The sequence below is a fragment of the Cetorhinus maximus genome, chromosome 15 (genome assembly GCF_964194155.1).
Source record: "Cetorhinus maximus chromosome 15, sCetMax3.hap1.1, whole genome shotgun sequence".
In the NCBI taxonomy this organism is placed as follows: domain Eukaryota; kingdom Metazoa; phylum Chordata; class Chondrichthyes; order Lamniformes; family Cetorhinidae; genus Cetorhinus; species Cetorhinus maximus.
In genome coordinates this window covers 92,253,383-92,397,561 of record NC_135893.1, presented here as the reverse complement: position 1 = coordinate 92,397,561, position 144,179 = coordinate 92,253,383, and the positions used below count along the sequence as shown (strand labels likewise).

The window sequence follows — 144,179 nt, the reverse complement described above, 5'->3', positions numbered from 1 at the left end:
TATCTTTTAGTATCCTGAAAGAAAATAGCAATTATGTCCCATTACTGTCCCAGGGAAATTGCTGTTTTGGCTACAGCTGCCATTAATAAAACAAAAATGCAGAAACAAGCATAGTGATAATAAGGGCACTTACTTGTTAATAAAAGGTTCAACCAGTTTAGATTTGGCAGGAACAAAAACTTTAGGGGGACTGAGGAATGAACCTAATTAAAAAGAAAAAGAAAATCTGCTTTAAAATACAACCACCAGATTGTAATATATTGTTCCACTTTAAACATCTTAAAAGTACAAGTTACCAGGACTAGAATTGCCAAAGTAAATAAATGGGCTACTCTGACTCAGAGGCAGCTTTCATGACTAATAAACATTCATTTCCTCCATGTAGTGACTGCTCCAGTGAAACCATTCAAAATAAAATTGAAAAACTGACAATAATAAATCCCATTAATGAGTAAAGACTTGTAACATGAAGCATCTCTTTCCTAAATTCACTTCCTATTTTAAGTTTTCTGGAAAAAAAATCAGTTCAACTAACAACTGTCAAGTGTTATTAAGGAAGAATCCTCTTCCTGCATTAAAGTCCTATGAACTGTATCATAACTTAATACTTAGCCTTTTTAAATATACATTGCCTCTCCTCCACACCATTATTTTTACAACACCATAAAGTTACCACATTGTGGTTCTAAAATGGTGTAAAACCTGTCAGAGTATTGTTATGACGTGGCAGGTGATGTGCGCCAGGCGGACCAAATCCACGAGGGAAACTTGGTCGCACTATCACAATGGTTTTGCAATTTGTATTTATTATGAGATGCAGGCACTGAATGCTGAAGTAATCAGTCAACCAAGGCTGAGAGATTTTAAAAAATTAAATTAAAATATTTAACAAAAGATTTCAAGCACATACATAAGACTACAAATTACTACTATTAATAACAACTCCCCAAGATTCCTAATTAACCTGACTCCCAGTTAGATCTCCTTTAAGGCAACGGTCCAAAAATAGATTTTAGATTTTAAACAGATCCACCAAATTAACACAATACCCTGGACAGTGGAATTCCAAATGGCTTTTCTCCAGCTTCAGTTTTGGTACACAGCAGGCTTATGCACAAATACTGGAGCCTTCATTAAGGCTATTTCACACACTTCTTAGATCTCATCGCCTTCTCCTTGCACGTAGCCCTTCATTCTCCTTTATATGCGGTTCTCTTTTTTTAAGGTATAAATTCTATTATTTCATATGTCTTTGAAACTGTATCTCCCTCATAATATAAAAACTTTCATGGGTGCCAATTTTGCCAGAAACCTTTGGAAAAAATAAACACACTCCTTAGCCTAACTTATCTGGCGAGTTGTAAACAGACTAAAATCCCTCTGAAATCCAAATCTCCCTTCATCTAACTAAAAATGCAAATTCCCATCACACTTTACATGCTAAGCCAGCATCCATATTGACTCATTCGTATGTCAAGCACTTACCTTCTTTTGATGAGTTAAAGCTTGCAGTCTACTTGACTCCGAATGTAATTAAAATCACAGACAGACCCAACTATACTTACCCCCATAAACCTACTTCACAATAAACCAGAAAAATATTCTGAAAATTATTATACTTTCATGACAGTATAATCATGATTAATCAGGAATATCCTAATTTAAACTAAAAAATACCTTCTGGATGAAGCCAATCACAATAATAACTTTTTAGTATTTCAAATGGAATCCAAATGTATAATTACAATTAGTCAAGCAGATTAATTGCTGTACTGTGTAAAGCTATTCTAGAAGACTCAAATTGGTCAGTTAGCCACACAAACTAGATTGTAGGCAAATGGAATTGTACAACATTTAACACTCAGGACAATAGGATTTCACACCAATGATTTGTAATGGAGAAGTTTCAAATATCTGATTAAATTGGAGACATTTTCTATTAAATATTTCATTCAGCAGTTCAATGAAATATAATTATGTATATACATAGTTCAGTGGTATCTATATTAACAGCATAGATACAGTTAACAAGTATCTCAAACCGTAAACAGCCAATCTTCTTATTTGAATTGTAAATCAACTAGGCCTTACAGACACTAGCAAGTCACAGCATATCTATGTTCACAAAGTTTAGGAAATTCTCTGCCATGAAGACTAAATATACATTATTGAAAAACAATTGGGAAGAAAAATCTCTGTTCTTCCCTTCCCCTTGAACTGCAAGGGTAGTCAATTTTTTTGAAAGTACTTCCACCTACCAGGCTAAGAATTTTTAAAAATCTATCAACAGGAGACAAATTCCAGGTTCCAACAATTCTAGAATCCAAATCTGCAATAATCTTGGTGTTCAATAATCACTCATACTTCATCTAAAATGTAATCTCTTCCAACATCCATACCTAGATGATTTGCCATCGAGATGAAACACAAGCCGGTTATATATGCATCATAACCCGCTTCATGTAGTTGTTCTGAGGCAGTGTTATAGCTCGGAAATCCCTCAGCACTTTCTACAAAAGAGAGGTAAAACTTCAGATCCCAATATGAACTGGTAAACAAAACAAGACAACAAAATCCATTCTAAAAGAATCTGCAAATGAAGTATTAAACATTTCTTGTCCTATTCAGATAGTGCTGAACATGTATTTCTATCAGATTCTGTTTTAAATCAAAATGGTCCACATAAACTGTTGCAGTTTTCTAAGAGAATTTATTACAAAACAAAATCTGTTCAATCTTCAAGGTCAATTACATTTAACGTTGTGACATTGAAGGTTGGAAGCTTCATATGGATAGATGTGAAAGCTATACTGCTAGTAACCTAGACATCCACATACATATTAACAGCCACATAATGTTTGAATAATGAAGATAAGCCTTTAACTTTTCATGCCTACACTACAGTCAGTATAGGTTAGCATATAGAAATTGAGAATTTCAACATTAAAAACTTATAGAACAGAAGTAATACCTACAACATAGTTAAAAAGGGATCTCAAGGATATGGTAAGCTGAGGAAGGCTTGAACATATGTATACATGGTGGGCATAGCTATTCAATTCCCCACCTCTTTCCCCACCTATTTCCATTATTTTTAAATCTAAAACTAAAACCTTGTTAGTCTTTTCCACCCCACCCCCACCAGAGCTGTACTTTGAGTATCCTGTCTTCCATTCTTAATTAGCACTTTTCTTAGACAAATATCACCACCTTCAACACCTCCTTGATCCTTTTGTCTGTGACATCTTTTGATTATCTGCTCCTATCACTGCTTGCTTATCTCCACAATCACCATACCCTCAACTTCTCTCTCCCCCACCCCGCCCCCACCCCACCTTAAACCAGCTTATATTTCACCCCTCTCCTAACTATGCTTCAGTTCTGCCGAAGGGCCGTGAAGGCTCGAAATGTTAACTGATTTCTTCTCCACCGATGCTGCCAGACCTGCTGAGTTTTTCCAGGTAATTCTGTTTTTGTTTTGGATTTCCAGCATCCGCAGTAGCTTTTAGCATTTTGTTTTTATAGCTATTCAATTGATGTCTGTACAGCAATGCAAGCTACTGAAAGTGGAATATTTACCCTAAGAGAAGGGAGTTAGACACTCCCAAGCAAAAGTGATGTGCATAGGTCCTAATCACTCATGAGATGATTTTGTATTCAGCTTATCCTCAAATACTTGATTCACAAACTACAGTTCCAATATAAAATTCAAATATCCATTTTACTTTGGTCCGTGAAAGGATAAATCAATATCTCCCACATCTATTATTGGAATTTACTGGAATTTGTTTTCATTCATCTCCAAAAACTCTGTCCATTGTCTTGGAAATTCTGTTGGCTGGGACTGAAGTTATAAATATGATGCTATAGCTCCAATCATTATTTGATGAAGGATTTACAACTTCTCATGTGACTGATTCAAAATTTCAACTTCCAGGACAATAACCCAAAACATTTCAAGATTAGAAGTATGGATTCCAACAGCCTTACTCCTATCATCAGTAATAAATGACAAACACTACTTTTTTCTTCCCAGGTTACTTCCAGAGCCAACATATTTCAAATGTTAAATAAGCCACTGTCCCATAAGAAATACAACTCAGAGGTTTATATGTAAACTCTATACAGGAAAATGTAGCCCTCATGCCTATCCCTACTGGTTGCTGAACAACAAAAATAATCCAACAGTTAGCACTTCCCACAAATTGGTATTAAATGTTTTGCTTCATTAAGTTTCAAATCTTTAGTAAATTGATTTCAGAAAAGATGAGTTTCTTGTCAGAAGGTATCCACCCGTGGGAAAAAAAAGGTACGAGGATTGAAGTACAAGATAACCACAAAAAAAAGAGAAAGTGGAAGAGCCCATGCTCCATTTCTCTCCTTCGCTACACACAGACAGCAACATATCAGGGAGATCTTTTATCAAAAAATAGACTAAGTTCCAATCTATTAAGTTTCAACATGAAAAGAATACTTTTGATGATTCATGATTAAACAAACAACTTTATGAAGACCACACACACTGAGTGTTCCTCTTACCAACTTTGGGAGGTCTGAAAGGTGCATCTTTTAATCGCTTTTCCAGCTCTGCAAGAGGTGTGTTCATTATCAGTTCCTACAAGGAAAAAAAAGAGTATCTCAAATTTCAAATTGAAACTAACGACCATATACTTTCACTTCTAACAGTGCTTCAGTATTAGGAAGCTCTGTGCATGTTTGGTTCACAGTACGTTTTACCACACAGTAAATTCCTGATCTCCAGGTGGCATTTCCCTACAAGGAGCGGAAAAATGGGGAACGTGCAAGACTTGGATTAACCCATGTTGCTCACACACCACCTGGTGGCCAACTCCATGACACAAAGAAGCAAAATCGCATACAACAATCTGATCAAGGAATAGTGGTGCAAGACCTAGAAAGAGGGATGCGAATAGCTTTAAAGAAAGAAAACTGGGCACAGCATCCCCCTCTAATTTTGTTCAACAAATTTAACAGCGAGTGGTGAAGCCATATTGTGTAGTAGGTACTATGTTCAATCTTCAGCTCCAAGTTAACAGGTCTCCAAAGAATCAACAGGGATTCACCCTTACTACACAAGTCAAGATTTCTGTGGATGATCAAGTTTAACTTCATGCTCAAAATTGTTCCAAAACTTATTAACAATCAAGAATAATAGCTGGTCCAATAAAGTAATGAAGAGCAATCAACACTCATGAATCCTACTCAGTTGAAGCTAACCAGCTCATAGGGAGAAGATCCTTCCAAACTGAACATCCACTTAAGGGCAAGGATAAACAGGTGGAGGGCATTCATTATTTGAACAAGTATAAAAAGACACTTATTAACACTGTGGTACTGGGTAGGGCAAGGAGCTATACACTTGTAATGTTTCACTTTGTGAATGAATCTAAACTGAGTAGATTGACATCTGGTGTCCTCCTTCACCAAATGGCTGTTAGAAGTTTAATAACCACCTCCTGAAACCTCGAGGAAATGGCTTCGCTGAGTAACTGTAGAAAGCCTAATAACATGGTTAGACTTCCATAAAGTTTTTGACAGGTGTTTCAGGTGAAACGTTACTCTTAAGCTTAACGCAATGGGTATTTAATGTGAAAGCTGGTAACATATTGGCTGAAGGCTATGCTAAGTGGGATATTCCGTGGATCAGTGTTGAAACCTCTAATGTTTCTATTTACGTTAAGATTTACGTCAACAAAACTGTATTCAAAAGCTCAATGCAATCTGGCCAAATTCTCAAATAATACCAAATTGCACCTCCCCAAAGTGGGATAGTTATACTGCTTACTTCAAGTGTCAACCGAGATTAGGAGAAATAAAAGATGTCATTTTTCCTTATGTCAAAACTCCATCTAGTGACTAAACTGTGAAACAAAGTAGTAAAAAAAATTTGAGTTTACTATAAGTACTCAAAACAAAATAAAATATGCGCAAGCAGGCATTTTACCATCCTGTGTGCATGAACCACATAAACATAGAAGACTGAAGTATCATTTTGTTTTCAGAAAGAAATTCTCTTGGCAAGATTGTGAAGAGATGTTCATTAGAATTCAACTGCTTTTGATCTAAAATTGTTGATATTTAAGGAAACAATTCATACGGCTTTTTTCCATTTTGCAAACTACTTTTGTGCCAAAGATCAAAATTAGCTTTTTCCTGTGCCAAACTCCGGCAGGTTTTATTTTATTTTTTTAAATACCATGTGTAACTTTCTTAATTTGCAGCATAACTTGATTTAGATAATCTCTGCATACAATCACAGCTAGAGAAATCAGTTAGAACAAGATGTGGTGGTGAGTTTTATTGCATTGACATACTTGTGTTTAATTCTCTTCTACATGATCCTGAAAATGTGGTCTAACTGCATGTCTGACCTGGCATGTTTCCAAGATGGTGCAAGCACAAGAGTAATTTAATAACAAACCACGTGGCTTTACATTAGTACTAGGATGACTAATGCCAACAAATATGGTCTCAGTGGGACAGCACCTTCACAGTTTAAAGAATGGTAAGTATGCTCAGTAAAACACAACCAATTTACCTTAAAAGGATGTGTGCTTGCCATGAGTTTTGTATCTAGAAGCCTTCATGAGAAAAGAAACGGCATATAATTACATCAGAATGTGAAGAATCAAAGTAGGAATCTCCATACAGTCAACAGTCACAATTATTATTTTATTCTCAGAACTACCAATTAGTTTTCCAAATTTGGTTATTCCCTCTCTTCTCCTTAAAGTTGTGAATGAAATGCAAGTATCAAAATAAAACTTACCTGGTAAAAACACTTGTTGTTACTTCTTTAAATTCATTTAGCTCCTATTTAAAAAAAATAATAGTTGGACATAAAATTCAAGAGAGAGAAAAACAAACAGCAGACCACACAATCCCTTAAAGCTTTATTCATAGAGACTCCCAGAAGTTTTTTTTAAAAAGTTATTTAAATCTTCATGCTAAGGCACATGATGTGCTGGATTATCCATAAACTTCCACACAGTTAGCTTTTGCTCTCTGCTACTTTGCTGTGAGTAGGTGCCTCTATCCAGAGGTCAAGCCTTTCTTCACTGGAGCAGCAGAGGAAAAGGGTACTGAGCAATTAGGACAAGCGTTAACACCACTACACTCTTGGGAAACACTTTCGTTCTCTCTCCACTCCACTCAACAGCCAGCTCAAGGGGCATTGATGATCTTCCTGGAAAGAGCAAGCTGCCTGATGTCCAAGAAAAAAAGGATTTGAACCTTCGAATTTCTTTCCCTCTCTCTTCTGTTCCTTTCCACAAAACATATTATTGCAGTAGTCACAATAAATTGAAATATTCTTATGGAAATCACCTTCAGAGCTTCAGAGAATAGCACTCAAGCTTTGCAAACACTCATAATCAATCCCTACAGTGAAGCATTATAAAACCGAGCTCAATTTAAGTGATAAATACGTACATCAGGTAATGAGCAGAAAAACTGATGAATTGTATGCATGACATCAAGCAGCATGTTGTGTCCCACAACCAGTTTACCCTGGGAAAAAAAGGCATTATTTCTTTTAGAAAGAACAATTTATGGGCTGTTATACACAAATTACACAGCACATGATAACAGTCCATTCAACAGCATCACTTGTCTGCCAGGCCTCCCCATAACATGTCAAGATTCTACTGGAGATCAATGGTAGGGGTGAGGGTCAGGGGGTGGGGAATTGAACTTCCTGACTTTTCTAAAGATGTTACCTTGTAGTTTAAAGGGGAACTTTGGCAACGTACACTAAAAAAAATAGGGTGCTTTGTCCAACATAATTCCTCAGCATTTGCCACACTCAAATTTTAATAAAAATGCAGAGTGTAGACACAGTGAGCACATTCAGCCCAACTCTCTTCAACCTTCTGCAATTGATGAGCCTCTCCTACATTCAACAGTGTACTCACTCTCTAAAATTAATAAATACAACAATTCATGTGGTTAGGGAGAAATCCTGCAAATAGAACAAGAGAGAACACATTAACTAACTCAATAATTATCAGTGATTTCCACTGGTATAAAAAAATCCCAGTAATTGATCTTTTAAGATATTGAAATCTAAAATGTCAGATTTTTTTGGGGGGGGGAGAAAAAATGTTCTTTTGTCCTGTGCTGGGGATGGTGACTAATAATGGACTATGGCTTGTAGGCACATGTCACCATTTGGTGCTTCATTATCCTTTGTAGGAGGGTAGACAGGGAATACAGGCAGGACATTCACCTGGTGAAATTATCATAACAAAGAACAAATTACTGACACCAGAGCACTCATTTATACAAGCACCCTTATAGAGCGTTTTCGTTGAATCAGAAGGAATCCTAGGAAATTGCCTCTCAATTATAACACCTCCAATGCCACCCCAGCTCAAATGGGCTGAAGAGATAATTGCAGATGAGGGCTGAACCTAGAATATTCCTAGTCTGTATGACTCCATACTACGTGCAACCAATGCTGCTGCATTGCCACACATTTTGAAAAATTGTACTCTAATTATTCAATTCAATTAAGTCAATAAATAAAGAGAATAAAAATCTGACCAACAGCTAAAGAATGTGTCATGAAACTACCATATTTTTCATAATATTGTGGGGTATTGTAAAGTAGGGTTATGATTTTGCGCATGTGGATGGTTCTGTCTATGTGGCTGATTTAATGGAATTAGAATCCGATAGACTGCAAGATTGAAATTATCAAAAGAGTTAGGTGCACAAAGAGTATGTGAAATGCTACTGAGTGAACTAGGGTAAAGTCAGTTGATAGGGTGTGAATGAAATTTGCATTTTAGGATAAGTGGAGAAGTGTTTGATTTTCAAAGAAGCAAGATAAAGATTTACAACTGACAGGATAAATAGGGCAAGGTTATGATGTTTATTTTTCCCAAAAGGAAAAGGCCATATTGACATCAAGAAAGATTTTTATATTATGAGAAAAGTAAATTCCAAAGACATATGGGAACAATAGGATTTACAAATTAAAGAGAGAAAAATATATTTAAAAGAAGGGTGGAAGGTTGTATCAGGGTTGGACATGTAAGATCTAAAAGATACACCATATGAAACAAACCTGGGAAACAACCTCTAGCCACTTTGCACAAATCTACTGTTCCAGTAACCAAAGTGTGTTAAAAGCCTTTGAAATTCCACTGTCAAGTGGGTGCCTGTGGTAACCTTGCTGGATTGCCTATCTAAATCTAAAATTTATTTTGGACTGTTGCCTTAAAAGGTGGTGTGTAGTTGGGACACAGGTGAATTAGGAATTTTGGGATTTGTTATAATACTAAGTAACAGTATAACTGTAATCTTGCATATGTATTATAATTCTCTTTTTGCTAATAGATGTTTTAATTTAATTTTTAAAATCTCTAGAGGTGTCAGTGGGCTCATTACTTCTGAATTCAATGCACAAACCTTCTCGTTATAAACACAAATTGTAAAACCGTTGTGATAGCGTGGCCAAGTTTCCCTTCTGGATTTGGTCAGCCTGGCAAATGCCATCTGCCATATCAACAAAATACCAGTTGAAAATGCTCATTATCCCTCAAGCTCATTTGTTTTTCCACTTTAGCTGAGAAGATTTTGAGGGAGGTTCACATTTTTCAAAAAAAAATAATAATTTACTATCTGCTAACATTCAAATTATTTTGACCCAGTACTTTCAAAATCAGAGAAAAATTTTAAAAAGTCAAACTCAAAGACTGTTATATTTGCATTGATAAAATGGCACTCTGAGTCAATACAACCAAGGTGCATTCTTACTAAGTGGTAAAGGAAGACCCAAACAAGATATCCCTTAAAATAGCTTGCACTCCCGGTCGTGTGGATCAGAGGGTGCCACATTTTAGGAAGGAGGCGCTGTTGAGGAGTTTTACCAGGGACAAGGGACTTCAGTTATTTAGAGGGACTGGCAAAGCTGGGATTGTTTTCCTTGGAGCAGAGAAGTTAAGGGGCAAACTCACTGAAAAATTCAAAGTTCTGTGGGGTTTTGATAAAGTATGGAAAAACTCTAGCCTCTGAAAACAAATATAGTAACCAGGGGGTGTAGATTTGAAATAATTGGCAAAAGCACTGCAGGAGAAATGGAGAAATTTCATACAGAGGATTAGGACGATATGGTCTACACTGCCTGAAGAGTGGCAGAATTAGGCCCCATAGGAACTTTCAAAAAACTGAACATATGCTCCAAGAGATCTAATTTGCATGATTTGGGAAGCTAGGAGCTCAATTGGATTGCTCCTTTGAAGAGCCAGCACAGATCAGATGGGCTGAAAGGCCTCCTTCTGTACAGTAAGATTCTGTGATTCTGAGTGTCTTTTGTATTAAAGGCTCTCAGTCACAATCGGAGGGCAAGAGGGTGGGGCAAAGATGGTAGGGAAGCAGTTCTTGTGCTCTCAGGGTAGGAGAGGACAGGAAAGAGAGAGTATGGGAAAGATCAGAAGTCAGGCAGAGTGGATAAGATGCCCAAGACTAAAGGACTAACATCACGATGGGGAGGTGTAGGCGAAAGGATTGGGAAAGCTGGATGAAAAGATGTCGAAAGTTTGTAACAATCTGATTGACGTGTACCAACCACAGGATCTGTTCAGTAACATTAGAGACTCACTATAATTTATACAGACAAGATTACACAGTACACAGATAGAAGTTGATATTGCACAACAGCTGGCAGCTCAGAAGACCAACACACAACTACCATTGTGGGAGATCTCACTGCCAGCAGTTGGACAGGATTTGGATCGAGGCCACTGATGCTAAACTAAATCCAATGCTGCAGTACAGCTAATCTCAGTCTACCTCCTGCACCAAACTTCTGCTGGAAAAGAACATGAACCATGAGTGCTTTGAATCAGAAATATGCCCATTTGAGGTGATTCTTAACAGAGGTTAGGCTTCTACATTAAACACAATCTCTACAGTTCAGTGAGCCTCTTGCTCTCAACAGCTGATTCATCAACATAAATGTTATGCAGTAGAGGCAAAATCCCAGTTATCCTCTAATAATCCAATATTTATTATACCAGAGAAACCAAAAATATTAACTTGCATGTTGTATTTCTTTCAGAGGTGCTTGTATTTAAAAAGGTGCTGTTTTAACATTTATTTGTTCCATAACAGTCCATGTTCAAACTATGCTTCCAACTTGGCAGGAAATGCTGCAATGCCACATACATGCATATACTTTAAACACAAACTCCCAAATGCCAACAATCCTACAATATTTTCCATTTGCTGTGTCACCATCATCTTTATGAATAGCAAGATAGCACAGGAGAGTGTCTTTATTTGAACATATACATAGTAAGCCTTTCTTTGTCAATTTTACTCAAAACCGGAGACCCTGATAGAAGTATTTCCATAATGTGCTAGAACTGAAAACCATGGCTTTGTATGGGAAAAAAAAAGTACTGCTCACAGGGTAATACACTCAAACATATAGCACTGGACATAGAATGTCAGCTTTTTTGTTTTTGAGTTCTGAAAGACGAGAATGGAATGATGACTACAGCAATCCCTGATCACAGGACAAATTAAAATTTATGGAACACCAAAAAGTTGTTGCAGTATTAAAATTTCTTTTAAAAATTAGCATTTAAATAGGGAAAGTTTCAAACGGGTTGTAAAAATATCCTGGCGATCAACTTTCATTTGTATTTGGAAAAAGGACTCACCGATTTTGAAATGGCGTATATTACTTTGGAAAAGCCCACAGCATCATTCATTTCTTCCTGAAAATAAGAAAGCTGGTTACTGTAAAGCTGAAGCCTAGTTTTAAAAATGTCTGCACCATTACATATGCATATACATAGCTACTTAGTTTCAACCCTAAATTATTGTTAATTGCTCTGAAGCACTCATCCCTCAGTTGTCAGATGCTATTGAGATTTTTTTAAAACTGCAAACCAGACACGATAAAATAAACTAACTGAAATACTGAGAGATAGAAACAAATACTTAAGATTCATGAATCAGTTATCTCCTTCAAAATTTAAAACACACTTAACACATCATGAACCAATGAGGGCAAATGGACACATTAACTGAGCAGAAACATCCATATTTAAAAGAAAATCAGTTGTTGAATTTTCTATAATGGCTTTTTTCACTGAGTTTTCTGCTCTTGAGGCTTGTCTCCTTTTTGGGATTAGTTCAAGTGGCACTGATTGCTGGGGGCATGGTACTTGATGGCAGTTTTTTTTGGGAAAAATATAATTTATTCATAAAACATTACAAAACATTTCTAAATGGCCATCACAAAATTGCAATCATATTCAACTTTTACACATGGATCACGAGCTGCTTCAATACAATCAATGAATATTACAGTCATTTCAATATGATCATTATAGACAGTGCAATGGGATTGGTGTTATCGACATACATCATGTTGCACTCTGAGGTGCTTCAATACAATTTAACACATTTAGTGTTCACTACATACATTTATTGTGAGCCATACAGCCCAAGGTGTCTATACAATTCCCAGCCCCTCGGTGCACTATGGCAGAAAGGTCTTAGACAGCCACCTTTCCCCATTGCGCCTTTGTGGTGGCTGCCCCAAGCTTTAGTGCATCCCTCAGCACATAGTCCTGGAACTTAGAATGTGCCAGTCTGCAACACTCAGTCGGGGACAACTCTTTGCACTGGAAGACCAACAAGCTTCAGGCAGACCAAAGAGCGTCTTTCACCAAGTTGATGATCCTCCAGCTGCAGTTAATGTTTGTCTCGGTGTGCATCCCTGGGAACAGCCCGTAGAGCACAGAGTCCTGTGTCACAGCACTGCTCTGGATGAACTTCAACAAAAACCACTGCATCTCTCTCCAGACCTTCTTTGCAAGGGCACATTCCACAAGAAGGCAGTATTAATCCTATAAATTTAGGCAGCTAATGCTGGAAGGCTACTTGACCTCTGAGTAATCGCAGCTGAGCCCAATTTGGTGCACTTTAGCAAAAGTTGGTGACTGGCAATCAAGAATAGGAAACAGGGATCATTTTTCTTCCCCTAATCCAGCAGTACAGATACTAGTCCCAGCATCCTTGTTGTCATCACATTGGAGATTTGCTAATTCAACACATACTAGGGACTGAATCTAGGATTTTCTGGGAATTACTCTACTGAGCCTTTGTAAAGCCTTGTGATTGATTTACATACATGCAAAATAGATTGAAAGTTACTCCCAACCTTCAATCATGACAGTCATTCTTTGATGGGGCAGTAGATAAAAGTGTAATTGACCCTTCGAAGTCTTAGTAGAACCACACAACTTTCCCTTTACACACACTGTACAAGATATTTGTGAGCAGCTATGGAGCCATGGGATGCTTAAATAAACTACATTAAACATTTTATACCTTCTTTAATTCTGGAGATGAAGCAAAATATAGGTAATGAGCTAGTTTAATAATTAAAAAGCAGAAAAATTACCCACACATAAATAAGCAGATAAATAATTTTGAAAATAATCGGTGACTGCAGATAACTCAGCTGACTGAAGAATGCTACAACCAATAGAAAGAATGCTTCTGATCCTATGTGCACAAGCACACAGAATGGCAATGGCTTGCTAAGAACAGTAGTAGGTCATTCAACACCTTGAGTCAGTTATTTATAGCTGACCTGTACCACAGCTTAATTTTCCCACTTTAAGGCCATAAGACCATAAGACATAGGAGCAGAAATTATGCCATTCGGCCCATTGAGTCTGCTCCACCATTCAATCAAGGCTGATAAGTTTCTCAACCCCATTCTCCCGCCTTCTCCCCGTAACCTTTGATCCCCTTACCAATCAAGAACCTATCTATCTCGGTTTCAAATACACTCAATGACCTGGCCTCCACAGCCTTCTGTGGCAATGAATTCCATAGATTCACCACTCTCTGGCTAAAGAAGTTTCTCCTCATCTCTGTTCTAAAAGGTCTTCCCTTTACTCTGAGGCTGTGCCCTCGGGTCCTTGTCTCTCCTACTAATGGAAACATCTTCCCCACGTCCACTCTATCCAGGCCTTTCAGTATTCTGTAAGTTTCAATCAGATCCCCCCCATATCCTTCTAAACTCCATCGAGTATAGACCCAGAGTCCTCAAACGTTCCTCATATGTTAAGCCTTTCATTCCTGGGATCATTCGCGTGAACCTCCTCTGGACCCTCTCCAGGGCCAGAACATCCTTCCTGAGATACAGGGCCCAAAATTGCTCACAATATTCTAAATGTGGTCTGACCAGAGCCTTATAAAGCCTCAGCAGCACATCCCTGCTTTTATATTCTAGTCCTCTCGAAATAAACGCCAACATTGCATTTGCCTTCCTAATTACCGACTCAATCTGCAAGTTAACCTTAAGAGAATCCTGGACTAGGACTCCCAAGTCCCTTTGCACTCCAGATTTCTGAATTCTCTCCCCATTTAGAAAATAGTCTATGCCTCTATTCTTCCTACGAAAGTGCATGACCTCACACTTCCCCACGTTATATTCCATCTGCCACTTCTTTGCCCATTCTCCTAACCTGTCCAAATCCTTCTGCAGCCTCCCCACCTTCTCAATACTACCTGTCCCTCCACCTATCTTTGTATCATCTGCAAACTTAGCCAGGGTGCCCTCAGTTCCTTCACCTAGATCATTAATGTATAAAACGAAAAGTTGTGGTCCCAACACTGACCCCTGCGGAACTCCACTAGTCACCGGCCGCCATCCTGAGAAGGACCCCCTTATCCCCACTCTCTGCTTCCTGCCAGACAGCCAATCTTCTATCCATGCTAGTACCTTGCCTCTAACACCATGGGCTCTTATCTTACTGAGCAGTTTCCTGTGCGGCACCTTGTCAAAGGCCTTCTGGGAGTCCAAGTAGATAACATCCATTGGCTCTCCTTTGTCTAACCTATTCGTTACCTCCTCAAAGAATTCTAACAGATTTGTCAGGCATGACCTCCCCTTGATGAAACCATGCTGACTTTGCCCTATTTTACAATGCACTTCCAAGTATTCTGAAATCTCATCCTTAATAATGGACTCTAAAATCTTACCAACGACCGAGGTCAGGCTAATCGGCCTGTAATTTCCCGTCTTTTGCCTCACTCTCTTCTTAAACAGGGGCGTTACGTTAGCGATTTTCCAGTCCATTCTGGGATCCTCCCTGACTCCAGTGATTCCTGAAAGATTCACCACTAACGCCTCCACTATCTCTTCAGCTATCTCCTTCAGAACTCTGGGGTGTAATCCATCTGGTCCAGGTGATTTATCCACCTTCAGACCTTTCAGTTTTCCTAGTACCTTCTCCTTGGTAATGGCCACCATATTCACCTCTGCTCCCCAACTCTCTTGAACTTTGGGGATGTTACTTGTGTCTTCCACCGTGAAGACTGACGCAAAGTACCTATTCAGTTCCTCCGCCATTTCTTTGTTCCCCACTACTACTTCTCCAGCGTAACTTTCCAGCGGCCCAATGTCCACTTTTGCCTCTCTCTTACCCTTTAGATATCTAAAAAAAACTCTTGCAATCTTCTTTTACTAGTTTACCCTCATATTTAATCTTCTCCCTCATTATTTCTTTTTTAGTTGTCCTCTGTTGGTCTTTGTAGGCTTCCCAATCCCCTGGTTTCCCACTGCTCTTCGCCGCATTGTATGCTTTCTCTTTAGCTTTTATGCTGTCCCTGACTTCCCTTGTCAGCCATGGTTGCCTCGTCCTCCCTTTAGTATGCTTCTTCTTCCTAGGGATGAATTTTTGCTGTGTCTCCCAAATTACTCCCAGAAACTCCTGCCATTGCTGTTCCACTGTCTTTCCTGCAAGGCTCATCTCCCAGTCAATTCTGGCCAGCTCCTCCCTCATGCCTCTGTAGTTGCCTTTATTCAACTGTAATACCGTTACATCTGATTCCAGATTTTTCCTCTCAAATTGCAGGGTAAATTCTATCATATTATGGTCACTTCCTCCTAAGGGTTCCTTCACCTTAAGCTTCCTTATCAAATCTGCCTCATTACACATCACTAAATCTAGAATTGCCTGTTCCCTAGTGGGCTCCACCACAAGCTGCTCCAAAAAGCCATCTCATAGACATTCCACAAATTCCTTTTCTTGGGATCCACTACCAACCTGATTTTCCAAGTCTACCTGCATATTGAAATCCCCCATGATCACTGTAACCTTGCCTTTCTTACACACCTTTTCTATCTCCTGGTGTATCTTGTGCCCCACATCCTGACTACTGTTCAGAGGCCTGTACATAACTCCCATTATGGTTTTTTTACCTTTGCAGTTCCTCAACTCTACCCACACAGATTCTACATCATCTGACCCTACATTATTTCTTGCTATCGATTTAATTTCATTTCTTACTAACAAAGCAACCCCACCCCCTCTGCCAACCTGCCTATCTTTTCGATCGGATGTATATCCTTGGATATTTAGCTCCCAGTCCTGATCCCCTTCCAGCCATGTCTCCGTAATGCCCACCACATCATACCTGCCAATTTCAATCTGCGCCACAAGCTCATTTACCTTATTTCGTATACTGCGTGCATTCAGATACAACACCTTCAGTCCTGTATTTCCCGCCCCTTTCTCATTGTCGTCCCTTTATCTGATGTGCTTGAAGTTAGATTCCTAGCCCTTTCCAAACACTCTGTCCTATTTTGTGTTCTGGAGACTTTAATAGCCTCTCCTGGGCTCTACTTTCTTTTCAGTTTTTTCATAATTTTCCATGAAGTTGAATCCATCCCCCCCCGCCACACACTAACCTGCTCCTTTGTTTCCCTTGCTCCTATCCCTCAATATTCTCACTCAAGTAAAATGTCTAGATCTTAGTCCTGAAGATGTCATTTAAACCAGCATCCATAGTCTTTTGGGAAATTCCAGATTTCCACTATCCTTTTCTTGAAAAAGTGCTTCCTGATTTGCCTTTTGACCTCACCAAGTTTTTACCACCTAACCCATGTTTTGGAACAGGATTTCCGCAACTCCCCTCAATCATCTACTGTGTCAAACAAAAAGAACAAGGTCCTCAACACATTTTTTTTCCTAGAAGCAGTGATACCAAGGATAACCTTCACCTTTGGCCAACTTTGATATTAGCTACACTTAACTCCCAATGATATTCTGTGTCTTTATGTTACACCCTTCCCAGCAAGCAGAAGTGGAGATCATGGGATTCAGAGGAAGTTTCATACACAGATATTCTTTGAAATCATATATTAAAAAGGAATAAGTTAATTAGCTAATGATTCAAGAAAAGCATGTGGCCTTACAGGTCAAAAAAAAATTCAATACCAACTTCTTGTTTCTACAATACCCGTTATAACACACACAATTGGGTATGGAAATTTACTTTATATGTTGCTCAATTGATGAGGAAATAAAAGTCAAGTGACTTTAAAAAAACACACTGGCTAGATTAGCAGCTGAAACCACTCCTTTCAATAGTGCATACCTCCCCTACCTTTTCTGGGGTGAACAGCATAAAACATTTGCAGTTTGCCAACAATGGTAGAAATACAGGGAATTTAAGCTGGTAAATACAGGATTAGATGATTCAAATGAAAATAGAAAATGACAAAAATACTCAACAGCAACAGGCACACTTTTTCTGGAGTGTATTTATTTAAGTTAAATTTGTTTATTTTTTTTTTTGCATGGCCCTGCGCCTGATAACTTAAAAGGGACCAACTTGTGCACAGGAGCTTTTGGGTTGCTGCATGGCTGCCACAGCTCAAGAGGAAACATTGGTCAGCAGGTCAGGCAGCATCTATGGTGAGAGAAACAGAATTACTGTTACTGAAGACCTTTCGTCAGGCGAATCATTACTGATTCAATTTCTCTCTCCACAGGTGCTGCCTAAGCTAAGATTTTCCTATTGTTATTTCATATTTGCAGTATTTTGCATTTGTGTTGGACAGCCCAAATTTGTTTTGCAAAGAACTCAAAATAATCAGTGGTAATACTTTCATTTTCTTAATTAACAATTCGATTTGAAACTGGAGTCCTAGAGATCATTAAACAGCAGCATTGAAATCCTTTTTACATAAAGTATTGAGAAAAATGGGCTGAATGGCCTCCTACTGTGCCATAAATTGTGTTTCAATCGCCTATACACTATAAAAAAAATAAACAGAAAGGATCACTGCCTGAAACCTGGCTGCTTTTCCACTTTCTCACAGAACAAATAAATTAATAATTTTTTAAAATGGGCTTATATTAAATGCACATAGATTGCAATCATCCCATATCAAGACTAATTTAATCTTGGTGCTCACTTTATTGGTATAAAACCTCATGGTTTATATCATCGGACATTTTGATATTTAAAAAAATATCAAAACAGCTGTCAAGTATTGAAACAGAGGTCCTATTAATAAAAAAATTATAAATTCAACTCACTGGATTTTAGTACGAAGTATGTCAGTATAATATCCAAAATATTATGCAAATTGGATAGAGTGTAGCTTCAATCAGATACAGTTAATGTTGCTAACTGCAGAGATGGGATTAGGAATGCAATAACTAAACCACTCAACAGGACTCTTATGCCCTAAAGCATTTTTGGAAGCAGAACCAGATTTGTCCTTTCATTACTTATTTTAATTAAAAGTGGCTTAAATTGGACATTCCCCCAAAGCAGCACAAGGCATGGATAAAAGTTTTCCGATTTTCAAGGGGAAAGTTGCAGCTCTTTTAAAAAATATCATTTACCTTTATTAACCCAGTTCATTGCACCAGGTTCTGCATGAAAGTATTAATAAGTAGAGAATAAACATGTGCACCATTACCTGCTCTTTTGCTCGTTTTTGCTCTTCTCTCCTCCTTCGTTCATCATCATCCAGCTTGCTGACCACAATATACCTCTCTTTCTGCAAGATAGTATTTAAACATTTCAACATAAATTTGTTTTTCCTTCACATCTGCATTTATATAGCACCTTACTAGATCATTGAAATATCTCAAAAGTATATCACATAATTAATTGTACAGCAAATGGGGAAGTTATTCAACACCAATAATGCCCTATAGATAGCAAGGAGATGAACGATCAGTTTACTTTTGGTACTGTTGGTTGAAAGAGGACTGTGGGCCAGCAGAACTTGTTGAATAGTGCTGTAAAATATTTTCATGTCTGAACAGGTAGTCAGGACCTCAACTTACCATCTCATCCAAATATCAGACTCACTGACAATGCAGTAAGAGATATTTACTATGCACCGGAATGCCACCTTACACTATGATATGATTCAAGCTCTGATGAGGGACTAAAACAAAATTGATATCAGGTCCTACCATGAGGCTGAACAGTTGCATTTCATATCCTCAATTATCAGCTTAATAAATGCAAAGAATAAAAGGTTTTAAGTTTTTGACCTTCAATCATTCTGCTCACCTCAAATCACAACTGATTCTAAGCCATATTTTCCATTTGAGAGGTTTTAGATTCCTGGTCTTTCCATCAAATGACTACTTGGAAGTGGCTAGTCACCAAATCCACATCAAGAGGCGTGAAAAAGTTTAGACGCTTAGAGAAACTGCAGCAAAGTTACAACTGAGATGACGAAGCACAAGGTGGTCTGAGGCACAACAGATGTATCTGCCATAGCCACCTTGGGTTTTACACTTCTGACAGAAATCTAAAAACACGAAGTGGCAGGCACTCCAACAGACTGTACTCAAACCTACTGTTATGATGAGCCTTTACTGTGTGCTTTGGTTCAGCGGTGAGCACTCTCACCTCAGAGTCAGAATGTTGTGGGTTCAGGTCCCACTTTAGAGATGTCAGTGCAAAAAAATCTCAGCCATCACTCCAGTGCAGAGATGAGAGAATGCTGCATTGTAAGAGGTGGCATCTTTCAGACATGTGTTAAACTAGGCACTGCCAGCTCTCAGGCAGACACAAAAGATCCCATGACACCATTTCAAAGGAGAAGAGTTATGCCCAGTGTCCTGGCTAATATTTATCCCTCAATCAACATCACTAAACCAGATCGTCTGGTTATCACATTGTTGTTTGTGGGATGCTGCTGTGCGCAAATTGGCAGCTGTGTTTCCTGCATTACATCAGTGACCACGGGCGGGTCTTTCTGGCCCCGAGACATGGCGAGTCAGCTAAAAGTCCATCGACTTTGGTGGCACCAGTAAATCCGCCAGTGGACAGGACTGGAAAATCCTGCCACACACTTCCAAAAGTGATTCAATAGCTGTAAAGCACCATGGGACTTCCTGAGGTTGAGAGAGGCGCTCTATAAACGCAGGTCTTTCTCCTTTCTTAAGATTAGAAACTAGAGAACATAACTCCTGCCCATTGGTGACATAGTAATATTTAAAGTCACATCCAAAGGAGCAACAAAATGAAACTGTTACTGAAATAAACATCAAACAGGGTTGCAGCATAAAGGGCATAGGCGATTTGGGGGGTTGGGGGGGGTGAGCAGGGAGAAGGCAGAGGGAAAAACCAAACATAGCCTCAGTTCCCATTCCCAATTGCTCTCCTGGGCAACTTACATTATTCGCCAAGGAAAGGATCAGCCCTTGCTACAATGCCCCTATAATTGGCTTGCCATTGCTCACAGTCAAACATAACAAAATCAAATTGGCAAGGGAACAGAAGACAACTAAAGCCTGGAATTATACCCTGGCAAGGGACGGCTCCTCAAGGTGAGGAGAGGACACAAAATTGGTAAGATAAAATCCCACTATTTCAGAATGCAATTCAAAACAAGAGATATCATCTTTAGGAATATTTTACAGCTGATAAGACTTTTCTTGTTCCTTTAATATATTGAACCTACATATACCATCCATCACAAACTTGACAAAAATCTACTTAGTCACATCCTTTTCCTTTGGCAATAATATTAACATTCCAATTGCTTCATCTGATTTTGAAGTCCTCACTTACCTTTTCATTCTCCAAAGTTTCTACATGGGCTCCTTTCGGAAACCTAAAGCAAGAACAGGAATGTAAAAGAGAATTATTATTATTTCAGTGGAGTTTCTAACAAACCTGTGTACAGTTTACATTTTTAGTGCTATGATATTTTCTGACAAGCTTTCCAATAACCACATTTAAATTTCCCCTCAACAAAAATACTTTGCCAACCTATTGCATTGTCTTTACCATAACTTCTCAAACGCTGAGCAATTCTGGTTCAATAATTAAAGCTCACTCGTTCGGAAGAAAGATATTCAGAACAGGAATCCCAGTCTAAATTTACAGCCAGCATATATATTAATCTAACAAGCTGTGCAGGAACATAACCAAACCTAGCCTTACATTACAGCAACTGCAAAATTCTTAGTAACAACTGTTATATGGACACAAATTAAAAGGTGATTGTGCTGTAACCTTTTTTTAAATTCAATAACTTCAGTACTCCCTGGAGAGTTACCAAACATGAGACTTCAATTTAATAGATGCCTTAAGCAACTCTGCAATTTGTAAGATTGACATTTTTTCTGTTTCAGCCATTGACAACTTATGATCATCCAGTGAAGATAATGGACAAATGCATCCAATTTCATTCACACCACATTTCTCACCCAGTGCAGGACTCACTAATTTTACTAGAGAAGCAGCACAAAATGTTTAAAAGACATCATACTTGCGACTTGTACTTAAATACTCCACTTACTTCCAGTTCAAAGTCTGATAGATAAGCTTTCTCTGGAACCTTTGAACAGAAAACATGCACTTGTAAAAGCCAACAGAAGACTGGGTGCGTAATTTATATAAATATAGATATGGATATGTTTTCCAAATAAAATGGCTAGTAAAATGAAGTAATTTAAAATAAGCAACACCAATGCAAGAATCCAAGTGTTTGGTTTGTGTATTTGATTATTATTCTTAACATGTGCAAACAAAAGTGCCACTTCACGTTTTTGGGTGAGGGAAGGAAATAGTTCAAGCACATCAAGGGGAAAAAAGTCAACTGATCATAAAATCTTATAAACACTGAAGGAGGCGATTTGACCCATCATGTCTGTTCTGGCTCTTTAAAAAGAGTTAGTTCCACTCCCATGCTCTTTGCCCATACCCCAGATTTTTTTCCTTTTCAAGTACATAACCAATTCCCATTTGAAAGTTACTGCTGAATTTGCTTCCATAACCTTTCAGGTAATGCATTCCAGATCACAACAACCTACTGCATAAAAAAAAAATGATGGGCTAGTGTGATGGTTCTGTTACCAACAGAACTGAGTTACTGAGTCATGGAGATCAAGAAGTTCCCAGGTTCGCTCCTTGTACTGACTTAGCTGATTTCAATCAAGACAACAATTGGTGCACTATATTTGGCGTCCATTTCATTTCAGCTGGAACAAGGGGGCAGGGGTAGCAGAATTCCCTACTCCTACTAACTGTCCAGTGACCCTGTTTGAACATGCATATCTTTGAACATCAGGTGAAGAATGGATCGGACTAGGTTTTGATTCCTCTCCACACAAACGCATGCTACATATGCTCACATGTGAATCAGTAAATATCTCCAGGCGCAGTAGAGAGAAAAATTTCTAATTATTAATAAAATACTTTGTAACCGTGTTTTCAATTGTGTGCGCGCACAAATTTACATGTGCATTTCAAATAAAATCTAAACACCCATAAAGTAACTCATTTTAAAATACAGATCTAATGTTTTCAACTTACCCAGTACATGGATCCAGTTCAATACTACCGTTATCATCTTTCAATAAGTCTTCAACCTTTTCTCTGGAAATATTTAAACAGTTTAGATTTAAATTAGAACATTTCAGAACAATTGGTTGACAAAGCAAGTCAATTTGATTCAAACACAAGAGTGAAAGGCAAGTACTAAAGTAATTACATGCACCAATATGTAGGAGAGTTTTATCTTCATTATTACCCATTTCATCTACAATCTCTTCATATTTTTCTCACTAAAGGAGAACAAGGTTAATGATCAAGAAAAAATGGATGCTCAGTGGCCAGGACCCAAGGATATGGAAGTTGGGCTGCCTACTTCCCACTGATATGAAAAATGATAATTTCTGCACTAAAGCTGGAATTCCAACCTGGAGACAGTAGTACGCTCTCTTTCAAATCAGGGATTTATGCTCAAATCCAGCCCAGGCTGACAGGATTAAAGCATGTGTTAAATAAGGTTGGCTGCTGTCAATCCAGGGCTGGAGTACGACCGTCAAGACATGAAATGGAACGATTCACAATGGTGCAATTGTGACAGGGCAAACTGAGGAGCAGAATTTTACTTTACATAACTCGGGAGTGTTTGATGAAAATGGATAAAATTTCCATTGTTAAACATTGATGTCAAACACCTTGAATTAGCGATTAAAACAAATCTGTTTGTATTCCTCACTTTCACTGTCACAAGCCGCAGTAGGTCACAGAAAATTAATTAAAACACAATGAAAGGAAGTTGAATGGCTCCAACCTAGACATAAAAATAGGAACATTTAACTCCTTTAAAACGATGATTTGTACATTTAGAATAAACTTATATTTTACACATGATTCTCTTTCTTCCAACCAAATCTCAAGTTTCAACCCCTTCACTTTGGGAAGAAGGAACTCAAGCAACAGGTCCACAATGATATCTCAGAAACTAATCTGAAATCTCATCTTTAAGCATCTTTTTATCTTTATCTGCTTTTAACCTTAGTTAATAACTTTATTACTTTTACTTAAATAATTATTCAATAAACTAACCTTTATCTTATTTAAGACTAAAGCCGGTCTGCTGGGCTATTTTAAATAAAACCACTCAAAAATTAAAGGGGGCTGCACACAGTCACACAAATTCTTAGCTTACGGGCCACTTTAAGGAAACAACAGTTATGGTCATGACACGCTGCTTTAAAAAAAAACAATTAAAAATTCTTAAAAATCTGCCGTCGCAACAACCCCATAGAAGTATTGATCAACAATAGAACCATAGAAAAGTTACAGCACAGAAGGAGGCCATTCGGGCCATCTTGTCCATGCCAGCCCGAGGACACCCAGGTGCCCTTTCTAATCCCACCTTCCTGCACCAGGCCCACAGCCCTGCAGCTTACAGCACTTAAGGTGCAGATCCAGGTACTTTTTAAAAGAGTTTAGAGTTTCTGCCTCTACCACCAACTTGGGCAGTGAATTCCAGACACCCACTACCCTCTGCGTAAAAAAGTTCTTCCTCATGTCCTCCCTACACCTTCTGCCACTTATCTTGAATCTATGTCCCCTGGTTCTAGAATTCTCCACCAAGGGAAACAATTTTATCCTGTCCACTCTATCTATTCCCCTCATAATTTTGTACACCTCAATCAAGTCACCTCTCAGCCTTCTTTGTTCTAAGGACAATAACCCCAACCTATCCAATCTCTCCTCGTAGCTACACTTTACTAACCCTGGCAACATTCTTGTAAAACTCCTCTGCACTCTCTCCAGAGCTATTACGTCCTTCCTGTAATGTGGTGACCAGGACTGCACACAATACTCCAGTTGTGGCCTCACCAGTGTTTTATACAATTCCAACATTATATCCTTACTTTTATATTCTATACCTCTACCAATGAAGGAGAGCATTCCATATGCCTTCTTTACAACCTTGTCTACTTGAACTGCTGCCTTCAGGGACCTGTGTATTTGTACGCCAAGATCTCTCACTTCATCTACCCCTCTTAGTATATTCCCATTTATTGTGTAATCCCTATAATTGTTTGACCTCCCTAAATGTATGACCTCACACTTCCCTATGTTAAAATCCATCTGTCACTTTACCGCCCACTCCACCAACCCATCTATATCGTTTTGGAGATTATGGCTATCCTCTACACTATCCGCTACTCAGCCAATCTTTGTGTCATCTGCAAATTTACCAATCGTGCCCCCCACGTTCACGTCCAAATCATTAATATATAACACAAACAGCAAGGGTCCCAACGCTGAGCCCTGTGGAACTTGAGACAATTTTCCATTCGCAAGGGCATCCATCGACCATTACCCTTTGTTTCTTGTTACAAAGCCAACCTTTTATCCAGTTTGCCACATTACCCTGAATCCCATGGGCTTTTACTTTCCTGACCAATCAGCCATGTGGGACCTTGTCAAATGCCTTGCTAAAATCCATGTACACAACATCCACTGCACTACCTTCATCAACCCTTCTTGTCACTTCCTCAAAGAATTCAATCAAATTTGTGAAGCATGACCTTCCTTTAACAAATCCACGCTGACCATCCCTGACTAGTCCATGCCTTTCCACATGACAGTTAATCCTATCTCTCAGGATTGATTCTACTAATTTGCTCACCACCGATGTAAGGCTAACTGGCCTATAGTTGTTTGGCATTTCCTTTGATCCCTTTTTAAACAATGGAACTACGTTTGCATTTCTCCAGTCCTCCGGTGCCTCCCCTGTATCTAGTGAAGATTGGAAAATCATCCTCAGAGCATCTGCTATCTCTTCCCTGACTTCCTTCAGCAGCCTCGGAAACAATCCATCTGGCCCTGGTGACTTATCAACCCTCAAGGATTTCAACCCTTCAAGTACTTCCTCTCTCTTTATGACTATCCCGTCCAATATCTAGCAGTGTTCCTCCTGGACTACTATATCTACATCCTCCCTTTCCTTTGTAAACACGGAGACAAAATATTCATTCAAAACCCTACCCATAGCCTCTGCATCTACACACAAGTTTCCATCTTCATTTCTGATAGGTCCCACTTTTTCCTTAACTAACCTTTTAGCATTAATGTATTGGTAAAACATCTTTGGGTTATCTTTAACTTTACTTGCTAATCTTTTTTCATGCCCTCTCTTTGATTTCCTTATTTCTGAGGAACCAGGCCTCTAAGGTATCAAAACCAGAAGCTATAAGCCCTTGACGCCTCTTTATCTTGTGCAAATAAACATCAGAGCCACTGATCACAGAAAAAAAAGTTTTATCATGCTATAACTAGCTGTCACCCTTCTCCCCAACTGTGTCAACAAAATAAGTTATTCCTTTTTTGCGAGCATGCATAATGAGGCTTTTTGGTCCCTAATCAGCCCCACTCCTCTTTTTGCTAGTTATATGTCTATAAAGACTTTTGGATTCCCATTTATGTTGGATGCCAGTCTCTTCTCCTACCCTCTCATTTCTTTTCTCACCCCCTTCTGAACTTCCTATATTCAGCTTGGTTTTCACTTGTATTATCAACTTGACATCTGTCATACACAACTCTTTTTTGCTTCATCCCACTCTCTCTCTGTCTTTTGTCACCCAGGGAGCTCTGGCTTCGTTTGTTCTACATTTCTCCCTGGGAATGTATTTCAACTATACCCGAACCACCTCCTCTTTAAAAGTCGCCCATCGCTCAATTACAGTTTGCCTGTCAATTTTTGATAATTTACCTCGCACAGATCTGTTCTCACCGCACCGAAAATGGCCCTTGGCCAATTAATTATTTTTATTCTGTTTTTTTCCTTGTCCTTTTCCATAGCTAACCTAAACCCGATGGTATGATCATTGTTCCCTAAATGTTTCCCTGATGTCACTTGTTCTATTTGACCTACTTCAATCCCCAGAACCAGATCCAGCAATGTTGGGTCAGAAACATACTGATCTAGAAATTTCTTTTGAAAACACTTCAGAAGCTCTTTGCCTTTTACACTATTACTGTCTATACATTAAATTGATATTAGGATAATTAAAGTCCTCTGCTGTAACTACTCTATAGATTTTGCACCTCTCCAAAATCTTTGCATAACTTGTTCCTCTGAATTTTTCTCAGTAGTTCGTGGCCTATAGAATATGCCCAACAGTGCAACGTTACCTCTGTTGTTTCAGGTCTAACCAAACACCGTAAATCATGGAGCATATCGACCCAACATATAAGACGACCCCATCTTTTGGTACCAAAAATCATGCTTTTACAAATACTCGCCTTATAAATTGACTGCCAACCCCCCCCCCCACCCCCCCCTTACAAAATGCTATACTCGAATTAACAGTCGGCCTCAATTTTTCATCTTAGAAATGCATGCTTTACTTACCTTATACTGTCAAGTTGGTGCATGGGAATAAGCAGGCAATACAGGCTGTGTTGCGAAGATGTGAGAGAGTTTAAAGATAGGCCCACACAAAGCAGGCTGTGGTATAGCATGGCGAGAGATGAACAGAATTGGGTCCGCCAGCAAAAAGAGCAAAGTACAAAGCTGTTTTCAAGCTAAAAGTCATAACATTTGCTAACTCATGAAATAACTGTACTGCAGTGTGGGAATTCATTGTTTGTGAAAAATTGGCAAGAATGGCAGAAGGAATCCATCCTGAAGGAGACTAAGACCAAATGCGCCATCAGTTTAGTGGGTATCCAATTAGGCAGGTACCCCAAATTCACACCCTTGTGTGTACATTAATGCCGAATTGCTCATTAAGATACCAGTATAAAGCAGTTTCTAGAGAAGGCATCCTGACAGAAATATCTGGATTTCCCTTGTGCAGGCATTTGAGATTGCTATCTAATTTTCTCCGCTAGCCTCACTGTTATTTCTACTGCAAAAGTCAACCATGGTATGTAACACAATAGAAATGTCTGCTCTTTGTGAAACAGTGCATCCTCTCTTGGACAGAGTAATATCACAGGAGACTCTCAAATATTTATATCCATGCCAAAGTCATCAATAGGAGATTTTTCAGTAAAGATATGACTATGAAACAAAAAGTACCTTTGAATTACTAGTCACAGCTTACCTTCAAACCTTTTTAAAAATGGCTACCTCACTAGTACAAAAGTCATGTTTTGTTCAAATGAACAGATCGCCAATAAGGTGTAATTGATGATGATATTACAAGCTCCAAGTAACCTTCTTTTCAATAAAAGGATGATGAGGATCTGTACCAAGTTAGGCTTCAGTGCCTCTCAGGAGGAAAAGAATGATGCTAGTCAAGTGGAAGTGCGTGTGCTGGACAAAAAAAATCGGGCTGAGTTGCGATGTTTCTTATGATTGAATAGTCATGACATGATTAAAACCCACAAATTAATAAACCACCATCTATCTGGGTGGAGGAGACTGGCAACAACACAGCCATGCACCAACAAGGAGTTAACACCTCCACAAGTGGATGGGGAGAAAATTGATGAAGAATTAAAAATTGAAACAGCAATGTAAGATTTTTACATTATTTAATGTTCACCAGAAAACTTAGCAACTCTGATCATAATTCCATTTTTCATTTAAAGCTTTTGACAGTTTTCAAATATAGGCCAAGATATTTAAAATATTTCTGTCTCTGAGATTCTTTAATTTCTACACACAACAGCCCTAAAGTATTTTTAGAAATCCTGCATGTAGAGAAATTTGGGGTTGAAAGTACAGCGCTCTCATTTTAGGTCTCCCTCGCAAATAATTTAGGACTGCTCCTCTGTTTTAAGCTGGTCCTGGGATGCTATGGAAATTCAATGTTTCACGTCTTACAATATCCAGGATAGTGCTCTGCTGATGTCAGCCACAGGCTCAGTCAGGCTGTCTTTTTGTTCATGGATATCAACTTAAAGCAAAAGCCAATCAATAAATAATTCAATGGGTGAGCAGGGAATCGTACAATCATTTCACACTCATTTGACTTACACAATTTTCTCAATAAAACTGCGATGTTCTTCTGGAATGACAATGGGCCCTTTGGTGGAGTTTGGCGAAATGAAAGATGGTGTTCCTGTGCCGTTAGACTGATGGTGCTTTTCTTCTAACTGCTCTCGAAGTTGCCGTTCCTCTTCCCGATTTAAGTATGGAATTCCTACAAATTTGAATGCCAACAGACAATGGTTCTGAAAGCTCAAAATTGCTCCAAATAACTGCATCAATACACTTCAAAACACTTTTTTGAACTTCAAAACTTAAAGGTACTGGCTGGACATACAGCAAAACCCCGAGTAACATGCAAGACAACAGGCCCTACTGCCTTAAGTGAATAACTAAAACGTTTTGACCATGAACATGAAACTTAAACTACAAATTCCTGACTAACTGTGGCAAACTGAAGTGGCTCCACAAACAGCTCAACAAGAAGAACAACAATCCCAGGTTCTCTACTGTCTACACAAAATTGACATGCCCCCTCTGCAAGAGGGAGAGTGTTTAGCCAGGGTTTCTTCAGAAGCATTCACTCACCATCTCGGAAGACTTTATTGAAGTCAAATCCTTGGTTTGCTAGAAAATCAATACTTGAACTCTGAAACAAAAAAGGTTTAAATTATGGGTTTTGCCAGCATAAAACCATCTGGTTCGCACAAGTTTCCTACATTACAATTGTGATCTTATTTCAAAAGTACTCCATTGGGTTTAAAGTGCTTTGAGACATCCTGGGGTTATAAATGACACTATATAAATGCAAGTCTTTCTTTCTTTAATAATTGCTTATTGCACATTCCAATAGCTTTCTAAGAGCTCATGTTGAAGCATCAAACCTTTGTCTAAATTTTTAACCTGATGGTCAATTTCTCCAGCCTGTAATTATTAGATACTGTACTAGCCAATTAAGCGCCACATTAATTTATACAGTCTAGCCTGCCTTTACCTCAGAAAAGCCAAACAACCTTCTTTACTGTGCCAACTTACTTCCTTTTATGCAGTTCGCCAAATTCCACCAGCAAAACACAGGATACATCAAGGAACCAACTACATAAACACATTCCACAAGAGCAACAATACTTCAGTACCAACAAGGATGGTGAATTTTAATGATTGATAATCAGTCAGTTCTTAACTACCTGCACGTCATATAAGCATGCAATTAAAATGGCGGGATTGTACATTCATACAGTTTTCCAGTAATAAAGCTTTCATAATCAACATTCCTACTGTGGTACATAGAGACACATAGGTGGACTGATCACCTGATTGTAACTACCATTACACCCAGAGCTAGTAAAGGAGAAAAACAAAACTGAATATGAATAGAATACCTAAATATCCCCATGATAAATGCAATAAACACATGGTTGCGCTTTCCACATAATTATATCTTTGGTAAAGATAACCAGTCATAAACTGTAATAGTAGGGTCTGATAGTCCCACATTAACCCTGTGTGTGAGTACAGTACCACCCATACAGTGATAAGAGGCGGCTCATGGACCAGAGCCAGGGTCAGTCTAGAGATGGACAGAGATGTGTAAAGACCCAAGGTGGAGTCAGCTTCATACCTGTACCCTTACTGTATATATGTATATAGTTATAAGTAGTTAATAAAGATTTGCAGCTCATATACTCTAGACTACAAAGCCTACTTTATGGTGTCCAAAGCAGGATGCTTCATGGTGGCAGCGTCCGGATCAAAATCCCTTATCCTCACAAGAAAAACTAAGAAAAAGGACATCTTCAACAGATTCTGAATTGAAACAAACTCCTAACTGAAGTTACATACACAAAGAAAGTTCACCAGAAAGAAAAAGCTCCAGTGAGAGAAGAGCCTGGAAGCAAAACGTTAGGAGTTTTACTCCAGCATAAGGCTCCATTGAATTTCCCTTGGAAGTCCAGCTTCAGCAGAGCTCTCAGCTTACAAGGGTGAGATAATTTTTATTAAATTCCAGGCCAGCCAGTCCTGAGAAACCCCTTTTCATTCAGCCAGAGGCGCATTTGAAAGAAAACCGTTGCTAATGCCAATCCCAGTCTCAACACGTGGCTCCAGAGTTTGGCAAAGGAAAATAAAATTAATAATTAATTTTGTCTACTTCGGGTACCTCGTGATCGTATGATTTCCTAAACAGCAAGCCTGCAGTTCTTTTCTACACATCCGGATTAAATTAAGTCGGCAGCCAGCTGACCCACGTAGCCATTGCAGGCCCTCCTTCTTCAGGCACAAGTCCACCATCACCATTTTGGAAAGCCTGCCAAAAACTAACAAGCGCAGGAAAATCCATTGTTCAACAGTGAACAACGACACCATTTTGGAAGCCTGTAATTTCTTAAAGCTGTACCCACATTTTCAAAAATCTTCAAAATGTATTACAATTCCACACTTCCAACTCCACTGGGATTCACCCATGTCCCAGATCAGTCTCAGAATTGGTGTCTTCGGAGGATAATGTTTAAGATACAGCATTGCTACAGGTCTAAATAATTTTTTAAAAATCATAAGCAGAACAAATCAATGCACTTCTTTACTCGACTGGGCCAATTGCAGATGACATTATTGCACGACACAGTATCAATGAGTCATCTGCCAAATTTGATGAGGTTTTAAAATCCTTTGACATTTATTTCAGCCCAAGATCCAATAAAATATTGGAAAGCACCAAATTTAATAAGAGAGTCCAACTGGGAGCTTGTTGATCCCTTCATAAATGATCTCTAGAGGCTGGAGAGGGATGTGAATATGATGACTTAAAGTCTGAGCTCATCTGAGACAGAATTGTTGTGGATGTTGCAGACGATTCACTCTCTGACCTCCTACAAGCTAAAGATGATGAGCTTTCCCTGGACAAGGCAATCCAGCTAGTAAGACTGTCTGAGCTATGTGAACAACACAGGACGAACCTAAGGGGAGAGAACAATACTTGGGGCAGAAACCAACCGTCAGTCTGCCATATCAGGTCACAGAAACACGGGGACCATCCAAGTCAAGGAAAGCAATCCAGCATAGCAACCTTCCCAGCACTCTAGTGCGAAGTACCCTCAGAGAAAAGATCAGTGTCCTGCGGGCATGGCCCAATGCTTCCACTGCAACCAACAGGGACACTTTGGCAAACTGTGCAAGTCAAAACCCTAGCACCGCACAGGCATCCCAAAGGATGCCACGAGTTTGAGGCCAAAAACCCTGAAGAGACGCAACCACGTTTCTTGAGTGACATCAGAGAATGCTGCTCTTCATTTTGGAGTGCTGACATCCTGGTAAATGGTCATCCAACAAATTTTAAATTAGGTTCAGGTACCAGTGTAACAGTCTTGTCGGACAAAGAACCATGGCTCCAAGGCCTTTGGATTTGAACGACGGAGTGGGGGAGTCCAACTCCCAGTCATTGGCATGATCCTTGAACCAGAGGTATGGCAACAAACAATTCTTTGAACTAATGTATGTTGTCTATAATCAGCTTCTCTCCCTTCTGAGCAGGAATGCCTGCGAAGCCCTAGATCTCCTCTAGACAGCAGATGATGTCAAGGCTACCACTCTCATTAGCCAGCCAGAACAGTGCAGTCCTGAGTCCTCAAGCACTAAAGAGGATTCAGACTCTAATTTCACCCACTATCTCTCCTCTTTTTGCACAGCAAGTTTGTCCATCATCATTCAAAATCCCCAATGGCCAGACCAACCTACCACACAAGATCACCGTAGCACCTTCAGTGGAAGTGGTACCAGAGAAGGATCAAAAGTCTGAGGAGCCACAATAGTACAGTTTTTAGATGTACCAATGTTTAATTCCAATAATTGTGTGTTGAGGAGGAATGAGTCTGAAGCTAACCTGTACCTTAAAACAGGTTTATTTCTAAGGCGGCAAAACAAACTCTCAAACTCACTCAATTCCTCCCAGACACTCAGTGAACTGGTTTATATACTCTTATAATAATTCCCTAATCCTTCCCCAACTGGGGACAGCTGTGCTTAATTAGCAATCTAAAGCATGCATTACATTGCAACACAAATTTAACATTAACACCAACCGCTGTGCAAACATGGCAACTTCAAGCCAGCGTACCAGAACTACAAGGGATGTAGCAGTCTCACACCAGTAACAACAAAAAACAGAGGAGCATGCTACACAATCTTCTTCTTGCCACAGGAACACCCTTCCTCAGCCTCAGAGCTTCCCAACGGCCCAAACAAAAAAGGAAAGGTACCACCAGGCAGACAAATACCATTTTTGTCCACCCCACAAGAAATGATCAAGAGTAACAACAACCATGCACTGCCAAACCAGCTAAACCAATCAGCCATGGTTTAACATCAAGCGAAGGAATGGATGAAGCCATACCCAAATGCCAGTCCAACAACAAGAACCAGAACCACCAGAGCCTACCACAATCCTGACAGAACGGCAAATGAGATGTGGAAGGGTTAAGGCCTCCAGACTGCCTGAACCTCTAACTTCAAAGGACTTGGGTGGGACAGGAGAGGGGGAGCGCGCAGAGATGGGATTGCAAAAATGTTGCTAATGTTAATACTGTAATAACAATAATGTTAGAATGCCATTAAGGTAAATGCACACGACTTATAACAATGCAAGACTTGAAGTAAACTGAAGTGACACTATGTCCATGGGATAAAGACTTTGGGGGCGAGGGGTAGTAGAATTGGCTGGTACATACAGGGTTAATGTGGGACGGAGTACAGTACTCCCCACACAGTGATGTAAGGCGGCACATGATCCAGAACCAGCGTCAGTCTAGAGATGGACAGAGATGTGTAAAGACCTAGGATGGAGTCAGCTCCATAGCTGTACTCTTACTGTATATATGTATATAGTTATGACTTGTTAATATACTCAAGACTGTGAAGCCTACTTCACAGTGTCTGAAGCAGAACTCTTCATAAAACACCCAGATTTTCCTTATGCAGATCATAAGGTTACCTAATCCTTTCAAAGTACTGGCTGACTACACTAGGACAGCAACAGTTCTCTATATGATTTACAGCCATGATGCGATAAAACTCAGCTTGTCTTTGAGCCAGCTAATATTGTTACAGTGCAGTGCTGTGCACACACTTCATTTACTATGAAATTGATGTATTTGTCATGATGCCAACAGGGTCAGTCACCTAATCTGCTGCTCTCGATTGAATAATTCTCCCCATTAACCTTCAAAACTCAGGAAGGTCCCAATGTTAGGAGTGAAAGAATAAAAATCATATTTAGTGACCCCTGCTGGAGCACCGTATGCATGAACAGCAAGAGATAAGAATGGGCTTGGTGAGATGTTCCACAGGTTTAAATAACATCACAGTCAGCCACCTACTTGTATTTAAAATAGTACTTCTGACACTAAAATGCTCCAGGCGTTTTTCTTAGACATACAAGGAAAACAATTAGTGAGTCAACAAAGAGATATTAAAATAGATAAACAAAAGCATGGCCAACAAGGAAACCATGGGGGTTAGGGAGAAAAAGCAAAATACAATGGATGCAAGCAGCTGGCTGCCAGATCTGCTGAGTATTTCCAGCATTTTCTGATAATATTTTGGGTAGGAGCAGGAGGAGGAGAGGGAGGGGAGCCAGCAGACAAAGGAGAGGGAAGGAGGGAGCAGGTGGAGACCAGGAGAGAGACAGGGAGGATAAAGTCAGAAAGGAGTTGGGTGCTGGGGAGTGGGGCTGGTGGAGACAGCATTGTAGGTCTAGGAATTTAGGAGAAGATGGACTTTCAATCTTCAGTGCTGGGGTGGGAAAAATCAGGAGCCAATGTACATCAACAAATGTAACTTGGTCCAAACCATTCAAGGGCAATTAGGGACAGGCAACAAATGCTGGGCTTGTTAGCAATGATCACATCCCAGGAAGGAATTGAAAAAAAATAAAAGTATCCCTGTGACCAATGCCTTCAAGGGAGAGGAAAAAGTTGGTAAGAGGTGAAAAAATTATTTTGGTTACGCAAAAATAACGTTTTATCTCAGCGTTTTGCTAGAGAGGAAGGTACTAATATGGGAAATAATAAACAGACTATGACAGGAAGAGATAGAGAGTACAAATCGAAGAGTAAATCAGCAGATAAGGCCAGAGGTTACAAAAATAATAAAAACAAAAAACTTAAGGCTCTGTATCTGAATGCACATAGCACTCGAAACAAAACAGATGAACTGATAGTGCAAATATAGAGATAAATAAGTATGATCCGATAGCCATTACAGAGACATGGATACAGGATGACCTAGACTGGGACCTGAATGTTGAAAGGTACGTGACATTTAGGAAGTACAGAAAGCTAGGAAAAGGTGTAGGGGTGGCTCTTTTAATTAAATACGATTGTAGCATAATAGAGAGGGATAACCTAAATCAGGAAACCAGGATATAGAAGCAGTTTGGGTAGAGATGAGGAATGGTAAAGGAAAGAAATTACATGTGGGAGTGGTGTACAAGGCCCCCTTACCAGTGACCACACAGTAGGGCAGGGTATCAAAGAAGAATTAAGGGGAGCTTGTCAAAAAGGTATGACACAGAAAGCTACAACACTGGCATCTACCCGGCAATGTGGAAAATTGCCCAGGTATGTCCTGTAAACAAAAAGCAAATCCAACCCAGCCAATTACCGCCCCATCGCTCTACTCTCGATCATCAGTAAAGTAATGGAAGGGGTCATCAACAGTGCTATCAAACAGCACTTGCTTAGCATTAACGTGCTCACTAATGCTCAGTTTGGGTTCCGCCATGGCCACTCAGCCTGACCTCATTACGGCCTTGGTTCAAACATGGACAAAAGAGCTAACTCCAGAGGTGAGCTGAGAGTGACTGCCCTTGACATCAAGGCAGTACTTGACCATGACATCAAGGGCCCCTAGCAAAACTGGAGTCAATGGGAACCAGGGGGAAAACTCTGCTGATTCAGTCATACCTAGCACAAAGGAAGATGGTTGTGGTTGTTGGAAGTCAATCATCTCAGTTCCAATACATCACTGCAGGAGTCCCTCAGAGTAGTGTTCTCGGCCCAATCATCTTTGCTTTATCAATGACCTTCATTCCATCATAAGGTTAGAAGTGGGGATCTTCGCTGATGATTGCACAATGTTTAGCATGATTCGCAACGACTCAGAAACTGAAGCAGTTCATGTCCAAATGCAGCAAGACCTGGACAACATCCAGGCTTGGGCTGACAAGTGGCAAGTAACATTCACGCCACGAGTGGCATGTAACGACCATCCAACAAGAGAGAATCTACCCATCACCCCATGATATTCAATGGCATTACCATAGCTGAATCTCCCACTGTCAACATTCTGGGGGTTACCATTAACCAGAAACTGAACTGGACTAGCCACATAAATACTGTGGCTACAAGAGCAGGTCAGAGCTAGGAATCCTGCGGCAAGTAACTCACCTCCTGACTTCCCAAAGCCTGTCCATCATCTACAAAGCACAAATCAAGAGTAGGATGGAATACTCTCCACTTGCCTGGATAAGTGCAGCTCCAACAACACTCAAGAAGCTTGACACCATCCAGGACAAAGCAGCTCACTTGACTGGCACCCCCTCCACAAACATTCACTCCCTCCATCATTGAACAGTAGCAGCAGTGTGTACCATCTACAAGATGCACTGCAGTAACTTACCAAGGCTCCTTAGGCAGCACCTTTCAAACACACGACTGCTACCATCTAGAAGGACAAGGGCAAAAGGACAAGGGTAGCAGATACATGGGAACACCACCACCTGGTAGTTCCCCTCCATGCCACTCACCACCCTGACTTGGAAATATATCGCCGTTCCTTCACTGTCGTTGGGTCAAAATCCTGGAACTTCCTTCCTAACAGCACTGTGGGTGCACCTACACCATAAGGACTGCAGTGGTTCAAGAAGGGAGTTCACCACCATCTTTTCAAGGGCAATTAGAGATGGGAAATAATTGCTGGCCTAGCCAGCGATGCCCACAACCCATAAATGAATAAAAAAATGACGATTATCATGGGGGATTTTAATCTACATATAGACTGGAAAAATCAGATGGGCAAAGGTAGTCTAGGTAAGGAATTCATAGAATGTTTTCAGGATAATTTCTCAGAACCACAGGTTCTGGAGCTAACCAGGGACCTGGCTGTACTTGGCCTGGTGTTGAGCAATGAGATAGGATTAATAACTTCATAGAGAAGGCACGCATAAGTAGCAGTGATCGTGATATACTGTATTTTACATTCAGTTTGAGGGAGAGAAGAGTGGGTCTAGGATCATATTTTAAACTTAATTAAGAGCAATTATGAAGGCATGAACATAAAGTGAGCAAAATTGAACTGAAAAATTAGGTTAAGGGATAGGTCAATAATAGAGATGCAATGGCATACATGCTGGAAGAATTAAGTGCATGGCATCCTTTCAACTTAGTTTCAAGGCGGCACACAAATTAAACTGTTTCTCTAATCTAGATCCAATACCAATATATTTGCTCACCCTGAAGTCAAACCAAATCATATGTAAATCCAGACTGCGGTGTTCCAGTTGCACTGTTCTTAATTGCTATTTATCCTATTTGTCAACATAACCGTGACTGCCCTTAAAATAACTAAATTGTACATGAAATACTTCAGAGCATTCCAAGGTGTATTAAAGGGCACAATGCATTTTTTCCCTCCTCACAAGTTTCATCTGATTTTTGAGATATGAGGACTAGGCTCTCTGGTGGATAAATCAGAGCACCAAGGTCTTAGTATTCATAGCTTGAAATATATGCAAGTTAACAGATCAGGACAATTTAAACTTTGCTGTGATCCACAATGCTCCGCTGCCAAAAGAAGTCAGTCACTTTCAGTGAGCACCCAAATACATATAAAGTGGTCCCGTCAGCAGGATACCCATCCTCACCCAACAACACGAGCACTTCACCAAATTTTTTTTTTCTTACCTGGCAAACAAACTTAACATCAGGCGAATTTCTAGAAAGTGGCTTTGGAAACACGTAGAAGTTAAAGGTCTTCATTATGTGCCTGGCGAGCAAGAAGGTATTACAAATAAAAACTTAGGCTTTAGAACTTCCCATCAATGTTACCAATCGCCCTCATGGGAAAAGGCACCACCTGTAGTACTATTATGCCATGGAGGCCTGTAGTAGTACTCAAGGGAACAAACCAGGTTTATACAACCTGTGCTCATAAAGTAACCCTTTAGCCTTCATTACTTTTCAACTGAATGTCCACTGTCTTCCCTCCAAGGGTAATATATCTTTTGAGATACGATGACAAAAACTAAATACAGTACTCGATATGGTATCTGCCCAAGACTCTGTACAATTGAAGCATAGCCTCCTTACTTTTGCATTTTTACCCTCGAGATAAAGGTGAAGATTACTTTAGAGTTCTTAATTACACTTTTTACTTGTGCGCTACAGTAATATAGTGGTTATGTTACCAAAGTCCTGGACTAAGGTCCAGTGTTCAAATCCCACCATGGCAGCTGGGAGAGATTTAAACTTATGTCATTTATGGTCTTTTTATTCCATATTTATTTAAAGAACATAAATATTGATGACCAAGAAACTTCAGATTTTTGTAAAAACTCCATCTGGCTCACTGGCATTTTTTGGGGAAAGATATCTGCCATCCTTATTTACTCTGACCTATATATGACTCCAAGTATTTTCTTGTACCTTAGTTTCTTAGCTTGTTTGCTGACTGTGGTTGCTTAACCACACAATCAGTGTCTTTGCATAACAGGCGAATGTACTGGTTTTGTAAATGTCAGGTGCAGAGGGGATAAATCTCATCGGTTTCCCCCTTCATGGTAAAATTGCTCAACCACTGGATTGAAAAACGTTCACTTGAATAGTTACCCTTGGACAGTTACCTGGAGGACACCCGGCATCTATAAATGCTTCAGCATAAGATAATTGCAGGGAGATAATTGACAGAAACTTAGTATTCTTTAAAATTGAAGACAACTGTGTAAATAAACCCACCTGTTCTCTGCAGCATCATATTTAAATGTGCAAAGTCCAAACTGAAACAGCAGGAAGTCCATGGAATGCTGCAAGAAAACAAAGAAGGAACACTTCATTCTTTTTAATTCAGAGATTCTCACTCTGGTTAGTAACACTCAACAAATATGATAAAATGAATTTGCCTGGAAGTTCCTCCCACACCCCCACCCCCAACAGAAAAGGTATAAATAGTTAGGCAGTCTCAATACAGGTCTCAGCAAATTCAGGGTTCATAATGAAATAATGCCCGCAACTGTCGCACGAATAGGAATCACGCTGTCAGTTTCACTCAGATAAGTGGGAACTGAAGGTGTTACAATGATGTAGTAGGGTGAATGGTTTGGAAGTGGTCTTTAAGCTAAAATTGTCACAACAGTGTGAGTGGGCTCCACTTTATATCTGGACATGTTAAAACTGATCTGGGAATGATGATAATGGGTGACAAAAGTGAAAAACATGTTCCAATCTCCTGCAACAATATCCCTCACTTTGCGCATAAAAGGAAACAAATATTACCCTAATTGCCTACAGAGGATAATTTAGAAAAAACAAAATTCTGTAATAAACAGCAATCAAGAGACACAAATTTGGAACAATTGGAGAAAAGTAAATCAAAAATTGTTCTTTTAAGTTTTACACTAAATATTTGACTTCCTGTTTAAAATAATGCCACATTTTCTGGTCTGTGAAGATCACTTCAGAAACAGGATCATGTGTAAATTTTAGAGCACCATCACATCAGCCAGTGAAAGGTAGTGCTTGCTTCTCACCCACCTATGTATAAACAACCTCATCACATGTACAGCTAATTCACTGCTGGCCATTTTTTCACAAGTGAAACTTGATTGCTAAAAGCTGTATTGCGCATTATCATGGGGCCAGTTTCAGGAGATAAATGAAAAAGTTGGGGATACTTATTCAGTTTCAGGTTTGCATGTACTATATAGAGTCAGGGCACATTATCTGCTCACACTGTAATGCAAGTCCATATCTTAGTTACTCTACACGTGCAAAAAGTATAACATATTCAAGTCAGCATTCTCAAAAAAAATATGGTGGTGAACACCAGTCTGTGCATTTACTGCCTTGTACAAAACATCAACACATTACAGAATCATAAGGGCAGTTAGAAATGAAACACCAGAAATTGGAAGGTATCTCAATCCTCTGAACAAAATGCAAGCTAACAATTTATTCAATTTTTGAAAAGTGTATTGCACAAGTTTTAAGAGAACACACAAACCAGTCGTTCATCAGGGATATGAAACTCCCAATGTCTTGTAACTGCTGTGCAACTGGTATCACAGCAACACATTTGAATTATTGGGATGAAGAGTGCTATGGTTGTTATTCAACTACTAGTACCACTCTTCATATTCAACATTCTTTTTTTTCTCTCTCCCAACACACTCTTCCCACCCACCCCCCAAACAAAATGGAAAAACATCACTGTACTGTAATTGAAGGCTTCGTAGATTCTATCAATGGCACACTTTAAAAAGGAACTTGTCATCACTTCATCCTCCCCGTGTCCACCCAAGCTCATTCCTTCTCCATGCAAAATTTCATTCAGGGGCTGAGTTATGAACCAATAAAACCAGTTTGCCCTCTTTCACAACCTACAGACTTTGATAGCTTCCAATATGCACAGATACAACGAATTAAAAACACAATGCCCAGTTTACCTTTTTCAGCTTTTGATATCTTTCTTCTGGTGTGTCCAAGCCATTTGTCAGTGTGGTCACTGAAGGTCCGTCACTTATTCCTGAAACGTTACAAGGGCATGGTGCAATTCTTAAGTCGGTATGGTGACAGCCAACATCACAAATGTTAAAATCTCACATTCCTCTCACTTCAGGTTGAAGTTCGGAACAGCAACATGAGGCACTGAACTACACATACTTAGCTACAATGATGATTTGCACAAAAACCAAGATAGTTCTCCAAGGATCCAGCAGTGTCTACTGAGCCTAATCCACCGCAGAGAGAACGAGAGTCCCTGCAACATTCAGACTTACTGCAGTTCTCATTACTCACTGCAAGAAGTGTGAATTCCAAGAACATGGGGCTGAAAAACCTGTGTGACAGATCTCAATCCAATTGAGTTATGCCTCAAATGAAGAAAACAAAACAACCTAGGGCTCATTCTTGATAATCTCAATCAACACAAGTTCACTCCCCTCACTGATCTCTGACCCAGCTGAATTCCAGAAACTGACCAAACTGTTTCAGCCACTAAGCCCACATTGCTCCAAGCAAAAAGTACACATATCTCCCAAAAAATGCAACATTCCATTCCTCCCGAGGCAGCTTGTGATAAAAAATATACCATGGGTTAAATATCGTGTACCTGAATTAAACTTCAATTAGAGAAAAATAAAACGTGCTGCTCTCAACTAATTCATACCTCCAGTTGCCCCAGATCCTGCAGATAAGACAGTACCTACGGATCCAAGTTGTTCCTTTTTTATTTTCTCACATTTAGCTCCTTGAACCCCAAGTTCATTGCTGAAACCTTACATATGAACAAGTGAATTAGGAGTAAGAGTAGGCCATTCAGCCCCTCAAGCCTGCTCTGTTATTCAATAAGATCATGGCTGATCTGACTATGGCTTCAACTCCACATTCTGCCTAACCCCGATAACTTCTTGACTGATAGGGGAGTCAAAGGTTATCTACCTCTGACCCTGCCTCTACCGCTCTCTGCGGAAGAGAGTTCCAAAGATTCACAACCCTCAGAAAAAATTTCTCCTCATCTCAGCCATATTTTTTAAACTGTGTCTCATAGTTCTAGATTCTCTCACATGGGGAAACATTCTTTCAGCATCCACTCTGTCAAGTCCCCTCAGGATCTTATATGTTTCAATAAGATCACCTCTCAATCTTCCCCAGCGATACAGGCCCAGCCTGTCCAACCTTTCTTGATAAGATATCCCCCACCCCCCTCCCCCCCAGTCCCCTCCACCATCCCAGGCATCAGTCGAGTGAACCCTCTCTGCATTGCTTCTAATGCATTTATATCCTTTCTTAAATAAGGAGACCAAAACTGCACACAGTGCTCTAGGTGTGGTCTCAGCAATGCCCTGTACAGCTGTAGCAAAACATCCCTGTTTTATATTCCATTCCCCTTGCAATGAACAACATTCCATTTACCATTTGTTATAACTACCAATAAAATTAATGGCGAATCCAATGGCTCCAGTACATGTCAACACATATACTTGCAGTACAATTCCAGCTACAATAAGCTTTCCCTAGGGGTTTTTGTAAACTTCCATCAAAATTGGGTGTATATAGGTTAAAGGAAAGGACTATTATGCCAATGGACCAGTGACTTTGGCCAGATAATAGTCACTTCTGCTTTACTTGCAGCTGAAGAATTGTTAAAACCTGCAGTTACTAATTCAAGTTACAAATAAAGAAAATCTGGCCCTATCTAGGGACAGCTTACTCTAATAAATATAGGAACACAGGAGAAATATTAATTCATTCAGCTCGCATATGTTACTGTAGCATGCAAATGTTGTTTAAGAGTCCGATTAGAATTCTATCTCAAAGTGATATCTCTCCCAAAAACAAGTGTGATAAATCTAAGGGGCTTTACACATTACCATTAGAGATTCTATTAATACCTGAAAATTCTCCATCAATTGCCAGAAAATCGGCTTCTTCAATAGCTTCATATATTAGGTTTAGGCGCTCCTTAAAATCTGTTGAAAAACCACAATCACACAGTAATTATAGCACAGATACAAGCTACTCAACTCAAGAGGCCCATTCCTGTGTTTATGCACCAGATGAGCTGCCTCCTATTCCTCCTCACCTAACCCCATCAACATACCGTTCTATTTCTGTTTATCTAGCTTAAATACATCAATGCTAATCACCTCAGCTACTCCATGTGGTAGCTGCTCCTTTATGCTAACCACACTCTGGATAAAAGAAGCTTCACCTGAATTTCTTGTTCTATTTATTAGTGACTATCTTATATTTATGGCCCCTGATTCATGGAAAGGTTACATCACAGGAAGCCCATCGTGTCTGCGCCAATCGAAAAACAAGCCACCCAACTTAATCTCACTTTCCAGCATTTGGTACAGCAAGTTACACACTTTAGGTGCATATCCAGGCACCTCTTAAATGAGTTGAGAGTTTCTGCCTCCACTACCCTTTCAGTCTGTGAGTGCCAGACCGCCACAATCCTCTGGATGAAAAAAATCTTTCCTCATCTCCCCTCTAACCTTTCTACCAATCACTTTAAATCTATACCCCCTTAGCCACTGACCTCTCTGCTGAAAGTAAATAGGCCCTTCTCATCCACTCTAACCAGGTCCCTCACAATTTTGTATCAATCAAATCTCCCCTCAGCCTCCTCTATTGCAAGAACAACCCCAGCCTAGCCAATCTTTCCTCATAGCAGCAATTTTCCAGTCCTAACAACAGGATTGTTTGACTTCCTCAAAAGCATCACCTCACATTTCTCTGGATTGAATTCCATTTGCCACTTTTCTGCCCACCTGACCAGTCCATTGATATCTTCCTGCAGTCTACAGCAATCCTCCTCACTATCAACCACGTGGCCAATTTTTGTGTTAGAACCATAGAACACTACAGCACAGAAAAAAGGCCATCCAGCCCTTCTAGTCTATGTGTTGTCTGCAAACTTCTTGATCATTCCCCCTACAATTATGTCCAAATCATTAAAATATACTACAAAAAGCAGGGGACCATGTACTGAGCCCTGCAGAACCCCAGTGGAACCAGCCTTCCAGTCACAAAAACATCCATCAACTATTACCCATTGGTATACAAATAGTCATTTGGTAGTACAGAATTTGAGCATTGCTGCAAAAAAAAAACATTTAAGCTTTTCGTCTTGCATTCATCAAGACACTTCGTAAGAATACCAATACAAAAGGGGAAAACAACAATTTATTCTGTATGTGAAGAGAGTGCTGATTGGTTGGCAAATGGCGGTGCCATGGAGCATGCACCAATGATGGTGACTAACAGTTAACAGCCAAGCATCGTTTGAAATTTAAACCAGGCAGCTTGACCCTGTTTGGTCAAGGCATTGCCCTGAAGAATGACTCAGCAAATGACTGTCGCTTATTTTGTTTAGCTGAAACAGGCACAATGTGTGTACATGTTCTTTCTGCCTGCAAAGAATAGAGCCCTTAGATTGATATGCTTGATGAGTGCAAGACGAAAAGCTTAGACATGTCTCTTTTTTTTAGCAATTACCTTTTGTTTCCTGCCACTGAGCTAATTTTGTGTCCAAAACAAAAACAGAATTACCTGGAAAAACTCAGCAGGTCTGGCAGCATCGGCGGAGAAGAAATCAGTTAACGTTTCTTGATTTCTTCTCATCTCTGATTTCTTCTCCGCCGATGCTGCCAGACCTGCTGAGTTTTTCCAGGTAATTCTGTTTTTGTTTTGGATTTCCAGCATCCGCAGTAGCTTTTAGCTTTTTGTTTTAATTTTGTGTCCACTTTGCTACATTCGTCTGGATGCCGTGGGCTTTTATTTTTTTAACCAGTGTGGTTCTATCCTCTCTGGTAAGTGGAAACATCTTCTCTGCATCTTCATAATTTTAAAAGGTCTTTATCAGGTCACCCCTCAGCCTTTCCTTTTCTAAATGGAATGGATTATTCTTGTAAGAATTATCATAGAATAGTACAGCATAGGAGACCATTCAACTCCCCCTCTCTTTACCCACATCTTTGCAATTCTTTCCCCTTCAAGTGCTCATCCAATTCCCTTCTGAAGGCTAATACTGAATCCGAGTGAGGTAGAATACTGTATTTTAACATACCACAACATATTTCAAACTTAAAAGTGAATTTCAATTGTACTACGCTTACCTTATCAGTTTATAAATGCCATAATGCCCTTTAAAAAGATAATTAACAAATCATAACTTCTTCCAATTACCAACCCTGCATAATTTTCCAAAAGTCATCAGGAACCTTATTTGGCACTATGTTTTCGCCCGTGCTCACTGACCTACGCTGGCTCCCAATAAAGCAACATCTTGATTTTAAAATTCTCATCCTTGGTTTTCAAATCCCTCCAAAGAAGGGTCATATTGGACTCAAAACATCACCTCTGTTTCGCTCTCCACGGGTGCTGCCAGACCTGCTGAGTTTTTCTTGCATTTTTTCTGTTTTTATTTCAGATGACCATTCTTATCTCCTCCAATCCCACAACCCCGAGATATCTGCGCTCATCTAGTTCAGGCCTTTGGCGCATTTCCAATTATAATTCCTCCACCATCGGCGGCTGTGCAAACAATTGCCTAAGCCCCAAGCTCTGGAATTCCCTCCCTACACCTCTCTACCTCACTTTCCTCCTTTAAGACACTTCTTACAATCTGTCTCTCTGACCAAACTTTTGGCCATCTGACTTAACTTCCTATGTGGCTCGGTGTCACTTGATTTTATAATGTTCCCATGAATGACGCCTTGGGATGTTTCATTGCGTTAAAGGCACTATATAAATATGTAGTTGCTGTACATTAGTAGACACATCATTGCAAATCTTAGCTGCATAATAAGAATTTAAGCTAAACAAATGAAACAATTAGGTTGATTGCCAGCTCAACCTGTTACAAGGTACAGAAAGACCGTGATAAATTTTCAGTAGTTAACAGCATATAAATTGCCCACTAAGATTCTGTCAAGCTGCATCCCAAATTAACAGAATATTTCAAATGAAGTAGAGGCTGAAGAACATTAAACCAATTTAATCCAAGAAAGGCAGGAATTTGACCGTATCATTTTAATATGTCAGGGGAAAAATATATAACACCCCATTCTAATTTACCAGATTAGTCCCAGCTGTTTATCTCTACTATAAAATTATTCTTGGAGAAAAGACAATTGAGTAGGCTTGTAAGCGATCAGCCGTAGCACAATGGGTAGCATTCTCACATGTGTCAGATGTTGTGGGTTCATCCCACTCCAGACACTTTAGTACAAAACCTAGACTGACACTTCAATGTAGTACTGAGTGAGTATGCCACCTTTTGGATCAGATGTTAAACTGAGGCACTGTCTGCCCTCTCAGGTGGATGTGAAGGACCCCAGGACAGTATTTCAAGAGCAGGGCAGTGCTTCCCAATGGCCAGCCAATATTTATCCTTTAGCAATAATTAAAAAGAAAGACTTTCTGGTCACAATCTACTTAACGTTTGTGAAATATTTTTCACATGCAAATTGGCCAACACGTTTTCTACATTACAAGAGTGACCACATTTCAAAATTATTTAATTAACTGTAAAGTACTTTGGGACACCCAAGATCATGAAAGGCATTATATAGGTACAAGCCTCTCTTTTATATTGTATTCCATTTATTATTTTGGTTTTTTGGATTAAAGCTATATCTTCCTTCTTTACCTAACCCATACACGTAATTAAAAGAGCAAGTTGAGCATTAAGCTTTTCATAGCACAAAATGACTGAACAAAGAGGGGGATTACATAGTGCACAACAGTGGAATGGAAGCCAGAAAAGCAGCTATTAAGATAGATGACACTGTAGCACTTATGACCCAGATTCCATATTTTCAAAAGCCAACTAAAAACTACTTGATAACAATTATTCAGAGTTGATTATACTGCCTGTATATTTTTTTCCTTTATTCTTTCATGGAGTGTGGGCATTACTGGCAAGGCCAGCATTTGTTGCTCATCCCTAATTGCCCCTGAAATGAGTGGCTTGCTAGGCCATTTCAGAGGGCAGTCGAGAATCAACCACATTGCTGTAGATCTGGAGTCACATGCAAGCCAGACCAGGTAAGGATGGCAGATTTCCTTCCCTGAAGGACATTTACAACAAATCAATGATAGTTTCATGGTCACCATTACTGAGACTAACTTTCAATTCCAGATTTATTAATTGAATTTTAAATTCGACCAGCTGCTATAGTAGGATTCAAACTCATATCTCCAGGGCATTAGCTTGGGCCTCTGGATTACTAGTTCAGTGACTGCCACTACACCACCATATCTCCATATATGCACATTTCAATAAAAGTCAACATTGCACAGGATAATAAATCACCAAGAAACCTCACAAAACCCTGGGTACAGTCACCTGATTATTCACACTTAATTTACATTAAAACAACGATTACACTACAAAAAGTACTTAATTGCCTGTAAAGCACTTCAGGGTGTCTTGAGGCTGTGGAAATTTTTCTTTTACAGTAGGTCATGAAGCTTTAAACCTAGATCAGCAACTGTTCTTTGTACAGTCATTTTAGAGGGACGTGAAAGCATCATGACAACAAGGGCCTTTATAGTGGCTGTCCAGATGATCTGGAGATGATGGAGGCCTTTAACTCAAAAGAAATGCACACTTTGCAATGTGTCATTTAAATGACGATTTCACTGGGGAAAGCAGGCAGTTCCCAAAAGCAGGGAGCAGGCGTGCTGCAGGTTATCAGTTCCCCCCATTGCACCAAGCCCTGTCAATGGGTTCCGCACCCCCAACACACGGAGCCCTGGATTCACCCGACCACATCGGCCTGGGCCCCGAAATGAAGCGTCGCCTCCAAAATGGCTCCATCGCCCGGGCTGCAAACCACCCGCGGCCCCGTCCGCCGCGGCCACTCTGTTAACCCGCTAGCTGGGAGCTGGGCTCGTTTTCCACCCCCTCGGACTTACTCTGCCTAGTGATCTCCATGGCTGCCCAGACAAACCCCCACAACACAGGAACAGCGCAGCCACCTTCAACCTTTGCCCTTTAACATTCGCTCCGTAGCCACTTCCGGTGAACACAACAAACACGTGATTAGTGTCACTCAAACTGGAAATCAGTCAGCAGCATCATTCAGCACTGAGCATTGCTCAGCAAGATTAAAGTCCAGGCAGAATATATATACACCCTAGGTGCAATACTATTATTTAATTTTATACTTTTTTTTCGTCTTATGATTTAGGTTATGCCCTTTCCAAAAAAAAGGGGCACTTTTATTTTTATTTTGTTTATTGATACTGGGGCAGCCTATTGTTTTAAATAAGAAAAGGTGTACAAGAATCCCACTCAATTGACTCTATCATCCCCACTAAACTGCTCCCCACTCACCTTCCCTCCCTGGCCCACATGCTAGCTTTTTGTAAATGGTTCTCTCTTCTCAGGCACTGTTCCCCCTCACTTAATTCAAATTTGCTGTCATCACTCCCCTCCTCAAAATGTCCACGCATGATTCTTCTGACCTTGCAAATGACTGCCCTGGAAACACCCACATTTATAATAAGACTGCCTATGTAAACCCTGTCACACCCTCCTGAGGCTGTAGTGCTTCAGTTTTTCATCTTCCAGCTCCTCAGCCTGTATTTCAGAGAAACTCATGTGCTGCAACCAACGATACTCAACTTCCCACATTTCTGTAAGGTTTGTGAAAAGGTCTAAAAATATAAACAAAATGTATGACATAAATATGGGGACTGCTGCATGTCTGCATCATGGATCAATAATCCTCTAAGTTCCTTTCATATGAATACTACACTTGGTCTTCACTTTCCATGTACAATGCCACAGTATGTATGTCATGTTAACTACGATTTAGTATAATAGGACTTCGGGAATTCATGGACAAGAAGAGTTATTTGTAGTTATCTTGAAATTGTCACTTGGTAGTACAAAACTTTCGCATTACTAAAAAGAAACATGCTGTCAAAGCTTTTTGTCCTGCACTCATCAGAACAGTTGCAAGAATGCCAAATTTCAAAGGGAGCAACAGTTTGTACTGCATGAGAAAAGGTGCTGATTGCTTGGCAAATCAACTCCGATTGGTCGAGGCATTGCCATGAAGAATGCACCAGGGAACTATTGTTCCTCATGCGTTTGTTGATTCAAAAAAGGTGCAATGCCTGGACATGTTCCTTTTACTCTCAGCCCTATGGCAGTTTGCAATGGGCAGATTACTCAACCAGCCTATGCTTGCAAAACTCAGAACATAATGTCTAATGTTAGATTTGATTCTGCAATTGGATAGCACTTGCTGAATAATCCTGAGTGTGCTAAGAATTACACTAACAACCAATTTGAGAATATCAGTAGGGCTCATAATGTGACTCACTTATGCTTGTTAGAATCTACATATATTCATGTGTAGGGACCTGTCCTCTGCAGACAAAAGGAACATGTCCAGGCATTGCTGTTTTTTCGAATTAAACAAAAGCATTGGGGGGGGTGGGGGGGGGGGTGCAGCAATAGTCCCCTGGTGCATTCTCCAAGGCAATGCCTCAGCCAATCAGAGTCAACTTGCCAACCAATTAGCATGCTGTTCTCATGCAGAATAAATTGTTGCTGGCTTTGAAATTTCACATTCTTGGGTCTGTTCTGATGAGAGCAAGATGAAAAGCTGCAGCAGTATGTCTCTTTTTTCAGCTGTCTTGAAATTACCAAGTTTTATCAATATTTGCACTTTCTGGTAGTTTATTTTTAGAATAGATATAATTTCTATAATTCTCATCTTTGTTTTCAAATCCCTCCATGGTCTTGCTCCCTCCCCATCTCTGTAATCTCTTCCAGCCCTCCCTCTGAGATATCTGCGTTCCTCCAATTCAGACCTCTTACGCACCCCCAATTTTAAACTCTCCACCATGAACAGCTGTGCCTTTAGCTGCCAAGGACCAAGCTCTGAAATTCCCTATATCTCTCTGCCTCTACATCTGCTCATTTAAGACACTACTTAAAACCCACAACAAGCTTTTGGTCATCTGTCCTAACATCATCTTGTGTAGCTTAGTGTCAAATTTTGTTTTATAAGACTCTTGTGAAGCACTTTAGGACTTTACCATGCTAAAAGTACTATAAACACAAGTTGTTGTTGCTGCTGATTTTGGAATTAATAGATGGATAATATGGAGCAGTATGGTAACATGGCATTAATGTGATGAATGAGGAAGAAAGAGAAATGTCTGTTTAATTTTCCAGCACTCTCCAACTTGAAGAGCAGTATGTGAGCCACAAAATCCCTCCCCCAACAATTCTAACATCAGAAAATCTGACAGAATTAAATCAATATGACAAATGTACCTATCTCTGAATTAATTTCATAGAAACACATGGTGACACCTGCTGAGCAACAAGGGACAGAGGCAAAGTACATAATGGCTGTGTAACAACATTTTTTTTTGCAAAATTCATTCTCAATTCTTAAATTTCTAAAAAAAAAATATGTTAAGAACATGCGGCTAGATTTTCCTCCAGGATTACACACTTGTTTTCTGATAGTGTCAGGATAGAAAATGGTTCAAAAGGGGTTCATGTGGTCTTGAATTCCAGCTCCAAAATTGTACCTACATAGCTGTTAGTTGTAGCTCAGTATTTTTTTTTGCAAAAATATACTTTATTCATAAAATATCTTCAATCACATTCCAAACCATTTCAAAAACACCATTACAAGGGTACAATCCGGTTAAACTTTTACAAAATGTATCACCAGGTGCATCAGTACAAACAATGTTACCGATCATTTACAGCCTTTCATTTTGAGCTGTACAGCCCGAGGGGCTCTAAACAGTTCCCAGTCCTTCGGTGCACTGTGGCAGAAAGGTCTTAGACAGCGACCCTTCCCCATTGCGCCTTTGCAGCAGCTGCCCCAAGCTTTAGTGCGTCCCTCAGCACGTAGTCCTGGACTTTGGATTGTGCCAGTCCGCAACACTCGGTCGGGGACAAATCTTTGTGCTGGAAGACCAACAAGTTTCGGGCAGACCAAAGCGCGTCTTTCACCGAGTTGATGATCCTCCAGCTGCAGTTGATGTTTGTCTCGGTGTGTGTCCCTGGGAACAGCCCGTAGAGCACAGAGTCCTGTGTCACAGAACTGCTCGGGATGAACCTCGACAGCAACAACTGCATCTCTCTCCAGACCTTCTTTGCAAAGGCACAATCCACAAGGAGGTGAACAACGGTCTCTTCCCCACCACAGCCACCTCGAGGGCAATGTGCAGAGGGGGTGAGACTCCTGGCGTGTAGGAAGGATCTGACGGGGAGGGCCTTTCTCACCACCAGCCAAGCCACGTCTTGGTGCTTGTTGGAAAGTTCTGGCGATGAGGCATTCTGCCAAATGACTTTGACAGTCTGCTCGGGGAACCATCCCACAGGGTCCACCCTCTCCTTTTCCCTCAGGGCCTCTAGGACGTTATGTGCTGACCGCTGCCTGATGGACTTGTGGTCAAAGGTGTTTTTCTGCATAAATTTTTCCACGAGGGACAGGTGGTACGGCACGGTCCAACTACTTGGAGCGTTCCGCGGCAGCGTGGCCAGACCCATCCTTCGCAACACCGGGGACAGGTAGAACCTCAGCACATAGTGACACTTGGTGTTTGCATACTGAGGGTCTACGCACCGCTTGATGCAGCCATACACAAAGGTGGCCATCAGTATGAGGGCGATGTTGGGCACGTTTTTTTCCCCCTTTATCTAGAGGCTTGTACATCGCGCCCCTGCGGACACGATCCATTTTTGACCTCCAGATAAAGCGGAAGATGGCTCGAGTGATCGCCACCACGCAGGAGTGTGGAATGGGCCAGACCTGCGCCACGTACAGCAACAGCGAGAGTGCCTCACACCTGATGACCAGGTTCTTACCCGCAATGGAGAGTAAGCGTCGCTCCCACATGCCCAGTTTCCTTTTCACCATAGACACTCGCTCCTTCCAGTTTCTAACGCATGCCCTGGTCCCTCCGAACCATATCCCCAGCACCTTCAGGCCGTCAGCCCTGACAGTGAAGGGGACAAAGGATCGGTCAGCCCAGTTCCCAAAGAACATGGCCTCGCTCTTCCCACGATTTACCTTGGCTCCCGAGGCCAGTTCGAACTGGTCGCAGATGTGGATCAGTCTGCGCACCGACAGCGGATCCGAGCAGAAGACGGCGACATCGTCCATGTACAGGGAGGCTTTTACCTGAGTGCCTCCACTGCCTGGGATCGTCACTCCTCTTATGCCCGGATCCTTCCTGATGGACTCGGCAAAGGGTTCTATGCAACACACGAAAAGAACAGGCGAGAGAGGACAGCCCTGCCTGACTCCAGATTTAATCGGAAAGCTATCTGTTTCCCACCCATTGATTGAGACTGCGCTACTGATGTTAGTGTAGAGCAGTTGGATCCAATTTCGAATTCCCTCCCCAAACCCCATTTTGGAGAGCACATCCACCATGTAGGTGTGCGATATTCTGTCAAAGGCCTTCTCCTGATCCAAGCTGATGAGGCAGGTATCCACACCCCTGTCCTGTACATAGGCAATCATATCCCTGAGCAGCACGAGGCTGTCAGAGATCTTCCTGCCTGGCACAGTGCAGGTCTGGTCAGGGTGAATCACCAATTCCAGAACGGATTTGACCCGATTGGCGATGACCTTGGACAGAATCTTATAGTCCACATTCAACAGTGAAATGGGTCGCCAATTTCTAATTTCCTCCCTTCCCCCCTTGTTCTTGTAGATGAGGGTGATAATGCCTTTCCTCATGGATTCTGACATGCTGCCGGCCAGGAGCATACTCTCGTACACTTCTAGCAGGTCTGGGCCGATCAAGTCCCAAAGAGCCGAATACAACTTCGCCGGCAAGCCATCGCTTCCGGGAGTTTTACTCTTCTCGAAGGACTCAAGGGCCTTAGTCAGTTCGTCAGGAGTTAGCGGTTTGTCCAGGCTCTCCCGCGTACTGTCATCTAAGACCTCCGTGATAGAGGACAGGAAGGACTGGGAGGCCGTGCTGTCCGAGGGCTTCACGTCATACAATCCGGCATAAAAGGATTTGCTGATCCTCAAAATGTCGGACCGTGATGACTTTACTGAGCCGTCTTCTTCCTTCAGGCTGCTGATCACAGAGCTCTCTCTGTGTACCTTTTGGAAGAAGAAACGTGAGCACGTCTCATCCTGCTCCACGGAGCGGACTCTGGAACGGAAGATGATCTTGGAGGCCTCCGAGGCAAAGTGCGAGGCTTGCTGGCTCTTCACCTCTTGGAGTTCCTCCTTGACATCGACCCCCATCGACTGCAGCCGGAGCAGATTCTGCATGTTTTTCTGGAGTCGGGACATTTCCCTCTGTTCCTTTCTAGCTTTCTGGGTGCCTTTGAGGATGAAAAACCTCTTGATGTTTCCCTTGATCGCTTCCCACCAGTGTGTCAGGGACTCAAAGAGGGGTTTCACGGTTCTCCAACCTTTGTAATCCCTCTTGAGCTCCTCAATGTTCTCTGGGGTCAGCAGTTGCACATTTAGCTTCCATGCCCCCCTGCCCACCCTCAGGTCCTTCTCCAAGTGGCAGTCCGCCAGTAGGAGGCAGTGGTCAGAGAAAAACACCGGCTTGACGTCGGTGGATCTGACTGTGAATGCACGGGACACAAACAGGAAGTCTATCCTGGAACGAATGGACCCGTCTGGCCGCGACCAGGTGTATCTACGCTGCGCTCCGTCTGCAGGGTTGCTGAAGACGTCGTGCAGCTTGGCATCCTTAACTGTTTCCATCAGGGATCTGGACGTAGCGTCCAATCTGCTGTCGGCCCTGCTGGATCGTCCAGCTGCATCGACGATGCAGTTGAAGTCACCGCCCAGAATGACCGGCCTGGAGGTCACCAGCAGCAGTGGGAGCTGCTGAAAAACCTCCAGCCGCTCAGCCCCTTGTGACGGGCCATACACGTTAATTAACCGGAGTGGAGCGTTCTTGTACATTACGTCTGCTACGAGGAGGCGCCCGCCCACCACCTCCTTAACCTCGGAGACGGTGAAGTTGCCTCCCCACAGCAGAATACCCAGGCCGGAGGAACGAGAGTCGTTTCCGCCCGACCAGATCGATGGCCCATGGGACCACCATCGTGACCATTGCCTGTAGGAGCTGAGGTGCGGTATCGCACACTCCTGCAGAAACAACAGGTCAGCTTTGACCTTGGCAAGGTAGTCCAAGGTCGCAACACATCGCGTAGTAGATTTAATGCTACGCACATTTATGGATACAATCTTTAAACCCATTTTAAAGCATTTATTCTCCTACCAAACCCATTGTCTCTGAGAGTCCCAGACCTTTAGTCTGCTCCTTCATACCCGTAGTGAGCTCAAATTCCTTCACTTTGGATGGGCTGAGGTAGTTCTCCTTGGCAGTGTTCTGCTCAGGTGGCATCTGGAGGTTCACGTAGAGAGCGGGTTTTGAGATGACTTTTGCTGGAGAAGCTTCTCCAAAACTCACCCCCTCTGGGGTGTTGATGTTCCCGGCTTCCTGGAGCTGGGGTGCGATGATTACCTCACTGATCCCAGATTCCAGGGGCAGTGGTGCACTGGCCTCCTCAGGTTGCAGGCAAAGTTGGGGGCGCTGGTCTCCTTGTTGTCTCCAATGTTCTGGAGCTCGGGTGTCTCGTCCTCCAATGCCCTGGAGCTTTGCCGCCTCTTCTGTCGGTGCCGCCCTGGCACTTCTTCATCAGAAGAGCTGCTGCCTTTGTCATCCATGTCGGATGGGAGACGCCTCTTGCTGCTTGTCTGGGAAGTGGCTTTGCTTTGCTCAGTGGTAGTGCTCTGACCTCTGAGTCAGAAGGCTACGGGGTCAAGTCTTGTTCCAACACTTTACTGCTAGCACTGAGGGAGCATACTCCTTTAGATTACTAGTCTCAGGTGGATATATAAAAACATTTTTGTTAGCAACATTCTTTCATATATCAGAGGTCCAAGATATCTTTCTCAAGAATCATGGCACATTAATTAGTCTTTTGTGCTAAAACTTTGACAAGTCCAACTCAGGATAACACAAGTGATCCAATTGGAATAATGGCCATGGCTTTACTCGAAGGTGTGAATGTTCTATTCATATTTACAAGGATCTTTCAGAATACAAGGAATAAATGTTGGCAAATAGCATTTCTACAGATCTCAAGCTGTGATTCTTGAGGCAGCAATGGCTCAATGGGGAATGGCCCCTGAGACCCTCCTGCCATAGCATATCAAGGGCCTGGAACCCCTTGGGCTGTATGCGCCAGAGAATGTTTGCCATGAAATGTAAATTTACATTATAAATATAGCCTGTAAAGGCAAGTGTAGTGAGGTACCTCGTGTACTGTATTGAAAGAAACTGATCTGTAGTGCACTTTATTTAATGTCAAATCTGAGCTGTTAAACAATTTACATTCACAAATTTTATGAATGCGGTATATTGGAAATTGGTGAGTATTGTGTACAGTTTTGAGCTCCTTACGAGGGACATACTTGCACTGGAAGCAGTTCCAAGAAGGTTCACTACCTTGATTCCTGGGATGAAGGAGTTGTCTTATGAGGAAATGAGCAGGTTGGGTCTATACACTTTGGAGTTTAGAAGAATGAGAGGTGATCTTATTGAAAGATAAGATTCTGAGGGAGCTTGACAGCATAGATGCTGAGAGGATGTTAGGGGGCACAGTTTAAGAATAAGGGGTCTCCCATTTAAGACAGAGGTGAGGAGGAATTTCTCCTGTCAAAGGAACCTTAGTCTTTGCAATTCTCCTCCGCAAAGCGCAGAGGAGGCTGGGTCATTGAATATGTTCATGGCTGAGTTAGAAATATTTTTGATCCACAAGGGAGTATGGGATTCAGGCAGGGAAGTGGAGTTAAGGCTACAGTCAGATCAGCCATGGTCTTATTGAATGGTGGAGCAGGTTCGATGGGCCGAATGTTCTCAACCTCAGAAAGAGATCAGAACAAGATCAGGGAGATTGGTCAAGGCACGTCAGAGGCTAACACTGAGAAGCCTTAGACTTTGGGGGGAGATGGAGGAGGATATGTATAATGCTCCTATTTCTCACTCATGCTCCTATTTATTATGATTCTTACAGTTTTGGAAAAAAACTGTGATTCTAGAAATCATAAACTGAGCTTACAATTTTTTTGCCACATGTTTATAAATAGCCAATAATGAAAGAAAGTAATATCTGATTGGTGTTACGACATGTGTTCAGGTCGAGACTTGGTCCTTTGGGGCTTGTCTATTCTCCCCAAGTAAGCTGCTCGAGACAGTAGTTTGTTAAAACCATTACTTTTCGTTTACAGCTACTATATATACACATTAGGATCTCTGCACAACGTTGCAACTTTTGCTTCTTCCACATCTCTGTTATCAAGCATGTGGTATTACATCATCATTACATCAGCATCATGTGCTTCTAATGTTAACTCTTTACTCTACATCTCCCCCAAGTCTGTATCCCAGTTATGCACATCCTCCTACATCTTCCCCCAAAGTCTCACTTCTCAGGGCTAGTCTCTGACATGAGGAGAAACTTCTTTAGCCAGAGAGTGGGGAATCTATGGAATTCATTGCCACAGAAGGCTGTGGAGGCCAGGTCATTGAATGTATTTAAGACCGAGGTAGATAGGTTCTTGATTGGTAAGGGGATCAAAGGTTACAGGGAGAAGGCAGGAGAATGGGGTTGAGAAAATTATCAGCCATGATTGAATGGCGGAGCAGACTCGATGGACCGAATGACCTAATTTCTGTCCTATGTCTTATGGTCTTTTGGTCTTATGACATGCCTTGGCCAATCTCCCTGATGATGTTCTGACCTCTTTCTGAGGTTGAGGATATTCTGCACTCTGCCCTCTCTCGGTATGAGTGTTCTTCTCCTGGGTGGCTGTAGAGCTTTGTCTTGTTTCTTCTTCTTTATCCCATCAGAGATCTGAGTAGGAAGCCCCTTGGCTTTCTTTCTAAGGATGTTAAGGAGCTGCGGATTCTCCTTATAGTTCCCTGGTCTGTCTCAATCCCGTATGATCACGGTTGTGGAGTTTCTTTGATTATTGTGCCTTCTTTTTGTCGGTCCAGAACCCATAATCTCTCCCCATGCTTCAGCACTGATAAGTCTCATGCTCTATGCCTGAAGTTAAAGTTATGACCCTGTTTGTTTCTCTGTTCATCTTCATGCTGTTTTGTCTTCTCATGGTCTTTCAAGGTAATATTAGTCTTAGTTTCTGTTGCAGTGCTGGAAGTTGTGTTCTCAATCTCCTTCCCACTAACAACTCTATGGCGATAAACCATTTTGTAGTGGTGAAGATTAAGATCTTCATTCTTCTTCATCTAGTCTTTGATGATTCGTACACTTCTCTTAGCTTCTCCATTTGCTTGAGGATAACAAGGTGAGCGGTTATGCAAATAAACCTGTATTCCTTTGCAAAATTCTGGAATAATTCATTAGCAAATTGCTGACCATTGACTGACACCACAATGTTCAGAATGCCACGTGCTGCATAAATTCACTCCAGTGATTGAATGACTGCTTCCACCCTGATGCTGTGCAATCTGTTCACTTCAATCCACCTTGAGTGGTAATTAGCAACAATAAGGAGTATCTTCCCTTTAAAATCAAATAAATCCATTCCCATGCACTCCCATGGCCTTGATGGAAAAGAGAAGGTGATAATAGTTATTTTTGCTCTTGGCTGTTCACTGCACATGTAAGACAATTAGAAATCATTTCTTCTATAGAACAAGTAATGCCTGACCACCAGACTGATTGCCAAGCTTTTGCATGGCATTTTGCTATCCCTAAGTGACCTTGGTGAAGTCTTTGAGAATATCAAGCTGAAGTGTTCTCGGAATGATTACTCTGTCATTAAAAACTAAAATATCATCAATGATTGTGAGGTGCTTTCTCTGTTTGAAATACACACAGATTCTAATTGAGCCATTTGGCTTTGAGACCATGACCATTCCTGAACAAAAACAGAAACAGAAATACCTGGAAAAACTCAGCAGGTCTGGCAACATCGGTGGAGAAGAGCACAGTGGACGTTTCGAGTCCTCATGACCCTTCAACAGAACCAAGTAAAAATAGGAAAGGGGTGAAATATAAGCTGGTTTAAGGTGGGGGTGGGGGGGGTAGTTTTTGGGACAAGCAGCCAGTGATTGGTGGAGATAACCAAAAGCTGTCACAGACAAAAGAACAAAGAGGTGTTGAAGGTGGTGATATTATCTAAAGGAATGTGTTAATTAAGAGTAGAAGACAGGACAGATAAGGTACAGATAGCTCTAGTGGCGGAGGGGGAATACTAAAAGGTAGAAATAAAATGGGTGGAAATACATTTAAAAATAATGGAAATAGGTGGGAAAAGAAAAATCTATATAAATTATTGGAAAAAACAAAAAGGAGGGGGAAGAAATGGGAAGGGGGTGGGGATGGAGGAGAGAGTTCAAGATCTAAAATTGTTGAACTCAATATTCAGTCCGGAAGGCTGTAAAGTGCCTAGTCGGAAGATGAGGTGCTGTTCCTCCAGTTTGCGTTGAACTTCACTGGAACAATGCAGCAAGCCAAGGACAGACATGTGGGCAAGAGAGCAGGGTGGAGTGTTGAAATGGCAAGCGACAGGGAGATCTGGGTCATGCTTGCGAACAGACCGAAGGTGTTCTGCAAAGCGGTCACCCAGTCTGCGTTTGGTCTCTCCAATGTAGAGGAGACCACATTGGGAGCAACGAATGCAGTAGACTAAGTTGAGGGAAGTGCAAGTGAAATGCTGCTTCACTTGAAAGGAGTGTTTGGGCCCTTGGACGGTGAGGAGAGAGGAAGTGAAGGGGAAGGTGTTGCAACTTCTGGTTTGCATGGGGAGGTGCCATGGGAGGGGGTTGAGGAGTAGGGGGTGATGGAGGAGTGGACCAGGGTGTCACGGAGGGAACAATCCCTACGGAATGCCGCCGGGGGGGGTGAAGGGAAGATGTGTTTGGTGGTGGCATCATGCTGGAGTTGGTGGAAATGGTGGAGGATGATCCTTTGAATGCGGAGGCTGGTGGGGTGATAAATGAAGACAAGGGGGACCCTATCATGTTTCTGGGAGGGAGGAGAAGGCGCGAGGGTGGATGCGCGGGAGATGTGCCGGACACGGTTGAGGGCCCTGTCAACCACCGTGGTGGAAAACCTCGGTTAAGGAAGAAGGAGGACATGTTAGAGGAACTGTTTTTGAAAGTAGCATCATCAGAACAGATGCGACGGAGGCGAAGGAACTGAGAGAATGGGATGGAGTCCTTACAGGAAGTGGGGTGTGAGGAGCTGTAGTCAAGGTAGCTGTGGGAGTCGGTAGGCTTGTAATGGATATTGGTGGACAGTCTATCACCAAAAATTGAGACAGAGAAGTCAAGGAAGGGAAGGGAAGTGTCAGAGATGGACCATGTGAAAATGATGGAGGGGTGGAGATTGGAAGCAAAAGTAATAAATTTATCCAGGTCCCGACGAGAGCATGAAGCAGCACCGAAGTAATCATCGATGTAGCAGAGAAAGAGTTGTGGGAGGGGGCCAGAGTAGGACTGGAACAAGGAATGTTCCACATACCCCATAAAGAGACAGGCATAGCTGGGGCCCATGCGGGTACCCATAGCCACACCTTTTATTTGGAGGAAGTGAGAGGAGTTAAAGGAGAAATTGTACAGTGTGAGAACAAGTTCAGTCAGACGGAGGAGAGTAGTGATGGATGGGGATTGTTTGGGCCTCTGTTCGAGGAAGAAGCAGAGAGCCCTCAAACCATCCTGGTGGAGGATGGAGGTGTAGAGGGATTGGACGTCCATGGTGAAGAGGAGGCGGTTGGGGCCAGGGAACTGGAAATTGTTGATGTGATGTAAGGTGTCAGAGGAATCACGGATGTAGGTGGGAAGAGACTGGACAAGGGGAGAGAGAAGGGAGTCAAGATAGCGAGAAATTCCTGAACCATTCCTGAACACCATTTTGTTGGCATGGTTACTGGTGAGATAACCCCTTGCTGTAGCATGTTCTCAATTTCACCGTTGACTTTATCCAAGACTAGGTGAGGGACTTTCCTCAGTGTGAAAAGGCAAATTGGTTTAGCATCAATTTTCCCAAGCCTGTAAATAATCTTGAAAATTAATTCCTTAATGTACTATCATAATGCTCACCAGCAACTTCATCAACTTTATAGATTAGCTTCGATTTTAAGCATGTTTTCCTGCTTAGCAAAGAAAATTCATGATTCTGGATGACATACAGATGTTCAATGATTTTTCTCTCTTTGTACTTCAATTTTGCCATGTGTTGGCCTTTGATTTTCAGTGCAGTCCCACCAAGGCCCTGTAACTTGATAGATGAAGGCAGTAGTGTAATGTGCTTAAGCCATTTTACATTGTCAGCTAAGACAGAAACTCCTGCCCCTGTGTCCAATTTAAACTCTGTGGAATGTCCATTAACTTCAAATTTAATACTTTAGTATTTACTTTCTGTTTCATTTACTTCCCCTAAGAAAGTTATTTCCTTTCTCTGTGGTTCTTTCACTTATCGTATGGTTTGGATTTAATGTTTTTCCCTTTTTTTTGGCAGGTTGTCAGCATTTTTGATCAGGAGACAGTTTTAAAATGTTCTGTTTTTCCATAGTTTTGGCACTCTGACCCCCCTGCTGGACATTCTTCCTGCTTGTTCAGATTTTTTCTGCCACACTAAGAGCATTTCAAGATGGTAGCTGGTGTGCTTTTCCCCGTTTTTGTGTGCCTCTGCTTTGATGCCCTTTTCCTCTTATGGCCTACATATTGAACAGTCACACTCATTTTTTCCATGGGATGTCGCCTTCTTCATGATCAAACGCTCAATTTTTTTTACTGAGCTCAGTTTGTCTGACAATTTGCACTGCCTTGACTAGAGTTAAACCCTATCTCATCTGCAAGAGATCTGATAGAGCTTCAACTAAGACCCCAACTACCATTCGATCACAAATCAATTCACCCCTCAATGTTCCTTAGCCGCAATTTTCTGCCAGCTTGTATAGATCATAGGTAAACAATCCATGTTCTCATCTGGTCTTTGCTTTGCCTGTTAAATTTTGCCTTTCGCTAATTAAATTTTTGAGAATGCTGAAACATGAATTAAATGCTTGCAGGACTTCTTCGTAAGAAGCTGAAGTCTCACCGACTCCCTGCCTCGCTATTACATCATTGGCAATAGCTCCAACTGCATGGAGTAATGTACTGACCTGATCCCTTTGTTCTTTTTTGCGCAAACCAGCAGCGGTTCTATATTTGGAAAATCTATTTCTCCAGTTGTCCCAACGCTGAGCCTGTTGTGAGCCTTCAGCGCTGCGGAATGGTTTTTGGAGTGGGAGTGTGGATTCCACAATTGTACCAAGCTCTTGAATTGTTGCTGCTTCACTGGTGTTGCTTGTTGATTCTGGTCAGTTCTCACTCCTGTCCGGACTCCGAGTTTGTGTCTCAGCTTGCATCTGCTGCACCCACGATGCTCCAACTTTTTACTGAGTTTTGAATCTGTTCCTTTCATCCTTCTTTTAAGGGTCTGTTGATTTGCCAGGTCTGTAGCTGTTTCTTGGAGATTTTTCTGGGTCCTTTACTCGCTGTCTGCTGCCACCATCTTTTGTCATATGTTCGGGGTCTAACCAGGGCACTTTTCTATTATCCCAAATTAAGCTGCTCAAGACTGTTGTTTTTTTTTTTAAAGCCATTGTTCTTAATTTACAGCTACTATACGTATATTAGGACCTCTGCACAAAGTTGGAACTTCTGCTCATTCCAGATCTCTGTTGTGGTGTGGTGTTATATGTGATGTTATATAATCATTACGTCAGCATCATATGCTTCTGATGTAAACCCTTTACTCTACAATTGGTTCTGGTAGGCTCCAGTTTTTCCCCCCGAACTGATCTGATTGACAGGTCACCTATCAATTAATCTGAATAAATATGTTGACAGTTCACAATCCCAGTGAAAATGAAACCCAATGTTTCTAGTGAAATGCTGACCCATAGGTTAATTTGTTGACTGTTAGTTTAAAACCCTGCAGGTTGCACCAGCACCAATTATTCAGCTGTGGTTCAGTGGGCAACACTTCTGCCCCTGGATCTAAAGATCATGGGTTAAACTGCCATTCCACGGAGTGCTGCATGGCCAGAGGTGCTTTTTTGGATGAGGTGTTAATAAACCAAGGCCCTATTTGTCCTAATAAAAACATAAAATGCTGGAAAAACTCAGCAAGTCTGGCAGCATCTGTGGAGAGAGAAACAGTTGCAATGCTTTGAGTTCGTACGACTTCCTCCTGTTTGCTTTCTTTGGTATGTAAAACAATCCCATGGCACAATTCCTGTTTTTGTATTCTTGTTTTGATCAGCAAGAGAGTCAAAGGTTATGAGGCGCACAGAATAAAGTGGAGTTGCAGCCACAACCAGATCAGTCACGATCATATCAAATGGCAGAGCAGACTCGAGGGGCAAAACAGCCACCTGCTCCTAATTCTGGGGTTCTTGAGTTCAAAGAAGAAAGCGGGGTGGGGTGGGGTGGGGGTGGGGGTGGTATTCCTGGCATCCTGTCCAGTAAGTATCCTTCAATCAATATTGCCAGATGATTATCTGATCATTAGCATGCTGTCTTTAGGACTTTGTTGTGTGCAAATTTATTGCTGCATTTCCTTCTTTAGAATGGTTATAGCACAGTACTACACCAGTCACTACACTTCAAAAATACTCCATTGACTGTAAAGTGCTTTGGGACGTCCGGTGGTCCTGAAAGATGCTAAGGTAACAGCAAAATACTGCGGATACTAGAAATCTGAAATATAAACAGGAAATGCTGGAAATATTCTGCTGGTCTGGCAGCATCTGGAGAGAGAAACAGAGTTAACATTTTGCGCCTTGACATTTCATCAGAACTAGGTAAAGTTAGAAATGTAATAGGTTTCATGGAGGTGAAATCGGGGAGGATGGAGAAAGAGAAAAAGCGGGGGGGTCTTTGAAAGGGTGGAAGACAGGATAAGACATTACATAACAAAAAAGTTGGTGGACCAATTCTAACGTTCCCTTCTGATGAAAGGTCATGACCTGAAATGTCAACTCTGTTTTTCTCTCCACAGATGCTGCCAGACCTGCTGCCTATTTGCAGCATTTTCTGTTTTTATGCAAGTGCTGGTCTTTGTTTGATTCCTGATCATTTATAAAACTCCAGGCCTTGTTTTTGCAGTGTCAGAGAGGAGAGGGTGACTTACAAATCCCGGACCGGATCATGCATTACATCATGGCGTTGACAAACCAGCCAATCAGCGGCATCCCGCCCAGTGGTAGGGTGTTTGATTGACGTCGGCGTCAGCCACTCACAGTGGGGGACTGTGGGAGTCGCGGTGTGCGATTGGGTGGTTGGGAAGGTAGCGCTCCAATGAGCTGGGAGGGCGGTCCGGGTGACGGTTCTGCTTGTTGCCCGGTGGGAAGGGGAGGTTTTTTTTGGGGCTGAAACTTTAATGGCGGCCTGAGGGAGAGATGTGGTGCAGGGGAGCTGGAGCTGGAGCTTTGAGATGAAGAAAAGACAATTTATCTGGAAAGGTATTTATGATTTTATAATAATTCTTTAATAAAAAATTTAAAAAAAGGTTCTCCTTGTGGGCTAACAGCGGCCTCTGTCTGCCTTTTACTTCCATCATCTGCTCCATTTTCTTACAGGATGTTTAATGAGGAATTATTCACAGGCCTGAGGCACACTATACCCTTGAGTTTAAATCGCCACGGAGTCATAATCTGTAGACAAAATTATCCTTTAGTATTACGTTATAGAACTAAAAACCTGCAATATCAGTGAGTTAAGGATGGTTGGGTATTGATTAAATTCACCCAGGCAGAGGTTGCACCTCCGGTTGATTTCTTTAAAATGACTTGGATTTGAGTTCATTGGCTGGCACAAGTTCATTGGCTGGCACAGGTGGTGAGGTGTGAGTTCTGTTGGGAGTGTTTGTTTTTCTATTAATTCCTTTTACGTGCTTTATTTATTAAGAGTTCTTTATCCCACTGAAAAAAAAGTCTGCGGGATGAATTGAATGGTAACGCCGTGTGAAGGTGTCTGAAGTTAAAATTACTTCTAAAATAAAAGCCTTGGTGGGTTTTGCCTTTATCTTGGTGGATGGTTTAACAAAAGGGAGTTAAACATTTCTCTAAAACAAAAACAGAATTACCTGGAAAAACTCAGCAGGTCTGGCAGCATCGGTGGAGAAGAAAACAGTTGACGTTTCGAGTTCTCGTGACCCTTCGGCAGAACTGAAGTATAGTTAGGAGAGAGGTGAAATATAAGCTGGTCTAAGGTGGGGGGGTGGGGGGAGAGAGAAGTTGAGGGTGGGGTGGTTGTAGGGATAAGCAAGCAGTGATAGGAGCAGATAATCAAAAGATGTCACAGACAAAAGGATCAAAGAGGTGTTGAAGGTGGTGATATTATCTAAGAAAAGTGCTAATTAAGAATGGATGGCAGGATACTCAAGGTACAGCTCTAGTGGGGGTGGGGTGGAAAGACTAATAAAGTATTAGTTGTAGATTTAAAAATAATGGAAATAGGTGGGAAAAGAAGAATCTACATAAATTATTGAAAAAAAAGGGAGGGGGAAGAAATGGGGTGGGGATGGGGGGAGGGGGAGTTTAAGATCTAAAGTTGTTGAATTCAATATTCAGCCCGGAAGGCTGTAAAGTGCCTAGTCGGAAGATGAGGTGCTGTTCCTCCAGTTTGCGTTGGGCTTCACTGGAACAATGCAGCAAGCCAAGGACAGACATGTGGGCAAGAGAACAGGGTGGAGTGTTAAAATGGCAAGCGACATGGAGGTTTGGGTCTTTCTTGCGGACAGACCGCAGGTGTTCTGCAAAGCGGTCGCCCAGTTTGCGTTTGGTCTCTCCAATGTAGAGGAGACCGCATTGGGAGCAAAGAATGCAGTAGACTAAGTTAGGGGAAATGCAAGTGAAATGCTGCTTCTCTGTTGACTTTTGGAAAAGGGGACTGTGATAGTGGGAACATTTACATTTATGCTGGGCCTTATTATTTTTCAATCTCTCAAAACTCTTTGCAATGTTTAACTTTTGCAATGTCATGGTTATTGTAATGTAGGTGATATGGTTCACTCTTAAATGCCCTCTGAAATAGCCTAGGTAGCAGCTCGGTTGTATTAAACTGCTACAAAGTCAAAAAGGAATGAAATTGGATGGACCACTCTGTATCAACCTAGGCACTGGAAAATGAAAACGGCACACCCAGCCCTGTCGACCCTGCAAAGCCCTCCTTCCTTCACATCGCGTGGAGGGGGGGTTATGCTGAAATTGGGAGAGCTGCCCCACAGACTAATTGAGCAACAGGACTCCTTTATCTTGACCATGGCCTGGAGGAAGCACTAAGGGACGCTAGGGCACAGAATGCACTCTGGGTGGGGGGTGCTCAGTTTAGGTTCCTCCAGGGCCACTCAGCTCCTGACCTCATTACAGATTTGGCCCAAACATGGACAAAAGGTTGAGGTAAGTGTGACTGTCCTTGACATCAGGCAGCATTTGACTGCATGTGGCACCGAGGAGCCAAACTAAGTCAATGGTTATTGGTGGGCCTGGGCGGGGAGCTATCCTCTGGTTGGAGTCACGTCTCGCTCAAAGGAAATTGATTATAGTTGTTGGACATCAATCATCTCAGTCCCAGGATATTGCTGCAGGAGTTCTTCAGGGTGGTATCCTAGGCCCAGCCATCTTCAGCTGCTTCATCAATGACCTTCCCTCTACCAAAAGGTCAGAAGTGGGGATGTTCGCTGCATGTTCAATACCATTCATGACTCCTCGGATACTGAAGCAATCATGCCCATATGCAGCAAGACCTGGACAATGTTCAGGCTTGGGCTGATAAATTGCAAGTAACATTCATGCCACCCAAGTGCCAGGCAATGACCATCTCCAACAATGGAGAATCTAACCATCTGCCCATAACATTCAGTGGCATTATCATTGCCGAACCCCCCACTATCAACAATGTGGGAGTTGCCATTGACCAGAAACTAAACTAGACCAGCCATATAAATACTGTGGTTACAAGAACAGGTCAGAGGCTGGGAATTCTGCGGCAAGTAACTCACGTCCTGATTCCCCAAAGCTTGTCCATCATCTACAAGACACTAGTCAGGAGTTTGATGGAATACTCTCCACTTCTCTGGATAAGTGTAGTTCCAACAACTCTCAAGAAGCATGACACTATTCAGGACTTGGCAATCTGCTTGATTGGCACCCAATCCACCACCTTAAATATTCCCACACACCACTGCAGACCACAGTGGCAGCAGTGTGTACCATCTACAAGATGCACGGCAGCAACTCACCAAGGCTCCTTAAACAGCACCTTCCAAACCTGCGACCTCTACTACCAAAGAAGGACAAAGGCAGCAGATGTTTAGGAACACCACCGCCTGCAAGTTCCCCTCCAAGCCACACACCATCCCAACTTGGAACTATATCGCCATTCCTTCACTGTTGCTGGATCAAAATCCTGAAACTCCCTTCCTAACAGCACTGTGGGTGTACCTATGCCACATGGACTGCAGAGGTTCAAGAAGGCCGCTCTCCACCCATTTGAGGACTGTTGGGGATGAGCAATAAATGCTGGCCTATCCAGTGACATTCACATCCCATGAATGAATATATGTAAAAATAATGAATATTAACTATTACAGTATAAACTAGGCTAAAGGTAAAGGATGTGGTCAAAATTGGGAATGCTTTGAATCTAGCCCAAACTCTCATAAAAGGATTATGTGAGTGAGTTTGTTGACACAGGGTCAGAGAAGAAATGACAGCTTTGATATTATAATAACCAATTTTTCTACGATCTCTTTTGTCAATGACTCAATGTTTATTTGCACAAGATAGAGGTGTCAAGTGCTTATCGTTTCTGTTATTAATGCCTTAAAGATCTGGTTGACTGGCACTTTTATCGGATGGTAGCAACAGCATTGTTTTAAAATTATGAATGGGTGTGTTTTTAAGCAGCTCCACACATGCCATTGTTACTAAGGTTCATTGGTTCTGTACAGTGTCTTCTGGGTGAATGGAAGTTCCATGAGTTAGCATGGAGGGTGAGAGGGGCCATTGTGTGAGGGCCCTAAGTTTGCATGGAGGGTGTGGGAGGCCATTGGGGTGGTGGGGGGGCATGAGTTGGCATGGGGAGCCGATGGTGGTCAATGTCATAGACAACTGAGGCAGGCCTTTTAAGCAGCCCTTGTCAGCACTCAGTTACTCCTGTGGCTGTCTTCCATCTGCTTCCAAGGGCGATGGGCTCGACCCTCTCCCACACCTACACCCCGGAGTGAAAATTGGGCCTGACTGGGCACTTTCTATTGAGGCGTGTTGCTGAGTCGGAAAATTTCTTGACTTGAGCTACCCACCTCAGTAGCGCAAATCTGGCCCAAAACCTCAGATCATTCATGAGGATTACAAGATACTTGAATTGAACGGCTGCCTTCATTTATAATCTTTCTGACAGCTCTGTTATCACTGGGTCAGAAAGTTGTGAGGTTGAGGCCCAAATTAGGATTTAGACTTCTAATCTAACCCTATACTCCACCACTGTACTGCTGGAGTATTGAATTGTAGTGTTGCTATTTTTGGAAAAGGTGTGAAAACTGAGATCATAACTGCCTGTTTTGGTGATTCAGGTTGATGTACGATGCAATTCCAGGAAGAACAGGAGATTTCTCCGGTATTCTGGCCATTACTCCTCCTCTAAGCAACATCACCAAAAAACTGATCCAACTATTTGGCAACCTGATTGCTGTTTGTGGAATGTTGCTGGCCTATAATGGTTATGTTTGCCTAGGTAAGTTATTGCATGATATGTATTGACGTTTCAGTGCATTAAGACACTATATAAAAGAAAATTTATTACTAGCAGATTTCCTGTTGAATTGCTCACAGTAAGTGAGGGGCTGTCCAATAATGAGGAAACTGCCACCAAGTGGTACTTGTTCTTGCAAGGTTGCATTGCTCATCAATAATTGCAATTGATTTCACAATTGAGCAGCTTGCTCGGCCACTTCAGACTTCATTAAGACATAGTGTGCATCCGGAATTATGTAGGCAAGACTGGGTAGAATTGGCAAGATGTTAACCAGAGCAATACGTTTTTGTCATTAGATGGGTAATTTATATAAAAAACTGATGCACATCATGGATTTATGCACCGTCTTTTCGTGTTGTTGACTTCAGTTTGAACCCTGTCAATATGACCTATCCTGACAGTAACTATAACTGTGTTCTTTTTGGGTATGTGTCCACTGCACAAAACTTACAGCCATTTTGTGCTAAATAGACAATCTCAGTTGGAGGCCATGAAGGTGACTATTGTGGGAAATTGAATAATTCTCAGACAAGGGGACTGATTCTGCGTTGCAAAGCTTGTCTTTGCGTTCTTGACAATGGTCAAAATGGTATTTTCCTTTGGTGTAGGTTGGTTATTTTAAATTGTAGGCAGTCTCTTCAATTTAAATGGTTTTGAACTGACCAGGCTAGATACAATTTTAACATAACTTCTTGGCTTATAGAGCCATAGAGGTCTACGGCACAGAAAAAGGCCCTTGGGCCCATCGAGTCTACGCCGGTCAAGCAAGTACTGAACTATCCTAATCCCATTTTCCAGCACTAGGCCCATAACCTTGTATTCCAAGGCATTGCATTCTATTCCTCCAATGATGACCCCCAGGGCTTTGTGGCTTTAACCCTTGTTGCTACTTTTAATGATTTGTGTATCTGTACCCTTAAAACGCTTTGTGTCTCTATCCCATTTAAAGTCTTATTTTTCAAGGAAGAGGTTGCCTCCTTATTCTTCCTACCAAAATGCACCACTCACACTTACCTACAGTATATTGAAATGTGTTTGCCTTTTATACACCCAATTTATAGTTTCTTTTAATGTCATCCCGTATTTTGTTGCAGTCGTCCTCTTATAAACAATGCTCCTTCATTTCTGGTATTGATTCAAATCTAATCTAAATGGAGGAGAGGAAAATATAATTGATAACTGGATGTCCTATTTAGAGAATATTCCTACTGGTTCAGATCCCCAGTGCAAAACTATCCGTAATTCAACACTAAATGCATGAAATTAGCACCATAAGGACAGCTCGTGGGTAATGGCTGTATGAAAAAAAACTGGCACAAGTTTTTTGTTGTTGGGACAAGGTGACATTGACAAGGTTGCATTTATTGCCCAACTGACAGCTGAGGCTTGGTGGACTTTTAGGAGTCATCCACATATTGCAGACTGGAGTAGTTTGGGGTGACAGCAGCCCAGCAGTTTGAGTTACAGGTGATAGCCCGCCCACATATTAGCAGGTTTATTGAATTCATTTTCACATCTTTCCATGGTGGGACTTGAATTAACAACCTCTGATATTCCATTCCATTACTATACAACTTAGGGTTGTGGTAGTCAGCATAGCTAGAGAAGCATTGCCTTGCATTAACTAGTCCCAGACATGACCCTGGAGTATTTAATGGTTTCAGCAAGGAAAAAAAAGTTTTAACTCTTTAGCCTAGAGGTGGATTGTGGCCTAGGAGTTTGAGGCAGTGGATCATGGCTTCATTCAGTTCAGGGAGTCACTTCTGCTTTCAGATGCTGCAATGTTAATATCAGTTTCAGTCTAGCTCTTAAAAAATACTCAGTACTCCTGAGTGCTAAATGTAACAAGGGCAATTAACTCTCTTGCTTTTACTCACCTCCAACAATAAATTCGAGGAGCTCATGGACATTTTGTTAAAAAGATCAAGACTCTGTTCAGCTGCCTGTGCTGTTCCCTTCCTTCACCCTAGCCTTTTGGGCCTAACTTTGTCTAGGTTCCCTCCCGCCCTCCCCATCTTGATTTCAGACCTTTCCCTGGTTTCTTTCCTATCTCTCCTCGTGCCCTCTTCAAGCTCATCTCCTGCTCTCTCAATCCTATTCCCATGGAACTCCTGACTATGCAATTTCCCTTCCTGGATCCCATATTAGCTGACATTAACAGTGTTCTCTCCTCAAATACTGCTCCCTTCTCTTGCAAATCTGCCATCATCACCCCCTCCTCAAAAACCAACGCTTGATCCCTCCACCCTTGCAAACTACTAACCTAGCTCTAATCTTTCTTTCCGCATGGCTTGAACTTGTTGTCACCATCCTAATCCGTGCCTGTCTTTCTCGAAGCTTCATGTTTGAATTCCTCCAATCATGTTTCTGCCCCATCACAGTACTGAAACAGCTCCTATCAAAGTCACAAATGAAATCCTATGTGACTGTGACAAGGGTAAACTATACTTCTTGACCTGTCTGCAGAGTTTGACATGGTTGACAATGTGATTCTTTTCCAATGCCTCTCCACCATTGTCTGGCTAGGTGGGACTGCACACACTTGGTTCCATTCTTACCTATCCACTCATAGCCACCTGTAATGCCTCTGCTCCTGCACCGTTACCGATGGTGTTCCCCTCCTATTTCTCATCTACATGCTGCTAATTGACATCATCAGAAAACTAATCAGATTCCATATGTACTCTGACGAATACCAAACTCTACCTCATCTCTTGACCCCTCCAAGCTTCTGAACTGTTAAGATGGCTTGTCTGACATCCAGTACTGGATGAGCAGAAATTTCCTCCAACTGAATATGGGAAGACAAGCCATTGTCTTCAATCCCTGGCATAAACTCTTACCATCAACTTCATCCCTCTCCCTAGCAACTGTCTGAGCCTGAACCAATCTGTTCACAACCTTAATGTTATAGTTGACCCCAAGTTGAAATCTGACCACACATCTGCAACATTACTAAAATCGCTTATTTCCAATCTGCAACATCATCTGACTCCACCTTTGCCTCAGCTCATCATCTGTTCGTTCATGCCGTTGTTGACTCTAGACTTGATTATTCAACACCTTCCTGGCTAGCTTCCCACATTCTACCCTTTGCAAACTTGAAGTCATCCAGATCTCTGCTGCTGTGCCCTAACTATCATCAAGTCCTTCTCCCACCTTCCCTGTGCTTGTTGACTGACGTTGGATTTGGGTAAGCAAAGTCTCGATTTTGAAAGTTCTCATCTTTGTTTTCAATACCCTCCATGGCCTCACCCCACCCTAACACTATAATCTCCTCCAACCGTACAGCAGCTACTCAAGATCTCTGTGCTCTGTCAATTGGGACCTCTTGTGCATCCGCATTTTGATCACTTCACCGTTGGTGGCTATGCCTTCAGTTGCCAAGATCCTAAATTTTAGAATTTTTTCCTTCCACCTTTTCTCTTTTCTCCTTTTAAGGCGCTTCTTGAAACCTCTTTGACCAAGAGGCTTTTGGCCATCGATTTTAATATCTCCTTATTTGGCTAGGTATCCAGTTTTGTTTGAGAACACTCCTGTAAAGCATCTTGAGACGTTTTATTACTGTAAAGACATTCTATAAATGCAATTTGTTGTTGAAATGAATGAAGCTGTTTCCTCTAGTTGACAATGCAAATGAGATATGTCTTAATACACTTTTAATTATAGCTTCCTGTTGCTGCGATGAGAAGAAAATCAAGCCTGCAAAGCTTCAGTTGTGATCAAATGGAGGGTGATGTGGGATTCCGCAATAGGCAAAAATACAAGGAACTGGAGAGGGAGGAGCTGGAGGACAGTACATTACCAGAGCCATCTTGTCAGCTCTCTGCCAATGAATTTTCCTGTCATTGCTGCTATGAAATTTTAGTAAACCCAACTACTTTAAACTGTGGACACAGTTTCTGCCGACATTGCTTGGCACTGTGGTGGGATGCTTCCAGGAAAACAGAATGCCCAGAATGCAGAGAAAAATGGGAGGGATTTCCTAAAGTTAACATTGTCTTAAGGTATGGAATTTTGAAAGCATCTTGTCATGTGAACAAAATATCATTCAGAAGCTCAGGGCAAAATGACATGAATTTTGTATTAAATGGAACAAAATGCTATATATAATCAAAGTAATTAATTTTATAAATACCTACATGCGCTTTTTGCTTTTTATTTCGGACTGTGGAATTGACAATCTTCAAAACTTTTAATGATGATTCACTTTTCTACTGTATGCTTACAGGTGCATTATTTTTCCCTGTGCTAGCTTTTACTTGCAGACCTAGTAGTTCACTTTTGTCAGCATGTCTGAAGGTAGCTTTATTTTAGCTAACTCATAGCAATGTCGTCAGTTGTTGTACTAAACTCCCAATTTATGTTTTGTCTGTAAGTGACTCTGCTAACTAAATTTTTTGTAGCCAGAAAAACAGCTGAAATTGCATTATGATACCATTGTCATTGTATGTATCGTGGCCACATGGTTGCCATGGCCAATGAGCAGCAGTTATCATTGATCAATGATAGATAAAAATGTTTTATTCTCTTTGTTCCATGGACAAACACGGTGTTCAAAGCACAATGAATAGGAATTAGCACAAAGGTTCAGCTGATCACCAGGCATCACTGTCTGTATTGCACAGCTCTCAATTTTATATGAAACTTTATAGTCCACTTATGACCCTGGAAACGGTCTTGAAGCATTTTTATTGTAGCGCTCAAAATTTCAATTGAAAGTGGTTGTCTTTCTAGCAATCTCAACAATCCCCCGATCAGTACTGGCCATAACGTTGCTGAAAAATAATACATCCACGTATTGAATATAAAAGCATTAGTAGATGCACTTTTTTCTACAAATTGTATATGAACATTACCAAAGTAGGTTTTGTTTTTTTAACAGGGGGAATGGAATTGATAAAGTTCTAGCTGTGACTCCCTCTCCTGCTTTATGATTATTGTTATATTTCATGTTCATTGATTAGGAACTTTGCAAATGTTGATCTAATTCTTTGAATAGACATTTTAATTCAACTTGAAAACAACTTTTTGATCTTTGTTTAAATGACCGTTTATGCACTCAAAGTCTCCATACAAAGGCTGTGCACATCCCTAAATTAAATCTTGGTCATGATTATTGTCTGATCTAGTTCCTTCATCTTGCTTGAAGAATCAATATAGGGGGGATGCATTGCTGTTGTTTTCTCACTTGTTTGGGAATTCGAACTGAGTGAAACATTGAAATTGGACATTGGAATTTTTGGTCTTGTGATGTGAGCCTCCTCATAACTATGCTATGAGAATGTTCCTCTGCTTAACTTGATTTCATGCCAGTCTTTCCTTAGTCTTTCTTGGCCTTTCAAGCTGGCTGGTATAATCCAACAGTGCTCAGGATTCTGGCAATTGAGAGAGGTTTTTTTTTTCTCTGCTTCACTTTGTAAAAGGGACTGTGGAGGAATGTAGCACTGGGCCTTTTTAAAACTTTGGAACTCAGGCTATTTGTCATGATCTGGAATTTTTCATGTTTCCCATTTGCTTTGTCTTTCAGTCTCCATTGCAAAGTAAGCAGCCTGAACATTCTAATAATTGAATTTTCTACTGGGGCTAACTATTTTAATTTGTTTTTCTTTTGAGAGCAAATTGATAGGATATTAATCCAAGCATTTAAATGTTGAACTATTTGATTATTTACACAGTTTGGATTTTTGCAACATTACCAGGATTTTTTTCCCTCAATTTTCTTTTACCTCTTGTCTCCCAATAGCACTGACTACTGCTGGGGCAAATTTGCATGGACACTGGCAGTCCACCAGGTCTTGCTCCAATTAAGCATTATTGATGTTTGAGCCTAAGCAGTGAGCTTTAACAGGCTTTGGACTTTCAAGGATATAACAGCTGAGCTTATGTCTTCAGCCAATGCCGAAACATGAGGACTTTCAAGTTCAGGGGTTTGGGGGGAGTGGACAGAGGAGGTGATCAGGAGCCGATTATTGCAACCTTGGCTTAAGCTTTGTGGATGTGGCTCAGACCAAGAATTGAACCTTGTATGGCTCAATGTCATTTGAGGCAGTGCAGTTACCAACTGAGCCATTCAGAGGATGAGGAAGCTGTTCCAATCAAAATTGTGCCTATAGAGATTTATATTCTTATAATCCATTTCATAACCAATCACCCGCAAGAAAATGCACAAGACCTACAGGATTTGCCAGTAATTGCTATTAATTCTAGTTACCTCTTGATTTATCTCTTTCATCCTTCATGATGACCTGAACTATGGCAGCTATCCCTTCAGCTCGAGCTTCTGTTTTTCTATTATAAAAGCAGTCAAATGCTTTCACGTCTTTAAGTTATGTATATTTGCCTTGTTTTGTGTCCCCACCCTTACCAGGGATGCTGTTGAAAAGCTGTTCCCTGATGATGTCGCACGACGACAGGAGGAGACACAGAACAACATAAAAATCTCAAATAGCATTTTGGCTTTCCAGAAATATGGTAATGAACAGTCAAGAGCTTTTAATAACTCGGGGCAATGGCGACGAGGAGGTGGCTTTTTCTCAGGAGTGCTAACTTCTTTAACCTGTGTGGCAGTAAGTATCTGTTTAAAGTCCTGTTATATTGGTATGCATACTCATCATTTTAGACTCCAGTTGAGTGATTAAATAATCTTTGATTTGTACTCGGAAGATTTACTAAATGACGTGTTTTCCAACCTCTTGATATGATTACTAAAATTACTGCAGCATGCATAATCGCTTTATAAATGTATTTTTAATGAAAGGTAGAAAAAAGATTAATACCCCGTTTGCACTACTTAGTCCTCCACTAAGTAAACAAACTGATTTCTGCAGTGGAGGAAAACTGTTCAAGGGGTAATGATTTTGCATTATTATTTTATCACTTAATCATTCTATTCTTTTATCTGATTTAACAGTTGTATCAAGTTTGGCACAAAGCCAAATAGAATGAAAATTTAATTGCAATTACAATATATAAATTAAAGTGCACTACAATTTTTTAGAAGGCTGTCATTCACCAAACTTAACCAAGAAGGTGAAACAACTGAGACAATATGAAGAAGAGTCATACGGACTCCATGTTAACACTCTTTCTCTCTCTCTCCACAGATGTTGCCAGACCTGCTGAGTTTTTCAAACATTTTCTGCCTTTATTTCGGATTTCCAGCATCTGCAGTATTTTGCTTTTATCTTAGTGAGAAACTTTCTGTCCGTTTTGCGTTGCTATTACAATCACCCCATCAGCAAGAGAACCTTCTTTAGAGGCTTTCATTTTTTCATTAGTAAGACAGAGTATCTGACCTGGTTTGTTGCCTAAAAGCACTTACCGGATTAATTGTTAAGTTTTTGAGCCCTAGCACTCGATAAGGTAAAAAAGACTCAAACATCACTGAATTGGTTACCTAGGCAATTTTCACACCTCGACAAAAACTGCTTGTTAAAAGAATTTGTGTTTTTGACGGTCTATTTATTAACACATTGGCTTTAGTGAAGACTATTAGTTCAATGAGCGGTCATCGACCTGAATTGTTACCTCTGTTTCTCTCTCCACGGATGCTGTTGCCTGACCCGCTGAGGCTTTTCAGCATTTTCTGTTTTTATTTCAGATTTCCAGCATCCTTTCTATTTTGATTTTGAAATTAATTGTTTTATTCCTTTTGATGGGGAAGCAGTCATTGTAAAAATTGGAAAGGGGATTTATGCTTGAAGATTTTATTCTCAAACATTTAGTTTTCAATTCACTTAAGTGGGCTTGACTGTAGCAGTATTTATCCCTAAACTTTCTGAATATGGTTCCTTTTGACTTTGTACTGATCCTGATAAATTTCCAAATGATATTGATTGTTTTTATTTAATCATTCACACTTAATGAAGCTTATACACTACAGCTGGGGTCCTATGCTTATAGTCCCCAATTTTACGAGATGTTCATCTGAATGAGGAAGGAAATCAAAGGCTGGTTAGTGCCCAGGTGAAAACCACCAGCCTTACAATAGAAAAGAGTTGTTTCTCTTGATTTTAAGAAAAAGTGTTACCCTGAGTTTAATGTTTGCCTATTTCCTGCATTCTCCAGCTTTAGCGGGTACACAGTAACATTGAATTTAAAGAGGACAGACTGTAAATTCAAAGTTATGAATACTTAAGTGCAGGACATAAAAATGTGATGCTAATTAAATTGCTATTATAGGATATTAGCACTGAAGCTCTTTGCCTTGGTTATTTCTTATGCTAGGTGGTGTTTCTAGTTTATCTCTGGAGTAGAGAAACTGAAAAAGATCTCCTCGTACACAAACCGGTGACTAAATGGACTGCAAAGGAAGTGACTCTCTGGTTAGAACAGTTGGGTCAATGGGCTACTGTTTACAAGGAGAGGTTTTTAGAGGAGGAAGTTAATGGAAGGTGAGGCTTACCTTTTGAATTCAACTATACAAAGTCACTGTCTCTAGTGTAATTGTGGACTTGGGCCTTTGGCAATTCTCCCAACAGTAACATTGAAAGGAATTTCAGGAGGATGCTTCTGAACTATAATTCTATACCATAGTAATTTGGAATCTCTCTCTCTCTCGCACTATGTGGAGTTGAGACATACATCTCATCGAATCCAAACAGTGAACTCTTAAAATATCAATATTTTAGGCCATTCATCTCACTATCTTATGTGTAATAGGGTTTGTATGGGAAATTGTTCCCCTACTGAAGCCATTTTCTGCACTGCAAAGTTTCAATTGACAAGACTGCTCGTCAAAAGCTTCCCCTATCAAAGTCCTGGCTGTTTGGAATGAAATTTACCTCCAGTATAGGTGGTTTTCAGAAGATAATTTTTCACTTAAGAGCAATTTTCCTATTTATTTTTGGACTTGAACAGAATTGTTTGGTTGAAGGGATCCAAAATAAAAAGAATCTAAATTATCTTAGGATTTGATTTTATTCTTTGTAAAAACAACTGATATAACCTTTTAACATAAGGTTAGACCAGTGCAGTATAGTGGACAATAGTGTTCAATCTCAGCACATTGAGACTGATTTGACAGAAGATTTAATAAATTACATTAAAATGAAATCTCTAGTTTAGTTTGTTTGTTCAAAGCTTTCTGTTCTTTCATTAAATATATTTTAGGCTATTATTGACTCTAGGCGAAGAAGAGTTTTCAAAGCCTCCTTTCAACATTGAGAGAGAGCTTCATAGAAAAGCCATACTAATGGAATTAGATAATGTAAAAGCACTTGGAGTGAAACCCCCTCAGAATCTCTGGGAATACAAGGTAACTGTTTTTGAAATGAAACAGCCTGTTTAGTGTCTTTTTTCCAGAAGTGCAGTGAATTATCTTTTTTGCATGTTCCTTGATGAGGGATGTAGGGTTTGATTTTATGGCCCCCTTCCAGATGTGTTTTTGGCGGTGGGGAGCGTAAAATACAAAGGGTGGCAAGCCCACTACTTTCCTGCCCATCCCAGGGCAGTTCCCCATAATGCGGCAGGTGGGCAAGCGTTGAAATTGACAGCCTGCCTGCCATTTTTAAATAAATAATTATGGTCAATTGAGCTTGTTACCAAGCCAATTGACCTGAATAATACACTGCCTGCTCCATAATACGATTGGTGTGGGCAGGCCATTTTAAAAAAAAATGAACTGCTTAAAAGGCAGGAAGTGGGGTGGGGTGGGTTACGTTCCTTGGAAGATGCTCTGTGTGCATCAGGGGCACCTTCATCCCAAGATGATATTGTTTGTTCCTTGTTCCTTTGTTCCTTGCCGCCTGGCCTCCAATACCTGCCCCCTCACCCTGCTCCCTAGGCTGTCCGATTCCCCCCTGCTCAAACAGGCCTGCCTTGTCATTCTTCTCTTCCTCATGGAGCTGCTTGTGGTCCCACTACTCAGTTCTAACGGTGCTGGGACTGCTAGAACTGCAGGCCGCTCGGGTTAGCCGACAGGCCTCGAGAGCGGGACTTGCTCCCACTGAGAAGCTGAAGTTCTACCCTTAACTCTTTCTTGCCGGCCCACAGCGCATTATTGCTGCTGGTAGTTTTGTTTAACATAGCTCAGCTGCCGTCCAACATTTCTTCCCCGGGGCGAGCAATATCTTCTCTTTCCCCCCCCACCACTGTAAAATTCAACGCATAAATTTGTTAATCTCAAGTTCTCAGTGCTAGAGAGGGAGCTTTGTGCCATAGGAGATGCGTTTTGATGTCATCAGTCTGAGATATATAACATTGTACTTCTATTTTAATTGATTCTTAATGTGTTAACATTTAGGTTGCACTTTTTAAGATACATTATATTCTGATTGGCTAATTGGTGTTCTCACTTATCCTCTGCATGGTTTTAATTGTCTAAAATTAACTAAGTTCAGTAAGTATTTTTTCTTTGCTTGCTGTCAAATACAGGCAATGCATGTAGGCAAGTCACTGTTTCTGCTGTATGCACTGAAGAGCTCCCCACGGTTGACCATGCTGTATCTCTACCTGTTTGATTACTCAGAACTATTTCTCCCACTTATTCATACCATTTCTCCTGAGAAAACTGAGATGACTGAGGATGCAGATATTTTTCGCAAGTACTGGGTAAGTAGTACAGGGATTCTGTTGCTTTCTTCTTAAATAAAACAATCATTTAAGGAAATTACCTATTTGTATTAGTGAATATACTAGATTGGTTATTGTTTTCAACTTTTTACTTTGATTTTTGCAGTATTAAAACACTTATTAACGAACAGGCATGAAAGTTAATTCCTTTGGTTATCGTTTGAGCCTTGTACACTCTTTCCTTTCACCTTTGCACATGGCATCACACTTGCATTTGAGCTGAGGTCAGTCTTGATTTGTTCCAAGGTTATTTTTGGATTTACCCTTCAGGTTTGTAGGAGTGCCTCCCAGCAGGTTACCCTATGCACAGCTGCAGCATAATTTGTCAACTCCAATGTTTTCAATTTCTTTGAACTGGCCATCTTTTCGTTTTACATTGAATGTCTTGATAGGTTTTCATAGAAAGTTTACTTTGGGTATGGTTTCACAGGTCTTGGCAACTCCAATACTTGACCAAATTGTCTGTCTTGTGTGAACTAGAGAATGAAAATAAGAGCCTTATTCAACTGAGTGTGCAATTCTCTCCTCATCTAAATTTCCCATATGTACTACTTTCTCATTCTCACTGACCTATTTTGGCTGCCTGTCCCTCAGTGTCATCTTCTATAACTTCTGCCATTAGCTCACCCCATTCTTTCTTTGCAAGTCAGCATGATATCCCCTCTTGAATGCTCCAGTCCTCTGATTTGTACCGTCTTGGTCATACCCTCAACTTCCTTTCTAAATTTCTCAACCCCGCTCCAGTGTAAAAAAACATTCCTTTTAACCTTTTTGGTCACCCCTCCTAATCGCATGTGCTCTCTTCCTGGCTCAGCATCTCTTTGCTTGTTCCTATTGGACCAAATCTTTGACATTAAAAGCATAATGTCAATGTTGATTTTTAAGTTACTGGACAGTAACCTGGAACTTAATCTAGACCATTTCCTCACTCGCCAGGCCAAGGGCTGCAGATGTAAATTATAACATGAGATTCCTAAGTGAGCATCTAGTGGAACTTCAGTTTTATTGGTCACTGCTGTGCTATGAGATGAACATATCTATTTAGGTGCTGGAATCTATTATAAGTGGGTTGACATTACAGTTGTTTACTGAGCAAATCTTCTGAAATATATTATGAAATTTCACTTATGAAAGCTATATTTTTCCTGAATGTGTACAGTTACTTTGCCAATCTTTGTTTTTAAAGTCTGATGACATCAGCTTGAAGCAGTGGGCTGAGTTCCTTGTGAAATACTCCCTGATTCCATATCAGTTAATTGCTGAATTTGCTTGGGATTGGTTGGATATGCACTATTGGACATCACGTTTTATAATCGTGAATGCAATGCTTCTATCAGTCTTGGAAGGCTTTGCATTCTGGAGACTCTGGTCAAGAGGAGGACTCAGGTATATAAGAGTTGAAGCTGCTTCTACTGTGTTGTTAATGAGTAACTGAAAGTGATTCTCTCCTGAAAGTTGAGTACGCAAAAAACTGAATGCTGTGTGGGAATCTAGCGGTTATAATACTACCTATATTTTGGCCTCCTTTCTCCCCGAATATTAAAAGATCACGTAAAAGACTGGTAACAAGGGAAGGAGGTACAGAGGAACAATAAAATGGGAGTTTAACGGTGGTTCTGTAAAGAATTTATTACCTTTAAGTGTTGTGATGTCTAATTTTATTTAAATTAGCCATGTATTTTAAAGAAGCTCTTACACAAATTCCATATGTTCAGTATTGAAGATTTCCTTTTTAAAGCTTTAGAATAATTTTCTAATTAAGTCAGTATAAATATTCATCAGAGTAGTGAATCTTGCCACCTTTGTATTCCCAAGTAGCTTTATTACACTGATTTAACTTTTATTGATATACTTCTGACCATGGGCTTTTGCAAATTTACCCTAACTAAAATCATGAATGACATTTTATGACTGTTACATCATACGTTCTTGCCCTCCTTGTTACAAACATATGAACATATGAAATAGGAGCAGAAGTAGGCCATTTGGCCCCTCGAGCCTCCTCCGCCATTCAATAAGATAATGGTTGATCTGTTTGTGTTTTGAATTCCACATTCCTATCTACCCTAATAACCTTTGATTCCCTTGCATGACAAGAATCTATTTACCTCTGCCTTAAAAATATTCAATGACCCTGCCTCCACTGCCTTCTGAGGCAGTGTGTTCCAAATTCAGACAAACCTCAGAGAAAAATATTCTCTGCATCTCTGCCCTAAAGGGGCAACCCCTGATTTTAAAACAGGGCCCCCTTGGTCTGGACTCACACATAAGAGGTAACATCCTTTCCACATCCATCTTGTCAATACCATTCAGGATCTTATATACTTCAATCAGGTCACCCCTCACTCTTCTGAACTCCAGTGAAAATGAGCCCAGTCTGTCTAACCTTTCCTCATAAGACAACCTGCTCATTAGAGGTATCAATCTAGTAAATCTGCTCTGAACTACGTCCAACGCACTTACATCTTTCCTTAAATCAGGAGACCAAAACTGCATACGATATTTGAGATGTGGTCTCTCCAATGCCCTGTATAACTGAAGCATAATATCATTACTTTTATGTTCATTTCCTCCCATGGTGAGGGATAGCATTCCATTAGCCGTCTTAATTACTTGCTGTACCTGCATACTAACTTTTTGTGACTCATGCACTAGAACGCCTAGATCCCTCTGCATCTTGAAATTTTGCAGCTATTCTCCATTTAAACATTACTCTGCTTTTTTTATTCTTCCTGCCAAAGTGAACAACTTCACATTTTTCCACATTATATTCCATCTGCCAGATTTTTGCCCACTCACTCCACCTATCTATATTTGTCTGCGACCTCCTTTTGTACTCTTCACAACATACTTTCCTACCTATCTTTGTGTCAACTTTAGCTACCATGCCTTCACGCCCCTCATTTAAGTCATTGTTATGAATTGTAAAATGTTGAGGCCCCAGTACAGATCCCTGCGGGACTCCACTCGTCACATCCTGCCAATTGGAAGAAGCCTCATTTATGCAAGCTCTGTTTTCTGCTAGCCAGCCAATCTTCTATCCATGCTAATATGTTACCCATCTACACCATGAGTTTTTATTTTCTGCAGTAACCTTTGATGAGGCTGTATCAAATGCCTTCTGGAAATCCAAATATAGCACGTCGACATGCTCCCCTTTATCCACGGCACATGTTACTCCTTCAAAGAACTCCAATGAATTAGTTAAACATGATTTTCCTTTCACAAAACCAGACTGACTCTTCCCAATTACCTTGAGTTTCTCTAAGTGCCCAGCTATAACCTCCTTATTGGTCGATTCTAACATTTTCACTACAACAGGCATCAAGCTAACTGGCCTATGGTTTTCTGTTTTCTGTCTGTCTCCCTTCTTGAATAGAGGTGTTATATTTGCTACTTTCCAGTCTGGAACCTTTCCAGAATCTAGGGAATTTTTGGAAAATTGACATCCACACATCTACCTCATTAGCCACCTTTTTTAAGACCCTAGGATGAAGCCCATCAGGACCTGGAGACTTGTCAAGCCACAGCTCCATCAGTTTGCTTAGTGCTGCTTCCCTAGTGATCCTCCAGTATTTGATATAATTGACTAGATCTAAATGACTACCCTTGCATGCTTCCATTCCTACCTATCCAGATGTAGCCAATGCATTCCCATCAATGGTTGTCTGTCTTCTCCTGCATATCTGCTTCCTGATCCAGTGATTTATCCATGGTCCCATCCTCTTCATCTACAACCTCAGCAACATCATCTGTGACACAGGGCTAGCTTTCACATTGTGTATACTAATGAATTCACTTGACCCTTTGACTGTCTGTGTTGTCAGGCTGGTTGTTTCATATCAAATCTCGAATGATCACAGCTTTTTCAAAAGTTGGTATCTTCGGTTCTGACCACAAACTCTTCTCCCTTGTGAACTGATTTCGCTCCCCTCCGTGGCTGCTGTCTTGGACCATTTACTACTTTGACGTCCTGTTTGACATCTGAGCTGAGCTTCAAATCCCACATCCTGTTCATCAATTTTACAATTTAATTTAAATAAATTAGTATTCTAATATTTTTAATCCATGGATTATGCAAATAATTGCAATATTCTCTTCTAGGAGTATTCCTCAGAAAATGTGGAGTCATTTCTGGAAGGTGTCAAGCCAAGGAATCCTTGTTGCTATTTTGTGGCCAATAATTCCTCAATTTATTTGTGACTGTTTATTTTACTGGGCTTTGTACTTCAATCCAATTATAAATATTGACCTGGTGGTCAAGGAAGTCCGGCGTTTTGAAACTGAAATACCATGAATATTTGTGACTAAAGTGGAGCTGTCATGCCCAAGAACAATTTATTACAAAAGAACTGTTAATGGTGTACATATCTGTAAATACTGTTTCACAGTTTCTAGCCATTTGCGCAAACATACTGAAGCAAATGTTCAGAAATGACTGTATAATTCAGAGTTTAAAGAACTCAAATCTTAAATCTGTATTCCTTTGTTCAGCTATGTAGAAGTTAATATGCTATGACTGTGGACTGATTACCATTCTGTAAGGGTATTCTTCAGTACTGATTACTGCAATTAACATAATCTTGTCCTTACGCAACTGATTTCCTGCATTTTTAACTTCTACATTTCTCCTTTGTTTCCCACCTCTCAAATTTCACCCAGGAAAGTAATTGCTTTTACATCTGGAGAAGTTTTTTTTGTATAGTACAATAACACTTGCAATTCTGCAAACTACATGTGCCAAGTCACCCTGTACGTTTTCTTGTATGTCAAGGGCTACAGTACATCATGTATCATAAATGTAAATTGTGGACAGATGACAAAGTTTCAACTCCTATATTTAACACTTGTCTTCATAAATAATTTATTTGGCTGATTTGAATTTTTGAAGTTGAATATAAAACCTGTGAATTTTTGTAATCAATTTGCTGAATAAACTCTATTTTTGCATTTCTTTTATGGTTAATCATACTGGAATAGCACATTGTTAAAGCAATATAGCTGATTGAATGAATGTAAATGGTGACCTGCAATCTTGTTTCCTACCATTGAAATTGTCAGTTTCTGAAAAGTGATTAAATTGAGTTTTTTTAAAATGATGTAAGTTTGCCTTTTTCAGGGAAATTTAAAATGATATTCAATTGTTGTTTATATCTGCCTCTCCATGAAAAGAAAATATACAGTAGGAATGTCAACATCTGAAAAAGTCTGATGTTTCAAGGACAAGGGGCGTTTGTTTTCGTTTTCAATATTTTCTGTTTATTTTCTTTAAACCTGATTGATGAACGGGCTACATTTCACTAAAGGTTAGGATACAGTAGTGAATTGCATTGCTTCAGTGAAACCTTCTTAAAATCGCCATTTGTTTTAATTTATTAATTTGTTGCCCATCCCTAATTGCCCTTGAGAAGGTGGTGATGAGCCCCGTTCTTGAACTGCTGCAGTCCATGTGGTGTAGGTACACCCACAGTGCGGTTAGAAAGGGAAATCCAGGATTTTGACCTAGCGACAGTGGAAGAATAGCAATATTATTCCAAGTCAGGATGGTGTGTGGCTTGGAGGGGAACTTGCAGATGGTGGTGTTCCCATGCATCTGCTGCCCTTGTCCTTCTAAGTGGTAGAGGTCGTGGGTTTAGAAGGTGCTGTCGAAGGAGCCTTGGTGAGTCGCTGCAATGTGTCTTGTACATGATACACACTCTGTCGCTGGTAGAGGGAGTGAATGTTTAAAGTGGTGAATGGGGTACCAATCAAGCAGGCTGCTTTGTCCTGGATGGTGTCAAGCTTTTTGAGTGTTATTGGAGCTGCACTCGTCCCAGCAAGTGGGAGAGTATTCCATCACAGCCCTGACTTGTGCCTTGTAAATGGCGGACAGGCTTGGGGGAGTCAGGAGGTGAGCTACTCACTGCAGAATTCCCAGCCTCTGAATTGCCCTTGTAGCATTTATATGGCTGGTGCAGTTCAGATACTGGTCAATGATAACCCTCAGGATTTTGATAGTGGAGGATTAGGCGATGGAAATGCCATTGAATGTCTAGAGGAGATGGTTAGATTCTCCCTTGTTAGAGATGGTCATTGCCTGGCACTTGTGTGGTGCAAATGTTACTTGCCACTTAGCAGCATTTATGTTGTCCTGGTCTTGTTGCATATGAACACAGACTGCTTTAGAATCTGTGGAGTCACACACAAACGTTGAGAGACATGAACAGGTGCTGAATATTGTGCAATCATCTGTGAACATCCCCACTTCTGACCTTGTGATGAAGGGAAGGTCATTGACAAAGCAGCTGCAGATGGTCGGGAATAGGACACTGCCTTGAGGAATCCCTGCAGCAATGTCCTGGGAAACCATATAACCAGTGCAGTGTTAAAACTTTGGAGAATTTGTAGTATGTTCATTTGCTCATGATAGTGGCTTTCTTAACCAGACCCTTGTCCCACATGATTTAGAGTTGGCACTTTTTTAATACTCTCCCCTTGTAGAGATATATGTCAAGACGTAAGAATTATACTAATTGATATAATCTGTTTTGAGTATTTAACAATGTTGCACCATGTTATTTGCTTCAAATTGGTAGGTATTGCCACACAGACCAGTTAATGGCACTATCATGCAAGTCTGATCTTTGTGTTTCCAGCACTTCAATATTGTAAACGCTATAATCACTAGTAAAAGTTAATTGGAAAATGCAATTGTTCTGGATTTTAGAATAACAGCTATAGTCTAAATTTCAGGACTCTTCGTGAAGTTTTTAAATATAATACATCTAATTGAAACAAATATCTTTGGTTATTAATACCACCTTTTCTTGATTTACACTCATTGCTGGCTTCTGCTGGATTATAATTCTAAATGATACCAGCAGCCTTCTGCTGTCTCATCCTAAATGGCATACTAATCCTGTTCACTTGCATGTTTTCCAACGAAGACTACTGACTAGAAATTGCAAATAGGAACTTGGCTAATATTTTAATACTCTAAGTCTGGCTGAGGGGTACTCAGGATATTGTAGTATTTTTACTTCTGTTCTGGTTGAGATCAACTAACCCAACACAGCCCTAGCATTGAACTTCAAACTTCCCAGTCTATGCTTTTATACATTGCATTTAACCAGTCTTTTTTGGGGCATTGGATGGCAGGGGGAACTTGTTAGCATTAGTTTGCCATCTTATGTCCTTTACAACTTGCTTCATACTACCTCTGCAAAATACGTGTAGTACTAAAAAAAAAAAATTGTCTTCCTCCTGAATCTGTTCCTAAAGTTAGTCCTTCCTGGGCTGCCCGCGGGAATCAAGGTTGACTTCTACTCTGGTTCAGTGGGCTCTGAAATAGCTGATAAGTCCAATGCCCAATCTGCAGACTCTGCTATATTTGGGGTAGGTGGTGCTTGAAAGATTGGGTGGTTGGGCTGTTTGTGTGTTCCCTTTGATGCCCCAACTTCACCTTTGCACGTTCCTGATGAAGTCTTTCAATGCTTTTCATTCATTCATGGGACATGGACATCGCTGGCTAGGCCAACATTTATTGGAGCCACGTGTAGGCCAGACCAGGTAGAGACAGCAAATTTTCTTCCCAAAATGACATTAGTGAACGAGATGGGTTTTTATGACAATTGACAATGGTTTCATGGTCATCATCAGACTTAATTCCAGACTTTTTTTATTGAATTCAAATTCCACTATCTGCTGTGCTTGGTGCCCTTTCGAATGAGCCTTCTCCATTTTGGTTAGTCACAAGCCAGGGTCTCCCATGACCTAACAGTCATGTGCTGTGGATAAAGGGGAACTGGTGGATGTACTGTACTTAGATTTCCAGAAGGCATTTGATAAAGTGCCATTTCAAAGGTTATTGCAGAAAATTAAAGTTCATGGTGTAGGGGGTAATATATTGGCATGGATAGAAGATTGGCTAGCTAACAGAAAGCAGAATCGGCATAAATGAGTCTTTTTCTGATTGGCAGGATGTGACAAGTGGTGTGCGACAGGAATCAGTGCTGGGGCCTCAACCTTTTACAATTTATGTAAATGACTTGGATGAAGGGACTGAAGGAATGGTGGCTAAATTTGCTGACAACACAAAGATAGGAAAATAAATTGTGAAGAGGATGTAAGGAGGCTACAAAGTGACAGGTTAAATGAGTGGGCAAAGATCTGGCAAATGGAGTATAATGTGGGCAAATGTAAAATCGTTCATTTTGGCAGGAAGAATAAAAAAGCCTATTCTCTAAATGGTGAGAAATTGCAGAGCTCTGAGATTCAAGGGATCTGGGTGTCTGAGTGCATGAATCACAAAAGGTTAGTATGCAGGTATAGGTAGTTAGGAAAGCTAATAGAATGTTATTTATTGTGAGCAGAATTGATTACAAAAGTAGGGGGGTTATGCTTAGGTTGTACAGGACATTGGTGAGACCACATCTGGAGTATTGTGTACAGTACTGGTCTTATTTAAAGAAAGATGTAAATGCATTGAAGCAGTTTAGAGAAGGTTTACTTGGCTCAAACCAGGAATGGGCGGGTTGTCTTTTGAGGAAAGGCTGGACAGGTTAGGCTTGTATCCACTGGAATTTAGAAGAGTAAGAGGTGACAATTGAAACCTTTAAGATCCTGAGGACTCTTGACAGGATGGATATGGGGATGTTTCCTCTTGTGGGAGAATCTAGAGCTAGTGGTCACTTAAAAATAAGGGGTTGCTCATTTAAGACAGAGATGAGGAGAATTTTTTTATCTCAGATGGTCATGAGTCTTTGGAACCCTCTTCCTCAAAAGGCAGTGGAAGCAAAGTCTTTGAATATTTTTGAGGCAGAGCTAGATAGATTCTTGATTAACAAGGGGGTGAAAGGTTATTGGGGGTAGGCAGGAATGTGGGTTTGAGGTTACGTTCAGATCAGCTATGATCTTCTTGAATGGCAGAGCAGGCTCCACGGGCCAAGTAGCCTTCTCCTGCTCCTAGTTCATATGTTTGTATGACCTCTTCAGGGATTCCTTGGGGATAAACCAAAGAATTTCTGCTGTCGTCCTGGGAATCTCTTCTGCAACCAAGTTCCAAATAGAGCAATTGCTTCAGGCATCTGAATAATGTGTCTCATTGGAGGAAATGAAGGAAAGTAACAGAAACAGTACTTTAGACAGAAGTAGCAGAGCAATAGTCTCCCAGGCCTAGATAGAATTACAGGATAAAAAGGGGGATAAAAGAGTAATAAGTACATACCTATGCCTGATTCATTAATATAACTCTAACTACAGCATCTTTGTGAAGTAAAATGGCAGTGTAACTTTCTTTTGATTCTCTTTTTGATGGTTAAGACAGTAGCTATTAATTGGATTGGTTGACTGAAATCATGAGCTATGTTTAACCATAGCATAGCTCTAGGCAATCGATTATATTTCTGAAGAAAGGAAACACATGTATTTATGTTATATCTTTATATCTCAGGATGCCCCAGAATGTTTCACAATAAACAAATTATTTTCGTCACAGCATAGTCCCGTAAACAGTGATTAGAATCACAGAGTGCAGAAGAGGCCCTTCGGCACATCGAGTCTGGACAGACACGTAAGAAACAGCTGACCTACCAACCTACCTAATCCCATTTACCAGCACTTGGCCCATAGCCTTGAATGTTATGACATGCCAAGTACTTATCCAGGTACTTTTTAAAGGATGTGAGGCAACCTGCCTCCACCACCCTCCCAGGCAGTGCATTCCAGACCGTCACCACCCTCTGGGTAAGAAAGTTTTTCCTCACATCCCCCCTAAACCTCCTGCCCCTCACCTTGAACTTACATCCCCTTGTGACTGACCCTTCAACTATCCATTCTGTCCATGCCCCTCATAATCTTGTACACCTCGATCAGATCGCCCCTCAGTCTTCTCTGCTCCAACAAAAACAACCCAAGTCTATCCAACCTCTCTTCATAACTTAAATGTTTCATCCCAGGCAACATCCTGGTGAATCTCCTCTGCACCCCATCCAGTGCAATCACATCCTTCCTATAATGTGGCAACCAGAACTGCACACACTACTCCAGCTGTGGCCTCACCAAGGTTCTATACAATTCCAACATGACCTCCTTTGTAATCTATGTCTCGATTGATAAAGGCAAGTGTCCCACATGCCTTTTTCACCACCCCACTAACATGCCCCTCCTATGGACACACACGCTAAGGTCCCTTTGTTCCTCAGAACTTCCTAGTGTCATGCCGTTCATTGAATACTTCCTTGTCAAATTATTCCTTCCAAAGTGTATCACCTCTCACTTTTCAGGGTTAAATTCTATCTGCCCATTTGACCATCCCGTCTATATCTTCCTGTAGCCCAAGACACTCAACCTCACTGTTAACCACCCGGCCAATCTTTGAGTCATCTACAAACTTACTAATCCTACCCCCCACATAGTCATCTATGTTGTTTATATAAATGACGAATAATAGGGGACCTAACACAGATCCCTGTGGTACGCCACTGGACATTGGCTTCCAGGCACTAAAGCATCCTTCTGTCATCACCCTCTGCCTCCTACAACTAAGCCAATTTTGAATCCACCTTATCAAATTACCCTGTATCCCATGTGCATTTGCCTTTTTAAGTCTCCCATGTGGGACCTTGTCAAAGGCTTTGCTGAAATCCATATAAACTACATCAACTGCACTACCCTCATCTACACACCTGGTCACCTCCTCAAAAAATTCAATCAAATTTGTGAGGCATGACCTCTCTCTGACAAAGCCATGCTGACTATCCCTGATCAAACCTTGCCTCTCCAAGTGGAGATAGATTCTCTCCTTCAGAATTTTCTCCAATAGTTTCCCTACAACTGCTGTGAGACTCACTGGCCTGTAGTTCCCTGGCTTACCTCTACAACCCTTCTTAAATAGCGGAACCACATTAGCTGTTCTCCAGTCCTCTGGCACCTCCTCCGTGGCCAGAGAGGAATTAAAAATTTGGGTCAGAGCCCCTGTGATCTCCTCCCTTGCCTCCCTCAGCAGTCTTTTACTTTCCCTTCATTTAGGTTCTTGTGGTAAACATTATGGCCATACTGAACTGGTAGGCAGACCACCTGCAGTCTGGCCTCTACCTATGTCACCGTTGAGTTAGGTATGACAAGATGCATAGCAGGTGCTTGAAGGCTCACTGTCTTTTCTTACCAGTGGCATAAGCATGATTGGCAGCTTATCAGATGAGTTTCACAGATGTAAACCCCTGTTCCTCCCCCATCATATCACTCCAGCATATTGAAGCATCATTTTTTTTTGGATATGCATCAATTAGATTATCATCAATTGCTGCCACTTTGCATTATTAAGAATGCAAGACAAAAGATTTAACATTGCAAAGTTAGTCTCAATTCCTCTGTCTTAACCTTCTATTGTAACAGACATATTGGCTAACGATATTAGTCTGCAGTGGTTTCGCTTGGAATATATTCGAGACTTCCACAAATTACATTGATAGATGTTACCATTCAGTGGAAGAACTGTTGATAAGTGGTGTGACGAATGCTAACAATTGCAAAGGTTGAGTTTTCCAGCTATTATTGAAAGTCTCTAGGTCATTCCCTGCAGCCACTCCAATCCTTTCTGCTGTTAATTACCACCACAAAAAAAAAACTGGATGTACAAAGTTTGAACCTCAAGAAAGCATCACACTTGACCACAAATTCTGCTGGGTCAAATTCACAAGACAGACTAGGAACAGAAAAAAAGTCTAGGAGCACCATGCTAGTCTGCAGTACATTTAAAATCATATATGCATTGAACAGTGCACTCAGGCAGGTTGTTTACAGAGAGAAGCTAAATTTCTTAAGAATTTGTTAATGTAAGATCTGTATTGAAAACCATAATAGAACATTGTCCACCAAATGTGCAAACAAGCTTTACTAAGTGTGTGGTTGGACTTTTACACATGTTGAAATATCTTAAAACTAACAATTGGGTCCTTTGATATCAACAGATAGTGGTGACATAGAAATGCACTTAAACTATGCAGTGTCATTGAGTGAGCAGCAGCTTTTAGCTGGTTTGTGGTCTTAATCACAGTGCCAGCTATGGCATGCCATAAGCCCAGAGTTCAAGGTAAGAAGGTTTGCAAAAACATATAGTTCACCTAGGCCAGGTCAGTAAGTACAAGATGCCAACTTTCTTGTTTTTATTCACCTCTCCTCAAGACTGATCTTACATAACTTTTTCACTGCAGTAATGGTATTCCCAATTTATTGTAATAACTAGAAACTTGTTTAAATTGATAGCTACACTGTTAAAAACAGCAAGATATTTAAGCATGTGCTGTCTACTTTCCATAGGGATCAAAGTCCTATGTTTGTATTTGTTACTATAATTCCCCTTAATAACTGTTAGGAATAACTGGAAGAATCTGAACTACTTAACTCTTGGCAATGCCTTCATTGTATTTAGTGTAGTATTTGTTCTGAATGGATTGCATAGTGAGAATATATCAGTGTTTACTTTCATGTGTACATGAATAAATTCTTGATTAATGTAAAATAATATGGATGTTTTTTTTCTCAAGCAAAATTTCTTAGAATCGAATGAAAAATGTTATTTGCTAAATATGCACTAAGCACATATATATGCACTAAAACCAATTCTTTCACACATCGGAAAATGGGGCACTTACACCAATCTCTTGCAGAAAGCACCAGAATCATTTAGTGTTTGATGTCTTGAGTATCATTTACAATACACCAAACAGGATCATTATTTGGATGTCACATTTTTAGTTTGGCTTAAAAAAGATTACTTCATAGCGAAAATGTTTCCACTTGTGATAAAGTTTAAAACTAGGGTCCGTAAATATAGGATAGTCACTAATAAATCCAAGAGAAGCCTCTTTACTCTAGGGAATGGTGATAATCCAAGGCAAATAAAATAGATGCATTTAAGGGAAAGCTAGGTAAGTGCATGAGGAAAAAAGGAATAGAAGGATACGTTCTGATAAAGTAGATTGGGAGGATGCTCTTGTGCAGCATATATACCAGCTCAGGTCAGTCTATCTGAGTACCCTATTTCTGTGCTGTAAATTCTATGTAAACTGTATTTGAAATACCATTACAATGCCATCGGAGATGGGTAGGTTACCTGTCTGTATTTTTAACCTGCTCAAGTGAACAGTTTGTTCTATAGTGTTAACTGTGTAACTTTCCACCTGACATCCAAAACTGGCAAAACTCTTCAAATTGCAGGTAATGGCACACATCAGAATTTCCTACAAAGGGTTTCCCTAAACCTTCCAGGGCAATTGCCAAGGTTTGAAGTTGCTGATCCCATATGAAGCAAAAAGTTGGGACCAATTTTAAACTTAGTTGTAATTACCTAGCATTTAATAAATCTTTTCCCACACTTTTTTCCAAACACCATTGTAAACTTTTAGTGGCTCAAACCTTTGTATCTTTACAAACATTTTACACACATCAGAAAATGGGGCACTTGCACCAATCTTTTGTAGAAAGCACCGGGATCATTCAGTGTTTGATGTCTTGACTATCATTTACAATACACCAAACAGGATCATTGTCTGTCTTAAAAGGCTAAGGGATTAATGGCTGTCTGCTTTACAACAATAATTACATGAGTTACAATGCCATTACGGTTACAATGCAATATAAAATTAAAATATATTTCAAATATATAAAATTTTAAATGACTTTAAAGTTGATTTAAATATATTAGTTATTTTTTAGCTGCCACTTTAGCTAATCCTTTTGGGCCAAAAGTGGTTTCTATTTTCTGTGCACATCCAGTGATAATATTGGTTACTCACAAAGAAATTATAAGCTAAAAAGTCAAATTCTGTACTGTGCCAGATTTAAAAATAAACATTTATCCATGGGTTTCAATTTCTTTGAGTGTGCAGCACATTTTGAATTGTCAGCCATGGAGTAATCAGAAAGGCAGTTTCATGGACAATTCATTGGATGAGCCAGTTAAGAAGTTAACATCAGATTACCTTTGAATTTTTGGAGCAGTTGGATTCCTAATGTAATGCAGCACAAAGTCCTGGGAAATGTGTTTGCGTTAGCCATTCTGCATGCAACTACAGCCCTGCTTTATAGAATATCCCAGAGCGGGAGGTAGGCAGGGATTTCCCAGCTACCATAGTCTATACATTAGGGTGTCACATGCAGTGTGCATCACCATCAACTAAAGTAAATGTAATCCCTAGTAAAAATGCATTGTACTGCCAGAGACAGCAAGTCTAGGACGGTGATGGTTCATTGAACAATGTTCTCTGAAGGCTGAGTGTGATAGTACTCACTGCAAACTACAGCAGTAGAGTCAATCACTAACAAATTTTACTCAAAATTGAAAAGCAGCAGGCAGGAAAAATAAAATCAATACATTGGTGTGGAATTAAATGGGGGGGGGGTGGGGGGTGGTGGTCTCCGTTATTTGATGATGTGGCTTTTGTCAAATATTTCTGGATCTGTTTTAAGCTCTGCCCAGCAATATATTAAATGCCACAGAACAGCAAATAAAGATTCTGTTAGATTCTCTATCTCTGCAACTTTGACAACTACAATGTACTGCACAGTGTCTGAATGGGGGAGAGAAAATTGGTGCTATTGAATCCTAACCAAACCTGTATCATCTCCTAAATAATGTACCATTGATTGAAAAGTACCTAAACAACTGAAAATACAGGAAAACAGGATCCTTCACACAAGGCGATAAGTTATTTGCACGCAAAATAACCTCCAGTTATCAATTAATTTCAGGTGCTACTCATTGAGTTCTGCGTCAGGCAATCACTTTTCATTGTTCCATGGTTACTGAAACATTTAAGGCTCTATTCACTGCCGTTTGCTGTCCAGTAGTGGTTTCCAATCATCGGCCCAAGAATGCAGCCGCCTTTTTGGGGGTCTCAGTTGCACATGCATATTGTGACAGGCTGAGAAAAGTATGTGCTCCCATTTAGGATAGGGCTCCACGCCTACAAAATACAATTAACAGTGGAAATGATAGGCATCGTTTTGAAAATCATTTTGAAAACAGTTCAAATGGCACAAAAGAATTACACACTGAAATGCTAAAATCTTCTGAGAATCAGAGCCAGAATTAAATGGCTGGTGGAGCGGGGCGATGGAGGGCGCAGATAGATTTGATCATTTCGAGCCAAGAGGAACTTTCATGATCTGCCTGGCCCCATAAAAAACTCCACCCATTAGTATGTGAGGAAGTGTGGAGTTCTACAACAGGAGCAGTGCACTGTTTTAGAAATTGATATAAGGTATGATTTGGGTAGGAAGGCTGCACACTCATTTCAAGGTCCACACTAAAATTGAGTTGGCTACATCTTGGGCAGCTACTAGGCAGAATTTCAAAACAAAATCAATCTGCTGACCCTTAATTTTTAATGAAAGTTCTTCTTCCCCACCTCCCCTTTTATCTTCTCTCACTGCATTCACCCACACCCTAACCAGGAGGATCACCCCTCGCAGACAGTGAGGCAACCAACTAGCAAAGGGTTGAGTCCTCTTTAGGTGGAGCTCCTCACAACTTGCATGACACAACTTGCCATAAGATGTATGAGTGCTGTGGCCCATTTGTTTAACCCCTTGTGCACTGTTTCTGGTTCTGTTTTGAATAGTTCAATATTTGACCTATTCCTCCTCCGTTTGGAAGTAATTTGTGAGGAAACCTGTTTAGCCTGTTACGAAAAGTATGTGGTGTGCCTCATATTTTCTTCCTTCTGAAGTGATACAAGACACAGTCCTATTGTCCATAGAATCCCAGGTACTATCTGGATGCAGGAGATGGAGATGAAGAGGAATTTCTTCTCTCAGAGAAGTCTTTGGAATTCTCTACCCAGGGAGCAGTCGAAGCTAGGTCAATTAATATATTCATGGCTGAGTGACACAGATTTTTGATCTACAAAGGAGTCAAGGGTTAATGGCATTGGTGGGGGTTGGGGGCGGTGGCTGGGGGGCAGACAGGTAACTGGAGGTAAGGCTACAAATCAGATCATCCAGGATCTAATTGAATGGTGAGTAGGTTCAAGGGGCCAAATGGCCTACTCCTGCTCATACTCTTATGATTTTATGTGGCACGCTATATCCATATACTAAATGTTTATGGTTATGTTTTTAATCATAGTGAGTGCAGAATTCCCTATGGATGTTGGCATTTGCCCTGAGAACCAAGAAAAGGTATCTGGACCAATCTGAATTGTAAGTATATTCATTATATCATAGAACTAGCAGGAATTCCTTTAAGGCTTCTTTTTCAAAAAATATAAATATTTTTGCTTTCTTTTGCTTAACCTCCAATGGCATTTTCATCTACATGAACCTTTAAATCGAGAACATTTATTATTTTACCTGATATATCTGGTTTGTCATCTATCAGCAAATTGCCTGATACTAGCGTTTTGTCCCGTGTTAGTACGATCAGTTCCAGAAACTCTTTCCCGAAATGTTTCTCTACCCAGGCATACTGTGAACACAGAGTGAACATGATGTCCAATTACTGTTACACTATTATTAGGACGATGAAAAGCATGGTGAATTTTCCGACCTGTTTTTGCTTTATTATCTTTAGATATTTCCTGTTAGTTACTTACACATCGTTAGTGTTTACATCACAAAAACCATTTGATCCAAAAAAGGCCATGCTGATATTTATGCTTCAAGGGAGCCTCTCCCCACTCTTCTTAATCTAATTCCATCACAAATCCTTCTATTCCTACCTTCCTCATGTGTTTGTTTTGCTTCCCCATAAAAGCATCTGTGCTATTCACCTCAACCACTTCCTGTGGCACAGAGTTCCACATTCTAACCACTGTCTCGGTAAAGAAATTCCATCTGAATTCCCTATTGGATTTATTACTGACTATCTTACATTGATGGCCACTAGTTCATATCTCTCCCACAAGTGGAAACATATAGTCATTTGATAGTACAGAACTTGAGTATTGCTGAAAAAAGACATTTTGTGAAAGCTTTTCATCTTGCACTCATCAGGACAATCCCAAGAATACCAATGTCAGAGGAAGTACCAACTTTATACTGTATGAAAAGTGAGTGCTGATTCATTGGTAAGTGGACTCTGATTGGTAGAGGCTTTGCCATGGAGAATGCAGCAGTTAATGGTGACTGATAGTTATCTGCCAAGCATTGTTTGAAATTTGAATTCCAATATGGGGAGAGTCTTCAATTGTTGGAGGTGAATAAAATGTTAAACTCAGCTTCCAGCTAAGTGTTCAATGGATTTTGAAGATTCCAAGAGACTAAGAAGAGGACAGGGAGTTTCCTTGGTGCCTTGGACAACATTCTTCCCTCAACCAAAATCACTAAAAATTGGTATTCGCCTCAGTGTGTGTGGAATTTTGGCAACACTTCTACCAATCAGAGTTCTCTTGCCAACCAATCAGCACTCTCTTCTCATACGGTATGATGTTGTTGCTTCCCCTGACATTGATATTCTTGCAATTGAACTGATGAGTGCAAGATGAAAAGCTTTGACAAAATGTCTTTTTCCATTCAAGTGGAAACATCTTCTTTACATCAACCCTATCAAACCCTTCCACAATCTTAAAGGCTCTCATCAGGTCACCCTTCAGTCTTCACTTTTCTAGAGAAAAGAGCCCAAGTCTGTTTAATCTTTCCTGTTACATATAATTCTCAGTTGTGGTACAATTCTAATAAATCTTTTTGAACCTTTTTCCAAGCTTTATATCTTTTTAATAATAGGGAGACCAGAATTGTTCACAGTACTCCAAATGTGGTCTGACCAAAGTTCAATATGGCTTCTCTTTTTTCCAATTATATCCCTCTAGACTTGAATGCCAGTGCTTTGTTTACTTTGTTATAGCCTTATTAACCTGGATCACTGTTTTAAGTGGTTTATGTATCTCAACCCCAGATCCCTCTGCTCCCCTACTCCATTTAGACTGTTTTCCAAGGAATAAGTGGTCTTATTCTTCCTACAGAAATGTACCACTTCACACTTAATCTACACTGGAGTTCATTTGCCATAAATAATAGCTATTACAGCAAAAAAATGGAATGTTGGAATGTTATTTTCCATGAATTATCTTTTCTTAGTGCATGGTTCTTTGCTGAGTTCCTTCTGACCAAGACGTAATGTTAAAGTTACTGTTTTACATTCCAGATGGTTATCAAGGGCAAACATTTCCTCTGCATCCAGCACATCAAAGTTGTAAACTCGATCTTTATTAATGTGCTTTTGAGTTAGATACTTTTTCTGTTACAATTTGGGTTGTCATTGAGGATATACTTTTACTTCAAATGGTAAGATAATTTTATTCAGTGTATTTGGAGTTGCACTCTATGGCCTTCCATATTAGAGGTGACTATAACAGTTGAATGCTCATGTGAGAAGAAAGTTCATATTTTGGAATAAACCTTAGTAAATGGTAATCCATTTTTTTGGTTGAAGTTTCTTCAAAACTTACTTTTTCATAAGGGCAGTAATTGTACTTCTTTATTGGACTGGTGCAAATGAACACATCTGTGCTGTGGAAAAGATAAAGAAATAAAATCACTATAGAAATCTCGTTAGGTCAAGCAAGAATTCAAATACATCTGGAGTTCAGACTCACTCTTTCAAGTTGGCCATCTCTTTCACAGCTTCCACTGCACCAGGAATAGGTTCAAGTTCAATGAAGAAGTTCTTTGACTCCCATATACTTATTGCTTTCTCCTGTGTTTTTTTTAAAGGAATGTAAGGATGTTATATTCAAAAGAAACTATATTCAATAGTTCTCATTTACACAAATGTTTTTCTCAAATAAGTTAAATGACCCAATTCACTGTAAAGTACAGTTAGGCAAAAGGCAATAGTATCAGGTTACACTGGAAGTGATCTACAGATTAAACAGAAATGCACCAATTATATCTATCAAGTCTGGATGCGATTCCTGCCCCTCCTTGCAAATATCCAAAACTGAACATTTAAACTCTACAGATACTGTATAGGTATCATAGTTGATGCCCATTTTTAGGCAAAGGGTGAATTATGCAAATAAATTGACAACAAGCCAACAAGAAAAATATTGGAGGTACAGTTTGTGAAGTACCTGGTATTTGCTTGACTCAGTTGGTTGCATTCTAGATGTTGAGCCAAGCTGTCGGTTTAAGCCCCAATCCAAGAGCTGGTCACCGAATCTAGATTTAGATTCCAATATGGGGAGAGTCTTGCATTGTTGGAGGTGAATAAAATGTTAAACTCATCTTCTAGCTATGTGTTCAATGGTTTTGAAGATTCCAAGAGACTGATAAAAGGACAGTGAGTTTCCCTGGTGTCTTGGGCAACATTCCTCCCTCAACCAACATTACCAAAAAATGGCATTTGCCTCATTGTGTGTGGAATTTTGCTGTATGCAAGATAGCTGCTGTGTTTTTCTAAATAACTATAGTCGCTGTACTATTTAACTAAATAAACGTGAAGGGCTTTTAGAGCAGTCGTGGGCAACCTGTGGCCCGCAGGCCACATGTATCGCATCAGAGTTCTGAGTGCGGCCTGCGAGACATTTTGTTGACTGTTGCCCACACGCAGGGTTGCCAGATTCCGCTGGATTCTGTCCATGTGTTTTTTCCTACCGGTATTACTAAAGTAATACACACACAAAGCAAGGGCACGTGAAGTGAAATGCATGCTGGTTGCACACAACATTGATTGTGAGAGCCGTGCACTCCCTCTGCGTCCAATCAAAGCTCTGCTACGGTTCAATTTGCATGCCCCACAAATTCTTATTTGTATGGTCATGGTTAGTGCACATGCCTGATTTCAATCTTGCGGCCCACTAATGCGGCCCACTCACTAGCCTAGGTTGCTGATCATTGTTTTAGAGGTTTGTGAGAAATGTGATTAATGCAAGTCTTTCTTTCATCAATCCCATGCATTTTCAGAAACAGTTACATTCATTTTTCTTATGAGCATGACTGCTGAATTATACTTCTTAGGGGAAAATGGATGCCGTTGTGGAATTTAATTCCCCAAATCAGAGGACTGATAGGACTCTTGAGGTTTCACTCAAAAAACGGGATTTCTGATAGTGCAGTACTCTCTCAGCACTGCCAGCCTAGATTATGTGCCTAAGTCTCCGAAGGGGAATGTGAACCCCCAGGCTTCTGACTCAGAGCAGAAAGTATTCCCACTGAGCGAAGGCTTAATATTCATGGTGCAATCAAGGCTGATGCCTAATATTCATGATACAATCTTGTCTTAGAATTTGCAATGAAACCACTCACTTACAATCTGAAAGAGTGGCACAATGTTGGCCTATCAGCCTCATACCTCTATTCATGTTAACTCATTCCCAATGTTAGTCAGCAGTCTATTATGCACTAAGTCCCACATTTCTTTCATCCAGTTTTTCTGCAGCTCTGCTCATCCACTGAGTAGGAGGATCCCTGTCTCGCTTTCAACTTCTTGCATGGCCTTGTCTCACCCTAAGCTATACTGTGCTCTACCATTGGCGGCCGTCGCATCAACCACTACTGTCTAATGAGCTCCCTAAATCACTGACTCTTGCCACCTCGCCCTCTGGTTTCAAAACCCTCCTAAAAAAAAATTTCTCTCCCACTGTGTTTTCAGGTGCTTCCAGCTTATATCTTGTTAGCTTCTATTCAATTGTGGTTCCTTCACTCTTAAATACTGAGGCGTCTTTCTGCACACGAGAAACCCTAGAAGAAATGCGTTGCTGTAAACTGACGATTTTTAAAAAAGTCAAGGCAAATGGTGAAACAAATGTGTTTGAAATCGATTGACTACATTGTAGAAAAAAAAAAGTTAGTCTATTATAATGCTTTTAACCATTCTCCGCTACAGCAAAAAGGACTGATTCTCCACAAGGAGGGAAAAATAATTAAACAAAAACAGAAACTCTCAGCTCAGTGGAGAGAGAACGGAGTTAACATGTCATGTCATGATTGAAGAGATGTCATCAATCTGAACTATTAAATGTTTCTCTCTTCACTGATACTGTCCGAACTGCTGAGTGTTTCCAGCATTCTTGTTATTGCAGATTTCCTGCATCTTTGTTTTCTTCTGCTTTTGATCTGCTAAATAACATTGACAATTACTAATTACTGTTATGCATTTTCTTAGAAGCTAAGAAATAGTTTTTAAAAAATGTATTGCAGGTATAGAGTCTGGGGCGGGGTGAAGCGCCACTTTGTGGAGTCCCACTCGTGCTGAGATGTTGTATACCTCTTACTAATTTCCTCCAGTCGTCGCCTTTGACTTACAGAGAGATCAGGATGCAGTTCTCCATACTGTGCCGAAACCCAGAAACCTCTGCGATCTTGCAGCTCTATGAAGGGATCTTTGGGATACCTGTCCCTGAACTTCTGCAGGAATCCACCTTCGAAATCAGCCAGCACCCCGTCCATGTCCACCAGCACCCGCAGCCTCCTGTCCTCCAGCCTATCTCCAGGGCTCTGATGCACTGCGCAAAAAGACTGGGTCAATGCGCCAAACATCTTGCTCCCCGAGCTCCGGAGATTTGCAAATCGAGCCAGGAAGATCATGGTCGGGTACAAATGGGCAAAAAGCAATCTGCCGAAAGCAACCTTTTGCATTCACGAGAGAAAGAGGAAAGACACTATTACAAAGTCATATGCAATCAATGGTGGTAGCCGCTGGAATATTCCTGCATGCCCATGGTTTGAGGGCAATTTGCACCGTAGTATTAAATTAGTGCAATGATTACTTGCTTAGTGACCGAATGAACTGGGCTTGCATTAAAGCGCAATATCTAGCGGGAGGTCACTTAAGTATCATGCATGATAAAAATCAAGTCTTCCGGGCCCTACAAAACTGACAAGCCCTTTCACATATTGAGCAAGTGGCCGCACTGTTAATCTCCGGAAATTACGCCCCCTCTTTCTCTCTCTATAACCTTAAAGCTACAAGGCATCTGGAGTTTGCAGGGCTTTATATTATTTTCTCGCCCCAATCGAGACAATGTCTGCCAATCCTCGGGAGGGATCACGTTTGTACGTTTTCCTAAGGAAATAAAAGTTTCCAAGAGCGGATATTACAAACAAAATCATCAAAGCAATCAGCGCTTCCAATTTACTTTTCCATCGAAAAAACCCTGAAGTATACACAGAATGGAATGTCAAATAGCAGAGCAACAACTTGTAAAAGTGAATATTCTCTTTTCAAAATAGTCTAATTTGTGACATTCATTTTTTATCAGTTGACAGATGTGGGTGTTGCTGATAAGGCCAGTTTATTGCCCACCCCTAATTTCCATTGAGGAGGTGGTGGTGAGCCACTTTATGTGAATACAACTTGCTTGGCCATTTCAGGGGGCATTTAAGGCTCAACCACATTGCTGTGGGTCGGGAATTACATATAGGCCAGACCAGGTAAGGATGGGAGATATCCTTTCCTAAACGACATTAGTGAACCACATGGGTTTTTGCTAGAATCTGGTATTTGCACGATCACTATTACTGTACTGGCATTTTATTGCAGATGTTATTTAATTGGAGGCCAAACATCTCATCCCAAATAAAGGAGTTCCTAGGGTAGTGTTCCGTCTGCAGCTGCTTCATCATTGACCTTCCCTCCATCATAATTAAGGTTTGACGTGGGGATGATTGCTAATGATTGCAGTGTTCCCATTCGTCAATCATCAGATACCGAAGGAGTCCTTGCCCTCATGCAGTAGGACCTGGGCAACATTCAGCCTTGGACTGATAAGAGACAAGTAAAATTCACACCCCACAAGTGCCAGGCAATTATCATCTCCAACATGAGAGAATCTAACCATCTCGCTTTGACATTAAACGGCATTACCATCACTGAATCCCCCACCATCAACATCTTGAGGTTACCCTTAACCAGGAACTTAACTGGACCGGCCATGTAAGTACTGTGGCTACAAGAGCAGGTCAGAGGCTGGGAATTCTCTGGCGAGTACCTCACCTCTTGACTCCCCAAAGCCTGCCCACCATCTACAAGGCACAGGTCAGGAGTGTGATGGAATACTCTCCACTTCCCTGGATGAGTGTAGCTCCAACAACACTCAAGGAGCTCAACACCATCCAGGATAAAGCAGCCCAGTCAACTGGCACCCCATCCACCACCTTAAACATTCACTCCTTCAACAACCTGGTGTGTACTGACTACAAGATGCACTTCAGCAACTCACCAAACCTCTTCCGAAAGTACCTTCCAAACCTACGACCTCTGCCACCTAGGACAAAGGCTGCAGGCACATGAGACTATCACCTGCAAGTTCTCCTCCAAGCCACACACACCATCCCGACTTGGAACTATATCGCCATTCCTTTATTGTGTCTGGATTAAAATCCTGGAACTCCATCCCTATCAGCACTATGGGTGGAGCTACACCAAATGGACTGCAGCGGTTCCAGAAGGCAGCTCACCACCACCTTCTCAAGGGCAAATGGGGATGGGCATTAAATGCTGGCCTTTCCAGTGACACTTACATTCCGTGAATTAAAATGAAATAAGTTAATTGAATTTAACTTCCCCAGCTGCTGTGGTGATGTTTGAACTCATGTTCTCTGGATCTTTAGTTCAGGCCTCTGTATTCTTAGTCCAAAAACATAATCACTATGCTAAAACAGCCTGTTCAAATTCCTCTAAAGCCATTGACCAATTCCAGGGGACAGCTTCATTTCATTGGTTGCCTTCCAGGACATTGGCCAAATGGCCATTCTTCATATTTGTTCCCTTGACATTGAGTGTTGCCATGAGTGATCCTGCCCTCTCCCATAATAAGGAAATGGATGGCCCCTTAAAACTCATGAAACCTTTCAAAAAATTGAGTAAACTTCACTTTCAGATGAGGTTACAAAAATTATGTAAAAAGAGATGGGAAAATCATTTATTCAGGAGATGGCAATATTTAAAATTAGTTCTACATTCTTCTGAAGTAAACGTACTCTGGGATTTGTCCAAATTTTCCTGTCCCACCTGTGACGATGCCTGCTGCTGGTGGGATTGGAAAATCCCACCCATAGTTATAAATGTACATTTAGAAATGGGCAGATTTTGTATGCCAAATATTTTTAAACTATTCAGAGAAACAGAGTTGATATTTCAACATTCATTCTGTTTCTCTCTGCACAGATGCAGCCAGACCTGCTGAGCATTTCCTGCAATTTCGGTTTTTATTTCAGATTTTTAGCATCCACAGTATTTTGCTTTTGTATTGCTTTGTTAAAACAACAGTGACTGCACTTCAAAGTACTTAATTGGCTGCAAAGCACTTTGGGAAATGCTGTGGTCATGAAAGGTACTAAAGAAATTAAAGTCTTTATTTTTCTCCCTAAACCTTTATTTTCTGTTGAAAGTGCTTGACTCTGTTTCTCTTTACACCATGGTGATCAACTCTTTTGAAATAAAATAAGGGACATTTCGACTGTGGGACTGACTGGTGACGATAGAGAGGAGGTGGGTTGGTGAGTGGGTGCTGGTGACTGTGGGGGGTGTGCTGGTGGCCATAAAAGTTGGCGGGGTGGGGAATTATGCTGACCACAAGAGTTGGCGGGGGGAGGGGGGGGGGGGCGGGGGAGTTGGAATTATGCTGACCATAAGAGTGGGGCAGGTAACTAGTGATCATAACAACCCTTAGTGGCCAATTACCACAGTACACATGCTCACAAAAAATAAACAGGCAAAGAAAGGAGGAGATTCCCAAGCTGAGTCTCCCACAGGCTTTCCTAGAGATAAGGGACAAAATACGTCCCTTAAGAGACACATGGCAGTCAAGATAAGGGACTTAAAATATGAGGCAGTTGGTCACCCTGAAAAGTCTCCACAGCTGCTGCCAAGACTTGCTGAGCATTTCCAGCATCTTCTGTTTTGATGTTCTCATCCCAATTCTGCATGTAGACAGTTATTGCTGAAAAAAGACATGCCAAAGCTTTCTGTCTTGTACTCATCAGGACAATTTGCAAGAATACCAATATAGGGAAAACAACTATTTATACTGTATGAGAAGTGAGTGCTGATTGGTTGGCAAGTGGACTCTGATTGGTAGAGGCGTTTGGTGCCTTCCCCATGACAATGCCTCTACCAATCAGAGTCCACTTGCCAACCAATCAGCAGCCATTTCTCATACAGTATAAATTGTTGTTTTCCCCTTGTATGGGTATTCTTGCAAAGTGTCCTGATGAGTGCAAGATGAAAAGCTTTGACATCTCTCTTTTCAGCCATACTCAAGTTCTGTACTACCAAACGGCTATGTGTGGGCAGTTGTGTTGCATAACTGTAATCCAAAAATAAAACCATTTGATTGCAGCATTGGCAGGGATATTTTAAACCAGAAGTACAGATACCTGTAAACCAAAAAGTTCATGATGGATACAAGTGGTGATTGCGCGTGTTAAAGCTGCCTTACAGCTTTAAGAAGCTCCCCCACTCTCTCCGTCTCCCCCCCCCCCCCCCGCCGGCCAAGCGCGAGCTGCAGCCAGATCTCGCGAGAGTTGCTAGCCGGGGCGGGCGGGCCGCTTCGCTGCTGTGTCACGGCGTTTGAATGAGGAGCAGGGAAGGCGGTTTGAGAAATGGCGTCCGCCTTGGAGCAGTTTGTCAACAGCGTGAGGCAGCTCTCCTCCCAAGGTAAGAGATAGAGGTGTCGCCGGGATGGGAGGGGGGTGGGGGATCTTTTTTTTTTAAATGGATGGTTTCTAAGGGAAGGGGGAGCTGCTCGCTCCTCTTCTCTCCCGGCGCCCGTTACCCTTCAGACGGTGAAAGCTTCGACCCACCGGCGGCGGACCTGCCTCTTTACTAACTCCGCTAGAGAGGCGTTGGGGGCAGGGGGGGATGCGGGTGCGGGTTGGGGAGGGTAAAAGTCCCTCTACTCGACCTCCTCCCCCTCCTATCCACCCCGCTTTCGGTTTGAAGGATATTTCGCGGCCTGTTTACCTCAACGCGAGTGAGCATCACGGCACCGGAAGTGCCCGCCTCCGCCCACCCCCCTCCCCCACTCAACGGCCGATTGGCTGCTTTGCGGAGATTGACGGCCGCTTCCCGCTGTTGATTGGCTCCCGCGACTGCCACTCATCCTACCCTCCTGCACTTCCGTTTCGAGTTGAGCTTAACTCACTAACATTGGGCCTAGGCAGCTTTCAGCTCCCAACTAGAAAGGTTATGTAGAAAGGCAGAGAATTATTGGGGCCACGACCCTCAGTGTTTTGGGATGTCTAATGTAATCCAAAAAATTATCTTTCACATTGCAAAGTTATTTACACAATCGATTTTGAATGTTGGAGGTTAGTTTCAGCCGCAAAAAGTAGCCTCACATATCTAGTCTATAAGGATATAAATACAGTGCAATGTGGGTGTGTGTGAATTGTGGGGGAAAATGTTGTAGTACAACCAAGCATCTCAACTATCCTGTTTTAATCAGGTTGACCTGGTATTTGGTGATTGAAAGCACGAAGGTAGCCTAACTTGTCCAAGTCCAGCTCGCCTGTCAACCCTACACAGATACATCAATTTCCAGTACACCAGTGCTGTGATTTAAAAATTCTTATGCCCGTGTTTAAATCTTAGTTCAATTCTGACTTGGCCTTGCTCTAACGCCCTCCCAAGAATTTTGTGCTAGTCCGACTCTGGCTTCTTTTACATCTCCACTCTCTTGACTCCACCAGTTAGGGATAGGCAATAATTACTGGCGTAGCCAGCGATGCCCACATCTCATGAATGAATTTTTTAAAAAAAAGTTGCTGTGTTCAGCCACAGAGCCTTCAGCTCCGCAATTCACTCCTTTAAGAGCCTTCTTAAAGCCGACCACTTTAACCAAGCTTTCGGTCATCTATTTTAATATTTCCTGCAACAAAAGCAAAATACTGTGAATGCTGGAAAATTTTATCTAATAAATCTAATAAATTTCTTTTCGGCTTGGTGTCAATTTTTGTAAGATCTCGCCCCTTTGAAGTGCCTCTAGACATATTTCTGTTAAAGGTGCTACATTAATGCATTTTGTTGTTCTGAAGCCCTGAGGTTACATGTCTTCTTAAGATTTGAGCTTGGGGCATGGACATGAGGCATTACCTATCACTATTTGCTTTGGCAAGGTGATGGGCCTTCTTGGATAGCTGGAGTCCTTGTGGCGACGGTGCCTGGTTGAAAATTCCAGGTTTCTGATTCAGCAAGGATGAACGGATGGTGAATGAATAGTGATGTATGTCTAGGTCAGGCTGGTTTGTGGTTTGGTGTTTTCACAACATTGCTACTTTTGTTTTTCTTGGTGGCTGAGGTCACAGTGGAGAGTTGCTGTTAAAATGACCTTGGTGAATTGCTGAAGTGCATCTTTAAGATCATACATACACGAGGCACGTTGGTGGAGATCTGTAGTTTTGAAAATTCGCTTGCAAATTCTGTTTGTTTGCAGGCATTGCTTTTAGTGATTCAGGCAGGAAATCTTAAGATAACTCTCTATGTGTTTAAATATCCTGTGTGAATTGTACTTAAATTAACAGGAAAGCGTTTAGAAAAAAAAAATGTTTAATTGTGGGATTTCCTAGTGAATGCAAGTGTTACCCTGGCAGGAATGATGGAAGGAATTTGAGGTGATAAGTATTGTGTAAATGTCCATTTCATACAATATTGGCCTAAATGTGAATTTTAAAACACTAAATAAGCTTAGTAACAAGGCTGCAACCAATCCACACTCAGAATTGGAATAACAGCAAATGCCAGATTGGCACAGTTGGTAGTTCTCTTGTCTCTTGAGTCAGAAGGTTGTAGGTTCAAGTCCCAGTCCAGTACTTAAGTGTGTAGCCTTAGCTCATGTTTTATTACTGTGCTGAGGGAGTGCTGCATTTTTTGGGAGGGTCTGTCTTTCATATGGGGCCTCATCATTCGACACTTCTCCCTCAAAAAACACCAGCATAAACTGTTGAATGGTCATTCATATACTATATGGGATATTGTTATGTGCAAATTGGTCTGCATGTCAACTGTTTAGAAAGCATTTTTTTATTCCTTCATGGGATGTGGGCATCACCAGCTAGGCCAGCATTTATTGCCCATCCATAATTGCCCTTGAGAAGATGATGGTCAGCAGCCACCTTGAACCACTGTAGTCCATGTGGTGTAGGTACACCTACAGTGTTATTAGGGAGGGAGTTCCAGGATTTTCACCCAGCGACAGGGAAGGAATGGTGATATATTTCCAAGTCAGGATGACAAGTGGCTTGGAGGGGAACATGCAGGTCGTGGTGTTCCCCTGTGTATCCTGCCCTTGTCCTTCTAGATGGCAGCGATTTTGGGTTTGAAAGGTGCTGTCTAAGGAGCCTTGGTGACTTCCTGCAGTGCAACTTGTAGATGGTTCACACTGCTGCCACTGTGCGTTGGTGGTAGAGCGAGTACATGTTTGTGAATGGGATGCCAATCAAGTGGGCTGCTTTGTCCTGAATGGTGTCGAGCTTCTTGTGTTGTTGGAGCTGCACTCATCCAGACAAGTGGAGAGTAGTCCAACACACTCCTGACTTGTACATTGTAAATAATGGACAGGCTTTGGGGAGCCAGGAGGTGAGTTCCTTGCTGCAGAATTCCTAGCCTTGACCTGCTCTTGTAGCCACAGTATTTACATGGCAAGTCCAGTTCAGTTTCTGGTCAATGGTAGCCCCCAGGATGTTGATAGTGGGGGATTCAGTGATGGTAATGCCATTGAATGTCAAGGGATGATAGTTAGACGCTCTCTTGTTGGAGATGGTCATTGCTTGGCAATTGTGTGACGCTAATGTTACTTGCCACTTATCAGCCCAAGCCTGGATGTTTTCCAGGCCTTGCTGCATTTGGACATGGACTACTTCAGTATCTGTCATGAATGGTGCTGAAAATTGTGCAATCATCAGCGAACATCCCCACTTCTGACCTTATGATGGAAGGAAGATAATTGACGAAGCAGCTGAAAATAGTTGGGCCTAGGACACTGCCCTGAGAAACACCTGCAGTGATGTCCTGGAACTGAGATGATTGGCCTCCAACAACCACAGTCATCTTCCTTTGTGCTAGGTATGACTCCAACCAGTGGAGAGTTTTCCCTTTGATTCCCATTAACTCCAGTTTTCTGGGGCTCCTTGATGCCATACTCTGTCAAATGCTACCTTGATGTCAAGGGCAGTCACTCTCACCTCACCTCTGGAGTTCAGCTCTTTGCTCTATGTTTGAACCAAGGCTGTAATGAGGTCAGGAGCTGAGTGACCCCAGTGCAACCCAAACTTAGTGTCAGTGCGCAGGTTATTGCTAAGCAAGTGCGGCTTGATAGCAGTGTTGATGACCCCTTCCATCACTTTACTGATGATCGAGCGTAGACCAATGGGACTAATTGGCCTTGAGAATGTGATGGTGAGCTACCCACTTGACAACCGTGTGCCTTGCTAGGCCATTTTGGAGGGCAGTTAAGGGTCAACCATTTGTAGATTTGGAGTCACATATAGGCCAGACCAGATGAGGATGGCAAATTTGCTTCACTAAAGGACATTAAGATAGATTTTTGTAATGGCCCTGTAGTTATATGGTCACATTACTGATACTAACTCTTTATTTTTTAAATTATTTAATTGAATTTAAATTCCCCAGCTGCCAAGGTGGGATTTGAACTTGTGTCTTTGAATTACTAGTCCAGCAGCATAACCACTATGCTACTGTTCCCTAATCCAATGTCAAGTGGTTTGGAATGTCTTGTTGACATGTTCAGGTGCTGTATAATTCAAGTTGTTCTTTCATTCCATGGAATTAATTGCTTTGCCATCCCCTTTCATAGAACCATAGATATTTTTGGCGAGAAGGTGCCCTTTCTGCCCATCATATATTTACCCAGCTGAAAAAGAGCCACCCAGCCTGAACCCGCTTTCCAGCCCTTGGGTACATAGCTTTGTAGGTAGTGCAGTTGAAGTGCATATTCAAATACTTTTTAAATGTGATGCCTGTACCACCATTTTAGGCAGTGAGCTCCAGATCTCTGTCAACCTTTGGGTGAAAAAAGGTCTGCTCAACTCACCTCTAACCCTCCTACCCATTATTTTAAATCTATGCCCTCTTGTTATCGACCTCTCTTGTAGGAAAATAGGCCCATCCTATCTACTCTCGGCCACTCTAATTTTATTCAGTTCCATTTAATCTTCCCTCAGCCTCCTTTGTTCCAAAGAAAACAACCCTAGCATATCCTATCTTGCTTTGCAGCAAACATTCTTCAATTCTGGCAACATCCTTTTCAATCTTTTTATTCGTTCATGGTATGTGAATGTCACTGACAAAGCTAGCATTTATTGCCCATCCCTAATTGCGCTTGAGAAAGTGGTGGTGAGTCTTCTTGAACCGCTGCAGTCAATCTGGCATAGGTGCCCCCACAGTGGTGTTAGGAAGGGAGTTTCAGGATTTTGAAGCCAACGACAGTGAAAGAACAGTGATACAGTGCCAAGTCAGAAAGGTGTGTAGCTTGGAGGGGAATGTGCTGATAGTGGTGTTGCCATGCATCTATTACTCTTGTCCTTCTTGGTGGTCGAGGCCTTAGGCTTGGAAGGTGCTGTTGAAGGAGGCTTGGTGAGTGGCTGTCATGCATCTTGTCGATGGTATACATGGCTGCCACTGCATCAGTGGTGGAGGGAGTGAATGATTAAGGTCATGGACGGGGTGCCAATCAAGCAGGTTTTTATTTTGTCTTGGATGAAGTTGAGCTTCTTGGGTGTTGGTGGAGCTGGCCTAGTTCAGTTTCTGGTCAACAGTAAACCCAGCATGTGGGATATTCGGCCATTAAAATTTTAGCGATTAGATTCTCTCTTGTTGGAAGTGGCCATTGCCTGTATCTTGTGTGGCGCGAATATTACTTGACACTTATCAGCCCAAGCCTGGATGTTGTCTAGGTCTTGCTGTGTGTGGGCATGGACTACTTCATTATCTGAGGAATTTCAAATGGAACTGAACATGGTGCAGTCATTGAACATTCCCACTTCCAACATTTATGATGAAGGGAAGCTCATTGATGAAGCAGCTGAAGATGGTTGGGCCTTCTCCGAGGAATGATTTTCTATAGGGAGGTACATTGGTACTCCAGTGTGTGTCAATGGCATGTAATTGCAGTTCATCTATTGACTGGTTAGAGGTTGGAGTTAAGACAGTGGAAATCATAATTTTTCCATGAGAGAGAGCAGGAAAGGAAAGAAACATAGCAAAATTACTTTTTTGGACTCTAGCTCTCAATTTCCAAGCACTATTGATCCACTATGTATATAAATGGACGTATTTTTGTCTTCAGTTGGAGGGAAAATGGCTCCACGGTTTTGTTTCTTTGTCTGCCTCTGGAAGCAAAGTGACCCTGGTATCCAGTGGAAATTGTAGATGGTGTCTGGCTGTCAATTTGCTCTGCAGAAAGCTGTTTCCTGTTGCCAGTGGTGTTGTTTGCTGGGCAGTGTAGGGTTAATTGGAGGTTACTGTCTGGATCCTCTGAGATCAGAAAAGGTCTTTGGTCAGAAGCTTAAACTTATGATTGCGACCTTTTGAATAACTTGAGTATGTATAGATGCTGAGCTTGATTTCTGAATCTGCCTGCAGTACAAACCAGATGAATGTGGAATACAGTTGCAATGTCTTTCTGAGGTGCCCCCAGTGAAAACAGTTCTGCATAATAAATGGGTATATCAAAGGGCCAGCTGCAGGTATGGTGTAAAATGACCAGAAAAAAAGGGGGAAAAAAGATCTGAGTCTTGTGGGGCCAAGTTGTACACAATAATTACTAACGTTTGCAAATTGTATGCATGTGAGCCTCAGCATTGAGTTTTTGACTGTACAAGAAATCACAGTGGATCCTGATGCAGCTCTCATCTGATGGCACCATATTAACATTTTGTAGTGAGAGCAGAACCTTGAAATTTATTTTTCACCTTCTTAGCCCAGTGAGACATGGCCAGCTGCTGCTCTGGCTGAAATGAGGTAGCTTAATATGAATGGAAAATCTGACCTGAGATCCCCTGGTTATATAATTTATTGCTAGTCATGGCTCAACTGAGAGCACGCACACCCCAGAATCGGAAGGCCACACTCCAGAGACTAGAGCGCATTGTCTCGCCTGGAACCCCGGTGTAGTACTGAGGGTGCTGCACTGTTGGAGGTGTCGCCTTTCAGATGAAACATCTGCCCTTGGGTGAATGTAAAATTCCCATTGCACTATTCAAAAAGCAGGAGAGTTCTCCCTGGTGTCCTGGCCAATATGTATCCTTCAACCAGCATCATTGGAACAGATTGGTCATTTATTTCATTGCAATCTGTGGGATGTTACTGTATGCAAATTGGCTGCCATGTTCCCAACATTACAACAATGACTACACTTCAAAGATACTTAATTATTTGTAAAGCATTTTGGGACATCCTGAAGTTGTGAAAAGCTCTATATAAATGCTAGTCATTCTTTTTTCTTTATGCTATGCTGGATGGTACCCTTTCCTTTAAGACTGTATTGGAGCTGAAAATAATCTTTTATTATATACTAATTCATAAAGAATGTATGCATATTATTGCTCTTCTGTTTTGTCATATGGTACTTAATTTCATATTAAATGCAAGAGCATCAGGGGATTAAAGTAATATGTAGTGGGGAAAAAATGGAATAGGTTTCTTTAATGTGTCTAGGCCTTCTTTCTGATTCAGTATAGTGGAAAAAATTTTTCGAACAGATTTTAAAAGCAGGGACTAACCTAGATAAATTTAACTTTAGAAAAAAAAAAGGCCAGGAAAACTCGTGGATAAAACACTGTACCAACAATTGGAAATGCTCAAACAGAAGACGATTAGTACGGATGGAACGATGTCCCAGAAGAAGTAACGTACGAAAGCTTGGATAAGGACTGAAACTGAAATTAAAGAGACTTTAAAAAGAGGCACATGGCATCTGGGTCTAATAATAGAAAATAAAATTAAAATTAGATAGGTTAAGGAGAAGTTATAAAGACTCACTGGTAACTAATAGAAATAAGGATTTTATAGACGCATTTTAAAAAAATGAATAGTTACAGAATAGTAAGGTTTATTATTGATGAAAGAAATCCCATGGGGGAGCAAAGGAAGGTATTTTGCCTTGGTTATCACGAGCGGAAATGAAAGCGTACAAAAGGGGGAGGTGAAACAGCCATATAGGATAACTTTGAGGAGAACAAAGGCTGCAACTCAAAATTGAAATGGCATTGGTCCTGGTGTCATTAATTATCAACAGTATTCTGGGGTAGAGAGAAAGTAATTCTCATGACAATCTAACAAAATTCCTTGGACATGGAAGTTGGGCCATTGAACTTGAGGTCTGCCCATATGGCACCTCTTCTCAAAAATAGAAAAAGGTAACTAGACCAGTCAGCCTAAGGTTGAAATGGATAAGGCACTTGTGCCATAATACTGGATAAGACTATTACTCATCTGAAAAGATATGAATTAATTAGTTACAAACAAAAACAAAAATTGCTGGCAAAACTCAGCAGGCCTGACAGCATCTGTGGCGAGAAAGAGAGTTAACGTTTTGAGTCTGTATTACTCTTCAGAACTAAGGAGAAGTAAAAATGTGGTGAAATGTATACTGTTTAAGAGGGGATGGGACAGGTGAAGCTGGATAGAAGGCCAGTGATAGGTGGAGGCAAAGGAGAGATTGCAAAAGATGTCATAAACAAAAGGTCGGAGGGGTGTTGATAGTGGTGATACTGGCTAAAGGTTGAAGGGGTGTTGATGGTGGTGATACTGGCTAAAGGAGGTGCTAATGGTGACATTAAGAGTAGAAACCAGAATGAGCAAGTGACAGATGGCCCTAGTGGGGGTGGGGTGGAGGGAGGGAACGGTGTGGGGAAAAAAGATCGAAATAGGCTAAAAGGTGGGGATAAAGCAATCAATGGAAATAATTTTTTTTTAAATAATAAAAATATGTGGGAAAAAATATATATAAAAATTAAAAAATATTTGAAAAAAGGGGATCATAAAGGGGTGAGGATGGAAGAGAGAGCTCATGATCTGAAGTTGTTGAACTCAATGTTAAGTCCGGAAGGCCGTAAAGTGCCTAATCGGAAGATGAGGTACTGTTCCTTCAGTTTGCATTGAGCTTCATTGAAACATTGCAGCAGGACACGGACGGACATGTGGGCATGAGAGCAGAGTGGTGTGTTGAAATGACAAGCGACAGGAATGTCTGGGTCATGCTTGCGGACAGACCGAAGGTATTCTGCAAAGCGTTCGTCCAGTCTGCGTTTGGTCTCTCCAATGTAGAGGAGACCTCATTGGGAGCAGCAAATGCAGTAGACCAAATTGAAGGGATTGCAAGTGAAATGCTGCTTCACTTGAAAGGAGTGTTTAGGCCCTTGGATGGTGAGGAGGGGGGAAGTAAAGGGGCAGGTGTTGCACCTTCTGCGTTTGCATGGGAGGGTGCTGTGGTAGGGGGTTGAGGTGTTGGGGGTGCTGGAGGAGTGGACCAGGGTGTCCCGGAGGGAACGGTTCCTACAAAGGGAGTGGGGGTGAAGGGAAGATGTGTTTGGTGGTGGCATCATGCTGGAGTTGGCGGAAATGGCGGAGGATGATCCTTTGAAGGAGTGAGGGCAGAGACGTGGGAGATGGGTCGGACACGGTTGAAGGCCCTGCCAAACACCGTGGGTGGGAAACCTCGGTTAAGGAAGAAGGAAGACATGTCAGAAGCACTGTTTTGGAAAGTGGCATAATCGGAACAGATGCGATGGAGGCGAAGGAACTGAGAGAATGGGATGGAGTCCTTACAGGAAGCAGGGTGTAAGGAGTTGTAGTCTAGTAGCTGTGGGAGTCGGTAGGCTTGTAATGAATATTGGTGGACAGCCTATCACCAGAAATTGAGACAGAGAGGTCAGGGAAGGGAACTGTCAGTGATGGACCATGTGAAAGTGATGGAGGGGTGGAAATTGGAAGCAAAATTAATAAATTTTTTCCAGGCCCAGATGAGCGCATGAAGCAGCACCGAAACAGCCATCGATGTACCGGAGAAAGAGTTGTGGGAGGGAGGGCCTGAGTAGGACTGGAACAAGGAATGTTCCACATACCCCATAAAGAGACAGGCATAACTGGGGCCCATGCGGGTACCCATAGTCACACCTTTTATTTGGAGGAAGTGAGACGAGTTTAAGGAGAATTTGTTCAGTGAGAGAACAAGTTCAGCCAGATGGAGGAGAGTGGTGGTGGATGAGGATTGTTCAGGTCTCTGTTCAAGGAAGAAATGAAGAACCCTCAGACCATCCTGGTGGGGGATGGAGGTGTAGAGAGAGTGAATGTCCATGGTGAAGAGGATGCGGTTGGGACCAGGGAACTGGAAATTGTTGATATGATGTAAGGCACCAGAGGAATTGCGGATGTAGGTGGGAAGAGACTGGACAAGGGAGAGAGAATGGAGTCAAGATAGGATTCGATAGGAATTATATAATTGAATTAATTAATTAACTGGCCAACATGGATTATCAAGAAGCGTAGAAGTGAAGGAATAAGAGTTTATAGATAAAAGAAATGAAACGAATGTTGTGTATATGGATTTTCAAAAGGCAATGGATAAGGTCACAGGGGCTTCTCAATAAAAATGAAGGCACCTTGTATTGAAAGTAGCATGGCAGTATGGTCAGGATGTTATTTAAAGAGAAAAAGACTGTAGTGTTTTCTTTTAACAGGAAGGATGTAAAGAGTGGTGTGCCACATGTTGATGCTATTTCTCAATACATAGAAAAATCTTAAGCTTTCGTATTAAAATTTGCAGAAAGCATAAAATAAGAAGTGGTTAACTGAAGAGAACTGGAAGTGACTCCCCTGGGGATGGGCAATTTAATAGATTGGGCAGATAAATATCGGTTTTTCTCTGGCTACTTTTGAAATTTAAAGGCTTTGAAAAATGTGATAAGAACGTGTTAGAAGCAAGACTTTTGATTATATAGATATAACATGTGGTTTACTGTTTTTTGTTTTTTGGTTAGGTCAAATGACTCAGCTATGTGACCTCATTAACAAGAGTGGAGAGCTGCTGGCTAAAAATCTTTCTCACTTGGATACAGTGCTAGGTGCATTGGATGTGCAGGAGCATTCTCTGGGAGTCTTGGCAGTATTGTAAGTTCCAAATAATTGTCATGTAATTTCATGTAAATTGTACATAGTTGGGAATTCATTTTCTATAATAAAATTGCACCCTTGTTCCTGTTGTCATAAAAATGCTTCAGTGAATTGCCCTGGAACATGTCACTACATGAAAGATGTTACCTGAATCTGATCATGGTGGTTGCTCATTCAAGAAGCTACTACCTTCAAAATGAGTTCTTAATCATATGATGAGGAATTTAAGATTCTTTTGGTTTTGCTGGAAGCATAACAGAAAGAAGGTAATGAGGCCAATACTGTCTATAACTCCTGCCCATGAGTCTGTTGGAGTCATTACACAAGTGCTAGAAACAAAGTACATCACCAAGCTATTAAATCACAAGTTAACCTGATCAGGATAGTCCAATCATTAATGGATCTTGTCAAACACTGCAGGTGGCCACCGACATGTATTTGTATGTATGTTTGTCGCTGTGAGGCTAGGTGTTCATTGTTCAAGCAAGTGTCAGCCTCAAGAGATTTTCTTTTCAAAGGAATAACTGTGCTTTCAAAGGTTTTAGGGGGTGTTGAAATCAACACTTCATGATGTACTAGTTAGCAATTGCTTTGACCTAGGTACAATAGATGCTGGAGCATTATTCTATAACTAGCAATGGCAAAGTTATTTTCAGGAAGACCAACTGTCAGGAAGCCACTTCTATTCATGGGAAGTGTTTGAATGTTATTTATCAGAAAGATTTGTTGCTTCTGTAAATTACTGTTTTCATTGAATTGCCTTTTAGCCTTATCTGTTATGAAAGTGACTGTTGGCATTGGTATTAATTGTCCTCTGATGTTTACAATTGGGATTCCTAATGCTCTGTAATTTTGCAGCCATGGAGAATGCTGGAAGAGATCAAGAAGATAGGGAGAAATGGGGCAATGCAGGGATTTGAAGATAAAAATGAGAATATTGAACTCCATTGTGTAGGACATGGGAAACCAATGAAACACTGTCTTAATACATTACTTTAAACATATTTATTGTATTGAGATAATTCAAAACTCTACAGACTTGTTGCAGACTCTGCATTCTCTAGTTGGAGAGTTTGGGTGGGGTTGCTCTAGAAATTGTCCCTGAAGTGCTTCAGAATCCTAAGGGCCTCAAGTGAGTTCATTAGATGAGAATCTTAAACACTTACATCATTCGTGATTTTGAAGGTTGGTACAATTGGAAATGTTTCTAATCTGTTGCACTCTAACATTTCTAGGTTCAACGAAAATTAGACTGACCATGACACCATGGTACAGGAGCCGTTCAAGTAGGGGAGGAGGAAATAGGAACGTGGTGGTGGAAGGGGACAGTGAAATTAGGGGATAGATACTTTTCTCTGCAGCTGTGACCGTGAATCCCGAAGGCTGCGTTGCCTGCCCGGTGTCAAGGTTAAGGACATCTCCCCAGGGCTGGAGAAGAACTTGGAGTGGGAGGGGAGGGATCCAGTTGTCGTCGCCCACGTTGAAACCAACAACATTGATAGCACTAGAAAAGAGGTTCTGCTGAAAGAATTTGAACAGTTAGGACCTAAATTAAAAAGCAGAACCTCCAAGGTAATAATCTCGGGATTAGTGCCTGAGCCACAGGCAAACTGGCATAGGATAAATAAAGTCAAGGAGTTAAATGCGTGGCTCAAAGATTGATGTGGGAGGAATGGGTTTCAGTTCGTGGGCCACTGGCACCAGTACAGGTGTAGAAGGGAGCTGTTCTGGTCGGACGGGCTTCACTTGAACCGTGCTGGGACCAGCTTCCTTGCAAATTGAACAACTAGGGGCGTAGAGATGGATTTAAACTAAATAGAAGTGGGGAGGGTTCTGGGGAGGGGATACGTAGGTTTACAAAGCAAAAGGATATGGCAATATTGCAGGGCACATATTTAGGTAATGATACCCAGGGTATGACAGGAAGGGACAGAGTGTACAAAGATAAAAAAATCAGTAGCAAATAGGGTCAAAGGGGGAAAAAATGGTAAAAGGGCAAAATTAATGGCTCATTACGTAAATGTACGTAGTATTCGGAACAAAATAAACTAATTAACGGCACAAATAGAGGTTAATGAGCATGACCTTATAGCCATTGTGGAGACATGGTTACAAGGAGATCAAAGCTGGGAACTAAATATTCAGGAGTATGTGGCTTTTCGAAAGGACAGGCAGGAAGGAAAGGGTGGTGGGGAAGCTTTGTTAGGACAAGATGGAATAAGTATGATACCAAGAAATGATCTTGGATCAGAGGATGTAGAATCCATATGGGTGGAAGTGAGAAATAACGAGGGAAAGAAGACACTGGTGGGAGTAGTCTATAGGCCCCCTAACACTGCTAAGCCAGTTATACTGTACGACAGAGAATAAATCAGGAGATGATGAGGGCATGTAAACAAGGCAGTACATTAATCATGGGTGACTTTAATCTTCATGTAGATTGGGAAAATCAAATTGGCAGAGGGAGCCACGAGCAAGAATTCAAAGTGTATTCAGGACTGTTTCAGAGAGCAATATGTTGTGGATCCAACCAGGGATCAGGCCATTTTGGATCTGGTAATGTGTAATAAGGCAGGTTTAATAAATGATCTCAGAGTAAAAGATCCCCTAGGAAACAGTGACCATAAAATGATAGAGTTTAGCATTCAGTTTGAGAGTGAGAAATTTGGGTCGGAAACAACTATGCTAAACTTAAATAAGGGTAATTACAAAGGAATGAGGGCAGAGTTGAGTAGAGTGGACTGAGAAAGGAGTTTAGCAGAAAAGACGGTTGATGAACAGTAGCAGAAGTTTAAGAAAATAGTTCATAACTCACAACAAATATATATCTCAGCGAGGAAAAACGATTCTAGGAAGGGGATAAACCAACTATGGTTAACCAAGGAAGTTAAGGATAGTATAAAGTTGAAAGAGAAAACATATAATGTGGCAAAGATTAGTGGTAAGCTAGAGGATTGGGAAAGTTTTAAAAACCACCCAAAGGTGACCAAAAAATGATAGAAGGAGAAAGTAAACTTTGACTAGCAAGTAATATGAAAATGGACAGTAAGAGCTTCTTTAAATATATAAAAAGGAAGAGAGAGACCAAAGTGAACATAGGCCTCTTAGAGAATGAGGCTGGGAAATAATAACAGAGAATCAGGAAATGGCAGAGGAGTTGAATAAATACTTTGCATCAGTCTTCACAGTAGAAGACACTAATAGCATTCCAAAAGTACTAAATAATCAAGGTGCAAAAGGGGAGGAGAAAATAAACGCAATAACTATCACTAGAGAAAAAGTACATGGGAAATTAATGGGGCTAAAGGCCCTGATGGGTTGTGTCCTAGGATATTAAAGGAAGTGGCTACAGAGATGGTGAATGCATTGGTAGTAACCTTCAAAGAATCCTTAGATTCTGGAAAAATCCCAGAGGATTGGAAAACTGCCAATGTAACACCCTTATTCAAAAAAGGAGGGAAACAAAAAACACATAACTATAGGCCAGTTAACTTAACATCCGTCTTTGGGAAAATGTTAGTCTATTATAAAGGATGTAATAGACTATTTAGAAATGCATAATATAACCGAGCAGAATCAGCATGACTTCATGAAGGGGAAATCGTGCCTGACAAATTTATTAGAATTCTTTGAGGAAGTAACAAACGACTAGATAAAGGGGAACCAGTAGATGTAATATATTTGGATTTCCAAAAGGCGTTCAATAAGGTACTACACATAAGGTCACTTAATAAGACAAGAGCCCATGGTGTTAGGGGTAGTATATTAGCATGGATAGAGGATTGGCTAACTAGTAGAAGACAGAGAGCTGGATTAAGGGGGGCATTTTCAGGATGGCAACCTGTAACTAGTGGAGTGTCACAGGGGTCAGTGCTGGGGCCGCAATTATTTACAATATATATTAATAACTTAGTTGAGGGAAGTGAATGTACTATTGCCAAGTTTGCGGAAAACAAAATAGGTGGGAAGGCAAGTGGTGAGGATGACACAAGGAGTCTACAGAGGGATATAGACAGGTTAAGTGAATGGGCAAAAACTCAGCAGGTGGGATATAATGTGGGAAAACATGAGGTTGTGCACTTTGGCAGGAAGAATAAAGGAGTTGAATATTAAATGGAGAAAGACTGCAGAAAGCTGCAGTACAGAGGGATTTGGGAGTCCTCGTGCATGAATCACAAAAAGCTAGCATACAAGTTCAGCAGGTAACAGGGAAGGCAAATGGAATGTTAGCCTTTATTTCAAAGGGAATAGAGTATAAAAATAGGGATAAAAGCAAAATACTGCGGTTGCTGGAAATCTGAAACAAAAACAGAAAATGCTGGAAAAACTCAGCAGGTCTAACAGCATCTATGGAGAGAAAAACAGAGTTATGTTTCGAGTCCGTATGACTCTTCTTCAGAGATAAAGAGAAGTAAAAATATGATGAAATTTATACTGTTTAAGGGGAGTGGATTAGGTGAAGCTGGATAGAAGGCCAGAGATAGGTGAGGGCAAAGGAGAGGTTGACAAAGATGTCATGAACAAAAGGACATTTGTTCATAAAAATAGGGAAGTCTTGCTAAAATTATAGAAGGCACTAGTTAGACGACACCTAGAATACTGTGAACAGTTTTGGCCTCCTTACCTAAGGAAAGATATACTGGCATTGCAGGCAGTCTAGAGAAGGTTCACTAGGTTGGTCCTGGGTATGGAGGGATTTTCTTATGAGGAGAGGTTGAGTAGGTTTGGCCTGTACTCATTGGAGTTTAGAAGAATGAGAGGCGACCTTATTGAAACATATAAGATTCTTAGGGGGCTTGACAGGGTAGATGTTGAGAGGTTGTTTCCTTTACGTGGGAGATCCTAGGATGAGGGCATAATCCCAGAGTAAGAGGTCACCCATTTAAGACAGAGATGAGGAGGAATTTCTTCTGAGGGTGGTGAATTTGTGGGATTCTTTACTGCAGAGGGCTGTAGAGGCTGGCTCGCTAAGTATATTCAAGGCTGAGGTAGACAGATTTTTGATCAGTATGGGAGTCTAGGGTTATGGGGAAAAGGTAGGAAAGTGGAGTTGAGGATTGTCAGATCAGCCATGACCTCATTGAATGGCGGAGCAGACTTGATGGGGCCAAATGGCCTTTTTTGTTCCTACGTTTTATGGTCTTATACATTGTTGTGATATATCGCCAAAGAAAATCAAATAGTAGTATTCCATCACTATTTTTCTAAGTTTCTTTTTTGTGCAGGTATGTGAAATTTTCTATGCCCAGTATCCCAGATTTTGAGACCTTATTCTCCCAAGTTCAACTTTTTATTAGCACTTGCAATGGCGAGCACATCAGATATGCAACAGATACTTGTAAGTACCTCTTCTGTAACATGCTTTTCCATGTTTACAGTCTTCACTTTCTAAAAATTTATTGAAATACATTTGTAGCACTGCTCATGTTTATATTTGTTTTTGTCTTTCTGTAGTTGCGGGTCTTTGTCATCAGTTGACAAATGCTTTAGTAGAAAGAAAACAGGTAAACATTTCTGTACATTTTCACATTTTAGTTTTTAAATGTGCTTCAGGAAATTAATGAAACATTATTGTGAATATTTGAATGAAATCATCCTTTTGAAACTTATTATTTTGCTTACTGTTATTATCATATGTTCTAGTAAGTTTGTTAAAAGTCAAATAGAATCTTTGGAAGTTGATGTGAGGCGAGGGGCATTTCTTTCACATCTCAGCAACTTGTTGAGATCATTGATAGAGGCATGGTTGCAGGCCAATTGACTGTTTTAGTATGGGCATGGTGCATGATTTGGATGGGGTGAAATAGCAAATGGGATGAATGTTAAAAATGATTTTCAGCCAATTAAAATAGTTTGGGGCTAAATGTTTTTAAATAAATAATTGAAAAGGAAAAAATTGCAATCTATAGGGAAAGACCAGAGGAAGGGGATTAATTGGATAATCCTTTCAAAGAGCAGGCAGCTGTAAGATTTTATAATGAAAACTTATTCTATTTTCCATTAACTGGCAGGTAGCTATTTTAACTGTAGCAGGCAAATTAAAAGTTAAGATATCAAATATAATTGCTAAATGACCCATCTTTTTTATCTCAGTAAATGTTATGGGTTTCTAGTAAATATGCAAGGTTTTAAAAAAAAATCTCAAAGTTCTTAGCTTGCGCAATTCCATTGAACTTGGTCACAAGTAGGGACTTTTGCTAGGTGCATTATTCTGGTGTACCATCTCCATAAACACTTATGGTCTTCTGATGGAATGTAATGTACTGAAATTGTTTGAATGAAATCGATGCAGGAGAGGTGTTCTGCCAGAAAATTCCACATAATGAATGGGTCAATGACATTTTAGGATTCTTGCACTTGGATGTGCAGTAATTGCATAAGATATAAGATTAAAAATGAAGTATTGACCTACATTGTATTTAAAGAATTTCATCATTTTGAAGTACAAGATGATTAAAGATGGCCTGTTTGGCATTGAAATACTGATTACATGGAGGAAATTAAGTGTGGTCCAAAGTGCTTATCTGTTTTATATCATAAACTAGATCATCAACAAATGCCTCTTTATGTTTATAACATTGACTTACATACAGTTTCCATGTTAGACACATTGGAAAGTTCATATTAAACTTCACGTATTTGTAGTTCTGTGTGAAATTATAATTTTCACTGTATAGTTCATAGAGGTTAAAATCAAATTTTGCCAGCTTAAAATATTTCTTGGCGTTTTGTTTCTTAACAATTTTTCTCCCTTATTATTTTCTTCCCCTCCTGAAGGTGTTGATTTCTTACTTGGGTATAGTCCTTAAGCACAGTTGTTCTCAAGTACCTTACTTGTGGCTATTACTCGTTTAGTTCTTAATAGTGTCAGTGGGCTATTTGACCCTGGGCATTATGGCTGATCTCAATCACACCTTTGATGTCCATAATCTTCCACTTGGGGTTGTTGGGCAGAGATCAGAGATTATACTGCTTGGCCTAGGATACTGATGCCAGTGTTGCCTGTGGGGCAGGGGGATGTGGAATTTCTGTGTATTTAATGTATTGAGGAAAAGAAGAATATTCAGTTTAAAATAATTTATTTTTTTTTAAAGCCACTGAGAGGCATTAGCATTCTAAAACAGGCCATAGACAAGATGCAGATGAATACAAACCAACTTACCTCAGTTCACGCTGACCTCTGCCAGGTAAGATTAGTTTATTTGTGTGTGCAAGTGATCTTTAATTTGTATACAAAGAATCACAATGTTTTCTATCACAGTTATAATATTTTTGAGGATCTCTATTCCTTCTACAATTTGGGGGAATCCCTCTGATCCCTTTCTCCTCTGCGTCTCTGTTTTGGAAATTGGCAAGCCTAACATTTCTACAAATTTATTTTTTTTAAATAAGTTTTGGTATAAACTGTAATAAGTGATGACATAGTGGAAAAAAAATAGACAAACAGTAGAATCTAGCCCAATTATGGAAGGCATCAGCAGGTGTTTGGTTGATCTGAGATACTTAATGGGTTAGCCTTTCAACTATTCAGTTCGAACAAACATCTTTCCCAGCTGCTGTTTATTTTTTACATTGTCAGCATTATTTTTTTAAATGACTGAAAATTAGTACAATTTTCTTTTAAAAAAATGTTATATATTCAACAAGTGGTGCTAGCAACAGTATAAATGTTGCAGCCAGTATCACTGAGCAGAGTACCATGATTTATTGGGACCCACTGTCCTTTGACTCTTCAATGCACTTGAGTCTGAGTTGACTCTGAAACTTGTACCTCAATAAACCTCAACTTGTCAGACATTTATTAAGAGTGGAGCTGCCAGTATCACTGTTCAGAAGATTCATATTTCACATGTATGCCAGAATCAGAGGCACTTAACTTCACAACCAAGAGCCATGCTGTATATAACACAGAATATTTTATTAGTGGCAGTTGCATGCATTCTTGCACCATGAAAGAGATTCTTATTGCTTTTTGCAGTGTGTTTATTCACCATGACTAGTTATATCTACATTTCAGACTGACTTTTTGCATGCTGCCTGCATTTCTTAATGCCTCCATTTAGTTTTATATACAGTCTGGTATGCAAATTGTACCTGATTGCATTGATTTTATTATTTTAAATATGAGGCTTGACTTTTGCATTGGTGGAAACCTTGTAAAGGTTTTCAACTATAAAATTGCTCTTAATCTTAGTTTCCAAAAGCACAATAATATCTAAGATCTTTGTATGTTCAACAAGCTTTTTTTTCCCATTTAATAGCTTTGCCTGCTAGCAAAATGCTTCAATCCTGCAATTCCCTACCTGGAAGTGGATATGACAGATATTTGTAAAGAAAATGGAGCCTATGACGCCAAGCACTTTCTATGTTATTACTATTATGGTGGCATGATCTACACAGGACTCAAGAATTTTGAGCGGGCACTGTATTTCTATGAACAGGTAAAAATGAACATAGTTGGAAATGGTATCTTCAAGAATGAGTCTTGAATATTTGTTTGCTAAGTATTAATATATTAAAACTATCGTAAAATTGCATTACAATGTTTATGTTTTGTGGCTACTACAAATTTCAACCTCCAACTTACTGACATTAGCAGGTGACTGACATCAGATTCTGCTTTTGGAGGTTGGGATAAATATTACCCATTTAACCAAAATGACAAACTTTGCACCAAGGATGTAACTCTTCAGGTATAATGTCAGTTTTATTCTGAGAAGTTAATGGCAACTTTAAATAGTAGCAGATAGGAAGGAAGACCTTTGTCCTTTTCTTGAACATAATACATACTAGGAAGTACATGAATAGGGCAATTGGTGAATGCTAAATATTACATCGGTCTTGCACGGAATTTGAGTCATATTGCTTTAATGCAATAGTGGTACAAGCGGGGATAGCTGCCTTTGGTTTTATTCATCAGATTCATTGTTATTCCAATTAATGGCTTTTAGCTCAAAAGTAGGTGGTAAAATCAGATTGTTGAAATACTCATTAACAATTAGAAGTATCCATTTTTTTCCCCTCAGGCAATAACAACTCCAGCCATGGCAGTCAGTCACATTATGTTGGAGTCTTATAAAAAGTATATTCTTGTCTCCTTGATTCTGCATGGGAAAGTTCAGCAGCTGCCCAAATACACGTCACAGATAGTGGGAAGATTCATTAAGGTGAGATTGCAAATTTAATTTTAGAGGTGAGAGTTTTTAGCACTTCACCTTTGGCCAATCTTGCCTTGAGATTTTTTTTCAGTAATTAATGAAAATAACCTAGTGTAGTGATGCCTTTGAACTGTACTGTTAACTCTACATTGCACACCCTTTAGACCTTGTTTTATAACTTTCATCCTAAGTATCCACAGATAGCGATTATGTTAAAATAATTCCATTTATTATCTTATATTTAAACATTAAACCCAATTACTTTATTTCATTTAATTTGGTGTGTGCTGTGTAATGTTTTGCAAGTTTTATTTTAGTGTTGAAATCCAACAGAATGCCCAATTCGTGCTTCAAATCATAACATTTTATAACCTAAGCACTTACAATGTGAAACTTTTGAAACTGTAACTGAAAGAATGCATATTTAGAGACTTAGGTGTTGATCTACAACTGAGCTTTGAGTCTAAACTACACCCAGCACTTCTGGGATGGCTGGCCTGCAGTCAATTGTCTGCTATTTCTCTACCTTCATTCTGGGGACCCAGGCTTGACTTCCTTTAGGATAAGCCCACAACTTCTGTCTGTGCCTCCACTGAAGTTCTCCAAACAGTGCATTGAGGCCCTTTTCCCCCACCCTCCACTCCTTAATGAGTATTAGCTCCAATCGACCCATCCTCCTCTCTCTTTTTCACCACCCCAGAGTGCCTGCCAGGGGCTAGCCTTGTCAATCTCATCTGGATTTACCCCCCTCCCATTCCCTCTGCTCTGAGCTAGGTGCCAGAGACAAATTTGTCTTTTCCTGTCTGAGTTTTTTTTACCTTTTAAAAGCCTCACCAAAACATCTCTTTTTCATCAATTTTTTGGTCACCTTTCTTAAGCTGGATGCTTGCTCCTTATCTCAACTGTCAAGTACCTTGGACGTTTTTCTAAGCTAAAGACATATAAGTTGTGATACTCATTTTTGTTTTGCTTAAAAAAAGCGGCTGAGCGAGAAACATATACTTCAAAGTGACTAAGCGTGTCCATTACTCGGTAATTTTGACTATTTATTTTAATGTTTGTGCTCTTTCCTCTGCTGTCCTTTGGTTTGATTTAATTCAGATGTGGACTGGGATATGATGTAAACTGTTGAACACCTTGTGAGCAGCACGGCTGACATGATGATAGTAGTGCTGAGGAAAAAGTGACTGGGACATGGTGCCTACAATGGTAAAGTCTAAAAGTTACCATTTCAAAATTCTACAACTGTGTTGCAGCTTGAAGGTTTCTTTCCTTTCTGGTTGCCCTGTTTAACATCTTAGCATCTTCTGCCATCCATTTCCCATGTTTACATTTATAAGCTGAGTGAAGCCATCACTGTTGTTCTATGTAACAAGATGAAATGAGCCTATTTCTATTTGTATAACGCTGCACAGAAGGGTACTGCTCTAGATAATGCATGTAGTGTCACAGACTCAGGGCAGATATTTGTCATATCAAGATTATAATTAAGCAAACTTTGTTTTCAGTTGATGAATGGTGGTGTTTTTTTTTGGAACCTGCTCATTTCACTTTTCAATCCCATTCTCTTTAGTTTTGCATTAAAAATAAATTAATGTACCTAGCGATCTATCAGTGGAAGCTTTCATGCCAATTTTGTTCCTTTTTCTTTTCACCTGTCCTGAGGATACTAACTCCTCTTGGAGTGCAATCCAAGGAGGATGGACAGTGGCATTTGTTGTTGGGCTGCTGGGTGGGGTGGGAAAATTGCAATCAGGCAAGAGAACTTGACCAACTGCCTCTATGTACGGAGGCAATTTGTGCCCCTATTGATCATATACTTAAACTGTGATTTGAATAAAAGTAGATGACATGTATTTTAGATGAGAGATCATGAAAGCATATACCTTGGGGATTAATTTGAATACTCTAGTGGCTCTCTTATGCTGTTGTTCACTGTGCTTGAACAGTATCACTGAGGAGTGGAGAAATTATATGGTGTTGATGGAATATTATTGGGAAACAGTACCCATAATGGTGAAGTCCAAAGTTAGCATTTGAAAATTCTACAAATCTGTTGCTGCTTGAAGTTTGCTTTGTCCTTTGACCTTTGTGGTCCTCCCATTTAATTTCCTAGTGTTTCTTTCATTCATTTCCCATTTTTATTTAAGCACTGGAGCGGGAGGAGACGTTTAGATTTTAATTTGGCGAGGTAGGATCCTGAGGTTTGACAGCACTGGAGGTGGGTCATGGGTTTGGCAGCCCTGAGAGGGAGATGCTGGGATTCCATGGCACTTGGGGTGTTATGAAGCTTTAAATTTAGTAGCTGTAAGGAGGGGAAATGTTACATTTTGGTAGCAATGGTGAAAGGATTCTTGTGAAATAGCTAGCCCATCCATATGCTCATTTTGTGGAAATAATTGTATTTAAGAGCTAAGTATAAATGAAAAATGCATGTCCGCTGTAAAGATGGCCTTAGTGTCACTGACCTGAATTTTAAATTTTAAAAAATTAAAAGAGCTTAAACTATTTGGTAAAGCAAACTCAAATATTATGATTGACAAAGAGACAAATCATTAATTTTTATGGACCAAAATCAACATTTTCTGCATGAAGAATTGTTTACAGTTTTTTCAGTATTAATCAAATAAAAAATAATCAGTATAATTGCTTTCCTTTTAATCATACCTCACTCTTTGTTTGATGTGCGTCTGAGTGAGGCTTTCACTGGAATTAAAACAATAATTATTTATATCTGAAGCTTTACCTTAAAAACTTTTAAAATTTATTCTCCCCTTGTTATCAAATAATTTGGAGAAAAATAGAAATCTTCAGAGATCCTGTTACAGCATGAGGAAAGCACAGTTCCACTTATACTGACACAATACGATTCAGACTGGGAAATTTTTGTATTTCAGTAAGGGGTATGTGAGGAGACAGGCAGCTATGCCGGAGTGAGACGGAGATGGAGTGAGTAGTGAATTAGGCTCACAGTGGAATATGGTGCACAGGGGAAAGACGTGTGGTTTACATAGGAATTATTCTAAGTCGGGAACAGGAGCAGCAGAGCAGAAATGGACCTGGGTGTAAACCTCACCTTCAGAGATGAGTTTGAAAAAGAAAATCAAACAGTGACATCACAGGAAAACTATAAGCTCATTAGTTGGTAAGAAACTGCTATTAGAGATGTCTTTAAATAGCTGTAAATTAGAAAAGTGTGTTATTTTTAAAGAAGTAGCTACTTGGATTTGAGTAAGATACATTAGGAATAAGAGGAAGTTGGGAACAGTAACATAAAGTAATATAAGTAAACCAAAGTAAAATAAAGTTAATGTAAGAGAAGTAAAGTTAAGACCTGGCAGGGCAGCTCGGTTGTGTGGAATGCATGTCCTGTAATATGTGGGAAGTCGTGGTCACTACTGGTGACCTAGACGACCAGATGAGCAGGAAGTGCTGCCAGCTGCAGAAACTTGAGCTCCGGGTTTCGGAGCTTGAGCGGTGGCGAGCCACTGTGGTGCATCCGGGAACCTGAGAGCTATGTGGCTAGCACGTTCAGAGAGATGGTCAGACTGCAGGTTAGAAGCATGGAGGCATAAAGGGAATGGGTGACTGCCAGGCAGTTGAAGAGAACGAGACAGGTAGTGCAGGAGTTGCCTGGGGTCCCGCTTACTAATCGGTTTTTCCTTTTTGGATACTGGTGAGGGTGTTGGTTCCTCAGAGGAGTGCACTCAGAGACAGGTTTGTGGCACCATAAGTGGCTCGGTTGTACAGGATGGGAGGAAGAAGAAAGGAAGAATAATAATGATGGGGATTCATTAGGGGACGGGTGCTTCTGCGGCTATAGATGTGACTCCAGGATGGTATGTTGCCTCCATGGTGCCAGGGTCAAGAATGCCACTGAGTGGCTGCAGGGCATTGTTCTGGGGGAAGGTGAACAACCAGAGGTTGTGGTCTACGTTAGTACCAATGACTTAGGTAGGAAAGGGGACGTGATTCTGCAGACAGAATTTAGGGAGCTAGGTAGAAAATTAGCAAGCAGGTCTCCAGATTACTCAGAAATAGGAGGATAAGGCAGTTAAATGTGTGGCTGGAAAGATGGTGCAGCAAGGAGGGCTTTGGATTCCTGAGACACTGGCTCTGGGGGAGATGGTAGTTGTACAGGCCTGATGGGCTGCATCTGAACAGAGCTGGGACTGAGTTCCTTGTGGAGCATTTTGCTATTGCTATTGTAGGTAGGGAGGGGTCTTTAAAATAACTTGGCAGGGGTGAGGGGGTGCTTTAAACTAACTCAGCGGTGGCGGGGGGCTGCTCTAAACTAACTCGGCAGGGGTATGGGAACCAGGAGAGAATATTAGAGAGTAATACCAAAGTGCACAAAATACTGGGAGAGACAGCACTAAAATAGAGAATAATAAATTAATAAGGCAGTGTTGGAGTAAAGGAGAAGGTAATGAAGTTTAAACCTGGGTTATACTGAATGTATGTGAATGCATAGAGTACAGTAAATAAGAATGGTGAGCTATAGGTGCAGATTGCCATGTGGAATTATGGTGTTGTGGCGATAACAAAGACCTGGCTCAAGGAAGTGCAGAACTGGATGTTAAATATTTCTGGGTGCAAGGTGTTCAGGAAGGATAGGGTAAGAAGAAAAGGAGGAGGGATGGCTGTATTAGTTAAGCGTATTGCAGTGCTGGAGAAAGAGGATGTCCCAGAGAGTTCAAGGACAGAATCGATTTGGGAGCTAAGGAACATAAAAGATGCAATTACATTGCTTGGTGTAGTTTATAGACTAGTGGGAAAGATGTAACTCTTTCGAGTCAAATGAAATAAACTAAATTAACAAAATCAGGGATAAAGTAAAAGACAGTCCCTTAAAGGGAAACTGCAAAAACAAAAGACAAAATTTAAAGGAAACTTACAAACAAAGAGGAACAAACCTGCAGGGAAGTTAGAGAGGTGCAAACGTTATTGAGTAGTTATAATGGGGGACTTTACTTACCTGAATATAGACTGGGATAGTGGTAGTGTAAAGGGTGGAGAGGGGCAAAAGTTTCTAGAGTGTGTTCAGAATTTTTTGCAGCAGTATGTGTCCGGTCCAACAAGAAATGAGTCACTGCTAGACTGGATCTGTTTGGCCCACCTAATTTCCAAGAACAAGTGTTAGTGAAGGAACATTTAGGAGACAGTGATCATTGTATCATAAAGTTTAGGATGATGGTAGAAAAGGACAATGGGCAATTCAGAGTAAGAATAATTAACTGGAGGAGAGCTGACTTCAATGGGGCAAGAATGGAGATGAGCCGGATAGATTGGAACCAAAGGTTGGCGGGAAAAACTGTAGCTGAACAATGGGCTACCTCCAAAGAAGAAATAGTTCGGGCACAGTCATGTTATATTCCCTCAAAAGGGGAAGGTAGGGCAAACAGATCCAGAGCTCCCTGGATGAAAAAGGAGAGAGAAGTTAAGATAAAGAAGAAAAAGTGCTTCTGACAGGTGTCAGACAGAAAACACAATTGAGAACCAAGCTGAATACAGAAGGTTCAGAGGAGAGGTGAAGAAGCAAATAAGAGAAGCGAAAGAGGGGTAATGAGAAAGGACTGACAGCCAACATAAGGGGAATCCCAAAGTCTTCTATAGGCAAATAAATAGTAAAAGGGTGGTTAAGAGGAAGAGTAGGGCTGATTAGGGACCAAAAAAGGAGATTTACGCATGGAGGCAGGGGGCATGGCTGAGGTATTAAGTTAATACTTTGCATCTGTCTTTACCAAGGAAGCGTGTGCTACCCAGGCCATGGTGACAGAGGAGGAAACTCTGTCACTAGAAGGGTTCAAAATTGATAAGGAGGTGGTATTGGATAAACTGCTGGTACTTAAAGTTGACAAGGCACTGGGACCAGATTAGGTGCACCCAAGGATATTGAAGGAAGTGAGAGTGAAAATTGCAGGGGTACTGGCCAAAATCTTTGTCTTCCCTAGACTCAAGGGAGATGCTAGAGGACTGGAGAATTGCAAACATTACACCCGTGTTCAAAAAAGGTTGTAAAGATAAGCCAAGCAATTGCAGGACAATCAGTTTAACTTCAGTGGTGGGGAAGCTTCTAGAAACAATTATTTGGGTTAGAATTAATAGTCACATGGAAAAATGTGGGCTGATTAGGAAGAGCCAGCATGAATTTCTTAAGGAAAACTCATGTTTAACTAACTTGCTGGAGGGTAATGCTGTTGATGTAGTGTACATGGACTTCCAAAAGGCATTCCATACAGTGCTGCACAACAGACTTGAAATAAGTTATAGCTCATGGAATAAAAAGGACAGTAGGGATGTGAATACAAAATTGGCTGAGTAATAGGAAACAGCAAGTAATAGTTGATGGATACTTTTCGGGCTGGAGGAAGGTTTGTAATGGAGTTCCCCAGGGGTCAGCATTGGGACCCTTGCTTTTCCTGGTATAAATTAATGATCTATATCTTGGTGTGCATGGGGCAATTTCAAAGTTTGTGGATGATACCAAACTTGGAAGCATTATAAACTGTGAGGAAGACAGCGTAGAACTTCAAAAGGGCATAGACAAATTATTGGAGTGGACAGATAGGTGGCCGATGAATCTCAATGCAGAGAAGTGTGAGGTGATTCATTTTGGAAGGAAGAGCATGGAAGAGCATGGAGAGACAATATGAAATAAGGGGTACAACTCTAAAGGTTGTGCAGGAGCAGAGGGACCTGGTGTATATGTGCATAAGTCATTAAAGGTGGCAGGACAGGTGGAGAGAGCAGTTAATAAAGCATACAGAGCCCTAGGCTTTATTAATAGGGCACAGAGTATAAAGGCAAGGAGGGTTATGCCTTGTATAGGACACTAGTTAGACCTCAGCTGGTGTACTGTGCACGGTTCTGGGTGCCACACTTCAGAGAGGATGTGAAGAGAGTACAGAAGAGGTTTACAAAAATGGTTCCAGAGATGAGAAACTTCAATTATGAAGATAGATTGGAAAACTACCCTCCTTGGAGAGGAGAAGACTAAGAGGAGATTTGATAGAGGTGTTCAAAATCGTGAGGGGGCTATACAGAGTAGATAGGGAGAAACTGTTCCCACTCGTAAAAGAATCGAGAACGAGAGGGCACAGATTTTAAGTGATTTGCAAAAGAAGCAAGCGTGATGTGAGAAAAAACGTTTTCTCACAAGTGGTTCAGGTCTGGAATGCACTCCCTGGAAGTGTGGTGGAGGCAGGTTCATTCGAGGCATTCAAGAGGATTCAATAGAAGCAATCGTCTAATATGCTGGGTTATGGGAAAAAGGCAGGAAGTGGCACTGAGTCATAATGCTCATTTGGAGATCCATTGCAGACATGATGGGCTGAATGGCCTCCTGCACCGTAACAATTCTGTGATACTGCATGTCAAGACTGTCGCAACCTAGGAATTGCACAATGTTTGTCACAAGCGACAGTTGATGTAATAAAATTGAATGGGAAATGTTAACATAGGAATTTATACTTGGCAAAGTTGACATGGGAAATGAGGCTTATGGAGAAGAAATAATTGCCTTAGGTTAGGGAACATAGGAACAGGAGTAGGCCATTCAACCCTTTGAGCTTGTTCTGCCTTTCAGTGAGATCATGGCCAATTAGTGCCTTAACTCCATCCACCGGTCTTGGCTCCATGTCCATTTATGGCCTTGGTTCCATGTCCTTTTATGACCTTGTTTAGCAAATATCTATCGATTTCAGATTTAAAACAAATGAAGAGGGTACATAGTAGAGCGAATACCTCTGCCACGCTGTGTTAACTCAACATTATTGCAATTATGCATTTCTTCCCTGAGACTTTTCCCTGGCTAATGGGTGCTCTTTAACTACAAAGCTGAAAAAATAATTATTTTTATTAAGAGCTTGTATCTCACCGAGGAGGCTTCAGGCCAATCTACATGCAATAACCTGCTCTGAAAACACTGCTCGCATTTTAACGTTGTGACATATTCCACCACAGCAGCTGAGACAATCCACAACATTTTAAAGCAATCAACAGCATTCTAAATCAAACAAACCACAATTTTTTTTAATAAAAAGGTCAATTTGCCAAATCTCTCAAAGTTAATGTATCCTTTAAAAATTTCCAGGATCCGGATCTGCGTCGTCACTTTTTTAAAAATTCTTTCACAGGATGTGGGCATTGCTGGCTAAAGAAGCATTTTTATTACCCATCTCTAATTGCCCAAATCAATTCTTTCTTGGACCATTACCTATCTTTGTATCAAGTTTCGTTGAAATCCATCCATTAGTTTCTTGAGATATATTGATTACAGACTAACAAACAGGGGCAAAAGCATTACTCCCACCCATCTTCAGTGGCGAAAGTAATTATTAATTGAGTGAGCAACAACGGCTTTTTTTGTGGGAGTGAATTCCACATTTCTGACACCTCTTTGCATGAAAAATAGTTTCTAATGTGTCTCTTCAGTGACCCGGTACAGGTGAAAAGGTTATGCCTCCTTTTCCAGTGGAAAAAGCTTTCCGTTACCCTATTAAATCCTTTCATAGTCCTAAACCCTCAAACAAGATCACATAACTTTCTATGCAAAAGGCCTAGTTTATGTAATCACTCCTCATACTCTAACCTTTGGAGCCCTGGTAATATTCTGGTGAATTTGCACAACACCTCTTCCAAAATCAATATTGAATCTTTGGACCTCCACTGTTCTGGCTTTTAACCATTTTAAATAATACTCAGATCTATACCTTATTGGTCCAGACTGGGTAACATCACATTTACCCATGTTGAAATCCATCAGCTACAGTTTTGCCCCCTCACTTATCATTTCAAAGTCTCTTAGTAATGTTATTTTCCTGTCTATACTACTTACTAAACTGACAATCTTTGTGTCATTGACAACTTGGATACATGGCTCTCTCTTGTATTATCTGTCATTAATAAATATAGTGAATAGTCGAGGCCCCAGATCATGCTGATCACCATGGGACACCATTAAGTCACACTCTTCAAATTAGAGTACTTATCCATTATCCCTAATCTTTTCTATCACCTAACCCAGGACAATAATTTGCCTTGAATTCCATTAGTTTTAATTTTAGTCCATTATTGCATACCTTCTCGTGGTCATATGAACTACATTCACAGACATAACCCCATTTACTACATCTACTTTAATTACTTCAAAAGTTTTGGTTAGGTTAGTTAGATATAACATACCCTTTGTAACTTCTTGCTGGCTCTCTTTGATAAACTCAAATTTCTTGAAGTGCTCAATCACTTTGTCCTTAATTATTGATTCCAATAACTTCCCCACAACAAATGTTAGACTAACAGGTCTATGATTTCCTGGTTTCTCTTACTCGCCTTTCTCAAATATTGGATGTTTTCAATTTTCCAATCTAAAGAGACAATTGAGGGAGCTGTGTAAGATTATGCCTAAGGCATTTTCAATCCCATACCATGGACAGGATTTTTAGGTTGGTGTCCAGGTGCGATCGGCGGGCCCGGGAGTGGCTGGGGAATGGACCGCCGCCCACGATTGGCCCCTGACCGTGATTTCACACTGGCTGGCTAATTAACGGCCAGCCAGTGTGAAGCGCATGCTGAAATGCCCAGCGCTGCCGGGGTGGGGGCTGACGTAAGCGTGGATGCGGGCAAGCGCTAACTGAAGGCTCCCTGAAGGCAGAGAGCTGCATCGGGGAGCTGAAGACTTCAAAACAATTAAATAAAGATTCTAAAATCCGGAAACAAATGTCCACACATCAGAATCAGTCACCTGAACATATATATGATGAAAAGTCTGCCCATACATTTTTATTTTTTAAATTTAATAATGGAAACCGCATTCCACCTTTGGATAAGGTTTCATCAAAAGTGCAAAGCCTGCCTGGCAGATTCGCCTGTCTGCCAACCGTAAGGTTGGAAGGACCGCGAACAATCAGGGACAATTGGAACTGTAACAGCTTGAATTGTCGGCGGTCATGCTCCTGACACTTGAGCGCGCCGGCCGACTGAAATCCCGTGCGAGCGCACAATGACATTGGGACGCTCGCCTAACGTCATCATGCCTGATTTTGTATCTGATCGGGTCCAGTGCGCGCCCGCACGCTGACCTATAAATTCTGCCCCATGGGGGTTTGTCAGTCTGTAGTGCCATTATATTTTCTAATACTGTTTTCTTGGTTATGTTAACTTCAGTGAGTTTCAGTCCTTGATTCATTTTTATTAATTCTAACATTGCAGGGAAATTATGCCCTTCCTCTGCAGTGTCAACTGACAAAAGGCAATTATTAAACAAGCCAGCCATTTCCGTTTTTTTATTTCCAATATTACCCACATTTTTAAAAAGACCCCACACTACCCTTGACTGCCCATGTTAATGTAGTTATTAAAGAAAAAACATTTTTATTAATCTTGATATCCCTCAGATTTCTTTTTGAATTCCTTTTTGCGGTCCTCACAATCTTTTTAGTCTTCCCTTGCTGTTTTTTTATCATCTCCAAGTCTCCTGGGTGTACACTGCTCTTTGCAATCTTGTATGCTGTTGCTTCAGAAAGTAAAGAACTCGATGGTTGAACCAGTATGTATGAAAGTAATTCGGTCTCCGTTTTAAAGACAGATGTTCTGTCCTTATTTTTTTATATGTTGATAAGGCTAGTTGCAATTTGGCAAGCCATTGAGCAGAGTTTCTTGCAACATTGGAATTTCTTTGCAACATAGGCTATAAAGCTGATAGATGCCGAACTGAGCCACTACATTGTCACTGGCAGGAGGGTGATTAGGTGGCAGCATGATTAGATGACAGAGGCACGTTTTCATTATAAATGTAGACATGGGAAATTGTAATGGAAAAAAACTGAGCTAGGAAGTGTGCACAGATGCAAGTTTGAAACCCATGTTTAGAGGAAAACTATTTATTTTCTTCCCTTCCTCTGCATTGGCAAGATTATTGATATTTCATCAAATTGTCTGCTGCATTAGGCATTTGGATACAATAATGACAAACCACTGCGTTACAGGAACTGCTGATAACTAAAATGAAACTTACCTCTAACAGTGTTCTGTGCTGGTGTGTCTTCAGAGTATGAAATTCAGCAGCATTTCAATCATGGGCATTGTGATTGATGATTTTATGATTTCAGGGCTGGGAAATTGTTAGCTGTGCTGCTCACAAATCATCTTCAACTGAAGCCCTTGCAATTTAGTGGTGAAGTTCAAATGACAGCAGAGGAACCACATAAGATGGCAAAATATGATCGGCTAATAAAGAACCCATCTTGGAGCTTTTTAGCTTGCTTTTAATGTGAATAATTGAAACATATAATGCAAGATGGCCACACTTTGTAAGCGTTGTTTGTAAGTATTATAATGTATAGCTGAAAGCTTTTCTGCCAATTGAAAAAACTTATTAGCTGCTGTTTTTGGATTAACAAAGTAAGCTAAGTCTTATTTTGTCTGTCCTTCAACAGCCCCTAAGTAATGCCTACCATGAATTAGCACAAATATATGCAACAAATAATCCAGCAGAACTTCGAAATGTGGTGAACAAACACAACGAAACATTCACAAGAGATAACAACATGGGTCTTGTCAAACAATGCTTGTCCTCTCTTTATAAAAAGAACATTCAGAGGCTAACAAAGGTAAGATATATCTGCACAAAATGTGTATAAGACCATAGATGATAAGTCAGATGCTGAATAAATGTATCCTTGCATAGCTTTCCTTTACTATCAGGCCTTACAATGGCATTTATGTTTGTTGCTGAAAAATGTTTTTGAAATCTTATACCTGGTGATGATTGGCTTTCTAATTTGTTCTCCATTATTTCAACAAATAGAATGTGGAATGCAATTGTTTTAATGCACAAATAAGCTGTACTGGCCAATTATGCCTTTGGGCCTGAGGAAAGGTGGGGGAGGTAATGGCGTAGTGGCATTGTCGCTGGACTAGTAATCCAGAGATATAGGGTAATGCTCTAGGGACCCAGGTTCAAATCCCACCACAGCAGAAGATGGAATTTGAATTCAATTTTTAAAAAAAAGCTGGCATTAAAAGTCTAATGATGACTATGAAACCATAGTCGATTGTTGTAAAAACCCATCTGGTTCACTAATGTCCTTTAGGGCAGGCGATCTGCTGTCCTTACCTGGTCTGGCCTACATGTGACTCCAGACCCACAGCAATGTGGTTGACTCTTAAATGCCCCCTGAACAAGGGCAATTCAGGATGGGCAACAAATGCTGGCCTAGCCAGTGATGCCCACATCCTATGAATGAATATTAAAAAGTGCTGAAAAATTATCGGTCAGCAAATTATCTCAGAAATGTTTGCAATGAAGGCTGTATCCTGGAATTTTCACTTGCGCTGCTGCTTTAAAGACTGAAAAAAAAAGTCTTCAAAGTTGATGGATATTTTCTCCTGATTCTTAAATAGAACTTAGTATATGGATTATAACAGGATTTCTACCAATTATTTTGCTTCGAAGTTTGGGCATTAACCATCATTGCTTGATCTGTTATCTGTAAGGAAATGCTTATGATGAGGAAAAACTTTAAAGGAGAGAAAGAAACAGCAAAAATGTGTTTTTGCGACTGACGGCATGGAAAGGGAGGAGGATAGTAATATTAAGGTCCTTTCTGTTAACTCATAAATATTGTTAAACCTAATAAAGCAAGAGTTATAACTTGGAATAGAAGAGCTTCACTCCCACACTGAAGTCCTAGCTGTTAGTTTCACCTCCTGTCAATGTCAGATAACGATTGCCCTCCTCATCATCAAGTGTATGGTTTCTCTCTTTTTAAACACCAATTTTATCATAAACTATATGTTGGCGGTCTCCTCATAGTTGAATGATTATGCAATGAATGACTGGTCTAGTCAAATAGAAAAGTTCTGTGTATGTGTTGAGGAAAATTGGCCAGTGTTATTGCTCCTAATTATTATCCAGAGATCCCTATTAGAAATGTGTGTGTGTAGATGCCAGATGAGGACATCTGGGTTCTGCTATGGTGCCTTTGTGCCCTTACAGTCAAGTAGTCTGCCAGTATTCACTGTGAACACTTGCGCATGATTGACTACTTGAGGTGCCGGTGAGTCTTTGGACTTAATGGCCAGAATTTTTACCTCACTAGGCGGGCACCCACCCTACCCAAACGAGTGTAAAATGACGTCGGACAAGCATCCCAATGTCATGCACTCGCCCGATATTTCGGTCGGCAGGTGCACGGGGGAGTTGGCATCATGCCCTTCGACAATTAACAGGTCTATTAAGGCCATTAAAGTCCCAATTAAATGTAATTTTTCGCTGCCCATCCATCCTTATGATGGCAGGCAGGCAAAAAGGCCAAGCGGCCTTTGTATTTTTTAGGAAACTTCATCTATGGATGGGATGAGGTTTCCAACAGCAATTAAAAATAAAATAAAAAATTTAAGCTTTCATTAATAACATGTGACAGAGCCATGAGGGGACGTGTTTTGTAACGTTTTTAAAATCTTAATTTTTATCCCTTACAATCTTCATTTCCATTAATCCCCCCCCCTCTCCCACCATCACCACCGGCAGTACTGCAGCACACATTTCAGGCCTGGCAGGCCTTAATTGGCCCGCCAGCATGAAATCACGGTCCGGCCCCGATCGCAGGCAGCTCCCCGACCACTCCCGCCTGTCCCCGCTGAGTCCGCCTGACGAGGGCAAAATGATGGCCAATATTTCAGGAAGTCAATAAAGGATCAGAATTGTTTTGGAAGAGGAGAAAATTGGCAAGAAAGTAAGACACAAAATATATACTGAAAATTCAGTTGTGGATTTCCACTCTGATAACAACTCTGTACAAAAAAATAATTGTAATGTGCAGTTTGAATGATGCCAAGTTACCAAGAGGCCAAATTAACACAATACATGCATATGAAGACCCAATCCATGTATAGATGAATCTCTCACCTAAGGCGCTCTTAAAACAAATTTCCATACATTCTAGCAGTGGTTATTGAATAATGATTTATTTTTCTTCTGTCTGCCCTTCAAAGCCCAATGAGGCCAATTTTAACACCCATTCCCTAACTCAACACAGGCACTTTGCCTGAACCAGGGACCTTTCTAATCTGTGCACCTCACTGACAAAATCACACATGCATTCATGAATAGTCTTTGTGGACCTCTTAAAAAAAATTATTATAGAAATTTAGCCAAACTTCTAGATCTAGTTTTGAATACTTCCCAGAAAATACAAACATACAAAGTAGGAGCAGAAGTAGGCCATTCGGTCCCTCTAGCCTGCTCTGCTATTCAATAAGATCATGGCTGATCTGTTTTTATTGTGTTTCGAGTTCCACATTCCCATCTACCACCGATAACCTTTGATTCCCTTGCCTAACAAGATTCTATCTCCTTCTGCCTTAAAAATATTCAGTGACCCCCGCTGAGGCAGAGAGTTCCAAAGTTGCACAACCCGCTGAGAGAAAAAAATTCTCCTCATCTCTGTCCTATAAGGGTGAACCCTAATTTTAAAACAGTGCCCCTAGTTCTGGACTCACCCACAAGAGGAAACATCCTTTCCACGCCCACCCTGTCAAGGCTGTTCAGGATCTTTTATACTTCAATCAAGTCATCCTTCACTCTTCTAAACTCCAGTGAAAACAAGCCCAGCTTGTGCAACCTATCCAGATAAGACAGCCTGCTCATTCCAGGTATCAATCTAGTAAACCACCTCTGAATTGCCTCCAATGCATTTCCATCCTTCCTTAAGGAGACCAAAACTGCACACATTATATTGATTAATTCCTAAAACAGAGGTTGTGATTTTACAACATGGAATACTATTTATTGCAAATTATGTAGAGTTTTAATAAAGGGCATACACCTGGAACTTTAACTTGTCCTTTCTCTTTGAATACACAACTGGCAGTCAGTAGTATTTCCAATCTTTTCTCTTATATTAAGATGTGTCTCATTTTTTCATTGCAGACATTTTTGACGTTGTCCTTACAAGACATGGCTAGTAGGGTACAATTATCAGGTGCTCAAGAAGCGGAGAAGTATGTGCTTCACATGGTAAGGCTTTTTTGACAGCTAAATGAGCAAGGGGAGCATACAGTCAATGTAAAGTCGCTGAAGGACATAAAGTTAACAAAAGATCAAATACATCATCCCCTGAAAGTAGGATAAATAAAGACATAAAGGCCAACGGCATTTTGGATTTTATAAGTTAGAGCAAAAAATACTGGTTAGGCCACAGTTAAGAGTACTGTATGTAATTTTGAGTGTTTCAATATAGAAAAGACCTTAAAGTCATGGAGAATATACAGCATTCACCAAGGCCCTGCTAAATATGTGAAACTAGTTATGAGGCTTGAAATATTGAGACTTGTTTGTTTCCATTGGAGCAGAGTATTACACTAGAAAGATTTAATTAAGCATTTTTAGAATCGTGAAGGTTCTCATGGCAAAAGACAATTTCATCTGGTTGGGAAGTCAGGAACAAGGGGCTATCAATTTGAAACGGTTACTAGGGGTGAGGAGAGAGACCAATTGAAAATGTAGAGTCAAAAGGAATGTTCTCTGATTGGCAGGAATGTGGAAACTGGTTTTAGTAAGGGATCTGCACTTTGAATATATCTGCCTATATTTGGCAGATGTATTCAACATTTTTCATCATGTCCAGCAGGAAATCTTTGGAAAATCTGAGACCAGCCACGCTTTTCTGCCCCAGTCCTCCCAGATGCATCCAGATCGGGCAAAATAGAAATAGAAAATCAGCTTTACCATTGTACTAAATGCAATACGACACTTATGCAAGTTTTGTGGCAATGGAACTCATGTGGAATATTGACACAGGCTACAAAGGACCATTAAGCTTTACAGCGCTGGAGGTGGTCATCCGACCCATGTTATTCCATGCGTTAGCTTTGCACCATGTATTATTAATTTGGATGACGGAATAGTGTGTTTCACATCCAAGTTTGCAGATGACACTAAGATTGAAGGCACAGTAAGTTGTGTAGATGGGTGGAGGAAGTTTCAAACAGACAATCAAAGACTAAGTGAGCGGAAAAAACTTAGGCAGATTGTGTTCAATGTGGGGAAATGTGAGATCGTCCACTTGGATTGGATAAAAGATAAATTGGAATAATAAAATAATAAAAGCTAATGCACAGGTGGGAAAGTAATCAAAAAATGTTAATGGCTTTTATTTCATGGGGGGTGAAATTCAAAAGTGAGGAATGGTGCCTCATTTGTACACTGCCATGGTCTTGAATACTGTATTCAGTTTTGGGCACAGCGCCACAGGAAAGCTATGTTGACCTTGGAGTGCAGATTCACCAGAATGATGCCAGGGCTTGAGAAGCTAAACACTTAAGATAAACGCAAAATACTGCGGATGCTGGAAATCTGAAATAAAAACAGAAAATGCTGGAAAAACTCAGCAGGTCTGGCAGCATCTTTGGAGAGAGAAGCTGAGTTAATGTTTTGAGTCTGTATGACTCTGAAGAGACCTGCTGAACTTTTCTAGCATTTTCTTTTTTATATACTTGAAAAGTTAAATTTTGAAGAGGGGTTGCATAATAAACGTGGATTGTATTCCTTTGAGTTTAGAAGGTTGAAGGGTGATCTAATCGGTGTTTAGCATGATAAAGGGAAAGGACAGGCCAGATAAAGAAAAATTAAGTCCTCTTCTGGAGAATCCAGACTAAATGGTTATAATCTTAAAATTAGTGGCAAGCTGTTTAAGAATGAAATTAGGAAGCATTTTTTCACTCAGTGGAAATCTGAAATTCTGTGAATCCTGGGCCAGTTAAAATTTTCAAGACTGAAGATTTTTTTTTAAGGATATGGAGAAAAGGTGGGTAAATTGAATTGAGGTGTACATCAGCCATGATCTAATTGCATGGAGAAACAGGTTTAAGGAGCTGAATAGACTGTTACTTTTGCTGTTATATGGAACATCTGGCATTTAAATCATTGCTCTGATTCTGCCCTTTTTAACGAGATGTTGTTTTGGGCAGAATGGACTCACGTTTAAATATTTTCCCCACAGTCAAGATGGTGTATGCCCAGTGATCTATTTTACCCAGTAAGTTATCACAGCCACTTACAAATTTATTCTCTTCAGCTGAGGTCATTGGATAGCAATCAGGAGGGAATTCTTGCTGACTTTTTGTCCCATTCTCTAATCCAAGAGCCGTTTGTCGTCCCTAACACTTGCTGTGACAGGGATCAGCCAATTCAGAAGAGACTGAATAGATTAAGCCTGGTCTGTTCTGCTAAGCGCTACATGCATTGGGAAGGTGTGATTACTTTACTTTATTTCCTGCTCTGTGTTCACATATTTACCAAAATCATGGTAGATGCTGCCAATTTATATACTATAATTATATTCGCTCTGGAAGAAATTACTTTTGTCTTTTTATCTTTGTGATTTAACCTGATAAAATTCTGCCATTGCATTTGCTGATGAGAATAATTGGTCTTTGATTTCATGAAGTTAACTTTCTTTCAGATAGATGACGGGGAAATATATGCTAGTATTAATCAGAAGGATGGAATGGTCAGTTTCCATGACAACCCAGAGAAATATAATAACCCAGCCATGCTTCTCAACATTGACCATGAGGTAACAAATTTATCAAAGTTAATTGACCGAATATTGACTTCTACAGTTGAAACAAGTTAGAATTTTACAATTTAGTATGTCTCTCCCTAATAACAATTACTATTAGTAACAATGCTACAGTGTTAAACTCTCAAAGTATAAGGAACTGTGGGATCTGATTTATATGTTGCTTGGATCTGCTGACACTTATATTGCAATCCATTGTCCTTCTATTTAGTGGCATAAGTGGGATATAGATTGTATCCCTGATTGTTCTCCTTGTTTTATGTTTTCCTTTCTGCCTATCCTCTTCAGCTTCTCATTCTATACTTTTCTTTCCTTTTGGGTGAAAGATGGTGGTGTCGCAGGAAAAGAAGCCCTAAACAGCTGCAGAGTTAGGGATCATGGGGAAATGTAACTCTCAGCATCTCCTGTCCCCTTGCTCCTATTGTGCTCTCTGCCCTTTCCACAGTCTTATTTCCTTTTCTAACACACACAGTCCCATCACTATTTTTGAGCTATTTGCTCAACTCCGTTATTCTACCCCATCCAACCTATGTGTCTGTTTCCTTTAGAGGCTTTGTTTACTTTCAAAATTCAGCTTGTTTTTTATTTCTAAAAATTAATTAAAATGAACAAAACTGCCAGTTTGTCTTTCTATTTGTGTATTTCTTTGCGTCACTATCTCTCCCTCCATACTCATAGATGATAGAAATTAGATTCTCTGTTTTACAGGTATAAACCATTAGCATTGACTATTTCTAACTGAACAAAACACAGGTGAGATAATTAGTTGGCTTCAAAATTTAACTTTTCTTTGAAAATTGCAGTAATATGAAATGAGGAAAAAGACTTCTCCTATTTTGCCCCCTGCATTCACCCTCTTCCTTTGATCCACGTGTATGTCACTTTTTTTATTTCTCTCACTCTCTCATAGAATACAAAGCAAAGGCTTGAACCACTGTAATTTTTTTTCTCCCAGACAATCAGCCTCTCTTTAAATCAAATGTACAACCCAGAAACAGACCATTCTGCCCAACATCTACACTGGCATTTCTGCTCAAAATAACCCTCCTCCCACCCCCTACTTTGCCTAACCCTATCAGCATAACTTTCTGTTCCTTTCTCCCTCATGCACTTATCTAGCTTCCCCTTAAACACATCTTTGCTCTTTACCTCAACTACTCCATGCGGTAGCAAGTTCCACATTCTAACCGCCCTCGGAGTAAAGAAGTTTATCTTGAATTCTTTATTGGATTTCTTAGCGACTATCTTGTATTTAACATAACTAGCTCTGGACTCCCCTATAAATGACATAATGTTAATTTTAGCTTGGGAGAGCTTTTGAAATTTATTCCCTATCCTTTCTAAAGATAATTTTGAAAAGCTTTGAGTAAAATTGTTGAAAACAGAAGAGAAAATATTTCTTGGCATAGCTGACTAATGTTGATGCACAATCTAAATTCAATTCAGTGTCACCACTCTGGGCAAAAAAAATCAGCTCTAAGATCAGGCTTTTAGGAGAGGCTGAGGCCTTCAAATAAAAAACATCAATAAAAGCTTTAAAATGCACTAAAGACAATTCAGTGTATACTTTTAATTATCTCATTGGGAAATATGTAATTTTTGGGGTTTGTTTCTAAATTTTGGATATGCCCATATTTTGAGCATTGTGGAGTTTCAGTTACTAAGGGAACACAGATTTTCAGAATAATTTTGAAAATTGTAGGAACCCAGTGACTAGATTACTCTGATCTGTTTACTTGTGAGTTCCGTTAGAAATGTGGATGTGTACATTTATGGTGGACAAATCTGACATTCAAAGTGTCACCGAAGACACCAGAAAGACAAATGAAGCAAAGAGGAAGTATATGCAAACACGTGATGTTTAATATCTTCAGGTTAGATTAGTTCATCAGGAAACAGAATCTTGAGAAAGCAAACAATGTCTCATTACCATATTAATGCACTTACCAGGCATGTTTGTTTTTATTTTAATCTTTAGATGCAGAAATGTATAGAATTAGATGAGAAGCTGAAAACGATGGATCAGGAAATTACTGTTAATCCACAGTTTGTACAGAAGGTAAGAAATTGATGATAGGATTGATTTATTTTCATTTCTTCTCAGATATGGGCAACACTGGCATTTATTGCCTAACCCTAGTTGCCCTTAGAAAGTGGAACTGGACTGCCTCCTTGAACCGCTGCAATCATGACCATGGTCACCACACTTTAAGGTCTTTGAAAGGGTGCAAAGGGGATTTACCACAATGGTCCCAGGCTTGAGGAAATGTAGCTACAAGGGTAGATTGGAAAAGCTGGGTAGTTCTCCTTCGAGCAAAGGAGGTTGAAGAGAGATTTGCTAGAGGTGTATAAGATCATGACAGGTTTGGATAAGGTAGCCAAAGAAGAGCCGCAGCTTATGGTGCAAGGATTAGGTGACACGGATTTGAGGCTTTGGGCAAGAGATACAGGGCGATGTGTGATTTTATGCATCGAATGATAATGACCTGGAACTTGTTGCCTGCTTAGTAGTGGAAGCGGAGATGATCAATGATTTCAAAACTAAATTGGATGGGCACTTGAAGGAAATAAACTTGCAGGGCTACGGGGATAGAATGGGGGAGTGGGCGTGAATGGATTGAATACAGAGCGCTGGCATGGACTCGATGGGTGGAGTGGTTATCTTCTGTGCCATAATAACTCTGGTACTTGCTACGGTGAAGTCAGGTGAAGAATTGCAGAATTTTGATCCAGCAACAATGAAGGAAGGATGATTGTATATCCAAAATGCGTTCAAAATGCTTCAGAAATGTCTAAATAGTGGTGGATTTGATGGACCATTAATTCAGTAAATGAAAGAAAATGTTAAATTATTGCATTTAATACTCTCCACTCATCATAACGTAATTTGCAAAGCTGCTTTTTTAAGTGCCCTAATGATCATCACAAAATAGCATGAAAATATGAGCCACGCTTCAGTAGCACTATGAACAGGAGTTATGGAAAACTTTATGCTAAATCATTTTTGTGAATTTTTGTTTTTATAGAGCATGGGCACCCAGGAAGATGACGTAGGAAGCAAGGCATCAAGTTATTCATAAAAAAAAGCCTAACACTGTGTGAGAGCTGCAACAACAAAAAGATATAAAATAAAAAGGTGCATTTGATTCATCAGCAGGATAAAAAACAGGAAACTGAGGGAATGGATTTAGTCACGTGAGCATCAGGAGAGAAAATCAATTGTTGGTTTTTGAGAGACTCCCTCTGTTAATGCTTTCAGAACTGTTTTCTTGGCAAAAGAATCTCTGGGTAGGAATAAATCTATCGCTGTTTTATATATCATTGTTTCACGGTTAACACTATAGCTGTGTTAAATAAAACTGAGCTTTGTTTCTCCATTTTGTTTCTTTGCTTTTTCTTTCTTTTCTGAGTCCCGATGGAAAATTCTGGAGAACTAGTCTGGAAGGTTAACTCCAGGCATATACTGGGATTGTGTGTTAAAGTACTTGACGTACTGCTTGATTTTAATTGGGGTTAACTGAAAACGTAAAAATACAAATAGGGTTACTTTCAACTTATTTTCTCATTTTCCTGTTGGGATGCAGTTGATCATTCCAGCATGATGCCTTGAAGAACGTTCAAATGGACATAACCTATTTCAAAAATGTACCTTTTTGTGTAAGTGTGGCATATGATTCAATAATTGCTCAGTTCTGAATATAC

At 40.7% G+C, this 144,179-nt stretch overlaps 4 protein-coding genes across 9 annotated transcripts in view; 2 read left to right on the top strand and 2 right to left on the bottom strand.

Annotated features, from left to right (window-relative positions):
* Positions 1 to 47,341, bottom strand: part of parn (poly(A)-specific ribonuclease (deadenylation nuclease)) — a 118,430-nt gene extending 71,089 nt beyond the window's left edge. For 2 of the 3 annotated variants that reach the window (XM_078558915.1, XM_078558916.1), the window contains exons 1-18: positions 47,212 to 47,341; positions 42,174 to 42,251; positions 40,227 to 40,306; positions 38,521 to 38,588; positions 37,471 to 37,552; positions 29,105 to 29,165; positions 28,565 to 28,730; positions 22,642 to 22,704; positions 21,626 to 21,664; positions 20,893 to 20,935; positions 18,776 to 18,856; positions 11,694 to 11,750; positions 7,453 to 7,530; positions 6,791 to 6,834; positions 6,560 to 6,602; positions 4,540 to 4,615; positions 2,400 to 2,510; positions 134 to 203 (exon numbers count right to left, since the gene is read on the bottom strand). In XM_078558915.1, coding sequence (XP_078415041.1) covers positions 134 to 203; positions 2,400 to 2,510; positions 4,540 to 4,615; positions 6,560 to 6,602; positions 6,791 to 6,834; positions 7,453 to 7,530; positions 11,694 to 11,750; positions 18,776 to 18,856; positions 20,893 to 20,935; positions 21,626 to 21,664; positions 22,642 to 22,704; positions 28,565 to 28,730; positions 29,105 to 29,165; positions 37,471 to 37,552; positions 38,521 to 38,588; positions 40,227 to 40,306; positions 42,174 to 42,251; positions 47,212 to 47,230 — 1,259 coding nt within the window. In that variant the 5' untranslated portion in view covers positions 47,231 to 47,341. Of the gene's footprint in view, positions 1 to 133; positions 204 to 2,399; positions 2,511 to 4,539; positions 4,616 to 6,559; positions 6,603 to 6,790; positions 6,835 to 7,452; positions 7,531 to 11,693; positions 11,751 to 18,775; positions 18,857 to 20,892; positions 20,936 to 21,625; positions 21,665 to 22,641; positions 22,705 to 28,564; positions 28,731 to 29,104; positions 29,166 to 37,470; positions 37,553 to 38,520; positions 38,589 to 40,226; positions 40,307 to 42,173; positions 42,252 to 45,473; positions 45,570 to 47,211 lie in introns of those variants that run through there. The other variant, XM_078558917.1, reaches the window with a different exon arrangement.
* Positions 47,342 to 62,686: 15,345 nt separating this feature from the next.
* LOC144690967 (bifunctional apoptosis regulator-like) lies at positions 62,687 to 82,775 on the top strand. Its single transcript, XM_078558905.1, has 9 exons — positions 62,687 to 62,810; positions 66,923 to 67,083; positions 70,774 to 71,111; positions 73,475 to 73,673; positions 75,334 to 75,500; positions 76,219 to 76,363; positions 77,482 to 77,658; positions 78,866 to 79,065; positions 81,784 to 82,775. The coding sequence occupies exons 3-9, from the start codon at positions 70,789 to 70,791 to the stop codon at positions 81,974 to 81,976; spliced, it is 1,404 nt and encodes a 467-aa protein (XP_078415031.1). The 5' UTR covers positions 62,687 to 62,810; positions 66,923 to 67,083; positions 70,774 to 70,788; the 3' UTR covers positions 81,977 to 82,775.
* Positions 82,776 to 87,092: 4,317 nt separating this feature from the next.
* On the bottom strand, positions 87,093 to 99,509 carry nt5m (5',3'-nucleotidase, mitochondrial). Its single transcript, XM_078558904.1, has 5 exons — positions 98,905 to 99,509; positions 96,255 to 96,355; positions 96,108 to 96,168; positions 94,012 to 94,126; positions 87,093 to 92,624 (listed from the first exon to the last, which is right to left on the bottom strand). Exons 1-5 carry the CDS (start codon positions 99,235 to 99,237, stop codon positions 92,485 to 92,487), a joined length of 750 nt encoding a protein of 249 aa, XP_078415030.1. The 5' UTR covers positions 99,238 to 99,509; the 3' UTR covers positions 87,093 to 92,484.
* A 3,615-nt stretch (positions 99,510 to 103,124) lies between these two features.
* On the top strand, positions 103,125 to 143,854 carry cops3 (COP9 signalosome subunit 3). 4 transcript variants are annotated; one of them, XM_078558906.1, is made up of 12 exons: positions 103,125 to 103,258; positions 113,599 to 113,728; positions 118,957 to 119,069; positions 119,186 to 119,235; positions 120,826 to 120,918; positions 121,993 to 122,172; positions 122,758 to 122,898; positions 134,328 to 134,501; positions 137,825 to 137,911; positions 140,358 to 140,471; positions 142,456 to 142,536; positions 143,504 to 143,854. In XM_078558906.1, the coding sequence occupies exons 1-12, from the start codon at positions 103,204 to 103,206 to the stop codon at positions 143,555 to 143,557; spliced, it is 1,272 nt and encodes a 423-aa protein (XP_078415032.1). In that variant the 5' UTR covers positions 103,125 to 103,203; the 3' UTR covers positions 143,558 to 143,854. The 4 variants fall into 4 exon arrangements, with proteins under 4 accessions (XP_078415032.1, XP_078415034.1, XP_078415033.1 ...); XM_078558909.1 differs by having other exon boundaries at positions 103,160 to 103,258; positions 118,941 to 119,069; XM_078558908.1 differs by lacking the exon at positions 122,758 to 122,898.
* Positions 143,855 to 144,179: the final 325 nt, after the last annotated feature.

Bases quoted from the DNA above. Each gene is read 5' to 3' on its own strand.
- cops3 (XM_078558906.1), top strand. From the start codon at position 103,204: ATGGCGTCCGCCTTGGAGCAGTTTGTCAACAGCGTGAGGCAGCTCTCC. The intron at 119,070-119,185 runs GTAAGTACCTCT...GTCTTTCTGTAG, and splicing joins CAGATATGCAACAGATACTT to TTGCGGGTCTTTGTCATCAG. The intron at 134,502-137,824 runs GTAAGATATATC...TTTTCATTGCAG, and splicing joins ACATTCAGAGGCTAACAAAG to ACATTTTTGACGTTGTCCTT.
- nt5m (XM_078558904.1), bottom strand. From the start codon at position 99,237: ATGCAAAAGGTTGCTTTCGGCAGATTGCTTTTTGCCCATTTGTACCCG. The intron at 96,169-96,254 runs GTGAGTCTGAAC...TCTTTTCCACAG, and splicing joins GAGATGGCCAACTTGAAAGA to CACAGATGTGTTCATTTGCA. The intron at 94,127-96,107 runs GTAAGTTTTGAA...CTGTGTTCACAG, and splicing joins ATTACTGCCCTTATGAAAAA to TATGCCTGGGTAGAGAAACA.
- LOC144690967 (XM_078558905.1), top strand. From the start codon at position 70,789: ATGAGAAGAAAATCAAGCCTGCAAAGCTTCAGTTGTGATCAAATGGAG. The intron at 71,112-73,474 runs GTATGGAATTTT...CACCCTTACCAG, and splicing joins AAAGTTAACATTGTCTTAAG to GGATGCTGTTGAAAAGCTGT. The intron at 75,501-76,218 runs GTGAGGCTTACC...AATATATTTTAG, and splicing joins GAGGAGGAAGTTAATGGAAG to GCTATTATTGACTCTAGGCG.